We start from the raw sequence: 144,179 nt of genomic DNA, 5'->3' as shown, positions 1-144,179 counted from the left end.
CTTACTCTCATTCTTAGGGAAAAACATCTACTTTCTTCACTAAGTACAATGTTAGTTGTTGGTTATTCACAGGTATCTTTTATCAAGTTTCTAGTTTGCTAGAAACTTTTTTGTGTGTGTTTATTATGAATGGATATTGGATTTTGTTAAATGCATATTATACATTCTTGATATGATTATATTTTTCATTAATTGATATTTGAATGTTGAACCAGCCTGGCATACTATAATAAGTTCTACTTGATGAATGCATGTATGTTTTTCCATATTTTCATTGGTGCATTATAGTTGCACATAATGGTAGAATTTGTTGCTACATATTGACACATGCACATTATATAATGATATAATTTGGTCAATATTATTCCCCAGTATTTCCTCTTTCTCTCCCCTTCTCCCTCCCCTGGTCCCTTTCCTCTACTCAACTGATTTTCCTTTTATTTTCATGAAACATCCCCTCACACAAACACCTTTCTTTTTTTTTCCTCTCTAGCTTCCACATATGAGAAAATATGCAAACCTTGATCTCTTGAGTTTGTCTTATTTTGTTTAACATAATGTTCTCAAGTTCCTTCCATTTTCCTGCAAATGACATAATTTTATTTTTCTTTATGATGGAATAAAATTCCATTATATTCATATATATATATATATATATATATATATATATATATATATATATATATATATAATTTTTTTCAATCCATTGATCTGTTAATGGGCACCTAGATTGGTTCCACAGTTTGGCTATTGTGAATTGTGCTGCTGTAAACATGGGTGTGCATGTATTGCTATAGCAATGTCTAACTCTTTAGGATAAATATTGAGAAATGGTATAGCTGAGTCATATGGTGGCTTTATTCCTAGTCTTTTGAGAAAACTTCATACTGATTTCCTTAATGGTTATACTAATTTACAATCTCCACTCCCCCCATACACACACATCCTCTCCAGCATATATTATTGCTTATATTCCTGATGGCTGCCATTCTAACCAGAATGAGATAAAATCTCAGGGTAGTTTTGATTTGCATTTCCCTAATTGCTAATGATGTTGAACATTTTTTTATATATTTGTTGACCATTTGTATTTCTTCTTTTGAGAAGTGTCTGCTTAGTTCATTCATAGCAACTAGTTTTAAATACATTAATTCTATACATAATGCATATAATACATTAATAATATATATTATATTTGTTTTACTAATATTTTGTTTGGATTTTGCATCTATGTTTATGAGAAATACTAGTTTATAATTTTGACTTCTTATAAAATTCTTTTCTAGATATTGTACAAAGGTTATTCTGGCCTCATTGAATGATTTAGGATGCATTTTCTCTGATTTTATTTTGTGTTAGAGATTGTAAAAAAATTGATGTTATTTTTTTCTTAAACATTTGGTAGATTTCACCAGTGAATCCACTTGGGCCTGGTGTTTTCTGTTTAAAAGTGTTTTTTGCTTTTTTTTTTTTTTGCCAACTTTGCTGAGCTATAATAACCTTACAAAAACGTCATATAATTAATGTTCATTATTTGGTAGGTATGGATAAATGTATACACTCATTATTATCACTGTCTAGGTAGTAAATATATCTATCACTTTCAAAACGTTCCTTGTGTAATCCTCCTTTTTTGTAGTGAGAACACTTACTATACGATCTACTCTCTTTCAAAATAATTTAGTACACAAAGCCTTACTCTTAACTATAGGTAATATGTTGCACAGCATATTTCTGGAACTTAATCATCTGGTATAACGGTAACTTTACACCCATTAAACAACTCCTCTCTCCCCTTTCCTCCATTTCCTAGGTAACCATTATTTTATTGTTTACCTCAATACTTTTGACTATTTTAGGTATCTCGTGCTAGAAGGATCATACATTCTGTGACTGGTTTATTTCACTTAACATAATGTCCTCTGGGTTCATCCATATCACCACAAATGACAGTATTTTCTTTTTAAAGGCTGAATAACAAGTATTCCATTATGTATATAATACCACATTTCCTTTTTCTTTTTTAATTGATTAATTTCTATTTTATTTTTTGGTACTGGGCATTGAGCCCAAGGATACTTAATCACTGAGCCATATCCCCAACCCTTTTTTCCTTTTTCTTTTGAAACAGGGACTCTCTAAGTTGCTTAGGGCCTCACTAAGTTGCTGAGGCTGACATTGAATTTGCAATCCTCCTTTCTCTGCCTCCTGAGTCTCTGGGATTACAAGCATGCACCACCACACCAAGCACACCACATTTTCTTTATCCTAAATTAATATGTCTATGTATATTTTGGTTGTTCCTGTTATGTTGGCTATTGTGAATAATGCTGCTATGAACATGGGAGTGCAGATATCTCTTTGAGATCCCAATTTCAATTCTTTGGGCTCAATTTCCAAGAATGGGATTCTGAATCACATGGTAATTCTATTTTCAGTTTTTGAGGATCTTCTATGTTGCTTTCCATTATACCTAATCAACAACAGCATAAAAGGGTCCATCTTCTGCATAATCTTACTAGCACTGTTTTGTTTTTAATAATCATGATAACATGTGTGTGGTGCTATCTTGTAGTTTTGATTTACATTTCCTTGTTACTGAGTGATGTTGGCTATTTGTCTTCTTTGGAGATGTGGTCTGTTCAAATCCTTCAAAGCTCTCTTTTTTTTTTGGCTATTGAATTTTTAGGAATTCTTATGTTCTATGGAAATTAATTCTTTGTCAGATAATGGCTTGCGAATATGTTCTCCATTCTGTAGGTTACCTTTCCACTCGGTTGATTTGTTTCCTTTGTTGTGGAGAATCTTTTTAGCTTAACCCAATCTAAGTTTTCTAGTTTTGCTTCTGTTGCCTGTGTTTTGGGTGTCATGTCAAAACATCACTGCACCAACCAATGTCAGAAAGCTTTCTTTTTTATATTTTATTATAGTAGTTTTATATTTCAGCTTTTATGTTTGTTTGTTTGTTTGTTGCAGTGCTGGAGATCAAACCCAGGACCTTACACATGCTAGTCGAGTAATCTGCCACTGAGCCTCATCCTCGTCCTATGTTTAAATCTACTTTGAGTTTATTTTTGTAGATAGTGTGAGATAAGACCACACACATTTTTGTGTTGTTTTATGTATTTAGAATAACCTTATTAATATATTTAAATCATTGAAATTTTATAAAAGGGTTAAAATCGATTTATGTGTTATCATAAACTTACAACATTTTATCTTTGTGTCTCTCTCTATATATCTATATACATATCTATCTATCTATATATATATATATATACACTTATATATATGTATACATCTGTGTGTGTATGTATAAAGGTGTGTGTATACACACACACAAACACACGCACACACATACATTGAATATATCTTTACCAGTGTGATTTGTACTTTTCATGTTTTCTCATTTTTGTTTAGCACTTACTCATTTCACCTTGAAGAACTCCCTTTAGCACATCTTGGAAGGCAGGTCTAGTGACACAATCCCTCAGTTTTTGTCTTTCTGGGAAAGTCTTTATCTTTTCATTTTTGAAGAACCCTTTTGCTGGGCATAGTATTCTTGGTTAATAGTCTTTCTTCCTCAGTAGTTGAATATCTCCTTTGGCCTACAAGATTTTTACTATGAAATCTTCTGATAGTCTAATGAACATTACTTTGCTTCTTTATGAGTCATTTTCCTCTTGCTACTTTAAAAATTCTTTTTGTCTTTGACTTTTACCAGTTTGATTATAATGTGCCTCAGGGTAGACCTCCTTAGAATCAATCCATTTGGGAGTCTTTGGGTTTTATGAATCGACTTGCTCATTTCCCTCCCATTTTTGAGAAGTTTTCATCCATTTTCTTAAAACTGATTTTCTGCACAATATCCCTTCTACTGCTGAAACTTCCATAATATACATGAAATTTTCTTCAGTGGCATCTCAGAAGTCCTTTTGGCTTTCTTCACCCTTCTTCATTCTTTTTCTTTTTGCACCCTTGACTGGATATTTTCAAATGACTTGGCTTTGAATTCAATAATTCTTTGGCTCAATAGTTCTTTTGCTTGTTTGAGTTTGCTATTGACGTTCTCTATTGATTTTTTTTTTGTATTTTTTATCTCTAGGATTTCTGTGTTAACAATTTGTATCTTTTTAATTTTATGGTTTCCTTTTGAACTTCATTGTATTCATGTATTTTTCTCCCTGGTTTCATTTCTTTGTTTACCTGTATCCTTTTGTAGTTCACTGAGCTTCTTTAAGGTGATTATTTTGAATTCTTTACCAGGGATTTCATGTATCACCATTTCTTTATGGTTGGTTATTAGGTTGTTTTTTTTAAATAATACACACAGGGATCACAATTTTTCATTCCTCTGATTGTACAAAAAGTAGAGTCTTAGCATTCCTGTCTTCATACACGTACTAGGGTAATAATGTCCATCTCATTCCACCATCTTTCCTACCCCCATGCCCCATTCCTTCACTTCCCTCCCCTTTCCCTATCCAAAGTTCCTCCATTCCTCCCATGCTCCCCGCTCACCCTCATTATGGATCAGCATCCACTTATCAGAAAAAATATTCAGCCTTTGGATTTTTGGGATTGGCTTACTTCATTTAACCAATGGATAGTCTCCAACTCAATCCATTTACCTGCAAATGTCATGATTTTATTCTCTTTTAATGCTGAGTAATAGTCTATTGTGTGTATATACCACAGTTTCTTTATCCATTCATCAAATGAAGGGCATCTAGGTTGGTTCCACAATTTAGCTATTGTGAGTTGACTTGCTATAAAAATTGATGTGGCTGTGTCACTGTACTATGCTGAGTTTAAGTGCTTTGGGTATAAATCAAGGAGTGGGATAGCTGGGTCAAATGGAGGTTTGATTCCAAATTTTCTAAAGAATCTCCATACGCCTTTCCAGATTGGTTGTATCAATCTGTGGTCCCACCAGCAATGTAAAAGTGTGCCTTTTCCCCCACATCCTTGCCAACACTTATTGTTGCTTGTGTTAGGTTGGTTTGAGGTGGCTAAGGAACAAAGCACCAGGCAACCCATGGGCAAGAAAGAACCACCAACCAGTCACAAACAGAACCACCTGTCAATAAAATACTTGGAAACCAATTTAACAAAAGAGGTGAAAGACCTCTACAATGAAAACTACAATCAGCAGGGTCTCCTGACCAATCCTGGATCTCAGCAAGCTCCCCCATCCAACCCCTGTAGGAAAAGGGACTCTAAAAACCTCCCTTTCCTGTCCCAAGCCCTCCCTTCCTGCCCTAAACCCAATAAAAATTCCAATCCGGCTTAGCCCACGCACGATTCCCCAGACCCGGTCTGTTGGACTGGAGGATCTCCCCGGGATCGAGTCTCAATAAATCCTCATTCAGCAACCTTTCTGTCTGCCTCATTTTGGTCACTGGTGCCTGACCTTACAGCTTGTATTCTAATAACTGCCATTCTGACTGGAGTGAGATGAAATCTTAGTTTTGATTTGCGTTTCTCTAATTACCAAAGATGTTAAACTTTTTTTTTTTTCATATATTTGTTGATTGATTGTGTATCTTCTTCTGTGAAGTATCTGCTCAGTTCTTTAGCCCATTTATTGATTGGGTTGTTTGTTTTTTTGATGTTTTTTAGATCTTTATATATTCTGAAAATTAGTGCTCTATCTGATGTGCATGAGGTAAAAATTTGCTCCCATTCTATAGGTTGTCTCTTCACCTCATTGAAAAGCACTACACAGATTTATTGCAATTCCAATTAAAATCCCAATTATTTCTTTTGTTGAGAAGAAGCTTTCAGTTTGAATCCATCTCATTTATTGATTCTTGATTTTATTTCTCAAAATACAGCACCCCTTCATGTTCAAAACACTAGAAAAACTAGGGATAAGAGGAACATACCTCAACATTGTAAAAGCTACCTATGCTAAGCCCAAGGTCAATATCACTCTAAATGGAGAAAAATTGAAAACATCCCCTCTAAAAAATGGAACAAGATGGGGATGCCCTCTTTCACCACTTCTATTTTACATAGTCCTTGACACTCTAGCCAGAGCAATTAGACAGATGAAAGAAATTAAAGGGATACAGATAGGAAAAGAAGAAATCAAACTATCACTGTTTGCTGAAGACATGTTTCTATACTTAGAGGATCCAAAAAGTTCCACAAGAAAACTTCGATAACTAATAAATGAGTTCATCAGATAAAAAATCAACACCCATAAATGAAATGCATTTCTGTACATCAGTGACAAATCCTCTGAGAAAGGAAAACTACCCCATTCACAGTAGCCTCAATAAAAATAAAATACTTGGAAATAAATTTAACAAAAGAGGTGAAAGACCTCCGCAATGAAAACTACAGAATATTAAAGAAAGAAATTGAAGAAAACCTTAAAAGATGGAAAGATCTCCCTTGTTCTTGGATAGGCAGTATTAATATTGTCAAAATGATCATACAATCAAAAGCACTACACAGATTTATTGCAATTCCAATTAAAATCCCAATGACATATCTCATAGAAATAGAAAAAGCAATCATGAAACTCATCTGGAAAAATAAGAGACCCAGAATAGCCAAAGCAATCCTTAGCAAGAAGAGTAAAGAAGGAGGCATCACAACACCAGATCTTAAACTATAGTACAGAGCAATAGTAACAAAAGTGGCATGATATTGGCACCAAAATAGACTTGTAGATCAATGGTACTGAATTGAAGACACAGAGACAAACCCACATAAATACCATTATATCTCATACTAGACAAAGGTGCCAAAAACATCTATTGGAGAAAAGACAGCCTCTTCAACAAATAGTGCTGGGAAAACTGGAAATCCATATGCAACAAAATGAAACTAAACCCCTATCTCTCATCCTGCACAAAACTCAACTAAAAGTGGATCAAGGACCTAAGAATTAGACAAGAGACCCTACCCCTAATAGAATAAAAAGTAGACCCAAATCGTCACCATGTTGGATTAAGTCCCAACTTTCTTTTTTTTTTTATTTTTTATTTTTTAATTTTTTATTGTGGGTTGTTCAAAACATTACAAATTTCTTGACATATCATATTCCACACTTTGATTCAAGTGGGTTATGAACTCCCACCTTCACCCCATACCAACTTTCTTAACAAGACTCCTATAGCACAAGAAATAAAATCAAGAATCAGTACATGGGTTATTAGGTCTTTCACAGCTCCCCTTGGTGGTGTGATATTTCCCTGATTATTTGCGATTCTTGTATCTTTGAGTTGGTGTCTGTGCATTTGAGGTGTTCACATATACGTACAAGTTAGATTTGGCAGGCAAAGACTTTCACCAGTCAACACAACCGAAGTCCTGGGAGGGCCAGCTTGTGGTATCTGCAGGTGGGCAGGGCAAACTACCAGTGCTCTGGGGTTAGTCTGGATTGCTTCCTGGTCTCCATGATTGGGCAGGGACACTGGATGGGTTTCCTGATTGGGTGTGGGTGCTGGTTAAATTCTGTGGTTGGGCAGGACACTAGTTAGTGTTCATGGTCAGGTTGGGCCACTGGATGGGCTCCCTGGCTGGAGAGGGATGCTGGCTTGGCTCTCTGGTCAGGCGAGGTGGCTGGGTGGGCTCCATGGGGGGTGGGGTTAAAGTCTTGACTCCTGTGTTTGGCTGGTTGGAGGAATTCTTGTTTTTTCAAAGCCACTAGCAAGGGCCCTGGCTGGATGAGATCACTGGTGTTGACACAAGGTCACTTCCATATTTGTGCACTAATCACTGTGAGTGCCCAACCTTTTTCCCTAGTCCTAGCTGTCCCCAGGTGGCCTGCTCCATATGGAAAAGGAGAGAAAGAAGTTGGCCTTTTGGCCATTTCCTAAAAAGCTGGTGAAGTTTCATATTTACCTTTGTCTCTCTTTCCACTACTGGATAAATTATAACTCAAGGGGATCTTTCTCAGTATAGTATTGTGCTGGTTTGGGGATGGGATGATGCAGACAAGGTGAGATTCTTCCTTTTACTGTTCTTGATGTGTTTTAAAATTAATTTCTGTGCTCCACCAGGGTGCTGAAATCTCCCCTGGGCATTCTTCACAAAGCATTGTTGTATATGGCTGTTTTTTCCTGCGGATCTAGGGCTGGGGACCTCCGATTCTGCTGTTTGATGATGTTATCTGAAAATTATTCCATTACTGATTCAATATCTTTAATAACCATAGCTCTATTTAGATTGTTTCCTTTATTCTTGTGCAAATTTTGTCGGATTATGCTATTTAAGGAATTGGTCCATTCACCTAAGTTATCAAATGTGTGAAAATCAAATGTTTATAATCTTTCTTCATTACCTTTTAATGTCTATGAGATCATTAGTGATGGGTTCCTCTTTCACTTCTGATGCTAATAATTTGTGTCTTCTCTCTTCTTTGTTTTCTAGACAGGCTAGAGATGTATTAGATTATTATTTTTTTAAGAGAGAGACAGATTTTGATTTTGTTGACATTCTCTATTAAATTACTGCTTTAAATTTCATTAATTTTGCTCAAATATTCATTACTTCTTTCCTTTGTTTATTTTGGAATTAAATTTGATCTTCTTTTCTTTCTTATTTTACCTTTTTGTTTTTCTAACATACATATTCAATGTTATAAATTTCCCTCTAAGCATTATTTTGCTACATCATTTAGTTTGTTCAAAATATTTTAAAATTTATTTTGAGACTTCTTCCTTGACTTAGGTATTATGTAGAAGTCTTTTACTTAGTCTTAAAAATATTTAAGTTTAGCAGGATGTGGTGTCACATGCCTGTGATATCAGAGGCTTGGGAGGCTAAGCCTGGAGGATTGCAAGTTGGAGGCCAACCTCAGCAATTTAGCAAGGCCCTAAGCAACTTAGTGAGCAAAGTAAAAAATAAAAAAGGGCTAGGAATGTATCTCAGTGGTAAGTACCCCAGGTATTCAATCTCCAATACCCTCCTCACCCAAACAACAACAACAAACCAAACAAACAAAAAACACCTTAAATTAAATCTCCAGATATTCTGGGATTTTACAACTATCTTTCTCTTATTGATTTGTAGTTTATTCCCATTGTGTTTTAAGAGACAACTGTTTTGGATTATATTCCCTGACAACCAACCCCGCCATTCTCATATTGAAGCCTTAATTCCCAATGTGACTATATTTGGAAAAATGGCCTTTATGGAGGTAATTAAATTTAAAAGAGTTTATAAAGGTGGAGGCTTGATAAATAGGATTAGTTTCCTGATAAAAAGAGACAGGAGAGATCTTACTCCCTCCACCACATGAAGACAGTGAGAATTCAGAAAGAGTCCTCACCAGGAGCTGAACCAGCTGGCTCCTTCACCCTTGTCTTCAGTTTCCAGAACTATAAGAAAATACATTTCTATTGTTTAAACCAGTCGGCATATTTTGTTGTAGCCCTAACTGATTTTTATGTCTTCTTGGACATAAACTATAAATGTCATCTTTACGTTTATCATTATGTAATGCCCTTCTTTATCTCTGATAATTTTCCATGCTCTGAAGTCTGCTCTGTCAAAATTAACATTGGTACTCTAGTTTTCTTTTGATCAGTGTTAACATGGTGTATATTCTCCTTCCCTTTACTTTTCTTAAAAAATATTTATTTTAGTTGTAGGTGGGCACAATATTTTTATTTCATTTTTATGTTGTGTTGAGGATGGAACCCAGTGCTTCATGTGTGCTAGGCAAGCACTCTACCACTGAGCCACAACCCCAGCCCCTTCATCCCTGTACTTTTAAACTTCATGTGCCATTTCTTGGAGACAACACATAACTAGTTGGATCTTGTGTATTTATCTACTCAGGCAGTCTCTCTCTTTCAATTGGTTTACTTAAGTCATTCACATTGAAAGTACATGTTGGTATTTTATGATTAATATCATCTGCATTTGTAACTGCTTTTCTTCATTGCCTTTATTTTGTTTCTTTTTTGGAAACAAATGGAATTTTCTGTCATCTCTTAACATATCAATGATACTTTGCATTTGTTTCAGTCATTGCCCTAGAGTGTGCCATATACATTTAAAACTAAACTGTGTCTACTTTCAAATAATGCTATGTCGATTCTCAGGTAACCCAAGTACTTTTTAACAGCATATTCCCAGAAAGAGAAAGTTTCTCTTTCTCATCACTTCTGATATTAATTTTACTTAAATGTAAAATATAATTATCCACTATTTTATTGCCATTATTATTTGAGCAAATTGTTATCTATGAAGTCAATTAAAAATAAGAGAAGTAATATGTTTTATTTTACATTCATTTATTTTTTCTCTAACTTTCTTTATTCATGTGGGTTCAAATTTCTGTCCTATATAATTTTCATTCTATTTCATGTCTTTCTTTTTGAAAAATTTTTAAAGTTTCTTCTTAAAAAGTAGGTCTATTGGGGGGAATACTCTATCAATTTTGTTGGTCTGAGAAAGCATTTTTTTCTCTTTTATTTTGAAGAACAATTTTACTAAATGTAGAATTCTATGTTGATTTTTTACATTTCAGCAATTTAAACATTTAATTCTTTTCTGCTCTTACTTGTATGGTTTCTGAAGAGAAGCACTATGTGGTTCTTGCCCTAGATCTCTTTTTCTTTTTCTCTGATTTCTTTTTTCTCGTTTTAATTAGCTACAGTTTGAATATGATACAAGGTGTAGATTTTTTGGCTTTTAGTCTCATTAGTGTGCTGTGAGCTTCCTGACTTGTGGTTTGGTGTCTGTGATTAATTTTTGAACATTCCAGTCATGATTACTTCAAATATTTCTTTGTTTTGTTCTCTTTTTCTTCTCTTTCTGATAATCCCATTGTGTATATGTTGAATCTTCTTCAATTGCCCTACAGTTCTTGGATATTCTATTTTTTCATCCTTTTCAATTTGGGAAATTTCCACTGATATATCTTTAAGTTCATTGGTTCTTTTCTCAGTGGAATCCAGTCTACTGATGAGTCCAACAAAGGCATCTTTTGAAAGTCTATTACCATGCTATTTCTAGCATGTCTTTTAAAAAAAATTTTTTTAGGTTTCTATCTCTCTGATTACATTATTCATTTGTTTATTTTTTCTAATAGCATCCTTAACATACCACCCATACTTATTTAATTATTTTATTTACTTTGTACCAGGTATTGAACCCAAGGGTGCTTTACCACTGAGCCATATCCCCAGCCATTTTTATTTTTCATTTTGAGACAGAGTTTTGATAAGTTACTTAGGACCTCGCTAATTTGCTGAGGCTGGCGGTGAATTTGCAATCCTCATTCCTTAACTTCCTGAGTCACTGAGATTACAGGCATGTGCCACTGTACCTAGTTATTTTAAAGTTATAATTATTTTAAGGTCCTAATCTAATAATTTTAATATTTCTGCCATATCTGAATTCAGTTCTGATGTTTGCTTTGTCTCTTTAGACTGTGTTTTTTACATGGTAGCATGTCATATATTTTTTTTTTTTACTGGAAGCTGGACATGTTGCATTAGGCAAAAGGAACTGAAGTAAATATGTCTTTAGGATGAGGTTTTCTATTTATTTGTTAGGAGTTAGGCTGTGTTTTCTATTTACTGTAGCTGTAGATGCCAGACTCTAAAATTTCTCCTAGTGCACTTGTTTTTTCTCCCTTGTTGTCTTTGGATTTTCCTGGAGAATTCATAGGTACAGCCTGAGTCTTGCGGTTCTTTTGGCTCTTATTATGCAGGAGCCCTGTTCATGTGGGGGTGACGTGGAGTGAGCATTTTATCATCCTATGACTAGGTATCAGTCTTTTAGTGAGCCTGTGTCCATGAAGGCTGTGCCTTAAGAACTACTTCTCAGTTTCCCTCATGCCTTAATGTGAGATGGGAAGGTCAGAGGGGGCTGGACTTGGGTGTTTCCTCTACCTAGCATCAGGTAGGCCCTTGTAAAACCCTCACTGGTTAGGCTTTACTAAAACAGCTCCTTTCAAAATCAGCTCTTTGTCAAGGAAAACAGAATGCTCTGTGTATTTTCCAATGGTGACTTTTCACTTCTCCCTGCCAGAAGCATGGAGGGATTTTTCTCATATCCTCAGCCTGAGAAACTGTGAGGCTCCTGGTGTGTACAATCCATATATTGTGGATGCCCATAAGGCTGAACCACCAATTAGTCAATTATTCTCTAAGTTTTCCTACCAGCTGCTTCCTCCATCTGTAGCTTCTGTTTCCACTAAGTTGTGATTCTCTTTATTTTTCTGATTCTCCAGTTTTTGAGGTAATGGTTTGTTCTGTAACCACCATCTTACTGTGAGGACAGAAGAAACAACTTCCAAGCTCTTCATAGGATAGACCAAAAATCAGAAGTAGCAGGAATAATTTATAATAATAAAGGGATCAATGCATCAAGAAGATGCCATTGTTAACATACCACACCTAACAGGTAGCCTCAAATATATGAATCAAAAACTAAAAGGATTGGAAGGATAAATGGAAAATTTAATAATAATAATAACTAAATATTTTAAGAATACTTTCAGTTATGGACTAAAAAACTATATGAAAAATCAGAAAGCACATGGAAGACTTGAAGAACATGACCAATCAATTTGGCCTAACATATATATAACACCCTGTCCAACCAATTCATGTGCTTCTCAACACACACATAGAATTCTTAGGATAAATCATATGGTACATCATGAAGGAAGCCTCAATAAACTTAAAAGAATTAGAATTAGAAGATGACTCCTGCTGACCGGCGTGGGAGCCCAGGCCCAGATCAGGCCCAGGACCGCCCCTGCTGATCACCCAGGAGCCTAGGCCTAGCCTACTCCCTCTTGGGACACTGCAGCCATTGCCATAGCCCTCTCCACATAGTAGCCTCCACCTTGGGACAACAATCAGGGCCTGGAGGCAGCTGCATTTCTGAACAGGCAGCCCAAAGCCATTGTAAGGCCCACTCTTTCAGTGTCATCTCTGAAAGTGGTTGTATCCATCTTGGGACACCCCCACTGCTATCTTGAGTTACCTCCACTAGTGCTGCCACCACCTTTAGTTGCAGTAGCATTCATCTTGGGACACCAGCAGGGGACTGGAAGAGGAGAGGTACAGGTAATCTTCAGGGACACTACAAGATTATAGGATAGAAACAGCAATACCTCAGATCTGCACCTCAAGAAAGGAAAATACATGGACAACATGAAAAAACAAGGGAAGGAAGTGCATCAAACAAACCAAGATACAACAATAATAGAGTCCATTGACATCACAGTTGATGAAATGTCAGAGAAGGAGTTCAGAATGTACAAAATTAAAATGATCTGTGAATTAAAAAATGACATGAGGGAACAAATATAGGCAAAAATTGATAAGAGAGCAAATACAGGCATCAATTGATCACACTAACAAAGAGATAAGGGAGCAAATACAGGGAGTGAAATATTGCTTTAAGAAAGAGATATGGATTCTGGAAAAAAAAACTAATCAGGAATCCTTGAAATGAAGGAAACAATAAACCAAATTTAAAAAAAAAAAACTCAATAGGAATCATCACCAACAGACTAGATCACTTGGAAGACATAATATCAGAAAATGATGACAAAATATACAATCTTGAAAATAAAGTTGACCACACAGTGAAAATGGTAAGAAACCATGAACAGAACATCCAATAATTATGGAATAGCATCAAAAGACTAAATCTAAGATTTATTGAGAGAGAGGAAGGCACAGAGATATAAATCAAAGGAATGCAAATCTCTTCAATGAAATAATATTAGAAAATTTCCCAAACATGAAGAATGAATTGGAAAATCAAGTACAAGATGCTTACAGAACACCAAATGTACAAAATTACAACAGATCTACACCAAGACGTGTTATAATGAAAATGCCTAGCATACAGAATAAGGATAGAATCTTAAAGGCTACAAGAGAGAGGGATCAGATCACATATAGGGGGAGAACAATTCGGAGCTCAGCAGATTTTTCAACCCAGACCCTCAAAGCCAGGAGATCCTGGAATAACATATACCAAGCTCTGAAAGAAAATGGATGCCAACTAAGAATCTTATATCCAGCAAAATTAAGCATCAGATTTGATGATGAAATACAAACCTTTCATGATAAACAAAAGTTAAAAGAATTTACAGTGAAAAAGCCTGCACTACAGAGCATCCTCAGCAAAATATTCCGGGAGGAGGAAATGAAAAACAACAATGAGAATCAGCAAAGGGAGAAACTACATTGAAGGAAAGGCCAATCAAAGGAGAAACAAAGTCCAGTTAAAAACCAAAAATAAATCAAAATATTCAGGAATACAAACCGAATTTTAATAACAACCCTGAATATGAATGGCCTAAACTCATCAATTAAAAGACATAGATTGACAGATTGGATCAAAAAAAAAAAAAAAAAAAGAAGACCCAACAACATGCTGCCTTCAAGAGACTCATCTCACAAAAAAAGACATCCACAGGCTGAAGGTAAAAGAATGGGAAAAAATGTACCACTCACATGGACTGCAGAAACCAGCAGGGGTTTCCATCCTCATATCAGATAAAGTAGACGTCAAACCAAAGCTAGTGAAAAGGGATAAAGAAGGACATTTCATACTGCTTAAAGAATTCATACAGCAATAAGACATAACAATCATAAATATCTATGCCCTAAACAATGGTGTGTGTGTATGTATGTATGTGTATGTGTATATATATATCAAACAAACCCTTCTCAACTACAAGAATCAAATAGACCACAACACAATAACACTGGGTGACTTTAATACAACTCTCTCATCACTGGATAGATCTTCCAAACAAAAACTAAAGAAAGAAACTATAGAACTCAATAAAACAATTAATAATTTAGATTTAACAGACAAACATAGAACATTCCATCCATCAATGAGTGAATACATTTTCTTCTCAGCAGCACATGGATCCTTCTCCAAAATAGATCATATGTTATGCCACAAAGCAAGACTTAGAAGATATAAAAAAATAGAGATACTACCTTGCATTCTAACTGAACATAATGGAATGAAATTAGAAAATAAAAAAATAGAAGCTACTCCAACACCTGGAGACTAAATAATACACTATTGAATGACACATGAATAATAGAAGACATCAGGGAAGAGATTTAAAAATTCTTAGAAGTAAATAAGAACTCCAATACAACTTATCAAAATCTCTGGGACACTATAAAGGCGGTGCTAAGAGAAAGTTCATTGCATTAAGCTCATTCATCAAAAGAATAAAAAGTCAACAAATAAATGATATGAAATTATATCTCATAGCCCTAGAAAAAAAAAGAGCAAATAGACATGAAAATAGAAGAAGACAGAAAATGGTTAAAATCAGGATGGAAATCAATGAAATTGAAACAAAATAAACAATTCAAAAAATTGACAAAAAATTGTTTTATGAAAAAATAAATAAAATTGACAAACTCTTAGCCACCCTAATGAAAAGAAGGAGAGAGAAAACTCAAATTTCTAAAATTCATGATGAAAAAGGAAATATCATGACATAAACTATTGAAATATAGAAGACAATTAGAAACTATTTTGAAAATTTATACTCTAGTAAAATAGAAAAACCTCAAAGACATTGACAAATTTCTAGAGGCATATGATCAACCCAAACTGAGTTAGGAGGACATACACAATTTAAATATATCAATTTCAAGGAAGGAAATAGAAGACACCATCAAAAGCCTACCAACCAAGAAAAGCCTGGGACCAGATGGAATCACAGCCGAGTTCTACAAGATCTACAAAGAAGAATTAATACCAATACTCCTCAAATTATTCCATGAATTAGAAAAGGAGGAAACTCTTCCAAAGTCAGAGGCACATCAAGGAAAAAAATTTCAGACCAATATCCCTAATGAACATGGATGCAAAAATCCTCAATAAAATTCTGGCAAATCACATACAAAAACATATTAAAAAAATAGTGCACCATGATCTAGTGGGGTTCATTCCAGCGATGCAAGGTTGGTTCAACATACAGAAATCAATAAATGTAATTCATCACATTATATACTGAAAGATAAGAATCATATGATTATATCAATTGATGCAAAGAAAGCATTTGACTAAATACAGCACCCTTTCATGTTCAAAACACTATAAAAACTAGCGATAGTAAGAACATACCTCAACATTGTAAAAGCTATCTATGCTAAACCCAAGGCCAACATCATTCTAAATGGAAAAAAATTGAAAGAATTCCCTCTAAAAACTGGAACAAGATGGGGATGCCCTCTTTCACCACTTCTATTTTATATAGTTCTTGAAACTCTAGCCATAGCAATTAGATAAAAGAAATTAAAGGAATATGGATAGGAAAAGAAGAACTCAAACTATCATTATTTGCTGATGACATGATTCTATACTTAGAGGATCCAAAAATCTCCACCAGAAAACTTCTAAAATTAAGTAATGAGTTCAACAAAGTAGTAGGATATAAAATCAATACCACAAATCAAATGCATTTCTATACTTCAGTGATGAATCCTCTGAAAGAGAAAACAGGAAAACTACCTAATTCACAATAGCCTTTAAAAAAATTAATATACTTGGGAATCAACTTAACAAAAGAGGTGAAAGACCTCTACAATAAAAACTACAGAACACTAAAGAAATAAATTGACTTTAGAAAATGAGAAGATGTTATTACTTATAGAAATAGAAAAAGCAGTCATGAAATTCATTTGAAAAAATAAGAGACCCAGAATAGTCTCCAACTCCATCCATTTGCCTGCAAATGCCATAATTTTATACTCTTTTAATTCTGAATAATATTCCATTTTGTATATACACCACAGTTTCTTTATCCATTCATCTATAGAAGGGCATCTAGTTTAGTTCCATAGTTTAGCTATTGTGAATTGTGCTGCTATAAACATTGATGTTGCTGTGTCACTGTAGTATGCTGATTTTACATCCTTTGGGTATAGACCCAGGAGTAGCATAGCTGGGTAAAATGGGGGTTCCATTTAAGTTTTCTAAGGAATCTTCATACTGCTTTCCAGATTGGTTGCACCAATTTATAGTCCTACCAGCAATGTGTGAGTGTACTTTCCCCCCCACATCCTTGCCAACACTTAATGTTGCTTGTGTTTGTGGTAACTGCCATTTTGAATGAAGTGAGATGAAATCTTAGAGTAGTTTTGATTTGCATTTCTCTAAATACTAGAGATGTTGAGCAATATTCATATATTTGTTGATCCATCATATATCTTCTTTTGTGAAGTGTCTGCTGAGTTCCTTAGTCCACTTATTGATTGGGTTATTTGTTTTTTTTTTTTGTTGTTGTTGTTTGTTTTTTAGCATTAAGTTTTTTGAGTTCTTTATATATCCTGGAGATTAGTGCTCTATCCTTAAATTATACTACAGAGATATAGTAACAAAAACAACATGGTGTTGGCACCAAAATAAACATGTAGACCAATGGTACAGAATAGAAGACACAGCATCAAACCCATATAAATACAGTTATTTCATTCTAGACAAAGGTACCATAAACATATATTGGAGAAAAGATAGCTTCTTCAACAAACGATGCTGGGAAAACTGAAAATCCATATGTAGCAAAATGAAATTAAACTCCTGTGTCTCACTCTGCACAAAACTCAACTCAAAGTGGATCAAGGACCTAGGAATTAGACCAGAGACCCTTTGCCTAATAGAATAAAAAGAAGGCCCAAATCTCATTATGTCAGCCTGGACCTGACTTCCTTAACAAGACTCCTAAAGCTCAAGAAATAAAGTCAAGAATCAATAAATGGGATGTATTCAAACTCCAAACCTTCCTCTCGGTGAAGGAAACAATCAATAATGTGAGGAGAGAGCATACAGAATGGGAGAAAATCTTTGCCAAAGATTTATTCAGAATCAGACATGAGACCCAATTCAGGCCGATGAGCAAGCTAGGAAGTTTGCTGGTCCTTTCAGAAAAGATTTTCTTTTTCACCTTAGAGAGCTTTGTGGGTAGACTCTTGTATTCCCTCTGGGCATTGCTGTGTCGGGGAAGGGAGGCTAGATAGATACCTTAGGTCTGGTGCTGAAGGAATTGGAGTACCTAGATTAAGCCAACCCTGAATTGCTATATTTCCAAATGTAGGAGAAATGAGGAGTGTTGTTTTCAGTAGTTTAGGGTAGGTCAAGAGATAATAAAAAGTGAGCTATTATTTTAAATGTGAAGCCATTTCAAATTCAAGATTGGTGTGGCTTGTAGGCTTTTGGTTTACAATGGCAAAACCAATCAGTATATCACTTCCCTGATACGTAGCCTTTTACAGTTAAAAAGTGCCCTATGTTTTTGAGAATAACTATACAAGGCAGCACCCATGTCTTCACAGTTCAGATGAGAACAGGAAGACAGAGAAAACTACTTGTCCAAAGCTAGATGTCCAGTTAGAGGAAGACCTGGAATCTCATTCTGAGTGTTTTCACATACCTTCCCTAACTTCACCCCAACCACAGGACACTCTGGCTCATAATACTTGCACTAAAAAATACCACTTGGTACCAAATGGCATCTCTTTGCCTTTAGGAGCAGCAGGAAGCTCTGGAAGTTCAGGACTCAGCAAAGAGGCAGGAAGAAGATCCACTATCATTCCCGAGGCTGCTACTGCCACGTGATGTGACCTCCAATCATGCCCAGGTCCTTGGATCACATCTTCAAGATTCAGTGTCCCAGGAGACTATGGGCTAGCCTCTGAACTACACTGGCCCTGGGAGGAAAAGATATGGTCCCCTTTACCAGATGAAAGAGTTCCCAAGATGGAGATCAAGGAGTGTCTTCATCTATTTTCTGTTGCTAAAACTAAATACCACAGATAGGTGGTAATTTATAAATAGGATAATTTATAAAGAACAGATGTATAGTTAGCTCATAGTTCTAAAGTCGGGAAGGGTCCAAGAGTATGGCTCCAGCATTTCTTTGGCATCCAGTGAGGGCCTTCTTGCTGCATCATAACATGGCAGAAGGTGTCATGTGGTGAGATATATAGCAAGTATGTTAGCATGGGTCTCTTCCACTTCTTATAGAGCATTAATGTCGTTGTGGGCGCCCCACCCACATAACCTTATCTAATCTTCCAAAGATTCTGGGTGGTAAATAATATGAATACCCTTTAGTGACCTCGTCTTGATGAAAATATTCATTTTCTCTTTTCTCTTTTAATGCTTCAATTAATCTAAAAAGAATTCAGTCTCAAAGGTGAGAGTAGAATTGGTGATGGGGTCAGGGAGCTGACCTCAATCCAAAGTTGAGAAAAAAGCATGTGTGAACAATAACATCCTTGGTTTAAGATGTACTTACCCAAGCTTCAGGTGAGTTTACGGATGTGCCATTTAGACATTTTTCTGGGCACTTTATATACCCCTCTTATTTTCTACACAGGACCAGGCATACCGCAGTGGGGTGCCTGCATTTCGTTTTTAATCTAAAGTTCATTTTTAGATCCTAAAAAACGAAACGGAATTCAGAAAGTGTGAATTTACTTGAACAAACCTGAAAAAAAGCTTTTCTCAACCTCTGCAAAATGAAGCTGCAGAATTCACAACAGTTTTAATTTTAACACACTAAATAAATACAATAAGCAGCTCTTTGCTCTGAAGTTGAAATCTTTATCTATTTTTATCTCGAAGCAAATAAGACCAGAGGGGAAAGTTACTACATTGTGAACGGGCTATTGGATCTCTGAGCATCAACAATTTCGATGCCATTTCTATGCATTGTAAGCTAAATAAAATTATTTATCTAAATACACAAAGTGGCAAAAAATTTAAGTTTTTTAGAAAAAAATTTCTTTTGGTAGGTATTAAAAAGCACTACCCTAAAATGTTTTTAAAGATAATTCTCCTCTTGAATTTTAGGAAAACCCTGGAAAGAGAACAACTTTCTCCCTTTTACCCCATGGTCTCCAGTGCCTTGAAGCTCAGGCCAAGATGAAGGTCACTGTAGTTATTAGTGCCTTAACCAGGACATGGAGGAAGGTGAAGACACTTAACAGAACACGGGGGAAGTAGCTGGTCCTGGTAGGCTGCAGAGCAAGGGAAAGCCTGGGCAGCGCTGTCCTGCACTTCTGCCCACGGCCTCACTTCCTTGCTCACCTCCTACCAGGTTCTATCAGAAGTGCTTGGGTCCAGGGACAGATCTAATGATGACTCTGCAATGACTTCTTTCCCTGTACTTGGAGATCACATCATAGAACTCCGTCTCCTGTATGTCACGAGAAAGGGAGGGGAGAATGGGTGAAACTCTGGTGCAAGGAGACAAGAACAGATATTGATATTTTCACTGGCTTAATATTTAAAGTGACCCACACTACAGATGAGGAAACTTGAGATTTATGGATGTGAAGAGACCTGCTGAAGACCAAACTTCAGTGAATGAACAAAGCTGATTTGAATCCAACTCTGTTTAAGTCAGAACTTTAAATTATACTTTGATGACTTCTAAATCAAAGGATTGACCCCTGAAGTTCTTACCCCCCCCCAAAAAAAATCAATAAGTATAGTCAACATAACAATGTCCAGTCAATGATGGACGGCATGTATGATGGTGGTCCCATAGACTATATCACTTTTGATGTCATAGTTGTTTTAGTTTGTGTGCTGACATACTATGATATTTACACAACAATGAAATCACCTAATGTTGCATTTCTCAGAAAATACCCCATCATTATGTGATGCATGACCATAGTTCAATTGACTTGATCAAGTATAGTCAAATAACTGTGCCTGGCACAGTGGTACATGCCTATAATCTCAGTGGCCCAGGAGGCTGAGGCAGTAGGATTGTGAGTTCAAAGCCAGCCTTAGCAATGGCGAAGAGCTAAGCAACTCAGTGAGACCCTGTTTCTAAATAAAATACAAAATAGGGCTGGGGATGTGGCTCAGTGGTTGAGTGCCCCTGAGTCCAATCCCTGGTACCAAAAAAAAAAAAAAAAAATGTAGTCTCATTTTTTTCTTTCTTTGACGTATTGGGGATTGAACCAAGGGCCTTGCTCATGCTAGGAAGTATGTTATCACTGAGTTACACCCCCAGTCCTCTTTTTCTTTTATTTTGAGACAGTGTCTCACTAAATTGCCGAGGTTGGCCTTAAACTTGTAATCCTCTTGCCTCAGTCTCCTGAGTAGCTGGGATTACAGGCTTCTACCATCATATCTGGCTAAAAGTAATCCTGTTTTGAATGCTCAAAACACACATTACCAAAAACAATTATTAAATAACTTTAATAGTTTTATAACTATTCTTCATGCTTTTGTTAATTAATTAATATAATTAATTAATTATAACTAGGTATCTAGCTCAAGGTCAGCTGTAATGACAAAGTTCAAACCCAGGGGTATATAAATAGGTTATTTTTCTTAGGCATGATGTCATGGAACCTTGAGCCTAACCTTATAATAATAATAGTTAAACCTCAGAGGAAATATAATCCTCTGACCTAAATTCCCACTTCTGGGATTCCAGTACCCAATCAAGAAATGTTCTCTGTCTGGAGTTGGTGGTCTTAGAAATAAACCAAACCAAAGAATAGAATTCATTAAGTCTCCCTTAACAGAGCCATACATCAGGTGAGGATGGGTATACATTCTGAGCATGCATGGTTAGGTAAGTTCACCTCTGTGGATGCCTCAGAGCATATTTACATAGCTTAGAAGGCTCTGACCTGACAAGGTGATGCAGTTCTATGAGACTGCCAACATACTTGTGACTAATGAGGGCCTAAAACGTCTTATGCAGCACAGGACTGTATTTTAATTTTGCTTCCTTTAATGTGAGCACATTTCCGTGTTTTTGTGTTTATTCTTCCTTCCTGTTTTATTGAAGTATAACTGACAAAGTTGCATGTATCTGGATGTCAGTGTGATAACCTGACAGACGTATGTGCATTGTGTCATGATTTCCTTGCATTTATTCCTACTTTATTTTTTGGCTCTCTTCCTTAGTGTTGAGAGCCACAGCCGAAGGGGCCCCAGCAAACTTCCAGCTGCCGGCTGATGATTGGCTCACAGCGGCCCCAGCAACATCTAGCTGATTGGCTCCTCGGCCCCAGCAACATCTAGCTGATTGGCTCCTCTGCGGTGATGCTCATTGGACTGTTTCCCTGCCCTTTCAGACCACGGAGCTGCTCATTGGGGGACTTTTTTGTCTCCACCCACGTGACCCAGCCAATCGGCCTCAAGAGCAGGAAGATTGTGGGAGGTGAAAAGAAGCTTGTGTGGGAGAGAGAGGCTTGTGGAAAGCTGGTGGTGGCAGTTGAGGCTCTGAGGGTTTTTCCTGAGAGGCTGTTTTGTTTGGCGTGTGTGGTTCTAAAAATAAAGTTAGTTTCTTTTGACAAGTGGCTCCTGATTGTGCCCAACCAGACTGCGGCATTTGGTGGCTTGCACGGGGAGCGACTGAGGGTAAGTGAACTGCTCGCCCCTGAGGGCAGGGCAAGAGGATGGGTAGCCATTTTAAGATTCCTCTTTTGTTATTTTGTTTCACTTTTGTTTTAAGTTGCCTGTCCCTGGAGATGTGTAAGATGGAAGAAAAACCGCTCACATCTGAGGAACAGATAGGGAGAAAGGACGGATGGACATTTCAGGAGGCTATTATAATGATTTTGTGTTGTTCCAATTTTGTTTCACTCTGTTTCAGTTTTGTTAGGCGTTATCTTGTTGGGTTGTATTATAGTAGAAATACGGGATCAGAAATTAGTAAAAAACAAACTGAAAGAGTGTTAAGTAAATTGTTAGAGGAAGGAGGCATCTCAGTAAAATCAAGAACAATCAGGGCATACGTTGATACAATACAAAAATGTAGCCCATGGCTTTTTAAGGAGGAGTTGTTAAATATATCACAATGGAACCATCATGGTGAAGATTTAAAAAGAATAGAAAAGAAAAGCCCAGGGACTCTGCCAGTTGGCACATTGACATTGTGGGCGTTGGTGTCTTGTTTGCTTAGTCCAAAGCCTTCAGTTCAGACAATGGTAGAGGAAGGAGAAGACATAATGATTCAAGTAAAAGAGAAGGCCTCTCAAGCTAGTCAGACAGAGGAAAAGATTCAAGTAAAAGAGAAGGCCTCTCAAGCTAGTCAGACAGAGGAAAAGATTCAAGTAAAAGAGAAGGCCTCTCAAGTTAGTCAGACAGAGAAAGAAAGTGTAAAACAGAAAAAGCCATCAGGGGGAAGGTTACAACAGGAGACTGCTACTAACACCTTTCTATCACCAGAGGGTGTAAGTGTCCAACCAACAGCACCACCTCTACAGGAGACTGCTACTAACACCTTTCTATCACCAGAGGACGTAAGTGTCCAACTAACAAGGCCACCTCCATATGCTGGGAGGTCCCCAACCCCTGCAGTTGATAGTTGGGATCCTGAGACAAGATCTCAAATATTAACATGCCCTGTATTTGAGGCAGGAGGGCAGCGATTTTACCAAGTTTTAAATTTCAAAACAGTGAAGCAGCTAAAAGAGGCTGTAACAACCTATGGTCCTCAAGCACCCTTCACTGTAAGCATGGTCGAATCCATTAACAACTTGAACATGACGCCAGCAGATTGGGCTAATATGTGTAAAGCTGTGCTAAATGGAGGACAATACCTGTTATGGAAGGTTGCCAATGAGGAATTTTGCAAGGAGACGGCTAGGCGAAATGCAGCAGCTGGTTATCCTCAGAGAAATCTAGATATGTTGTTAGGAAAGGGACCTTATGAGGATCAGCAGCAACAAATTGCATATGATCCTGGCGTATACGCACAAATTGCTGCAGATGCAATTAAGGCATGGAAGACTTTACAAGGACATGGAGGTTTACAAGGTCAATTATCTAAGGTAATACAAGGAGCTAATGAACCTTATGCTGAATTTGTAGATAGGCTTATTCAAACAGCTACCAGAGTTTTTGGGAATACAGAACAAGCAATGCCATTACTAAAACACCTGGCTTATGAGCAAGCGAATCGTTGGTGCAGAGATATCATTAGACCATGGAAACATGAAGATTTAAACACATATATTAAATTATGTAGAGACATTAATGAACAAGAGCAAGTCGTGGCAGCTGCAGTAAAACAGGCTTTAGATGCCAGAGACATTAATGAACAAGGGCAAATTGTGGCAGCTGCAGTAAAACAGGCTTTAGATGCCAGGCCAAGAACATGCTACAATTGTGAACAAACAGGACATTTTAAAAGGAATTGCCCCATTGGAGGAGGGTTTAACAAAACTAGGTATCAAAGGAGTAGAATACCAGGTATTTGCCCACGATGCCGTAGAGGGAGACATTGGGCTAATGAATGCCGTTCTCAAACCACCATAGAGGGTACTCCATTATCAAAAAACGAACAAGGACCAGGTGTTTATCCACGATATCGTGGAGAAAGGCATCAGGCTCCATTGCCAAAAAATGGACAGGGGGGCCCAATGCTCCGGGGCCCAAAGCCACAAATATACGGAGCACTGGAGGAACCCAGCAACCCCATCAGGGTAGTGCCCAGGACACACTGTCCATCAGATCCCTCATCAGACAAACCAGAGGGAGCGCAGGGTTGGACATCTGCGCCTCCGCCAGAGCAGTACTAACTCCAGAGATGGGAGTTCAAATCATTCCCACAGGGGTGAAAGGACCTCTTCCCAAAGGAACAGTAGGCTTATTATTGGGACGCAGCTCTTCTACTCTAAAAGGACTTATGATAAGTCCTGGGGTAATTGATCCCGATTATGAAGGTGAAATAAAAATTATAGCCAGTTCTCCAAAGGGTATATCAGTAATTTCACCAGGAGATAGAATAACACAGTTACTAATAATACCCAGCCTACATGATAAATTTTCCAGTCGTACTGTAGAAAGAGGTTCCAAGGGATTAGGCTCCACAGGTGTAGATTGGGCTATGCTTTCTTTAAATTTAGATTCTCGCCCCATACTAAAACTAAATATTCAAGGACATGAATTTAATGGACTACTGGATACAGGTGCAGACCTTAGCATCATCTCTCGTCAAGAATGGCCAAAACATTGGCCATTACAACAAGCCACTCAAACGCTTCGAGGCCTAGGAGTGGCAACTAATCCCCATAGAAGTGCAATGGTATTAGATTGGAAGGATCCTGAAGGATGTGAAGGAACTATACAGCCATATGTATTGGATCATCTTCCCGTAAATTTATGGGGACGAGATGTCCTAGATCAATTAGGTTTGACATTAACAAATAACATCAACCAAAATGCACCCACTATTATGACTAGACAAGGTTTTAGGAAAGGAAAAAGATTAGAAAAACAAGAACAAGGTATAGCAGCACCAATACAAATAGATCAAGGAACAGACAGACATGGGTTGGATTTTCAGAAAGGGCCACTGAGACAATAAAAATTACTTGGAAATCAGAAAGACCAGTATGGGTTCCTCAGTGGCCCCTGACTAAAGAAAAGATACAAGCAGCCCATGACCTGGTCAAACAACAATTAGCGGAAGGACATATACAACCTTCCGTATCTCCCCATAATACTCCCATTTTTGTCATCAAAAAGAAATCTGGTAAATGGAGATCATTGCAAGATTTAAGAGCCATTAATAATGAGATGGTTATTATGGGACCTGCTCAATCAGGGATTCCTCAGTTGTCTGCTTTGCCAAAAACCTGGTATGTTTTAGTTATAGATATTAAAGATTGTTTTTTTTTCAATTCCAATTCATCCTGAGGATAGTCCACGTTTTGCATTTACTATCCCTGCACTGAATCATGAAGGTCCTGATCAGAGATATGAATGGAAAGTACTCCCTCAAGGGATGGCTAACAGCCCAACTATGTGTCAAATTTATGTTAACAAAGCAATCCAGCCACTTAGAAATCAAAATCCTGAACTACAAATATTTCACTATATGGATGATGTATTATTAGCACACAAAGATAAAAACACATTGCTAGAATGTTATGCCACACTTACAAACTTATTAAAAAATTATAATCTAGAGATAGCAATAGATAAAGTACAATTAAATTTTCCAATTAATTATTTAGGAGTTCTATTATCCTCAACCATGGTCCGTCCACCAAAAATTCAAATACGAGTAGATCAACTCAAATCACTTAATGACTTTCAAAAGTTATTAGGAGACATAAATTGGATAAGGCCTTATTTAGGTATACCAACAGGAGAGTTGGGACCTTTATTTGATATCCTAAAAGGTCCATCAGATCCAAATTCACCCCGAATGTTAACGCCTGAAGCAAGAAAGGCATTAAAAATCATTGAAACATATATGGAAAATATGCATTTGGATAGAATTGATATAAGTTTGCCTTTATTATTTATTGTACTACCAACAAAAAATATTCCTACAGGAGTATTTTGGCAAGAAGGTCCATTATTATGGATACATTTATCTTATTCTCCTAACACTATTCTTACTAGGTATCCTGAGGCTGTAGGACAATTAATACTCAAAGGAATAAAAGCAGCAAAGGGAGTGTTTGGAATTTCTCCCAATAAAATTATTATTCCATATACTATGAATCAAATTGATGAGTTAGCTAATGAGTTAAATACTTGGGCAATAATCATGTGCAAATCTAATGTTTCATTTGATAACCACTTACCATCTAATCCTTTATTGTCTTTTTGGTCATTGCATCCTGTAATTTTTCCAAAAATGACAAGAAAAACACCTATCATGAATGCTCCAAATATATTCACTGATGGGTCAAATAATGGTACAGCAGCAGTAGTTACCCCTGATCAAACTTTTACATTTTTAGTACCCAAACAATCAGCTCAAAAGGTAGAGCTTAATGCAGTTTTACAAGCTTTTGTGATGTTTAAAGATTCCGTATTTAATTTATTTTCTGATAGTCAGTATGTAGTTAATGCTATAGTATCTCTTGAAGATGCTGGTAGGATTTCCCCTTCTTCTACTGTTTTCTCTTTGCTTTCCACTATACAAAGTCTAATCTGGGACAGAAAAGATCCATTCTTTATAGGACATATCAGGGCACATACAGGATTGCCTGGAGCCCTTAGTTTGGGCAATGATTTAGCAGATAAAACTACACATGACATACATATTTTTTCTACACTAGAAGAAGCTATAAATTTTCATAAAAAGTTCCATGTCAATGCTAATACTTTACAAAAGCGTTTTAAAATAACTAAGGAACAAGCTAGACAAATAATAAAACAATGTCAAAATTGTGTGACCTTTTTACCACAAGTTAATCTTGGAGTCAATCCTAGAGGATTGATACCTAACCATATTTGGCAGATGGACGTCACACACTTGCCAGAATTTGGAAAATTAAAATATTTGCATGTTACAGTTGATACTTCTTCTGGATTTTTGATGGGCTCCCTTCATGCCGGAGAAAAAACTAAAGATGTTATAGCTCATTGCTTACAAAATTTTGCCACTGTGGGTGTTCCAAAACAGTTAAAAACAGATAATGCCCCTGGTTATACTTCTACCTCTTTTAAACAATTTTGCTCAACATTTGGCATTACTCATATAACAGGAATCCCATACAATCCACAGGGACAAGGCATAGTTGAAAGAGCTCATCAAACTATTAAAATGTACTTATTAAAGCAAAAAGAAGGAATTGGGAAGGGATATATATTCCCCAAAGATAAACTTAAAATAACCCTTTTTACTCTAAACTTTTTAAATTTGGATTCATCAGGACTTAGTGCTGCGGAAAGGCATATGTGTCCAAAAAATGTGCATAAGCCCAAGGTACTTTGGAAGGATATTCTAACAGGACAATGGAAAGGTCCTGACCCAGTAATTGTCTGGAGTCGGGGGTCTGTTTGTGTGTTTCCACAGGGAGAACAGCAGCCAATTTGGATTCCAGAGAGATTAACCAAGGTCCTGACCCAGTGATTGTCTGGAGTCGGGGGTCTGTTTATGTGTTTCCACAGGGAGAACAGCAGCCGATTTGGATTCCAGAAAGATTAACTAAAGCGATTTCTACAGACCAAAAAGAAGATGATTTGGCTCAAATCCATAACAACTGATATCCAAAACTCCAGTTTGGCTATTCTTACATCTGCAACAGAACAAGGATGCTTTTTTCAATATCTATTTTATTATTGCCCTTTGCCATATCATGAAGTTCTATTTTGTTTTTTGAGCTCATACAGACCTAGGTTAATGTTTTGCTGATCAGTTCTATTTTTTGACTATAGAGTTTTTAAACATTGCAATGGAGATTTCACCTGTAAAAAGTTATAAGGCCTTTACTATAATGTTATGTGTTGTATGTATTATATTATGTGTGCACACTTGTGTTTTGTGTTATATGTTTGAATGTACGTATGTCCATATATCATATATGATGAGCGCTCATGATAAAATGGATCCAAATATTTTTTTTCACGTGATTTATATGGTTTAATTTAAATTGGGTAAACAACTGTTGAGGATTGTTTTAATATGTAAACAAAAAAGAAGGTTAACAGATCTGTTTGTTTACTTTCACCTTTTCTTTTCATTATATTTAATAATTCTCTTAAAGATAATGTAAATTGTTAAGAAAATTGTTTTCTTTTAGTGCCTTCTGTAATGTTACATAATTTTTTCTTTAGCCATTATTGCCAGAATTCCTATCTTCATCCCAGTGCCGGTGAAGACAATGTAAATTGTTAAGAAAATTGTTACATAATTTTTTCTTTAGCCATTATTGCTAGAATTCCTATCTTCATCCCAGTGCTGGTGAAGTCAAAGATAAAACCAATCTACAGCTTCTACAATAGCCATCACTGAACTGCTTGCAGAACTTGCCTGGACACATTGTGAGCTCACCTGTATGCATTGTGAACTATCTGTTGGTGCAGCGACTTGTGGTAGTGTTGGGGTATTTTTGCTGATGATGTCACCGGTGGTACAATTTTTCAAAGGAGCCCTCAATTGGCTTAATGTCATGGCATTTTGCATCCTCCTCTACTAGTGATGGTCTAAAATTTGGGGGCCAACAGAGGTGAGGCAAAGAACCTCACCCCTCCACTGGTGCAAAGGCCTATCCACAAGTATAGCTGTATGCTGGACGGGTAGTCAGTGACGGGTATGATCCAATTGCAGTGGTACCAACCTAAGACAGGAGGCTGACGCCTAGAGGTCAGTTCATCCGATGACGGGTAAGGACCATATGTTGAATTGGACTGCCTAACAGACACGGTCCCTAAGCCACATGCTTGTTGTTTAAACAGAGAGGGGGAGATGTTGAGAGCCACAGCCGAAGGGGCCCCAGCAAACTTCCAGCTGCCGGCTGATGATTGGCTCACAGCGGCCCCAGCAACATCTAGCTGATTGGCTCCTCTGCGGTGATGCTCATTGGACTGTTTCCCTGCCCTTTCAGACCACGGAGCTGCTCATTGGGGGACTTTTTTGTCTCCACCCACGTGACCCAGCCAATCGGCCTCAAGAGCAGGAGGATTGTGGGAGGTGAAAAGAAGCTTGTGTGGGAGAGAGAGGCTTGTGGAAAGCTGGTGGTGGCAGTTGAGGCTCTGAGGGTTTTTCCTGAGAGGCTGTTTTGTTTGGCGTGTGTGGTTCTAAAAATAAAGTTAGTTTCTTTTGACAAGTGGCTCCTGATTGTGCCCAGCCAGACTGTGGCACCTTAGATCACACATTATATGTGAATTCTCATTTAAATTGATTATAAACAGTTTTATATGTTATATTGTTATGTTTTATATTGTCTAAATATGTTCCCTAGGTTTCCATTTGTGTTTTTTTAAATTTCTTTACCTGCACATAATTAAGATGCTTAAATCTAGCCATCATGTTGTCAGTTCTATTCCTTTATTTATCTTCCGTCTGGGCTTAATTCTCCAAGGGTTCATCTATACTTTCTTCTCTGAATCTACTTTTATTTGAGATCCTCTGACCAACTTTCCTTGATTATGATGAATGGCATCTAGACAGGAATTCACCTTGATTTTGCTTCCAATTAATAACAAATTATCCAAATACCATTTATTTCAAAATCTTTTCTTTCTGCATCAAATTTCTGTTACTTTTATATTCACATCTAATTTTACTGAATTTCTTTTTTATTTTTTTATTATTTATTTATTTTTGAATTTATTTTTTTATTGTGCTGCATTGATATGTCTATTTTAAAAAGCTAAGTTTGGGATGCCTTGAGGAACACAGAAGATGTGTATAAAGAGAAAGACAAATGTTCCTTCTTTACTCTTCTTTTAAAAAATTGTCTTGCCCAGTTACATACCTAAGTTGCCTTTCAAATATTCATTCTCAGCTTTTTGCTTAATAGCAGCAAGAAATTTAATTGTAAAATACACATAACATAAATGTTGACCATTTTTAGTAATTAGTATATTTACATTATTGACCAAACTGTCTCTAGGAATTTTTCATCTTGCAAAACTAAAACTATACACATATAAACAATGCCTGTCATTTCTTTCTCCTTAGCCCTTGGCAAACAACATTCTGATTTCTGTCTCTATAAGTTTGACTGCTCTCGGTTCCTCATTTCAGTGGAATCATAAAATATTTGTCCTGTTGGGATTGACTTAGATCCTCAGGGCTCACATATGTTGTAGCATGTTCTCAGATTTCATTTCTTTTTAAGGCTAATATTCCATTTTATGTATCTACCATGTTTTGTGTATCTATTTAGCCACCAATGGACATTTGGGTTGCTTCTGCCTTTTGGCTATTGTGAATAATACTGGTATGAATATTCATGTACAAATATCTTTTTCAGATTTTGCTTTCAGTTCTTTGGATATATATTCAGAAGTGGAATGGCTGGGTCATATGGTAACTCTCTATTTAGGGGTTTTTTTGAGAAATCACCATACTGTTTGCCATAACTGTGATACTATTTTACATTCCTACTGACAAGGCATGAGGGTTCCAATTTCCCTGTATTCTCACCAAATCTTTTTTTTTTTTTTAATAGTAGCCAATGGGTGTGAGATGTTATTTCATTATGATTTTTGTTTTGCTTTTTTTTTTAAGTACTGAGGATTGAACCCAGGGCCTCATACATGCTCTGCCACTAATTTACACCTTATTGACACTATTTGATGAAAAGGATTGTCATTTCCTCTTTGAATGGTCTCGGTACCCTTGTTAAAAATAATTTGATAATATATGTGAGGTTTTATTCCTGGGCCTTCTATTCTACTCCATTAGTTTATGTGTTTGTCTTTATGCCAGTATCACACTTTTTTGATTACTGTAGCTTTGTAGTAAGTTTTGAAATCAGGAAATCCTAAACCTCTAATTTATTATTTTGCAAAAACAAATTTGGCTATTTAGGGTTCTTTAAGATCCACATGAATTTTAGGATGGATTTTAAAAATAATTTCTGCAAAAATAAAATCCTATGAGATTTTGATAGGGATTACATTTGTAGATTACTTTGGGCAATATTGATATTTTAGCAATTCCTAGCTGTCCAATCCATTAACATGGGCTGTACTTCCAATTATTTGAATCTTCTTTGATTTCTTTCAGTAATATTTTGTACTTTTTTCAATATACATGTCTTTTACCTCTTGGTTAAGTTAATTCTTAAGTATTCTATTCTTTTTGAGTCTATTATAAATGGAATTATTTTCTTAATTTCCCTTTCTGATTTTTCCTTGTTAGTATATGGATATGCAACTGACTTTTGCATGTCGATATTGTATCCTGAAACTTTGCTGAATTCACTTATTAGTTCTGACAACTCTTTTATGGAATCTTTATGGGTTTCTTATATGTATGTAAGGTCATGTTGTCTATGAACAGAGATAATTTTACTTCTTTCCTATTGGATGCCTTTATGATGCTTTTAATGAAAAATTGCTCTTATGTATTTATATTCTTTCTCACTGCCATAGAGGAATTTTGGGTGGGGTAGTGGTAATTGTAGGTATCAAATTGACTGGATTAAGGAATAATAACAGAACGTGTAAGCATTAGTTTGGGGTAGGTTTGTAAGGGTGTTTCCAGAGGAGATTAGAATTTGAGTTTGAGTGAACTACATGGGGAAGATCTACTTCTGTGTGAGTACCATTGCATTGATGGAGGTCTTGATAGAACAAAAACAGAGGAAAGGTGAATGTATCTTCCTCTCCCAGAGCTGAGATGCACTCCTCTTCTCCTCATGGGCATTAAAACTCCAGGCTTTCCAGTCTTTGGACTCAGTAGACCCCTGGTTTCTCAGGCCTTTGGCCTCAGACTGAGTCACCTTATTAGCTTCCCTGGTTCAGAGGACTTTGGACTTGAATGGAACCATGCTACCTGTATCCCAGGGTCTCCAGAGTGCAGATGACCTGTCATGAAACTTCTCAGCCTCCAGAATCAAGTGAGCCAATCCCCCTAATAAGTCTCCTCTCATCTCTCTCTATATATCCTATTGATTCTGTCCAGAGAACTAATACAGGTAGATTATAGAAATACACACAAAAAAGAATAAAAATAAAGTAAGCAAAATTTTAAAATGGGGGTAGAAGAAGAAAATTAAGGTAAAAAGTTAAGATAAGGTCTTTTTATTCTCCTTTTTATATTTTGAATTTCTTTTTTAATCTTTTCTTACTGACTTTTAGGAGTTTCTTGTAAAATATAGATTGATGCTCTCTAATATGCTAGCCAATAATCCCATGAGGCAATTAAGATTAAAATTAATTAAAGTTAAATAGAATTTAAAAATCAGCTCCTCAGTTACACTAGCCACATTAAAAAAAAAAAAGCAAACTTGTATTGTGTACACAAGAGCTGGCCAGGACTGTCTCATCTGAAACCGCAGTCCAGAGAACAGCCCCCCAGCTTTCCAGGAACAAGGTTTTGCAAAGGTGGATGTCTTGAGAGCTTACAGATAACAGGATTTTGAGAAGCAAAGGCAGATAGCAGGTTAATGATCTACATGGCATGATATTTCAAGGTAGGGAGTAAATTCAGATCCCAACATCAGGATTTATGAGGTGTCGCTGAGGCTTTTGAGAGGGTTGTTATTTGGTCAGGGAAAGCCAGGCATGGGTGAGTTCAAGGCACAGGAAGGAATTCCAAAAAAGTTTAGAAATCTCACTAATTTATAGTAAAACAGAAATTAACTTTTCATGACTTTGTGACAAGATGACTCCTAATCTTAAAATGGAGTTAGGCTGGGTTCATCATTCCCTCCTTGTCTTATGGGTCCCTTTCAAATCTTTGATAGGGTGGAGAAAGTGCTCTGAAGGAATTGTTAATCCCTCAGGTGACAGTCTCCAGCTTCTCGGACTCACCCAAAACTGACCTTCCAGATCCAACCTGACTTGATTTACCTATCTATATGACTGTCTATCTAATTTTGGCTTTATTTTTCCCCCTTCTAATTTAGGAACTTCTTTGTTGTAAGAAAAAGGAGCTATAACTGTTCTGGCTTCTTTGGAGCTGAGAGGGGGTGATGTGGGGTGGGGCAAACAGCTTTGGAGTTCCCTTTTAGGAGTCAGGTCAGATTGAAGTACACTAGACACATTTTGAGTGCTCAGTGGCCACATGAGGCTAGAGGCCAGTATAGACTTACATTGTTTCTATCATCACAGTCAATTTTTTTGAGCAACAGAGTTATTCTATACATCCCTGCATTGCCAATTTTATTCAGTTCAAATATCATCTTCCAGAATATTGCTTTCTATTAATTTTGACTAAGATTAATTCACTGAATAGATTTTATATTGTCATATCATAGCTTACCCCACAATGCACGCATTTGGGATCCCCAAAACATTTCACCTCAGCTTTTTGTATCTGCTTTGTGATTTTAATTTTCCTATATAGGTGTTGAATCCAATAGGATGTTTTATACAGTGTGAGGTAGGGATCACTCAATGTTCTCCATTCTTGGGAGGCAGTTTCCAGTTGCTGCTGCTGATGCATTCATTTTTCACCCACTGATTTGGTAACCCAGTGTTCCTTTGTGCCTCTCCCAGGTCTAATTGGGTCAGTTCGTGGGATCTCTTGCAGGCAGCATCCATCTTTGTTTTTCTTCTTCCAGAGAACTTTATAGTTAGAACTTTGTATTATGATTTCATGGAGAAAGAGAACCCTATTCTCCCTTGATCTTCTTTTGTCCAGCTACTCACAGCTCTTCCTGAACCTTAAATATCTACATGCATCTTAAAAATCCATTGCTTGAGTTCCCCAAAATGAAGTAGAAAATCCGTGTCATTCACTAATGAAATACTCGTTTAAAAATAAGAAATAGTGAATGTATGAGGCAAGATCTATAGTCTACTTTTAAACCTAGGAATGAAACTCCAAGTGTTAATAGTGATTGATTTAAAATCCATTCCATGGAGTTTTGATTAGTCTGGGTAAATGCTCAGCAAATGCTCATTTCCAACTTGCTTTGCCTTTGGAGGCTACTAATGCATGCAGTATGTCGCCATGGTAACGGTTACTTTTAGTTAGTACTTTTTATAGATTAAAGTGTTACACCCTGAAGTCTATTCATGTAAATGCATAAATCTTAAGGCAGTATGGTACTTCATTTAATATAGATATCTAATGGAAAAGTCAGATGTAACTGACCAGAAGTGGCAAAATTCTAACATTTATAATTGGTCTGGGCATTGTTACCAGAAATGTAACTTTTCACTAAAATTTATTCATAAAATAAATGTTAACCTTCTTTAGCCATTGAAATTTATTAATATTTAATAAATTATGGCAGAAATATATGTGTTTGCCAAAAGTTGTATACACTACTTTGTTTCCTACCCTTGGTCTAAATCCCCAGTTATTATTTTTTAAAAACATTTTTTGTAGTTGTAGATGGACAGAATGCCTTTATTTATTTTAATGCAGTGCTTAGGATTGAACCCAGTGCCTCACACATGCTAGGCAAGTGCTCTGCCACTGAGCTACAGCCCCAGCCCCAAATCCCCTGTTCTTACGGACATTCCAAAGATTTGGAGAACAAGATGACTCTTAATTTAAGGGAAGAAATGGGAGCCCACAGGTCTGGGTTTGGATATGGGTTCTGACCTTTATTAGCTGGGTAACCTTGAACTTCAGTTTCCTCAACCATAAAATGGGAATCATCTACTTTGCACAGCAGTTGTGAAGATTAAATGCATCCTCAGTAACTGGCATCTATGATATAAAATGACTAGATAATGGTTTCCAAGTCAATACTTAAGAAGAAAGAGGGGGCAGAATATATCAAGCATAAAAGCGCTGAAGAAAGTCAGTATTGAAAGCCCTGATAAATGTGAAGCCTAAGAGACAGGGGAACCAGGCAGAGCTTCCATGCACAGGGAGAAGGGTACAGAGGCAGATCTCAGCAGGGCAGTGAGCCTTGTCAGAGGGGCTGGTGGAGTAAGCACTGGTCAGGGAGGGACAATGGGAAGTGATGATGCGGGGAATATCAGGGGTGGAGTGAGAGCTCTGTGCCTTAAACAGAGCGACATTGTGACAAGAAGTATTTCTGAAGGAAGATTTGACAATCTAAGAGGTGTGTGGAGACACGCTCGAAGGTTATGTGTGCCCCAGATCTGGGGAGAGCAAGGTATAAACCCAAGCAAGGATGTAGAGAGTAAGATGAAGATGGGAATTTCGTCACAAAGAGGAAGACTCCTCTTAGAATGTAGGTATTAGCTATTGTGGGAACAGAAGGAGTAGGAGGAGCCAAAACTACCTGGAAAGCTTTGATCTCTGCTGATAAAAATTGTTTCAAAGCAACAGCAATGATAATAACAATATATGGTTTGAATATGTGACATTTACCCTTTTGTAGAAACTTTTTTCAAAATGCATTTATGAATATTCTCTCATTTGACTCCCACAAGAGCTTCGTGAGATAGAACAGGTAGATGTTACATCCTTGTTTAAAATAGGAAAAGATCTTTTCTAGGAAATTGACAGCTGCAAGGAAAGGAAATCAATTTTTAAGACTTATTTTATCTCAAAAAAGATAGAAAGAAAGAAAAAGAAATTTAAGTGCTCTTTCACCTGTGTGGTTTAACACCATGGCCGAGGTCAGTGTTTTAGTCAGCTTTTGCATCGCTATGCCCAAAATTCCTAACAAGAACAACATAGAGGAAGAAAAATTTATTTTGGCTCATGGTTTCTGAGGTTCAGTTCATGGTCAGCTGACTCCATAGCTCTGGGCCCAAGGTGAGGCAGAAGGGCATGGCTGAGGAAAGCAGTTCAGGACATGGCAATGAGGAAGCAGAGAAAGAACTCAGCTCACCATGGACAAAATATAAACCCTAAAATCATATCCTCAGTGACCTACTTCCTTCAGTCACACTCTACCTGCTATTATTACCACCCAGTTAATCCAAGTAATGGATTAATCCACTAATTAAGTTACAACTTTCATCATCTAATAATTTTACCTCTGAACATTCTTGCATTGTCTCACACATGAAATTTTGGGGGATATCTCATATCTGAACCATAACAATCAGTTTCATTATTCAGTTCTCTTGGATCAGGTGGAATTTTCTGGAAAATGGACATCACCTGAAGGAATCCGTTAGCATTCTTAAGAACAGACCCGATGGTCCAGATGGCAGACTGGTACAGAAGTGTGCATTGTAATTAAGAATGAATGTCTTATGAAGAAAGTGCCAATCAAAAATAAATATAGAAGTCAAAGGAAGATCAGTAGAATAGAGGAGAGAGAAAAGGGGGAGGGAAGAGGAGAGAAAAAGGGAGAAATGGGGAATGAAATCAATTTCTTTGTATGTATAATTTTGTCAAAATGAACTCAAATACTATGTATAATTATAGTGCTCTAATAAAAAAAAAAGAAAAGAAAAGAAAAAAAGGAATGTCCTGCCCATGGTTGAAATGGGATGCTTCCTAACATGTGTCCAGCTGGCCCTTTCTTCAGCTCTCCCTTACCTCAACTGACTGTGGGTTATTGTCTGGATGCCCTAACCTCAAACTCATCCTCACCATGCCTACAACTGAATGCATCATCTGGGTCCTAAATGATTCTATCTTGCTATCCTATTTTTGCCCATATTTCTAATTTTCTAGTTTCTAGTATGGTAAGCAACTTCTGACATGGTCCCTGGTGATCCCTCACCTTCTGGCATGATCATGCCCTTTTGTAGTCTCCTCTTCTTTTGGGTATGGGCTGGATCCAATGAGTTGATTTCAATGAATAAAATATAGCTAGGATAATGGAATATCACTTTTGAGATTATGCTGCAAAAGACAATGACTTCCATCTTTTTCACACATTCTTTTTTTGTTGTTTGTTTGTTTACTCATGCTTGCTCTGATAAAATAAACTAGAGGGATTTACATGGCAAGAAACTGAGGGTAGCCTCCAGCCAACTGCCAGTGAAGAATTAAGCCCCCATCCTAACATCCCTCAAGGAAATGAATCCTGCCAACAACCACATGAGAGACCTTGAATGTGGAACTTTCTCCTGTTAAACCTTCAGATGAGATCATAGCCCTGTCTGACACCTCAATTGTAGTCCTGTAAGAAACTCTGAGCTGGATAACCCAACTTATCTGACCCATACAAACTAAGCCACTACGTTCTGTTGTAATTTGTTGTGCAGCAATAGATAATGAATATGCCCAGTTTTCAACACTTTGATCCTAAATCAGTTACTGTAAGGCATGTAGAAGTTCTCCTGTCCTTTCCAAGGTCCCAAAATTTCTGCTTTTCTGGAATTTGAGGCAAGAAAATGGAATACTTAGGAAAGAAGCAATTGTTCAGTACATACATTGCTCCCAGGAACACTTCTTCTGCTGGCCAACGGCTTCTCCAGCCTAATCCGGCTCCAGATTTTTGCTGGGAGAGAACACTCTCCTCACTCTTCTGCCTTATACTTCCTGTGCTCTCAAATTTGGCTTGAGTACAGACTGTATTCTTCTGTTTTCCTGACCTGGATTCCTATTCCAGAGTCAGATTGCTGCATTTCTTAGCTGATCTCATCAACAAAATTTTTATTGCAGCTGCATTCAATAATTGGTTTGCAACAATCTCAATCTTGCATTTTACCCACACAAATCAAAACAGCCTTGGCCACCCGGCAAGATGGTCTAGTTTCATCCTTCACCAATATAAGGTCAGGTTTTGAGCTACTCAATCAGGGTTGAATGACTTTTGGTGCCCAGCCCTGGTCCTTGGCTCCCTGGTGGCTCTGCCTTTGCATTACCAACCCCACTACCTCAAGGAGGCGGGAACAATCTATCAAAGGCATGTGCCAAGTTCTGGGCTGTCTTCCTATCCTTCCAGGGGGTTTGGGACAGGACTTGTGGAAGTGCCAGGTCTTCAGGGGGAAACAAGTTCCAAGTAGAATTGGCAACAGGCACCAACATTCAGTGGCACAGTGGTGACTCATGAAAGCAGCAGGGAATGTGATGTAGCAGCCGAGAATCAGTTCCCAGGCTGTCTTCAGTAATTATGAAGAAGGCTGTTGATGGGGAGCCAGGGAAAGAGAGTAAAAGTTCCTTTTCCTAGTTTCCAAATATCTTATTTCTTGTCATTTCTATACTTTTTTTGGTACTTGGGATTGAACTTCATGGTGCTTAACCATAGAGTCACATTCCCAAGTTCCTTTTATTTTTTATTTTGAGACAGGGCCTCACCAAGTTGCTTAGGGTCTAAATTGGGTGCTAAATTACTGAGGCTAGTCTCAAACTTGTGAGTCTCCTGCCTCAGCCTCCTGAGCCACTGGGATTACAGGCTTGTGCCACTGCACCTGGCCTATTTCTATACTTTTGTTTAAGCTATTTCCTTGAATGTTTTATTATGTCTATCCCTCAAAACGTATGCAAAGTCCACTTAAGCCTTGGCAGCTTTATTCTAAGTGTGAACCTAAGAAAACAAGGACTTTGCACCAGAAGGTAAATCAACCTCCTGCTCTTTCATTGAAAATGTCGCATCATGAGAAGAATGTCGTAAACTGAACATTGTGCTAAGTGATGTGGTTGATTTTCATCCTGGCTTAAATTTGATTCTTGGATCAGCAACCAGATATGCAATCAACACGAAAATGATAGTTTTTAGATTCATCTGGGGAGCACCCAGACCAACTAAATTAGAATCCCTGGGGCAGGGGCCAGCCAGGAGTATGTTTCAAAGTTTCCAGCGTAATTCTAGTACGCTGGCAGGGCAAGAACCAATGATTTCTAAACTGCTTAGTCACTTCCCTTCTGGGAAGTTTTCTGTCCCCAGGCTAACTTGAAAAGAGCTGTGATGTTTAGGTATATGGGGCTTTGAAATGTTTTAAATAATTTGTGATTAGTTTCATGAATGCAACAGTGTGAGTATGTATTCTTGAGGGTAGGGACCATCTTTACTTTCTTGCCTTCTCCACAATACTTAGCACTTGTGCTCAATAAACATGTGTTCGGGATTTTTATTTAGAAAACAGTAGAGTTTTTTCTAATTCTAAATTGGTTGCATTTTAAAATCAGAATACATACATAAGTTTATATGTGTGTGTATGAATTTGTCAAGAATTCCTTCTCAAACACTGCACTAAATGGTAGTTCTTAAGATGTGTTCTTTCATGAAGGAAATTCAAATAAATGTATAAACTTAGACATAAATTTTTAGTTATTTAATTTGGGGCTTTATCAATTCAATGTATTTACTATTCAACCGATTATTAACTATCCATATTCCTGGATTCTGCATCCATGGATTCAACCAACTGCAGATCAAAAATATTAAGAGGAAAAAGCTGCATCTATGCTGAATAAGTAGAGACTCGTTTCTTGTTATTATTCCCTAAGAAATAGAGCATAGCAACTATTTACAGCATTTGCATTCTATTAGGTATTGTCAGTCATCTAGAGATGATTTAAAGTATACAGGAGGATGTGCATCAGTTATGTACAAATACTATGCCATTTTATATGAAAGACTTGAGCATCCATGGATTTTGATATCTTCTAGAGGTCCTGGAACCATCTGGGACCTGGCACAAATCATTCAAATGCTGGGTCGGTTGAAGGGGAAACATTTATTCCAATGAAATTACTAAAAGCTGAAATGAGTCAGGCCTTGGAGAACCACTATTCTTACCAGCTCATCAAAAAGGAAATAAGAGCAACAGCTATGTATTACCAATCAGAATCAAAACAACCTTCTCACATAAATAGTATGGAGGTTTTTTTTTTTTTTTCCCAGTAAAAATGATAAAATTAAGTGGTGTAGAGTGAAATTGGCTTCCGAAGCTCTCTGGCCTGAAACCTTTGTATTGTCCTGTGTGACTGAGCTCAGTACTAATGCCATCAGAGAAGCTGCCAGGGACTGCAATGTGTTGATTAAACAGGGTATTAACCACAGGCTAGTTGCTTGAACCACACTGATAAAGACAAAATTCACCCTATCTACCAAAAACACTCTTTCCATGCAGGACTTAGCAATGAAAATAAACAAAAGTACAAGCTGTCAACTACATATATCATGAAGAATGGCAAAGTTTTGGTTTTTGCTAATGCTATTTTGTCTTTTTTTTTTTAATTTGATGAGTTGGCTTTAAACATGATTGTATTCCTTTACAATATTGTTTAGCTTGAAAGTAATTGTGAAAGACAATGGAGTATTAATATCACTTCTCAGAAGCCCAGATTTTATTTAACCCAGAGAACTTTACCTAAGAGATTCTGTTATGAATCACAGGCTGTCATCTCTTCATAATGGAGTGATTTAGCAAATTAAAGTTAGGAGAGGAGCAGATAGTGCTAATGGGAATGGCAAGACTGTATTAAGAGTGATTTATTCCTTGCATAAAAAAAAAAATCACTGTCAATGACAAGTTTTAGCTATGTGAAACTCAATAACTACTTCACAGTACCATCTAGTGGTGATAAATCTCCATCCTTGTGTTAAGTGGAGACTGTGGTTTATTTTAGCCCCAAACCTGCAAATCCAGGTCAATAGCCTATTACATGCACAGTGACTGAAAACTGTTAGATGGGTAAAAGGGCAAAGTTATCCTCTACCATTCAAATTTTGCATAAGAAGATAAAGTGAGTAAATATAGAAAAGGTAAACAAAGTATCTGTAGCTCTTATGACATAGTATTAAATTTAAAAACCTTCTCAGGACTCAGACATTTTTGAAATGGATTCTCAGTAAATTGTATTTTTAAATATTAAACAAGTACCATAGTTACTTTTTTTTGCCCACAATAATTACTGCAATTTGTTTTGACTATTACCCAAAATAGAATTATGAGTACTGCTTTATTTTTTTCTTATCTGAACAATTGTAGTTTGTATATTTCTTCCAATAGGTAGAATCTGAAAAACAATTTTGGTCTGGTATCTGTGTTGGAAAACAATTATCTTTAATGATATTTATGCAGGGCATGTTAGTCAAGCACTCTACCTCTAAGCTATATCCCCAGCCCAAGATGTTTTTTTTTTTTTTTTTTTTTTTTAAGGAATAACTGTTTCTATGAAAGCATAAGGGTATAATTAAGAGCATCATAGAAAATTTGGGCACTGTTCAATCAAATTCAGATATCAAGACACTCTCTTGGGAGCTGTGGCATGCTACTGTAATCCCAGCTACTCTGGAAGCTGAGGCAGAAGGATTGCAAATTGGAGGCCAGCCTGGGCAACTTAGCAAGATCCTGTCTCAAAATAAAGATTTTTAAAAATGAGGGCAGTGAGGCTGGTGATGTAGTTCAGTGGTAGAGCATTTGTCAAGCAAGCTCAAAGCCCTGGGTTCAACACCCAGACCCCCAAACAGGCACTTACACTTGGTTTATGGTTATCAGCTCATTTTCAGACTTGTAAGGTCCAACTCTAGTTTAAATATAAATAATACTCAATGTAAATCTATAATCTTTTTCTTGCTTCAAGTATTGTTTTGTAAAAATGACTCTGATTTGCTTGCCATGTAAAACCTAACAATTTAATTTATTAGATGTCATATTGCAACAATAAAGGGCCTGAAGAGTAAATGTTAATGTTTAGGAGTAAATTCTTTTAAAAAAAATTCACAACATGTCTATTTTGCTTACTGAATTAACTTTTTAAAGAAAACCTTCATATGTATTATGATGATGTAATTTATATTATATGGTGGTATGATTTAATTTCCTTAAAAAGAAAATATGAGAAATTGTTGCAGTATTTAAATAGTGAATGCTTTTGTCGAAGAGCAGTAAGATCAAGCCCAAAATGTTTCTGTAGTGTGCTCACGTCTAATGTTGACAAAATACCATAGTTTGAACTCACAACCAATCTTTTATAAATGAAGAAAGCAGGGAAGCAAAAAGATTAGAAATGGCAATTGAAATCTTAACACTCAAAATACAACTTACTAGGGGCTGTGGCTGTGGCTCAGTGCTAGCGCACTTCCCTGGCATGTGTGAGGCACTGGGTTCCCTTCTCAGCACCACATATAAATAAAATAAGGTCTATCAACAACTAAATATATATATATTATACACACACATATGTATGTATGTATATATATATATATATATATATATATATATATACATATATTTAAAGAAAAAATACCATTTTTCTCAAATACACACACACACACACAAATACACATACATTTTAAAGTGCCAAATTAATTTGCCACTTGACTTCTTTCACTTAGTGAGAAACTGTGCATAGCTTTCCATGCCAGAAACTGTACATTTATGAAATTATTTATTTTTCCATGTACAAACATATAACAATTTTCTCAGTCAGTTTTGTACTGTTGGACTATCAAATTGCTTCTAGGATTTCTGAGTGTAATAAACCATGCTCTGATAAACCTCCGTGTAGCAAAACCTTTGGAAATATCCATGTGTATTTACTGCTTTAGGTTAAATCCTCGCATTTGATTTTAATCCTCTAAAAAGAAAAAAAAACAGGAGAGGAGGACATTTTCCTTTAAACAGTGTGTGCTTCTGTGAGGGAACAACGACATCAAGTCAGTGATTTTGCCCAGCTTCTAAGGCCCATTGCTTTCAAGACAATTAGCTAAAAATACATAGTCCTTGAGGAGATTATGATCTAGAAACAGGAATAATACATGGTAGTTAATGTCAGATAAAATTTCCCTAACTAGATTTAAAATTCCTTGAAGACAAGCTTTATTTCTTCTGATATTTCCCCGCCTCAGTCAGAAATGTTTTTGTTACAAGTTACAGAAAGCCAGGTGCCGAAACTAAAGCACAAAAGAATGTTGTGGGCCTATATTAACTCTCAAAGAACAGAACCAGCTTCAGGCAGGGCTGAGCACAGCTCCTTACCTCACATCATTGGCTCTTGGTTAGCTTCCCTTCTGTTGGCTCCGTCTCAGTTAGGCCTTCTTCCACACAGGCAAAAACAATCCTGTTAGCTCTAGGCTACAGGGTTTCAATTCTAATCCTGCTGCCTTCACCATCATCCTGGGGATTCCCTTTGATGCACTCTTAGGTCAAGATTATCCAATGTTTTCTTCTCCCCCCGTTTGCTTTCTCATTTTGGCAAAGCATCCCCTCCATTAGCTTCCTGAGAGAAGATGCCTTGGAGTAAAATATTTTGAGACTTTGCATGACCAAAGTGTTTTTTGTTTGTTTTTCACTTTACCTTCATGCTTAATTAATAGTTTTACTGGTGTGAAATCAAATACTTGTATTATTTGTATCTGGTCCTCTTTCTTGGGTGTAGAAGGGGGTTATCCTTCCAGCCCTTTTGTAGTCAGGTGGTCTTGTGTTCTGCTACTGAAATGATGAAAGAAGTTTATCACCTCCAGACCCAGGGCATTAGGATCCTGGATGCTCCTCCATGTTCTACTCCTCTGCCATAGGAACTCGGGAGGCCCTGTGTTTAAAAAGGACATCTCAGGATGCAAAGACCCTGAACACCTGAGTCACAGGATGGAGGAGAGCCACCTGCCAACCTGCATGAACAAGAAGTAAACACTGTGCTAAACTGCTGAGATGTCAGGATTTCTTTCTTTTTTTCAATTGTGTTGTATCTCAGTGAAATAAATATTTTTTAGGTATACATTTAGATGAAGGAAAATTCAAAACACTCCCGAGGGGCATAAAGAAAATTCAAACATATGGAAATCTTTATTTTTAGAAAGGAAGATCATAACTATAGCAATATCAGTAGTGGAAAGTGTTAATTATAAAGGTGATGCAATTCTAATAAGTATCCCAGTAAGATTTTCTTTATTTCATGGAAAACTAAACACTCTGATTCTAAAGTTAAAATGGAAAAAAAAAATGTCCAAGAAAATAAAGTTAAGTTCACACCTCACTCCACAATAAAGTCTAGTTGATTAAATAGTAAAATCTAAAAAATGACACCATAAAATGTTGGAGCAAAAAAATAATTATTTAGAATCAAAAACAAGGGAGGTACTTTCTAGATAGGACATAAAACCTAACAGTTGTGAAAGAAGAGATTCATAAATTCAATTACTTAAATAAAGGGTGGAAAAACTACCTTTCATTGGCAAAGTCAGAAGACAATATGCTGGTAAAGTATTTTCAACTCGAATCATATGTAAGAATGACTTTGGTCCATTTGTGCTACTATAACAAGATACTTGAGAGTGGGTAACATATAATGAATGAATAGAAATTTATTGGCTCACAATTCAAGAGGTTTGGATATCCAATATTGAGGGACTGTCATTTGGCAAGGGACTTTGTGTTTGCATTATCCCATTATTCCATGGCAGAAGGCAGAAGGGCAAAGAAGAAGGTGACTGGGGCTGAACTTGCCCTTTTTTAAGAGCTCCAAACCTAATCATAAGGATGGAGCTCTCATGAACAAATCACTTCTTAAAGGTGCTACTTCTTAATCCTGTTACAATGACAATTAAACCTCAACATGAGTTTTGGAGGAGACAAACATTCAATATAGTGGTCCTACAATATAGGACCTATAATTATAGGACCATATAGTGGTCCTATAATTGTGTAAAAAAAAAGATCAATAACCTACCAGAAAATGTGCAAAAGATATGAACAGAGAAAATAAGAAACATATCTGGATCTTCAAAGATGAAATGATGTACAATGTCACTCATAATAAATAATTTCACATTGAAGCTATAATAAAATATCATTTTCACCCAACAAATGGTGAGTGAAAGATTCCAAAGTGTAATAACACCCTGTATTATTGAAGATATAGAGAAATAAGAACAAATATAAAGTACTTGTGGGAGTGTAAATGGGTGCAACATTCACAGAGCCAATTCAACCACAAAAAATTATGCGTTAAATATCCTTTGAACCAATAATTCTCCTTTAGGGATTTACCCATATTTACAAACCTGTGAAAAGTTGAAACAAAAAGAGATAAGGTAAATTTTAGTCAGTAGGGATGACTTAAATAAATTATAGTCACACAGTGAAATATTCCATAGCTATTAAAAAAAAGTCTTATGAACACTTGTGGATTCATCTTTAATGTAACTGTTTTTTTTCAGTTGATAACATGTGCACAATATGATCATGATTAGTTTTTTTTCTTTCAGAGGAAAATTTGTATAGTTTTTTTTTTTTTTTTTTTGGTACCAGGGATTGAACTCAGGGGCACTTGACCACTAAACCACATCCCCAGCCCTATTTTGTATTTTATTTACAGATAGGGTCTCACTGAGTTGCTTAGCACCTTGCTTTTGCTGAGGCTGGCTTTGAACTCACAATCCTCCTGCCTCAGCCTCCCAAGCTACTAGGATTACAGAGTGTGCCACCATGCCTGGTTATGTACAGCTTTTTATACATAGAAAAAAAATCTCTGAAATGAAGTACTAAAATCTGGTAATTATGGCTGTTCTTAGGAAGGGTACTGGATAGGGGAAGAAGAAGGAAGGAGAGTTTTCATCGTTGATACCTGGAATTCTGAGCCAAGTGAATATACTATCTTAAAAAATTAAAATAGGTAAATTTACAAAGAAAATTGGAAGGGGAAAACATGGGCACTTGCAACCTTTCAGCATCATTGGTTGTGGAACCCCTGGGGTTGAGTCAGTTTTAGGTCACACATGTGTAAAGGAGGTCTCTCCAAAATCCCATCTCAGTTTTAGGGACACTAATTTCACTGTGGGTAGTGACATGGCCCCTTTGCACTGTGTGACTAGAGTATGGGTTTGGGTTTCCCTTTGCTGAGGTAATATTTGGCTATTGAAGGTGGGGAACCAGAGCAATTCCCTCTGGATGGCTTAGATAACAGAAGCTGTAACTAGTAAGAAGGAATGGAAAGATTTCCAGCTGAAGATGGCTGACCAGACGTGTGAATTTGCCTTTCCTTCCTTGTTAAGTCCTATTGTGATGACCAAAGAGATAGACAAGGGAGAGAGTAGGTCCTCAGCCATGCTGGAAATCTGGAAAGAGTATTTTTAAGAAAGATCAAAAGACACAAAAAATTCTTAAGATTAAAGCACATAGAATCATGTTGGTGGTAACTCTAGAATTTATGTCCAGAATAACTCTGCCAGCATTGCTCCAAAATGAAAGAAGACATTGTTCTAAAGTTGGTGTCCAGAATGAAGATTGGGGCCGGAGAAGAGGGTCAGAGACCCGAGTTAACAGCTGCTTCAGGGACAAGGAGGATGTATCCTAAGAAGTCAAGAGACTCAAGGAAGCTAATGGTCAGCATGTCCAGTCACGTCCTGCTAAAAGTCGGCAGATTTCTATGTGAGTAAAACGATCAGTTCCAGAAAATTGAAAACAATTTCTCAAATTAAAAATTGAGTGGATGTGTTTTCACAGAGAATGGCCCTGACTGAAGTTCACATCAGAGAGCTGAAAGACCCACCAAAGGAAGGCTTCCAGAACACAGTGCCAAACACGAGGTTGGGGTGAAGGCTGAACAGGTCAGCCATGTGATGAAGGGGATCAAGGTGGAGTGGCCCGGCTCCTGCCTGATCCTCCATGAGCCTTTTGATGTGGCGAGGTCATGAAACCACTTAAATCCTCAGCTTCTCCAGCTGCGAATGGGGACAAGCAGAGAAACTACCTGCTAGGGTAGGTTTGAGCATTATGGGGTGACACAGGAGGCTGACTGAACACAGTGGGACTCACCACTGCTCAGCTGCTTTTCTACTACTGCTAATGTTCCCAGCGGACCAGTGGACATGTTAGAAATCCATATGCAGCCACAGTCCAGTAGCAAAGGTACACTTAAAAGAAAACTATTTTTATTTCAACTATGTAGAACGGTTGAGGAATAAATGTCAAAGAAAGTCATGAGCTTATCAAAACAACAAAAGACAAAGAATAGTGAAATCAGAAAACTAGAACCCAAAGCCAAAAGTATTAGGACATATTTTATATATAAATAAAAACACGAAGACAATGGGGCAGCAGTGAGCCTTCGTGTCTGAACAATATTTATTAAAATATACAAAAAAATAATTGCTAAGTCAGTAGTCAAAATAAGAGAACTTGGCAACTTTCTCAGAAGAGGACTGATTAAATAGATAAAAACAAGTGCTAGAGGTTTTAATTTTGAGACTATAAGCTTGATTCAATACATAAGAATTTGAATCCAACATAGAATATATACATTCTCTTGTTAATATTTTGTTTTGGTTTGTTTTTGCAGTGCTGGGCTAGAACCCAGGGCCTTGCACATACTAGGCAAGTACTGTACCACTGAGCTACCTTCTCAGCCATAGAATACATATTCTTTCTATGTACACATGGAATATCTACAGAAATTGATGTAACATTAATCTAGAAAGTCTCCAATATTTTAAAAAAGTGGAAAACATTCAGACTAATTTTCTAACTACAATGCAATAAGGCCAGAACTTAGAAATAATGCAGAAAGAAATATCCCCAATCAGAAGAAGAAGAAGAAGAAGAAGAAGAAGAAGAAGAAGAAGAAGAAGAAGAAGAAGAAGAAGAAGAAGAGGAGAAAATTAAAGTTAAATCAAAGTTATATATACTATAAGATAAAAATTAAACAGAGGGACTGGGGTTATAGCTTAATGGTAGATTGCTTGCACAACACCCTGGGTTTTATCCCCAATACCAAAAGAACAAAACAAACCACCACCACACTACAAAAACCAAAGAGGCATCCTTTACTTTTGGTAAAACAAAAAGTCAAAGTTGGCATTGCCAACAGTTTGTGCTGGGATAACAAGGGTTCTGAGCAGCAGCGCCACAGGGGTGTGGCCAAAACACATGAGCAAACAAAGGAAAAGAAATAAACTCAGAAAGTTAGAAAGCAACACAAAAGGTAGAAAATTGACATCTTAAATGATAATTCAGAAGTTAAACAGGCAGGGAAAACAATCAAAACTGATATAAGCCCCAAATCAAGTTCTTTGTAAATAACTGATAAAACTCTGAGGGAAAGATTAATAGCAGCTGTGGGCCTTAGGAACAGAGGAAAAATAAGTTCTGACCCTCCCAAGGAATCACAAGACCGTGAAACTTAAAAACTTAAAGCCTATAGCAGGGGGGCTGTGTTGGAGTCCAACATAGAGCTACAATTTAAGCACTTATTTTTCCATCTGTATATAGAAACAGAACCAATAAGATGAAGATACACACACATATATATGATTATATAGTATATGTGTGATATGATACATATGATCTCTCTGTCTCTGTTTCTCTCTCTCTCTCACACACAGACACACACACACACACACAGACACACACACACACACACACACACACACACACACACACGGGAGGGGGGGGAGGTAATCAGTCCAAGCAGTTGCAGAGGCTTGGTAAGTCCAAACTGTGAAGGGCTGGCAGCAGCCTGAGATGTATGCAAGGGTTAGACTTAGAGTACGAACGCAGCCTGAGGCAGAATTCCTTCTTTCTAAGGGGGTCAGTCTTTGTTATTATAACGCCTTCAACCAATCTGATAAGGTTCATTCACCTTATGGAGGTTTATCTTCTTTTAGTCAAAATTCACAACTTTAAGTATTTATCTCATCCAAAAAAAAAAAATTGACAGAAACATCCAGAGTAAGTTTTGACCAAATATCTGGGCACTGTGACCCAGCCAAGTTGATAGAACTATCACAGTAACCCTTTGTTGGCCTGGGGTAGCAGGGCTAGAAATGAAAAGAGAGGGCTGGGGGTAGATCATGGTGGTAGATTGCTTGCCTGGTATGTACAAGGCCCTGGGCTTGATCCTTAGCACTGGAGGTGGAGGTGGAAGAAAAGGAGGAGGAGAAGGAGAAGGAAGGGGAATGCAGAAGGAGGTGGAGGAAGAGGAAAAAGAGCAAGAGGGTCTAAGACCCAGGGATAGGTAGGAGGTACAAAGGAATGATAATTGAGGTACCCTGTTTCCACCCAAGACTGAAAGTCAAAACCTAGGAAGATTCGCTGCACTTATCAATTCAGCAGCATGTCTCAGGTACCCTGGGGGTGGTGTGGGCCCAGGGCCAGAGGACTGAGCCTGTGGAGGTGGTGGGGGATGAGTTTAGTCAGCAGCCTGGTATGCATGGACAGTTTGCAAAATGTAAGTGCTGGAAGCCCTGGATCGGATCATTGTTGCCTAAATTATCTGTGTAAAGAGGAACTAAGCAGAAACACACTGTGTGTATGTTGCTGAGTCAGTCACTACTTAGCATGTTTTGAGTGCCAGTGGTATGCTGGGCCTAGAGTAGTGTGAGGCACAGAAAGGAAAGAATGGATCAGAGATGGCTCGTGTACATGTTGTGCATTGAACCCTCAAACAATCTGATGAGGCAAGGACTGTTCATTATCTTCAGTTCCCAGGAGAGAATCTGAGGCACAGAAAGGTTATACACAACTTGCCCAAGGCAACACCATGCTTGTGATGTTTAATTTTGTGTGTCAACTTGGCTGGGCTATAGTACCCAGTTGTCTACTCAAACAACAATCTAGATGCCACCGCAAAGGTAGTTTCTAGATGCGATTAATATTTAAATCAGTAGATTTCTAATGGAGCAGATTGCTCTCCATATTGTGAATGGGCCTTGCCTAATCAGTTGAAGATTTTAAGAGTACAAACTGAAGTTTCCTGCAGAGAAGGAATTCTCTTTAAGACTGCCATAGTCCAGCCTGCTGCCCTGTGGGTCTCCACTTAACACAACAACATCAACTCTTACCTCAATTTCCAGCCTGCCAGCTTGCCTGACAAATCATGAACTCACCAGCCCCCACAATCACGTGAGCCAATTGCTTAAAATAAATGTCTGTCTCTTTCTATAGATCTGTGTATTATATTTATATCCAAATGTGTCTCTGTCCCTTTTTTCTTACTGAAAGTGAGAAGCAGCAGAGGAAAAGAAACAGAAATCACCATTTTGCAAACTTCAGAGGCATCTGCAGCTCAGGGTCTTGTACCAGGAAGGGCTTTGAGCAGTGAGAGCCAGACCTCACCTTCTGGATAGGCTGGGGGGAGGTCTTGCTCCCAGTGCAGGGAGCCAACCCCTGACCCACTGACCCAGCCCCAGAGAAAGCTTCTTGGCTCTGCAGGGAACCTGAGCCACCCAGTCAGGTGCAGGGAACCCTGAGAGCTTTGCTGCAAGGCACAAGTTTCTCAACCCAGCAAGAGAATTGGTAGAAATCAGGAAATGTACTTTCAAGCGCATATATTATGATAATGGGGACTTATTATTTTTACAATAAGCCAAATGAGAGGTAAACTCAATTATACATGCTATTTAAGCATAGCAAATGTTGGCTTATGCATTTTTCTACCATAGTTATTGATTGTCATGTCTGAGATCCATAAGAAAATTACAGAACTCTGATAGCTAGTACACCAACTATCAACATCCCATTTCATGCCTTTAGTGGAAGGAAAGACATAGACTGGAGTGGGGAACATATTTATGATATGAATTCTCATTTTATGCAAATCCTTTCTATGAGAAAGTCTGCAAGAAATAGCCATAGAGTCTTACCACAATTCAGGTTTTATTCTTGCCCATGAAACATGCAATTTATGAGCCAAAAGAACATAAGAATGTCATATGTGTTGAGCAATCCCAGAATATTCCACGAGCAATGAAGAGTGTTTTTTTTTTTTTTTTTTGAGAGAAGAATTAGCACACGCTTTAGGGGACTGCTGCTCCATTTGTAATCTTTTAATTCAGATTTTAAAATATTATCCCTAAAGTAGATTGTTTTGGGGGTACTCTGAATGAGCAGCATTGACCTGTTTTGGGTTCCAACACAGAACAAAAACTAAGACTGATCACCAGGCACACACTTCAACAGCATCAGCTTCCTACAACCAAATGGTAATCTCCAAGTTCTATTTTTCTCATACCGTGAAACAACTAAGAAATCACACAGAGACCTGAAAATGTCCCAGAAAATATACATACCAGCAGAACTATTTGTAATTGACCAAAGGACACAGTGAAACAAGGAGGAAAATGAAAAGTAGCAAGACAAGACTTTTTAAAGCTGGCAAACACTGAGAATGTTAACATACTTGTACTGGAGACTTTGTTCTTGATCTTCAGTGTCAGGGGCGTTGCTAGGTTCATGTTGAGTTCCAAAGCTTGCTTTTTCTTCTGCAATGTATATGTCTTGTAAGATCCTGTGGGTTTGTTCTGCATTGTAACACAAGCAGTTAATCACACTTTCTGCAAGTCTGTAAGCTCACCCACTCTTTACAGACTTTCTTTTGTCCTCTAAAGTTATAACAATGTGTTTCTGGAGATTTGGCTATCCTAAATTGTATATAAAAGGATGAACATTACTTGGTTCACATTTTTCTAAAGGAAACACCCAGTAGTTCATTGAAATATGAATCATTACCAATTGTTGAATATGAATAATTGCTTGTCTTAGCTGGGAGTAGAGTGGCTGGTTTTTAAAACATGCATGCTGGCATTGTTCTGAATTGAGGAGTTTGGGAGTAAATATCCATTTTCTTTGCAGTATTTAAAAATGGTTTTCATGGAAACAAGTGAAGAAGGAAAAGGAGACACCATATCTCTTTCAAATGTGGCTTCTCCTCAAGCTCCTGACAAGCGAATGGTATTCATGCCTTCCCTATCTTGGGCTTAGCCTGGCAGCCATAGTCACCGGGAGGGTATGCTGACTTTTAAAACTGACCAGTGAAACTCATGTTCCATATCCCCAGAAACTGACCATGATTTCTGCCCTAGCTTGGGGCAGCACTTTCCTGCTTAAGCCTTTTTACTTTTTTCAGTTGTCAGAGGTGATAGCCCCTAGAAAAGAGCAGATGGCACCTCAGTTAAAACTTTCTGTAGGTCCCCTTCCGTATCCAGCCCCAGCCTGCCAAGCTCACCACACCCCACCTGCATTGGCCTTGCCCTTGTTTACACTGCCTTCTGTTGTGTCTTCCCTTTAGTTCCTGGAAAGCAACCCCATCCTTCCATCCCTGGGCCCAATGCCAGGCCCTGCGCCTGCCCTCTGCATGTGCATAACAAGTCCGCCCCGCTGCATTGCATAGTGTGGAATGGCTCACTTTTCAAGAGGCCAGCTCTGGGAATGATGGTTTAGGGATTGCTCTCATATGCCCACACTTAAATTATCCTTCCAGCTCCAGATCTTGCCTCTCCTCCCAATATGACAGGGATGGGAATAAGGGAAATGCAGTGGCCACCTGTGGAGGTGGGAGCTGCTCCGAGGGTTGAGCCTCTCCCCTCCCAGTGAGGGGGCTCTTTCCCTGTAATTAAGGGTGTCAGGCAGGCATCTGTTCATCCCTATTGGCACAAACTGATCTGTTTTAACAAGTGGTGTTGTTCATAGCAATGATTACATGTGGCTGAAAACATGAGAGGACAGTATAGCACTTCCAGATCCCATTAGCAGCACCACTAGCTGGTGATACTAAGCAAAAGCCCTCACCTCACTTCTTGTCTCTTGCCTCTTTTATTTGGTGCTTGGGACTGAACCCAGGGCTTCGTGCATGCTAAGCAAACTCTATCAGAACTATAGCCCCAGCCCCTTGTCTCTGCCTTATACTGAATAAATCATTGGACCTTCCCCAGAGTGCTCTGCAGCATGAATGCTAGGTTTGTACCTTTCTTGCTATGTTTTGCTGGGATGTATTTGTTTAATAGTTTGTGTTCTAACAATGGCAGATGGCCTCTGTATATTTAGAACTAACTGCAAGGCCTCTTTGGTAGTTTAGGAACTGATTTTAGGTCCACACAGTGACAGGAAATGGATTTCCTCCTGAAGACAGATATCATTACAACCTATCACAAAGCTTCCTTTCCTGGACCTTCACAAAGGATGAGCTCCATTGGACACACATGGATGACTCAATGCTGGAGGGACCTGAGCCTTTGCAAAGAATTTGCTTAACAACCTGGAATTAACTGAAAGTTAGTCTTCAACTCTAAATTCTGACCATTGATATGATATTCAGGTGGCAAAAGAATGTGAACATTTTTAGAATTTTATTTCTCAAAGCTAATTTTAAAAACAATCTCTCCAATTAAAATTTTATCATATCCTTGCTATTTTCTTTCTTTTTATAACTTTTTGAAATCATTTTAGAATCACAGAAAATTCCCAGGCAGTGTTCTCTCAGTGATAGCTTTCCATATAACATTCATACAATGATCAAAACCAGGAAATTGATGTTGGCACAATACTAAGCTACAGATGTTATTTGAATTGCACTGGTTTTTACAGGCACTCATTTTTTTGTGTGTGTGGTGGTTGTGTATTTCTACAAAATTCTGTCATGTGTATAGATTTGTATAACCTCATCAGATTATTTCATTTTCAAATAAAGGAAATAATTTGTACTTAGTAACATTTTATAGTATGTAGAAAAGCATTGAAAATAGTAAAATATTATAGAATAACAGTAGAAATCAATCCACATTTCCAACTCAAGACTTAATAAATGTCAATATTGTGACACACATGCTTTAGAAATAGACAATTAACATTTTCAATTTACAGCTATTGCCTAGCATGCACAAACCCTGGGTTCAATCCCCAGCACCCCCTCCCCCAAAATATATAGCTAAAACCCTAGTTAATCTACTTTCCTTTTCCTCTTCCTCTTAAGTCAAGATAATTTCTTTACAAAGAAAAATTAAGCAAACAAACAAAACTCAACCTGTGATGATTCCTTAACAAAAAAGTTAAGTAGTTACTATAACCGCTATTCAGCTGGTTTTTTACGTATCAATATTTAAGTTACCTGGTAAGAAAAAATTATCAGTTTTTAAATGCATTATACATTTATCCTGCATAATATATAAATTACAGTATTTTAATTGCATTTATATATTTACATATGTATCAATATATTGATACATTATACCTGGCACCTATATTATGCATTTATTTTAAAATGCATAATATATATATTTAAATAGATAATAAATAAATCCTTTAGTTTTTAAATGCATAATGTATTTTGAAATTAAATGTATAAAAACTAAAGGATTTATTGAAAAATAAGGATTGCGGGGCTGGGGATGTGGCTCAAGCGGTAGCGTGCTCGCCTGGCATGCGTGCGGCCCGGGTTCGATCCTCAGCACCACATACAAACAAAGATGTTGTGTCCGCCAAATACTAAAAAATAAATATTAAAAAATTCTCTCTCTCTCTACCTCTATCTCTCTCACTCTCTCTTAAAAAAAAAAAAAAAAGAAAAATAAGGATTGCATTGGTCTTGTTCACCATAGTGCAGGAGGCATGGTAGATACTCTGTAAAGTTGGACTGGATTAACACATGAAAAGGCAAACATTCTCTGATTTGTAAATTTATATTACAGTGCAGCCTGAAGAAATGTAAGAAGCCATTTATAAATATTCATTTTCACTTTTTTGACTGTTTCTGTAGTTTGACCACTTTACTGAATGTTATAGAGACCATGGAATGGGAGTTTACAACAAATCTATGAATCAAGACTATCCTAAAAGCCACAGATAATTTTTCCACTGAAATAAACCTCAAAATAAATCTGTCATCAAGCTGGAACTCACACTTCTGTCTTGGAGAAGTGTTGAAGGCAAATGAAGACCAGCAATGAAACACTACTTCAAAATAGTTCAAATCCTTTCCTTACAATTCTCAAAAACTTGAATGGGTATCACAGACACAGGCCACAGACTCGCAGATAGAGATTTCTCCTTTTGCCTCTGTTCCCTCATTCTTACCACCGCCCCAGAACACATGCTGTCACTCTCCTGGCCCTCTCCTCCTCTTTGTTCCTGTATTACGCTGACCATCCCAAACCCACTTTTAGCAAGAAGGAGTCCTTTCTATTTTGAAGGAGGGAGGCTGGGAAATTGGGATAGGCCATTTCAAGGGCTCTCTTTAGAAGACTGAGAGAAACAGCTGAGAAGATTTGCATGCTGGTTTTTTAAAATAACAGCTTTCTTGGTTATATGTCACACACTATAAAATTCACCCTTTGAAGGTATACAAGTAAGAGGTTTTTGTTTTTTGTTTTTTAAGAATATTCTCTGACATGTGAACCATCACAACTATCTAATTTCAGGATATTTTCATCATCCTCCCCAAAACTTCTGTACATTTCCCTTCTTTCCCTCCACTTCTTGCTCATGGCCACCACTAATTTGCTTTCTGTCTCTATGGACTTACCTATTTTGGACATTTCATATGAATAAAATCATATAATATGTGGCATTTGGGAAAGGCTTCTTTCTCTTTCATGAGGGCTTTAAGTTCATTTGTGTTGTAGCATGCATCATTCCTTCATTTTTTTTATGACAGAGTAATATGATTTTATAATAGATATATTACATTTTGTTTCATCAATTGATGGACACTTGGGGTTTTTTTCCTAATTTTTGGCTATTATGAATAATGCTGCTATGAATATCTTACACAGGTCTTTGTGTGGACACATACTTCCATTTCTCTTGGGCATATACCTGGCAGTGGAAATGCTGGATCATATGTTAATTTTTAACATTCTGAAGAACCATGACCCTTTTTTGTGTCTTTGCCTATAGAATGAAAGCCCAGTCCAATCTTCTGTAACCTATTAATACATTATGCCTGGCATCTAAAAATCCTCATTAAAACAAGAAAGATAAAAAATTTTTTTATTAGATGATTAGAAATCATCTTGAACATCACTCCAGGGGCTGTGCAAGGATTTCTTCAGCACCACACACATTTACTTCTGCATTGTGAGATTTAAGAGAGAAGCACTGCATGGTTTTAGTGAGATAAAGATCAATGCTGGGGCTGGGGCTGGGGCTCAGTGGTAAAGCGCTTGCCTGACATGTGTAAGGCACTGGGTTTGATCCTTAGCATAACATAAAAATAAATAAAATAAAGGCTTTCTGTCCATCTACAACTACAAAAAAAAAAAAACAAAAAAAACAAAACAAAAAAAATACTTAAAAAAAAAGATCAATGCTGTGTTGAAACTCATTATTACATAGTGTAGTTAGGGAGCCTGATATTTTGATTCAACTATCATTAAGCTTACTATATTTCAGAGCAAACCATATTCTTACCTTGGTAATAAAGGAAAATGGAGGTAAGCAGGTAAGGGCAGAATTCCTCCAGATGAGAGCAGAAAGCACAGAAAGCACTTGGGCCTTTGGAAAAAAGCTTCAGGAAAAAATATTCCACTCTCCTCAGATAGCAATCCTGCGAGAGGATCTCTCTGTACTCCTTCAGGGAGAACACTCCATCATACACCAAGCAGAGGAGCACCTGGCCTAGTCTGAGTTCCTTTAGGATCTGCTCTTTGTGTCTCACCAGTATTTCTGAGAGCCACTGTTTTCTCTTCTCCTTTTCTTTTTGTGTCCTTGTCTCACAATAATAAAACCAAGACTTAGCTCCTATCTCAAACATTTTGGCCTGTGTAGAGCTGGGGAAGTGTTTCCCTCCTGGCCCTTGCCACTCTTTGGACTCTGCAGCCAATGTCCACACCACACTGCCACCTGGAATTATTAGAGATCTGCAGGGAGAAAGAAGGCATCGGATTAAACCCAGGGAGAAATGCAGTGCTGACCGTCTTGGCTCAAGAGGATTGTGCTATATTAATTAACCCCCTGCAGTAGTAAACTTTGAAAGCTAAGCAAGAAACAAAGCTTAGCTAACTGCTGTTCAATTTAAATTCCTCCTTTCATCCCCAAATAATCATTTCTCTAGTACCCCATGATTATTTTCATCATTATGAATATACCGTGCTCATAATCTATATTTAATGGTCACATCATAATGTAGGAAGCTGTATCAAGAACTATGCTGCTCATCTCTGCTCCCCACAACTGCAGTTTGGGGTTAGTAAAGTTACAGACAGCAAAAGAAAGTTACCGCGTCGTTGTACTAGTGTCTTTTATTAAATCACCTACTGCATGTTATTTCTCAACTTAGCCCACTGAAAGAAAGGAAGAAAGGAAGGAAGGAAGGAAAGAAGGAAGGAAGGAAGGAAGGAAGGAAGGAAGGAAGGAAGGAAGAGAGGGGAGGAAAGACAGGGAAGGAAGGAAAGAAAGAAAGAGGTAAGTTTGAAAACTTCTAAATGATGACTTGGTTAAATAATACAATTGCATAAATAATCCCTCTCCTCTGATCCAAGTCTGGTGTCCACTTAATGAAACCAGATTAGAAGAAGGGATTCCTGCTGACTCAGGGGAGTGCTGCCAAAAACAATGGCTCACTGCAGATTGCATGGCTGTAATACGATTGCTCCAAGACAGCCTTCATGTGTATACTTGCTTGCATCTGCTCAGACCCTGGAGTCATCTCAGGACCTCCCCTGGCCAGGTCTGCAGGTGTACTGTTCTATTCTCAGGTGCACTCTCTACCCTGTTCCTCTGTACCTGCTGATGCAAGTGAGTCATGGCAGCAGGGTCCTTCCCCATTCATATCTTGTTGTCTTCTCTCTAAAAGTCACTAGGTACACATATCAAGGAGTTGTTTAAAGGAACTCAAATGTTTTGACAATTTTTTCCAGTTAGGAAATTGGTGGGAAAAAAACAATCTGTGGTTATCACAATATTCCTGCCATGTTGGTTAATAGAAGAAAGTAGAGCTTTTTCTATAACATCTGTCTGGAAGATTTATTTTTCAAGAAATCAAAATTCCCTGGAGTGCTCTGATCGTAGCCACAAGAAAAATTTTCCTGGCTTTTCTTCCAGCCCTGAGAAAATAACCCAATATCTCTGTACTTCGTTGCATCAACCATGTAAAAAATAAATTAAATAAAGGTACTGTGTCCATGTACAATTAAAACAAAAAAATCGAATTCTTTTTTAAATAAAAAAAATCTACCTTTAAAGAAAAGAATAAAATGGTCTAAGAGACTACAAAATAGCAGTATTTTTCTTAGAAGTGTTGATAAGGGACTCACTATTCCCCTGCCCTAATTGTCTTGGGGCTTGTCCACTAGGGACAGCCCTACTCCCCCAGAGCCCACTGAGATGATCCAACTAGTCAGTCCTAAACTGCTTGCCCTACCTCACCTGTTCCTTCCCAGGAAAACCACAACACAGGCTCTTGCGCAAATTCTTCTCCTGCTGGCTCTGCCTCCTGACTGACCAGGTGCTCCCTTTTCTTGGTAACTGAGTAATGAACTATCTTCCCAATGGCCATTGTCTGTTGATCTGTTCGCCCCACCACCCCTGAATAATAATAAAACCTGCCTTTACAAACACCCATCAAAAGTGCAAACCTCAGGCTGGGCTGTGACACTACTGTGATGCACTCTGAGCTTCTTGAAGAACCAGGACATAGGCCATCAGGATCTTCCCTAAGTTGGTTCCTTACTGACACTTCTGAGAGAAATACTGCCATCTTGTGGTATTTTGTAATCTCTTAGAATATTTTTATTTTTATTTTATTTTTTACAGGCCATTTATAAACATCTATTTTTAACCAGGGATTTTTACAATGAAGTATTTTTTTATTAATATCATCTGAGTTTAATACAGGCTACATCACTGGGATTCAATTTTGCATGAGTTTAAAAGGGTAAGATACAGTTTCTGTTATCTTAACAAAGTGACAATTCATGATTAAACTAGCTTTGGATAAAATAAATGTAAAATAATTGTAACTCTCAAAGTGCTCTATAGTATCACTTTCATCAGAACAAAGGACAACAGGAGGTTCTAAGAACTCCTCTGAGAAAAAGTTACCATACTGTTTAGGCATTAACAGACATTAGTCAATTCTAGTTAAGTAAAATCAATTTCTGAATTAAGATACATATTCCCAAATACACATGGTTAGCACTTTAACAAAATAATACTGAGTATTTCTCAGTTATCAGCCTTTCAGTTGTGGCAGCAGGGACACCAAATGGTGGTGATGTCCATAGACAGATTTTATTGGAAGAACTATATCATTCTCCTTTCTTAGAGTCCACAATACAGAAATTTTATATGGACTCCTGAAGACCATTTCAAGGCCAGGACCAGGTAATTGCACCTAGGAGTATCCCACTGAAATAAACGAAACATCAGAGTAATTAAAGACGTATAAAAACAATGAAAATTGTAAGAAATACTGAAATCGAATTATCTTCATGAGGTTCATAAACGGTGTTAAAAGTTTCCAACCAATTATGTTGCTTTTAAGTGCCCCAAATTATCAATAAGAATCAAGCAAACACTGTCTACAGTATTTGTTAATTGTTTATTTACCAAGAAAAACTCTCCCTTAGCCCATGTATTCATGTTTTATAGTTCAGGAGCACAAACTTCTAAGGACCTCAATCCAAAGAAATTCTTTATATTCCAAAATCACTTTGCAACTCTGAAAGATACCAGCCCTCCTCATCTCCTCAAAATCTTTCATGGAATCATAATTTCTGTGGAAATCTGCATATGCCTCCTTTCTTGGTTCAGCCACACCAAACTTATCAAGAGCTGCAACCCCCAGGGCAACCATGAATGTTCCTACAATATGAAACCGCAGCTGTTAGGCCAGAAGACCCCTCATCTAAGGTTTCATCAAAGCCCTGGAAGCCACAGCAGTTACTGTCCTCCACACCAATGTCCTTCCTGATAGATGCAGAAATGGACCTCTTAGAACAATTTTTTTAAGTTTTTTTTTTCTTTTTTAAGAGCTACTTTAGATTCCAAGCCAAGTTAAGCTGAAAGAATACAGACACTCTGAGAGTACAGAGGCTTCCTATATCCCCCTGCTCCTGTGCATGATACAGCCTCCTCTACTGTCAACACCCTGCACCAGAGTGGCAGATTTGTGCAACGGATGACCTTACATCGTACACCATTATTAACCAAAGCCCATGGTTAATGTTAGGGTTCACTTTTGGTGAGTTATACATTCTATGCCTTTGTAAAGATACATAATGATATAAAGAATAATTTCACTGTCATAAAAATCTTCTGTTCTCTGCCTACTCATTCCCTTTCCCCCCAATTTTGGCAAAGACTAATCTTTTTATTTTCTCCCTGTCTTCATAATTTTATGAGAGGCCATTATAACTCCAAAGGTTTTTTTTTGATTTTCTACTTTGTACTAGATGGGAGGTATGGAATCATGGTGAAATAATAGAGTCAACCCCTGCCCCCCCAACTCCAGCTAAGAGGTAGGGACAGAAAAAATACAAGCAGACAAATGAATAAAATAATTACAATATAATTGAAAGAGGTGCTGAGAGAGAAGGGAGGCAAGGCTACTTTACAGGGAGCACAGAGATGACACATAAGCTAAAACCCCAGGATGAAGTTGGATAGTAAGAGTGATAGAAGATAAAAAAAAAAAAAAGCAGAGACTTGGAATGTGTAAAATCTCAGAGCCAGGAAGGAGTAGGATTATCTGAGGATCTGAGAGCTCCAGGGACTAGTTCTTTGTAAAGGTCTTTGTATAATGCTAGAGAGGCCATGGGGAGTTCAGTTTTGCTGGCCTGATAGGTCCTGATAAGAAAATGAGATTTTACTCCATTTGTTGTAGAAAGTTTCTAAAGGCTTTACCGAGAGGAGTAACATTATCTCATCATGTTCTAAGAAGCCTACATTGAGGTTTTACCCTTTGCTTTATCATTTATCCTCTCTCCCTCTACAATTTTTTTCCATATGGATATAAGTTACATGCAACTTGACTAAATAATTTAGCTTGCTTTTATGAAAAATGGAGACACTCTGTTTTTTTTAATACTTATCAATATCATGAATTTATATCAACACAATATTTTTATCTAATATGCCATCCATTTTCCATTTTAGTTTGTTGGTCTAATGGTGCTCTTTATAAAAGCATTTTGCCCCCTTCAGGATCCAATCTGGGGTCAAGTATTGCATTTAATTATCATGATTATTCAGCTTTCTTTACTCTGGAACATTTCTAGAGACCGTATTTTATGATGTCAATGTTTTTGAAAAACAGTTTCTTCCCTTCACTATTTAAACAATATGTACCTTATTTTGTGTTTGTGTGACATTTCTCTGGGATTACACAGGGGTTATGTATTCTAGGAATGAATTCTGTGTGATGGATTATGCCTTCTTTTCAATGTTACATCTGGAGACTCATGAAGCCCACCTGTTCCTTATAGATGATGTTAATTTTGATCACTTATCAAGGTATTGCTTGATTTCTTCATTGTGTGATTAATTTTTGATTTTCCCTTGCACCTAACAAAGAGTCTGCAGGGAGATGTTTTAAAACCATGCAAATATCCTGCCACTTTTCAAAACTGGCCCCTAGGTTGAGCATGACTGTTGCCTGACTTAATCTTTACTCTGAAGTTGGCAAACTGATGATTTTCTAATGCTCTAATTCTACATTTATCTCTGCATTTCCCATTTTGTTCTGGGCATCAGTCTATAGTTTATACACTGAGCTTCTTGCTTCTTTCCTGTTTTTCTTCTATTTTCTGTCTTCTATTTTCTTCTGATTTATGAATTCCCATATTTTTGGTGGTTTATTTTTTTATTTCTTATTTTTTAATATTTTATTTTTAGTTTTCGGCGGACACAACATCTTTGTTTGTATGTGGTGCTGAGGATCGAACTCGGGCTGCACGAATGCCAGACGAGCGCGCTACCACTTCAGCCACATCCCCAGTCCTTTGGTGGTTTATGATTCATTGTCATATTAATTAATTTTGGTTTACAAGTAGTACCAGTTTGGCCAGTGGGAACATCTTCAAGGTCATTCCTGCGTCCTTGTGACATGTTCAGACCATTTTTGTGGGGAGCCCTTCCCTAATTTCCAGTAAGACAAGCTGTTCCAGGTTTATCTTGAATCTGTATCCCAGTCCTGGAGTGACCTTTCTCCTAGGAGTCCTGGTTCTTTTAATGGGTAAATATCAAGACCTTAATGCTATGTGTCATCATTGCTACTGGGTATCTTTTCTTGACTCCTCTGGCATTAAAAGTTAGTAAATATATTCACATGTATACAACGTGCATGCATATACTTGCATTTGTGTGTGTGTGTGTGTGTGTGTGTGTGTGTGTGTGTATACAGAAGCATACTCATAAACATTTTATAAATCATAGGTTTACACAAATCCATCTCAGTCCAAGCTATCCCCATAGGATTGTTTCTTTTCTACTCTCATTCCATATTTGCATCTTTCTTATACAATGAGAATCATAGATCCCAGTATTGACACATTTACACTCACTCAGTCTTAGAGCATATAAAAACTAGCTTCAGAATTCTTTTTTTTCCAACATCACTACAATACAAAAACCTTCTGAAAAGAGTTCAGCATTTGTTTACAATCCATCTAAGATTGTGGATTATAGTTAGTTATTTTTTTCTCCCTCTCCATCACCTTTCGTTTGGTTATAATGGTCATTTGAATTAAAGTTAAGTTTGTTGTCTACTTAAACTTACTCTCTTTTCATGTCTATTGATTTAGTTTTTGAATATGCAGAATATTTATATACCTTCAAAAGTCAAAGCTATACAAAAGGATACACCCAGAGAAATCTCTCAGAGGTCCTCACAGCTCATTTCCCCTCTCCTGATCCCTTGTAGGTAGTCATCATTGCTTGTTATTCTATTTCTTTTTGCTATGCAGTAGATAAATGCATTTCCCTTCCCTTGGTCCCTCAGAGATGAACATAATTGCTTTCTAATTTATTCTTCTATTCATTTTTATAATGATAAGTAGGTGTACATGTGCTTTCTTCTCTTTCTTACATAACATATAACATACTATATATGTTCTTATCACTGCACAGTATTCCCTGGAAACCATCCCATATCAGTTTTTAGTAATCTTCCTAATTCTTTTTGACAGCTGCAGAATGCTCCATTGTGTTTGCACCACAGCTAACTGAACCAATATCCTATGCAGTATTTTATAATTACAGATAAACCTCCATTGAATTTTTGTGATATGCATTTTTATTCTTAGCAAAGTATCTTTGGAATAAATTTCTAAAAGTGGGATTGCTGCGTTAATGACCCTTCATATGGGTGGATTTTACATCCATGGATTCAACCAACCTTGGACTGAAAATATCTAAAAAGAGTCGCATCTGTACTAAACATGTACAGACTTTTTTCTTGTCATTATTCCCTAAACAATATAATATGATGACTATTTACATAGCATTTATGTTATATTAGAGATGATGGGTAGATGATATGCAAATACTATACCATTCTATATAAGAGACTTAAGCATCCATGGGCTATCTGTGGTGGAAGGAGGTCCTGGAACACAAACCACCATGGTATTGAAGGACAACTCTATGTAGTTTCATTAGGGTGTTGCTATTGGTTTATCTTGATGTCCTTGTCCTAGATTGTTTATTGAAAATTTATTTTCATTCTTTTGTTTTTATCAATATAGGTGTTAGATACAATTTTTTTCTCTAGTCTATATATTCCATAGAATTGTAATCTTTTCATTATTATCATCTTAACTAAATTCTGTACTTTCTCTGTTTTTCCTTAAAACAGAGTTCTTTAATAGATGGTTTTTAAATTTCCACATGGAAGTTATGGAACCTCCTTCTGGGAGCTTCTTGGAATTCCAGTTAACTTAATCAGATTAGCTCAATTAACTCATTCCCTAGCTTCTTTTCCCGAACTGCTTCTGCTCCTAGAGTGGCCTTTGTCTACCTTTCCACCTTTCTTATTTCACCCAATCTTTATTTTCTGAAGTATTGCTCTTGTTCTTAACTACACCAGTCCAAGCTAACTCTCTCATTTCAGAATTCTTATGGCATTTATCACCTGTATCAAATCATCTGACATGTTCAATTAAATTTTACTAAGGTCTAAAGGCATCATACACTCAGACTTCAGATTGTTTGGGAGATTGAATCCAAACTGTCATGCAGTAACTGTGCGAACTTGGTCAAATGACATAGTCTCTCTGTGTGTCAATTTCTCCAGCTACAAATGGATATGATAATAGTATCTCCTGAGGTGAGGATCTAAGAAGTTGTTATCTGCAAAGATCTTAGAACAGTGCCAAAATTCTAAGCTTTAAGAATAACAGTAGGGGCTAGGGTTGTGTCTTAGTGCAGAGCACTCACCTAGCACGGGCAAGGCCCTGGGTTTGATTCTCAGCATCACATAAAAATAAATAACTGAATAAAAAATAAAGGTATTGTGTCCAACTACAACTAAAAAAAAATAAATATTAAAAAGAGAATAATAAAAATCAATTCATGGGCTGGGGTTGTGGCTCAGCGGTGGAGTGCTCACCTCCCACGTGCAAGGCCCTGGGTTCGATCCTCAGCACCACATAAAAATAAATAAATAAAGTTTAAAAAAAATCAATTCATGTTTCTGCCATAACAAGTTTCATGCTCATGGATGTAGGGTATACAAAGGGTATGTGGCATTTCCCTAGACTGGAAGAGCTAGCAATTTCATGCTGGTCAGATTTAAATTTTTTGTAGAGATCTTCTATGTGCGCTTCTGGGGTGGCCTTTGCCCCTTAAACATCCCTGGCATGAAGGTTAAGGTCGATTCTTAATGGCTACTTTTCAGAATCGGTTTCGAGATGCAAAGGATGGTGACTGCAAGAATTCCAGAGAAAAGAAAACCAGGGAAAAATCCATTGAAATGGGATATGTTGGCCTTGCCAAAGTATTGGAGGATTTGGTCAAGTGACATAGCCTCTCTGTCTCAATTTCTCCAGCTATAAACAGAATCATTTCAACATAAAAACAGGGTTTGCAGGTAGCACCTGGACATGGCAGTGGCCCCATCGCCACTGTCCAGGCCCAAGCCATAGGCCCCAACCCTGTAGGACCTCGACACTCGGTCCCGCCCCTCTCACCGCCCCGCCCCCGGCGGTGTGTCCGGCCTTGGCCCCGCCTCTCGACCCGCCTACGCGGCGCGCGGGGCTGTAGCCCCGCCCCGTGGCTTGCCCTGGACTGAGTCTCCCTGTCGCCCCGGCCGCAACCGCTAACTCCCCGCGGGGCGTGGGTCCCTGAAGGAGCCGGGCGCCATGGCAGCTGAGGCCCTGGCGGCTGAGGCCGTAGCTTCGCGCCTGGAGAGGCAGGAGGAGGACATCCGCTGGCTGTGGACCGAGGTCCAGCGCCTGAGGGACGAGCAGCTGAACGCGCCCGATCGGTGCCAGGCGGAGGGGCCGTGCCTCACGCGGGAGGTGGCGCAGCTTCGGGCCGAGAACCGCGACCTGCGCCACAGGCTGTATCGCCTGCGGCTGTGCCTGGCGGAGGAGTTGAGCCATCAGGCCAAGCTAGAGAGTGCGGCGCGGGCGGCTGCGGCGCACGGGGAGGCCGAGCGCGCGGCTGCGGGCGCGCAGGTAACAGGGAGGCCCGGACTCCGGGGGGCGGATTGTGGGCTGGCGCTGCGGCGCCGCCGCCTCCACGGACCCGCGACCCGCTACCCGCGACAGTGCTCACTTAGCGGTCTTCAAGTCTGGAAGCGCAGGTGCAGGCCGGGGAGTGGGGGGTGTGCTGCAGGGTGTGTCCACGAAGGCGCGCTGCCCAGCCGGCCCAGCTCCCTGAAGGGGTGCCCCCAGCCGGGGTGCCTCGGCCTAGCTCGTGGTCACGCAGCGTGTGCTCGGCCCAGGTGCCCTACTCAGTCCTCCTGCAGCGGTCCCAGAACCGCTAGATTTCCAGCAATCACCAAATTGACCCGATGGTTTAATTTCTCAGCTATTCTATTAAAGAGCCTGCCATACATATTTTCCTAATAGCTGAAATAGCATTTTCATTTGTATGAAAAAAAAGGGCCGTGGTGCTTAACATTCGTTATTCTTTCCTTGGGCATAAAGATCAACAAACAGTTCTATTCCCTCCGGTAGCAGGTGGTTTTGATTTTTTATTTTCTTGTTTTGGGAATCTATCTTAAGAGAACTGTATACTTAACATTGAATACAGTATTTTGGTATTTTAGTTCATAAAAGGACAAATCATCTTCATGTAAAACAATAAACTTAGTTCTGAAGGCTTTCTCAAACTGTGAGATGTTCTTCCCGTTCTTTGCACCGTTCATGAAGATTTTGGGTACAAACAAGTTTAGCGGGAAATGTTGAAGAAAATATATTAAATGTGCTTATAGCAAGAAGAGCAGACTGAAGAAGGACTGAACTCTGGAAAACAACTTGCCCGTTATAGGTTGTAGGTAGTGGTTGGGAGAGCCCAGCTCTGAACCTTTAAGCATGGGCTCTTGCAGTCCCCCTTCTTCCTCAGGTTTCAATGTGTTGTTCTTACTTATCATTGGCATGAGTTGTTTGTAACTTATCTTTCAGCCTCCTTCTAGTCAAAGCCAAGAAAAGGACATTAAAAAGGAGAAATTGAAGGAACATGGACCTGACAGTGAGGTAACATTGCTATGGAAACAATATAAAATACTACCTGTAATTTAAAATATGTATAGGCAGATTTTTTATAAGAACATAATTATTAGTTAAATTATTATTTGAGATGTATTTAAGACTGTTGAGCCTTAGCTATGAGATGTTAAGGCACACTATATTTAAACAGCACTTAGTCTAAGTTGGGATAGTAGAGCTCTTACTTTGTATTGAGGAAACCGGCTACTCTGCTTTTTAAATATAAATCATTAAAACAACCAGACAATATTCATTGAGCATTAACAATTGATAGATGTAAAGGAGGAATACCTGGCCTCAAAGAGAATAATCTGGTTCACAAGTTGAGATAAACAAAGGAGAACCAACTAGAGAATGAAATGAGATGGTACATTTGTCCCCTCTGTATCCATGGGTTCTGCATTCACAAATTCAACAAACTGTGGATTGAAAATGTTTGGAAAAAAATTGTGTCTGTATTAAATATGTACAGACTTTTTGGTCATTATTTCCTAATGTACAACCACTATTTATATGGTATTTATATTGATAGGTGTATTTTAAGTAATCTGGAAAGGATTTAAGTATATAGGAGAATGTGTGTAGGTTATAATCAAATACTATGTTATTTAAGAGACTTGAACATCCTCAGATTTTGGAATCCATAAGGCTCCTGGAATCAAATCCCAATGAATACAGAGGGATGGCTGTATATTAATGAGTGGTGTATTGTGTGCCACTTCATACATGTGCTGTGAATAGTGAAAAGGGAGAGGCCGGAAGGTGTAAGAGTTAAAGGTGGCTGGCTTAGAACTGGACTGTAGAGCTAAGGAATTCGATAAGTGGAAAGGAGTCTTCTGAAGGGGGAAGTAGAGAGACAAGAGAGTACATATGTATGCTGAGAAGGCAGTGTGGGGTGTGGAAATGATTTAGAGCTGAGCAGCTAGCAATACCTGGACTGTGTTTGTTAATCTCATTTTATTCTAATGATTTTCAGGTGAAACAACCAAATTTTATAAAAGAAAGGCTGGAACTTTTTGAAACCTTGAAGAAAGAACATCAGCTTTTGCATGCTATGTGTGAAACAAAGGAGAATGCAAGCAATGTGATAGCAGTAAGACTGGCTGATGGGAAAACAGTGGAAGGGGAAATTTGGAAAACAACACCATATAATGTGGCTGCTGAGATTAGGTAAAAAAAATACATATTATAAACCTAATATATAGACAAATATAGATAGAAAAATAGTTTGGAGAAGATATTAAATAGTAAGCAATTGTACCAGAGCCTGGTAGAATGTTTTTCTAGGGGCTGATAAAATATTTGTTTTCCTCATTCAGTTGAATAAATTAAATGTAATGAATTTTTTCCTATTGGCTTCTAAGAAGGTCACTTGATTAAGTTTATGAATATCAGAACACAATCTGTTCTTTTATAAAAGACCCAAATTTTAAAGTTATAAAAATATATAGTAGAGAAAAAAAAATTTGTACTCCTTGACAGGCCACACACTGACTTTATTCATTACTCAAATGATTTCTCTGAAATTTTTACAGGTCCTTTTAGATTGGAGATGTACGTGTTCTAGCTGTTATTAGTCCTGGAATAGTTCTTGGTCTTTCTAGAAATTAGATATATTACTGAAGTTATACTGTTTTGGTTGATGTTAATTTCTAGCATTAAATACAATTATATGAAACTATAACCCAAAATTTCCATGTTAATACAATTTTATTATTTAAAAAACAAATCAGACCAGGTGCAGTGGTGCATGCCTATAATCCCAGTGGTTCAGGAGGCTGAGGCTGGGGGACTGTGAATTCAAAGCCAACCTCGGCAACTTAGCATGGCCCTAAGCAACATAGCGAGACCCTGTCTTAAAATAAAATATATTAAAAAAAGGCTGGGGATGGGGTTCAGTGGTTAAGCACCCTGTGTTCAATCCCTAGTACCAAAACAAAACAAAACAAAACAAAACAAAAAAACAGTTTCAGCAGTTGAAATCCTCAGATTTCTTTTGAAAGCTATCTATGGCTAAGGTATTTCTGTTTCAGCCTTTATCATGTACCCTTCTAACCCAATTCCATGTTTTCCAGGAGAGATGATGTGCTAGAGAAAAATGGATTTTGAGGCAAAAATGATATATTTTCTCATGGGGAGTCAGGTTTCCCATTAATGTGTTTCAGCAATTCTCAAGTGTGGTGCCCAGACTAGCAGAATTGTCATTATCAGGGAACTTGTTAGAACAGCAAATTTTTGCAACCCCCTTTCAATCTCTTGATTCAGTCAGCTGTCTTGTTTTTATGAGCCCTCCAGTAGCTTCTGATGCATGCTAAAGTTTAAGAACCACTGAATTAGGCTAAACTGTTGCAGCAGAGACCCCCTAAAGAAAGTGGCTTAAGTAAAGTGTTGGACTTTCTCATGTAACAGTCTTCAAATGACCAGGCAGATCTGGTGGACATCTCTGGCCCATGAAATCATTTATGCACCCAGGTTCCTTCTGTCTTGGTGATTTGCTGGGTCCTATCTGTGGGCCTGTGTACAAACAAGAAAGGGGAGAGTGAAGAACAGTGATGCTTTGGAGTCAAGTTCCCCTAGTAGCATACTTCAATTTCCACTTGCATCCTATTAGCTCACATTTAGTCATATGACTACACCTAGCTATAAGATAGAATGGAAATTAGTGCTGGCTAGCATGTGTCCCACTGAAATTCTTTTACCTTGGAAGAAAAAAAAATGGCTTATAGGAAAACAGGCAGTCTTTCCCAGTCAATCCCTCCAACATCCAGATATCTGTGTGTGGTCTTCTTTCAACATCTGGCACTCACCCCTTTCCTAGGTGAGACGACAACTCCAGGCCCTGTAGCTCAAAGCTCACAATTTCTATGTGATGTGCAGAATACCCGCCCTGTCAGGCTGGCTACTGCATCCTAACAACAAATAATAATAGACAAATCTTCTTACACCATATGTATACAATAAACAAGAAAACCACAATTAAAGTGTCTGTTTGGACAAAAAGGAGAAATACAGGAGGCATTGCTTTACAGAATTCTTCTGATTCTGCTCACAATTGTTATGCCCACAGTGCTGGACTCAGCCCATCTGGTCACCTTTTGTGCTGTGGAAGAAGCTTCCTCATCCACAAACTTGTAGGCCCTGATTTTGTTCTTTGGGAAGTTCACAGTTGTCTCTTTGCCCTTGTTTCCCAAATCTGAATTGTGGGGAAGTTTGTCCCCTTGGGGGCTGTCTAGTTTGCACAGCCTAGTTCTTACAGGTGCACTTTGGGGCCTGAGAGTCCCTTTTAAGATCAGTCACTAGCGTTTGTAAACGGGGCTTGTAGTTGGGTTGGTGATAGAATTCCCTCAAACAGTTAACTGTAGTAAGCTTCGGGTCTCTTTGCTGCTAATCAGTTGACATGAAGGTCATCTCATTTAAAGACTCCTTTTAGACAAGAGATTCCTTACCTTCAGTTTCTTGGCTTTTGTAGTTGGCTCATTCCTTTCTCCCTTAGTTGAATGGACTGAGCTCATGGAAACAACAGGCTTGTGGGAGGGCAGCACCCTTACTCTCTAATACAGTTAGGTCCCTATTGTCTGTCTATGTGTGGCCTTTGAGAAGGGCTGTCAGTTCCCCTTCTTCCTGCTGTTTGGGACAGAAGATTATCTTTCAATATTGTACAGCCCCACATTTTCTGGACTCTTAATCAATTTGAATTTTAGGTCAGAGAAGAGAACCTTCCTTGGCGAAGCCCTGTCCATTCCATCTGACATGCGAGTTTCTCATTCTAGTACTATCTTGGTAAAAGCATCAGGAATTATCCAGTACCCTTTTATACTTATTTCCTCACACACTGTTGTAACACATGGTTTACCTGCAAGTTCTTATCAAATATTTTGTAATGCCATATAAAGGTTGTTGGTTTTCCAATATCCTTATATCTATTTCCTTGTAACCTCTTGCCCCTCTGCCAAGCCAGTGCCACATGTTTTTGTTTTTTTTTAATTACTTGCAAGCCCTTATTTCTGTATTAGCTAAAACATAGGCTAAACTGCTACAAGACATCAGAAAGAACTCAGTGGCTTAAATATAATCAAAGTCTCTTTCTCATAAGGCAGTCTGGAGGTGAGTGGTCCATGTTGCCAGGTCAGCACTTCTCCACAAAGTCATTTGGAAATCTAACTTACTTCCATCTGATTTCCATGGTCCAGAAGTAACAGCAGCATGTGTGTTCCAGTCCATAGGAAACAGAAAGGGTGGAGAAGTACCCTCTTCTGTCTTAAGGCTGAGATGCAGAAGTGGTACATGTCAGTTCTGCTTGTATTTGTTGGCCCTAGTCATGGTCTCATGGCTACATTTAGCTGCAAGGAAAGCTGGAAAAAGTGTACAATAAGGGGACCAATGGATTTGAAGAAATTTTTTTAGTTTATCACAACTAGCAATATGAAAATAAAATTCTATTTCATTAGTAACAATATCTAACATTCATTAAGTTAACATAAGTAATCTTTTAATTCTCAGTATAAATATATGAGGAAGGCACCATAATTCCTATTTTATAGATGAGAACACTGAGACTTAGAGAAGCTGAGTAAATTGTCCAGAGTTTAAATCCAGGTTGGCCTCATGCTAGAGTGTGGGCTCCCAGCCACAAATGCAGTACTGCTGCCCAAGGTAATCACAGAAATGCCAATTAAAACATGACATTGTAGAGAGGATATAATTTCATAGTACCTAACATTATGAGAGTAGAGACAAGGTACCAACTCTGCTGGTAGGAAAATTTGGCAATATATTCCAACATAAATCATTAAAAATGTGTTTCCCTTGACATAGTAATTTTACTTGGAGAACTTTTCCTGAGAAAATGCTTGGGTACTAAGATGTGTGTTCAGGAATTTTCATTGCAACTGACAAAACAATAGTAACAAAAAACCAAAACCCACAAAAAATTAACCAAAATGTTAGCTAATCTTAGTTTTTCTGCAACTGTTAAATAGCATATTTTAGAAGTCTGTCTACCGTTATGGACAATGCTGTGATTTATTTTTAATCTTAAGAAGTAGGTTACAAAATAACATACATAATGATAATTTTAACTATTTTATATTGGTGTATATATGGAAAAGCATGGAAGGATAAAATCGAATAAAATATTAACTGGAATTTCTGGGTGGTGGGATTATATATATATATTTTTTTCCTTTGTGCTGTTCTGTGTTTCCCAGGTTTCTTCTCTTAACTTTTTGTCAATATTCCAAACAGTGTTACTGAAAAGAAGATCAATACCTTAGTAGAAAAAAGGCAGAGAAAATGGACAGTTCATCACAATTAAAATTAGTCATCAAAGAAATCAAAACTTTCAACATCACATTGACAGATTTAAATTTTTTTCCAGGGTGCAAGGAATACACTCAGATGATGTTTATCAGAAATCTATTATGCCTGTTGACATAGCATCCTCTTCTGTGAACTTATTCACAAAAGATTCAAAGATGCATGTGTAGGGATGTCTATGTGGTGTGCTCTGTAAGAGCAAAACTGCAGGTGGCCTCAATGTTCAGATTTGGAGGTTTTGTTAATAAATATAATATTTCTAGGCTGCTTTGGAAGTCTAATGTGTGGCAGTGAAAAAGCGGGGTATAAAATTATGGTGGCAACTGTTTTTTTTAAGAAGTGGAGAAGGGGCAGATACAGGAGAAAAACTAGCCAGTCATGTACCCCAAATGTTTTAAGAGTTATTCCTGGGTAGCGATATGTATGTGGGGTTTTAATTTTATTTTTTGTTTCCTAAGTTTTAAAAATAGTGAACATATATGACTTTTATACATAAAATAATTGTTATAAAGAGGTAGCTGTCCTGGTAGTTTACATTTGCAATTTCTATCCACTTTCCAAAAAAAAATTGAAATTATTTTAATCTTTTCTTCTAATAACTCATTATAGCATGTAATAAGGTTAATTCCCAAGTGCTTTTCTCTTACTAGTCAAGAACTGGCTGAAAACACAGTAGTTGCCAAGGTAAATGGTGAATTATGGGACCTGGACCGCCCATTGGAAGGAGATTCCACTCTAGAGCTGCTGATGTTTGATAATGAGGAAGCTCAAGCTGTAAGTATTTTAACAACCATCCAAACAATCTTTGGGCATTTATGTTGTAAATTGCATTGGGGAAGAGACCAGGTATTCAAGTAAAGAATGATGAATATTTTGGCCTTTTAAGATTTAAAATTATAATATGGTATTTAATAGATATTTAATAAATATTTGTATATATACAAATAGATATCATTTTTTTAAGGAGCCCATATTTACCATTTCTTAAAATAGTTGTTTTCCTAAGTTAGAATATTTTAACTGTTAAATAATGTGTATTTGAAATGAATTTTAGGCCTGGGAATGTAATTCAGTGGTAGAGTAGTTGTCTAGCATATATGAGGCCTTCAGTTGAGTCACCAGCATCAGAATATATGCAAAAGCAAAAAGATCATGCCATTGTGATTGGCTGAAAATGAAGTGAATTCTATTAGATTTAAAAATTCATATATAGGGTTGGGGATATAGCTCAGTTGGTAGAGTAATTCCTTGCATGCATAAGGCCCTGGGTTCAATCCCCAGCACCACCAAAAGGGAAAAAAGTTCCAATTACAAATTCATCTATATTATAATTTAATATATGTGAGGAGTTTGGAAAAAATTATCAAAACTCAGGGACTGGGATTATAGCTCAGTGGTAGAGTACTTGCTGAGCACATGCATGGCACTGGGTTTGATCCTCAGCACCACATAAAAATAAATAAATAAAACAAAGGCATATATATATATATCTCCTCAGATATCCTCTATTTGTTACTATAATTTTCTATAAAATAAATATCAAAGTTTTATGTAGGGTCTCTGATATACCTTAACTTTTGCAATATCTTTTCAAGTAGTTCATTATCTCCATTTAAAACCCAACCTATGGCTAACTTAGGTTATATTAATTGTTATGCGTACACTAAATTTCTTAATCTGAACTATGAGAACTGTATTATAAATATGTTTCTGTTTAAAATATGCAAACTATAACCAGTGAATAGTTAAATAGTACAATATTAAGGAAACCATTTTTAAAAAGTGATTCAGAAAGTACAAGTTTATAAACTGTCAACTGTCATCTCTCTATAGCTAGACAATGCCTGTGTGGTGTCTCCATTTAGACACTGTACAGGAATCTTTTGTTCAGTGCATTCACTGTGAAATTCTTGATTCTAACTTTTTTTCCTTGTTTGCCCATCTCAGTGTAGTACTCTACTACATACTCAGTTTTCTAAATCCAGAACCTTGGAAGTTATGTGTAATTATTTTCCTTGCTCACTTTTAGTCTTCAGCTTATGGGAAAGCCCAGTAGATTATACTGGAATCTGTCCATTCTCTCCATCACCATTGCCACTACCTGGGAGTCTGTTATTCCACCATCCAAGAAACTGCCTACTTGATGTTTCTTCCCTTGAAATCCATTCCCATACAGCTATAAAACTATGTTTTAAAATGTTTATTGCTTATTTCTCTCCTACTAGGCTGTATCTGTATGAGGGCAATGGCTAAATCTCTTTCTTTCACAGTCATCTTCCCAACACTGAACACAACAAATATCAACAAATATCTCAGTGTGGACAGTGCCCCAAAGAGGAGATTTGGACTTGGCACTCAGCCTGCTGTCCAGTAGCAACCACAAGAGGGTTGCTTAGCCTCAAAGGCTAGTCTCTGGGTCTGTTCGCAGAACATGTACCAACCTTTTGCTGAGGTCAGGATTGTACATAGTTACTCAGTCAGCTAACTCTGTCTGCTCTGATTTATTTTATCAAACAGCTTTCTAATTATAATTTACTTTTCTGTTTAATAAAGGGAAGAAGGTACAGACAGAAGACTCAATTATCTTACACCTTTGGCACTTATATTTTTATTTATTTATTTATTTATTTTAAGTTGTAGGTGGACACAATACCTTTATTTTATTTACTTATATGTGGTGATGAGAATTGAACCCAGGGCCTCACACATGGTAGGCGAGTGCTCTACCGCTGAGCTACATCCACAGCCCTGTCACCTATATTTATTTGGTGACTTGGTTTTAGTTTACCAATAAACTATTGATAAACTAATTCTTGATCCATAAACTAAGCTAATTTAGTTAATTTTAGTTAACTCATAAACAAATTCCTTGGGAATTTGAAACTAAATCAACTTGCTGAACTTTTAGGACTGATAACCTCCTTTTGGTGAATTAACCCACATTTACACTGCTCACGGATCTCGGGGAATCAGCGGGTATTTCGGGGAAGACCTTTTTCTTCCTGAGCTATCTTTTAGATTTCCACAGATACAGGCTATTTAGCATGTAAAGATTGCTGTGAAGATACAGAAACTTGTTAACTTTAGTGATGTCCCAAACAGCCACTTGAGTTGTCTGTATCCAGCTCTAGAGAGGCTGCCTTGAAGAAAAAGGAAGGGAACTGGTACCTGGCACTCAACAGCTTTCTTCTCTCTCTTGGATTTCCATGTGGCCACTGTGCTGGGTGATCCTAGTGCAAGATCTCCTTCCCCACAGTTCTGTGTACAGAAGGAAATGATGTAGTAGTTGCATCTTAGCTGCAGTGCTCAGCAGAGTAGCTTTACACAACACCTGAGCACATGGCTCTTGTGGAATGCCAAGGAGGATGCAGAAAATAGTCCTTGTAAGTGGACATTGAGGATTCTGTTTTTACATGTCTTGGCATTTATCCCCTTCAAATTTATCCACTTGCTTACTCATGCTGCTCTACCACTTATGTCCCATGATATAATTCAGATAGCTAATAACTTCTCTGTACACAGGTATACTGGCACTCCAGTGCTCATATTCTTGGGGAGGCCATGGAAATTTACTATGGAGGCCACTTGTGCTACGGCCCACCCATCGAAAATGGATTTTATTATGACATGTTCATTGGAGACAGGTAACACTGCACAATACTCGCATGTGTTTATATTTCGTTGTTTTATAATGGTTGCGTATTAGCTTAGTCATATATTTTGCACAGTGTGGTGATAAATTGGTTAACCACTTGTGAAAATTATCTTTTAATGAGGTTAGATTCAAGGGTAACTTCTCATGTTTTCTCTCTTTTCCCCAGAAGGACATGTAATCTGGGGCTTGCTAGAGTATGCTACTAATTAAGACAAAAATCACAAACTTAATTCCTAGAAAGCAGTTAATCAGTTCTGCTCCATGGTAAGGGTGCTGTCACCTTCAGCTTCAGCCAGTCATCTCACACATTTGAATGACAGATAGGAATGGCTCACACAGACCTCACATTCCATAGGTCTGTGCTTGAAATCATTAGCAATTGGCCCTGCCCTTGTCCACCTCCTGCTCTGTATTCCTCAGAGTTCTTAAGGGTACCAACAGCTGACAAAACTGAAACCTTGGATCCTTTCAGTTTCCCCCTACTCCTTACCACCACCCTATTATTGAGCGGCTCAATCTAGTTGTGCCAGTTTTATCTCCTAAATAGTTTTTCTGTCCTCTCCTCTTGTTTCTTTCTCTACTTTGGGTGAGTACAGTACGTTTCGACTTTGTCACCCCCACACTGCTTACTGACCTCCGTAACTGAGCACATAGCAATCTGTAGCTTCTGTTTATAAACTTTGTCTTGTCTGAACAATTTTTACTCATAAGTGTGAACTGTGTTTATCTACAATACCTCTCATCCCAAATGTGTGGGTTTTCTGCACACCAACAACTGATTTGCCAACTTCAGGACACTAGCTGAGTGTTCAGCAATTCAGTGGAATCCTGACCCTACCCAGACTTAGGCAAAACCCCAGGTTAAGGCTCAGTCCCACAAGGCTGCTCCCACTTGAGACGCAATTCCAAGTCCACACTGCCCACAATTTTGACTCACTGGCTATAAATTGAGTTTTCATGTCCCGCTCCTTGCGTTCACCAGTTTGCTAGAATGGCTCACATAACTGAGGATGGTACTTAAGTCTACTGGTTTATTGTAAAGGTTATTATACAGAATGTAGGTGAACAGCCAGTTAAAAGATGCACAGGGACTGTATGTAGCAAGGGATGCAGAACTTCCATGCCTCTGGCTCTTTCACCTCCTAGCACCTTTTTCTGTTTGTCAGCTGGAAGCTCTCTCAACCTTGTTGTTCAGAGATTTATAATGGAGGTTTTGATATGTAACCCTGTTTGATGAAATCATTGGTTTCTGATGATGAGCTCACATCACCAGCTACTCTCCCCTTCCTGGAGGTTGGGAGTTAGGGCTAGAAGTTCCAACCCTCTATGCCCTGGTCTCCCTGGCATCAGCCCCATCTGAAGCTGTCTGGAGCCCTCAGTCATCTCATTCATACACAGAAGACACTCTTCTCACTCCAGAGATTCTATTATATCACATCCAATGTCATCTCTTGTCACCAGCACTACAAGCTCATTTGTTCAACATAGTTTTTCTGACTGCCTGCTGTATGCTTGTGCTTGGTGCTGGTGATTCAGAAGTGAACCAGTTTGTCTGTCCTTGTAGAGCTGACGGTCAGGCTGGGGGAATACAGACATACACAGCCATTTACCATCAAGTGGTGATGAGTATAGGAAGAAAAAACAGGTATAAGGAGATGTGTGCCATGTAGGCAGGAAGTCAGGTCAGAGTAGAGTGTCACTGAAGCAGAGGCCAGAATGGAGAGAGGAAACAAGCCCGAGGAAACTTGGCAGGGCAGGGGGAGGGCAGGCATTTGTGGACATCTGGGGGAAAACATTCCAGGCCTCTGTGGGCATACATGTGACTTGTTTGAGGAATGGCAAGGACACTAATAGGGCAGGAGGGGAGTGAATCCCCACCAGGAGCCAGTGGAAGGAGGTCAGTCCTTGCACGGTGATAGTGCTTGGGACTGTACTTCACACATGTCTTCCTCCCAGGTTAGATCCCACTGCCACTGAGGGCAGGAATGTGGTGAGCCCTTAATACAACTCTTTAGAACAAAAATATAAAAGCATGGAGTCTGAGGAAGACGACACAGGAGCAGGACTCAAAGGAGCTCACCATCTGGCTGGGGAGTCTTCTAACAGACTGTTCTCATGTCAGGTCAAAGGAAAGCTAAAGGTAGATTGCAGCATCAATTGATGCCTCAGCTTCCTTCTTAGAAATAAAGGCGTATCTGCTCTATGGATGAATGTCTGACTCAAGTCCTGGTACAACAGATCACCAACTGAATTCAGAATGTGTATCAAATATTGATAAAAGCTCCAGGGCAGCAGAGAGGGGGAATTACTCAGGGTCTGAAAGATCTGTACTGATTCTTGGGAACTCTCCTTTTTAGAGCAGTGTCCAGCACTGAGTTGTCAGCCCTGGAGGACATATGTAAAACCATCATAAAAGAAAAGCAGCCTTTTGAAAGATTGGAAGTCAGCAAGGAAATGCTTCTGGACATGTTTAAGGTAACTTGGGAAAACTCAGAATAAAAATCTTTTACTAGGAATATTAACAGAAATTAACATAGGTTAGCGTTTTTCTCTCCCACCCCAAATACCTGGCTGAACTCACCAAATTTTTCCGCATTCTGGGAACCTGTTATGAGGTTGTTCTGATCATTTGCTCTGCCTCTTTCCTCCTCATCTGTTTCCTAAAAAATTTCAGGCAGACATAGGTAGGTAAAGGGCAGGTAAATACTCTTCATATGTGTGTTTATAAAACTGATTAATTCTGAGTATCATTAATGCCTGATTACTGGGAATACTTATTCTATCTTATGGAATGAAGTGTCATCTGCTTCTACAATTGAAAATAAATTGTTATCTGCTTCAAGAATTGAATATAAAGCCAATTAAGAGTATTAAACTAGGGCTGGGGTTCTGGATCAGCGGTACAGCGCTCGCCTCGCATGTGCGAGACCCTGGGTTTGATCCTCAGCACCACATAAAAATAAATAAGTGAAATAAAGGTATTGTGTCCAACTACAACTAAAAAATAAATATTAAAAAATAGTATTAAATTAAAGAAAAATTGACTACTAAATTCAACAATGTTTGTAATCTCATACAAAATTATGTTTTTTTCTTTTTGGGGGCAGTTTTTTGTTAACTTTCTTTTTAATCCTAGGTCTGAGGGTGGTACCAAGTGGTTGCCTAGCATAGGCCCTGGGTTCTATTCCTAGCACTACAAAAAGAAAAAAAAAAGTTACAGCCTGTGTAAAACTTTTGAATAGTCTTTTTATATTTTTTTGACCAATTTACTTAAATATAATCCTTAATTTTATTTTTAAATCATATATATCAGAGAAAGTATATGTTTTGAAAGTATAGTTTTATTATAGTCTTGCATTAGAAATAGATTTGCTTTTTTAAATTTGCATTTAATTTTTTCACATGGCAAAATATATAAAATATAAAATTTATCATTTTAACCATTTTTCAGTATATAGTTCTTCAAGTACTTTTACATTCTGTAAACATCACCACCATCCATCCACAGAGCTCTTTTCATTTTCTAAGACTCTCTACCTGTTGAACTCTTAACTTTCCTCCCTGGGCCCCTGCAGGCACCATTCTACTTTCTGTCCCTGAGTTTATCTTTCTTTAGGAGCCTCATTTCTGGGGAAACATGTATCTGTCCTTTGGTGACTGGCTTGTTTCACTCAACATAACATCCTCAAGGTTGTCTGTGATGTAGCAGATGTCAGAATATTTTTCTTTTTTTGAGGTTGAATAAGATCCTTTTGTATGTGTATAGTAAATTTGTGGATTCTTGGGTTGCTTCTGCTTTTTGACTGTTTTTGTGAATAAAGCTGCTGTGAACATGGGTGTGCAAATTTCAGTGGGAGACACTGATTTCACCACATGGGGCATATACCCACAAATGGAATTGCTGGACCATATGTAAGTTCTATTTTATTTTGAGAACCTGTCATACCATTTTCCACAGGAGTACTGAGCCATTTACAATGTACAAGGGTTCCCATTTTTCCATATTCTTGCCAACAATTGTTATTTTCTGTTGTGTGTGTGTGTGATATTGTTGTTGTTTATAACAGCCTTTCTAATGGCTGTGAAGTGGTATTTCTTTGTGATTTTGATTTGCATTTCTCTAATGATAGTAATGTTGAACATCTTTTAATGTGTATCTTCTTTGGAGAACAAGTTCTTTGCCCATTGTTTTTATATTTTTTATTTTTTTTATAATTGTAGGTGAACAGAATGCCTTTATTTGTTTATTTTTATGTGGTGCTAAGGTTCGAACCCAGTACGTCACACATGCTAGGCAAACACTCTGCCACTGAGCTATAGCCTCAGCCCTCTTTGCCCATTTTTGAATGAGCTTTTTGGTTTGTTGTTGTTGTTGTTGGTTGTGGTGGTGGTTTTAAGACAAATTTGTTATGCTACCCCGACTGGCCTCGAACTTCTAGGCTCAAGTGATCTTCTTGCCTCAGCCTCCTAAGCAGCTGAGACTATAGCACACCTCAGTCTTGTTTTCAGTTCCTTATGTATTAAGAATATCAGTCCCTTAACAGATACAGGATGTGCAGATATTTTCTTCCATTCTGTGGGTTGCCTTTTTCTTGGAGCTACTCAGGATCTAAATATATCAACGTTTGTGAAGGAAAATTATTTGGTTTGAACATGCAGGTATGAAACAGTTAAATCTTATAAATCTGGTCAGTTTGTTGTTCTCCTGACAACAACTCCTGTAAGAAGTTATTTAGTATAAGTACCTGGTGCTGTGATAATGGTGATAAAAGCAGAAAAAAAGGAAGAGGAAAAAATTACATTTTTTTAAATGTAATGACATTATTGCTTACCATAAATTTTGTTTTTGTTTTTATACAAGTCATAATATAGCTGCATCTTCAATTTATTTATTCTATGTAGTTAAAACTGGATCTTCAAGAACAGTGTTGGCTAGTAGAAATATAATGGAATCTTCAAATCTGAGCCACATGTTTAAAGTGGAATCTCAGATTTTGTGGCAGCTATGTTTTATAAGTAAAACAAAGGTGAAATTAACTTCCAATAAAATTTTACTTAACAGTATATTAAAAATATTGTTTCATCTGGGTATGGTGGTGCATGCTTGTGATCTCAGCAATTTGGGAGATTAAGGCAGGAATATCACAAGTTCAATTCCAACCTTGTCAGTTTAGTGAGATCCTGTTTCAAAATTTTAAAAAATTAAAGAAAAGGGCTGAGGATATAGCTCAGTGGTAGAACACCCTTGAATTCAATTCCTAATACTATAAGGGAAAAAAATCATTTCAACATATAGACAATATAGAAAATAATTAATGAACTATTTTACATTCTCCCCACCCCTACTATACTTCTGAGGTCCTGTGTGTTTTTCACTTACATCACATATCATTTCACACTAGTCATATGTTAAGTGTCCATTAACCATGTGGGCACAGGCTTCCACCCTGGAAGTATATCTATCTGCCATGAGCTCCCTGTGTCCTTAGTGTCTCAGCACCTCAAAAGTAGTAGACACTTTTTCAGTGTTACTTGAATTGATGCTTTTTTTTCTCTCATTTAATATTTTTTGTGTAACAACGTGTAAATATGTTTTTCTTTGTAGTATAATAAATTTAAATGCCGAATTCTGAAGGAGAAGGTCGACACTCCAACTACCACAGTTTACAGGTTTGTGTGCATAAATTTCAAACACTGCTCAGTAGTAAACTTGAAGGTGTTAGCAGTAGAAGCAGAATTTGTTTTCTGGGAAGTGGTCTATTTGTAAACCTTGCACAGCTGATGTACTACTATAGTAAGGACCCCCCAAATTTTAATACCAAGGGTAAATTCTTATTTTCTCCTTAGTAACTGAGATCAATTTTCATTTTTTGAATGTCAGCTGTAACAGGACCTTTCTCTTTAAGGATAGGACTATGTCAGCCTGGTCCCTTACATTTTTAGGAGCTATTGGGAAAAGAGCTGTTTCCTCCTTCTGCATTCTTAGTAACATGGTAATGGGAGCCATCCAGACCATCTTCTCACATTGTGCCCCCTGTTGTCCAGAGTTCAGGTGTATCAGCCTTCCTCTGTGAGCAGGGTATTCACAACGGGATGAAAAGGGAACTTTGGGAAGCGGCCAAGTCAGGGCTAAGAACTTAGTGGACTCAGTCCCAGGATCCCTCAGTTCTCGTAGTTTAACAGGAGTCTCTTGAGCCCTTTATAATTTATCTTTCAAAGCTGCCCCATGGGTAGTTGCTGTTCCCCATATTTGTGTGTTCCTGCTGTTTGGGTGCTGCTGGGATCGTCATGGTCCCATCTTAGAAGACCTAGTACCTATGTAATTACAATCACAAATCTCCTCCACCAGAGCATTATTTCCACAGTCAAGTGCATATCATTCTCTAAATCAGTTGTAGGATAAAGTAAATCATATTCCTTTGTGCAAAGCCATGCATAGAACATCTCTTAAATTATAACATGAACTCCTTGCCATTGATGTTGTATGGGATACAATAAAAGCAGTCCTTAGCAGGAAGAGTAAAGCAGGTGGCATCACTATATCAGACCTTAAACTATACTACAGAGCAATAGTAACAAAAACAGCATGGTATTGGCACCAAAACATACTGGTAGACCAATGGTACAGAATAGAGGACACAGAGACTTACCCACAAAATTACAATTATCTTATATTAGACAAAGGTGCCAAAAACATGCATTGGAGAAAAGATAACCTCTTCAACAAATGGTGCTGGGAAAACTGGAAATCCATATGCAACAAAATGAAATTAAACCCCTATCTCTCACCCTGCACAAAACTCAAAGTGGATCAAGGACCTAGGAATTAAACCAGAGACTATGAGTCTAATAGAAGAAAAAGTAGGCCTTAATCTCTGTCGTGTGGGATTAGTCCCTAAATTCCTTAATGAGACTCCTATACCGCAAGAGTGAAGCTAGCCAATCCCTAAAAAACAAATACCAAATGTCTTCTTTGATATAATGAGAGCAACTAAGAACAGAGCAGAGAGGAAGAGCAGGAAGAAAAGATTAACATTAAACAGATACATGAGGTGGGAGGGAAAGGGAGAGAAAAGGGAAATTTCATGGTAATGGAGGGAGACCCTCATTGTTATACAAAATTACATATAAGAGGTTGTGAGGGGAATGGGAAAATAAACAAGGAGAGAAATGAATTACAGTAGATGGGGTAGAGAGAGAAGATAGGAGGGGAGGGGAGGGGGGATAGTAGAGGATAGGAAAGGTAGCAGAATACAACACTTACTAATAGGGCATTATGTAAAAATGTGGATGTGTAACCGATGTGATTCTGCAATCTGTATTTGGGGTAAAATTGGGAGTTCATAACCAACTTGAATCTAATGTATGAAATATGATATGTCAAGAGCTTTGTAATGTTTTGAACAACCAATAAAAAAAACAAACCAAGAATTGATAAATGGGATGGAATCAAACTAAAAAGTTTCTTCTAAGCAAAAGAAATAATCTGTGAGGTGAACAGAGAGCCTACATCCTGGCAGCAAATTTTACCCCTCATACAATCAGATGGAACACTAATCTGTAGGGTATATAAAGAACTCAAAAAGCTAAGCACCAAAAAAACCCAAATAACCCAATCAACAAACGTGTTTACCTTATTTTTGCCACTCTTCAATTACCTATAAGATTTTATTATTTATTACCTATCATTCAAATAAATATTAACACTAATATTTATTAGTGTTATTATTATTAATCATTCTTAACTTTAAGAATAAATGAAGATACAGAAAAGACAGGCTAAGTTTTTAAATTCTGGCTTCTAATAATTGACAAGTTGCATTTTTTAGAACCTATTTAGGTCTACATGGACACTTCTTGTGATTATTTAAAGATCAGGGTATCAAAAACTTTTATGATAATTTGGTATTCCTTCCTTTCCTCTGAACATGATTTTTTTACAACTTCCACTTTAGAGGACAGTACTCAAAGCTTTGTTTTTCAAAAAAAAAATTATATTTTCATGTTTACAGCTTCATTCTATTTGTAAGACTATAACTTAGTCACTTTTTGTCATTGTGATTTTTAACCTTGTAACCAATGGACTTTAAAATTGATTGGGATAGTTAAGACATTACTTTCTTTACTAAATTTTCTTCTGACTGGTTGATGTTAAGTAATTTTCCCTCTGACCTGTGACATTTATATTTTAATTCTGTTAATATTGCTGTACTTGAACAAAAGTGTTTACTTAAGATTTGTGAATCCTTGTTCATTATATGTTCAAGGAAATCCCTAGCTACAGCCCCTAGTGTCTGAATAATGATGTCATCTCTGACCCTAACTTTTGCCTGAAGTATGCACTGTAAATCAGTGTTGTCATTTAATAAACCCAGAAATAATTAGGCATTTCATCATAAAACCAGAGAGCCTAAAGGAAATAAAGATCTTGACATTTATTTTTTCTTTTGTTTGTTCTTTGTTTTTTGTTTTCTTTACTTTTATTTTCTTATCATATTTATTTTTTCATTTTTTGAGAAAAAGGAAAAAGAAGTTTTATTGCTTTGCTAGCAAAGGAGAAACACAGGGGACTTCTGTCCCAGAGGCTGTGATTCTGTCCATCAGCAGGAACAAGGAGGCTTTTCAAGAGGTGATTCAAAGGCTACATTCCATGTTGGTGTTATAATTCACTTGTTAATTTGGGAGATAGTCATTTCTGAGATCTGCTGGTGCCATCCCCAAAGCCTGGATTACTTCTTTCCTATGGTGGATGTGTTCTCAAGAACAGGTAAATCTGCCTAAAATAGGGAAGAAAGGTAATCCTGTTTCCCCTGAGATTAGGGAAGAGGAGAGATTAGAGAGGAGCAGGGAGAGAGGAAGAGAAAGAAACATGTGCATTTAAAAAATAAGTTATAGTAGCAGAGCAGCATGGGCTAATTCAAAGCATAAAGTGGACCATTGTTACAACTTCCCCACTATCAATTTCTATATTCCATTTCTATGGAAAAATGGGCGATGACATGTCCCAAGGTGCTTCCTACTGAGAGAGGATGAAGTTGGGGAAAGTAACCCAAAGTCCTTGTTGTCTATCAGTTGGGGCATAGACTGTTAAGGGTATTCAGCATCACATCAGTCCAGAGGTCCACAGTGGCAGATGGCAGGTAACTGGACAAGGCATACATAGGGCAGGAATTATGCTAAGACAATAATAAACAAGACAACAAAGCATTACTTTTTTGTACACAATTAACACGAAAGCAATCAGTATTTCAGCCAGTCTCTGAAAACCAGGAAGACAGTAATTCATAATCATATCAGTGAAAAACAGATCAAGTTTATCCATGTAGAAATAGTTAGAAAGCTTTGTAAATCTATGAGATCAGGCTCAAATTAAGTCAGGACAAACTTGCGACTCTAGAGTCCTTTGTGATCATTTTTATTAGGCACTCCCTATAAGAACCCTTCTTTTATACCATCCAGCCTTACTTACTTTTGGTAGGGCTGACACAGTGTACATCTTAAGTTACATTAAAAAAATATTGTTTTTCTTTTTAAATGTTTATGTAGGAATGTGCTTTGGCTATATTGTCCTGCCAGGTATTCTTAAATATCTAGTTGGTCAAAACCGACCTTGTTCCTATCTACTCCTAAGAGTCAGCTGAAATTCCTCAGAGATCACTCTTGGGGACGTGTGCAAAGCATCTTGGCTCTTTTAACTTTCCTCTACCACTGGTGCCATTGGCCAGGATGGGTCAGAGTCTTGCTGACCATATGTGGCTTCTTTTTTTTTTTAAATTTTTTATTTGTTTCAATTAGTTGCACATGACAGTACAGTGACCATCAGGGACATTTCCATCTCTAATAACCCTCCTCTTTTCAGAATGTATACTGGTTGGCTTCCTATTCTCTAAGGTCCTCTCAATCTCCCTGATTGGCAGATTGGGTGACTCACCAGAGTTTCAGGGCCCAGAGAGGGGTCCCATCATTCTCTGGGTCCTGGCTGACCTTAGAGGACAAGGACCAAAATATTGGCTACTATTTCCTTGGTCCTTTTACTTCCTTGACTTTGGTCTCCAAGTTTTTGATTTTAAACATCCAGCAGCCAGTTTCACCAGTCTTAAAGTGGAAATAAATGTTATAACTTAAATATCTATAATTTTATAGTTACCCCTTTCATTTAATTGGGGTCAGTATTAGTTCTGTGAGTCACCAATGCATTCTATCGGTCCTATAGGTAATAGTTTATTATGTCAGTTTAACTCAGGTTGTTTTATTAGAAGCATTACTTCTGCAAAACACTAACAGACAACAGTTCTAAAGTTTACAAGGAAAACAACATGAAATTAGCAGAGAAAAAAAAATTCCATTTGTGTAATAGCTACAAACCAAGTAAAATGATTTTTATAATCTTAAACTCTTACTTAGTTATATATTATATCCCCTGTTTATTTTGAGATCACAGTAATTTTTACAACAAAATTTGATTTTTGAATATAACTCTAAATGAGCTCAAGTCTAGCCTATTTTGGAGCCATTCTAACATGGAGTTGGGTGGGAAGCAGAGCCTTATCTCAGGTAAGGGGTGGGGAGGGTTCTTGACAAATAACATGATACAATATTACATCTAAAACATGAATCAAAAAGGCTAAGAGAGCTTTTAACTTTTTGTGGAAAAGTGGCAAAATGCTTTCATGTTTTACAATGTCACTTTTAAATAGATTAAGCTTTCCTTATTACCTTCCAAAAATACATTTAAATTTGTATTCCAAAGTGAAAAGTCACTCAAAATTGTATATATAACTTATTGACAACAGGTTACTTTATCCAGCTATAAAACATCAAATGACATGAATAAATACTAATCAAATTTGTTATTTCTATATAAACCCAAGACCATTGCTACAGATAATTTTAGTTTGGAGAAGACCAACTTGGTAAAGTGTTCTCCCCTAAGATTTACATTTAACCAAGTTTAACTTTTAAAGTACAATTTAGAATAGAATCCAGAGTATACGGTAACAATAATCACAGGTCTACGTGGATTAGCAGGACTAGCAAAAATCAAAGGAAAGCCTTAAATCTCTTACACATTTAGGAAACAGTGTTAATGATCAGAAAAGGACTTAATCAAAGCAAACAGATATAAATAAGACAGGTCTTCAAATGACAGTGTGGCCCTTCTATATCAGATACCATGTATAAAAGAGAGGACTTACTGGTTATCTTGCTGCTAAACTTACATAAACTTTCATTTTAAAAACTTTTATTTAACACTTACACAAGGCTTAGACAGATACAGTTCTCAGATATACACACACACACACACACACACACACACACACACCAAGTCACATATATTTAGGGTTTAACATTTATTTTTAAAGTAAAATATTAAGTTAATGTGGTGTAAATAAATTTCAGATGATTTCAGTCCTGAAGATAAGTATAGAGCAGGAAAATGTCTGATTTTATGTTAAAGGGAGATATTTGAGAGCTTTGGGTTATGGCAGTTGACAGTGGCATCTCTGGCTGGGTGAGCTGGTACACACTTATAATACCAGTGATTTTCAAGGCAGAGGCAGAGAACTGCAAATTCAAAGTCAGCTTCAGCAATTAAGACTCTCTCTCAGAATAGAATAGAATAGGCTAGGGATGTAGCTCAGTGGTAAAGTGCCCCTGGGTTTTCTCCCCAGGATGGGAAAGGAAGGAAGGAAGGAAGGAGGGAGGGAGGGAGGGAGGGAGGATCTTTTGAACTTTCTTTCAGAAGTTATTCTGTGGCTTTTATATTTGAGCAAGGTGTAGAGGTATGTCTTATTGGTGTAACACTTGCCTTTCATTCACAAGGCCCTAGATTCTGTTCTTGGTATCACAGAAAAAAATAAATAAGAAAGAATAAGGGAAGAAAACCACTGAATTTGAGCAAAAGAGGGCATACTGGGATCTGAGACTGGATGAGTTAGCTCTTTCCCTAAGCCTAAATCAAAAATTGCTCCGACACTTATAAGTAAGTAAAATCTTTCACTCAAGAAGATACAACTGGGGCTGGGGTTATAGCTTGCCTCACAAATGTGAGGCACTGGGTTCTATCTTCAGCACCACATAAAAATAAATAAGTTAAATAAAGGTACTTTGTCCATCTACAACTAAAAATATTTTTTTAGAAGAAAAGCTAGAACTGGCTGGGTGCAGTGGTGTGCACCTGTAATCCCAGTGGCTTGGGAGGCTAAGTCAGGAGGATTGCAATTTCTTTTTTTTTTTTTTTCTGTTTATTTTTTAGTTTTCGGTGGACACATTTTTTTTTTTTTTTAAAAGTGCTGAGGATCGAACCCAGCGACCCGCGCATGCCAGGCGAGCACACTACCGCTTGAGCCACATCCCCAGCCCCAGGAGGATTGCAATTTCAAAGCGAGTTAAAAGCCAGCCTCAGCAAAAGTGAGGTACTAAGCAATCTTGAGACCCTGTCTCTAAATAAATAAAATATAAAATAGGGAAAATCCCATCATCATTCCTTATAGAAATAGAAAAAGCAATAATGAAATTCATTTGGAAAAATAAGAGATCCAGAATAGCCAAAGCAATCCTTAGCAAGAAGAGTGAAGCAGGAGGCATCATAATACCAGACCTTAAACTATATTACAAAGCTATAGTAACAAAAACGGCATGATATTGGAACCAAAATAGACATGTAGACCAATGGATACAGAATAGAAGACACAGAGAAAAACCTATATAAATACAGTTATCTCATTCTAGACAAAGGCACCAAAAACATAAATTGGAGAAATGAAGCCTCTTCAACAAATGCTACTGGGAAAACTAGAATTCCATATGCAGCAAATGAAAATAAACCCCTATGTTTCACCATGCACAGACTCAACTTAAAGTGTATCAAAGACCTAGGAATTAGTCCAGAGACCCTATGCCTAATAGAGGAAAAAGTAGACCCAATCTTCATCATGTCTGATAAGGCCCCGACTTCCTTAGCAAGATTTCTAAAGCGCAAGAAATAAAATCAAAGAATTAATGTGATGGATTCAAACTAAAAGCTTCTTCTCAGCCAAAGAAACAAACATTGAGATGAAAAGAAAGCCTACATTTGGGAACAAACTTTTGCCACATGCTTGTCAGATAGAGCGCTAATCTCTAGGATATATAAAGAACTCAAAAAACTTAACATCAAAAAAAAAAAATCAGTAAATGGGCTAAAGAGCTGAACAGATACTTCTCAGAAGAAGATATACATTCAATCAACAAATATATGAAAAAATGTTCAACATCTCTAGTAATAAAAGAAATGCAAATGACAGCTACTCTAAGATTTCATCTCAAGCCAGTCAGAATGGCAGTTATTAAGAATACAGACAACAATAAATGTTGGTGAGGATGTGGGGGACATGGCACACTCATACATTGTTGGTGGGACTGCAAATTGGTACAACCAATCTGGAAAGCAGTATAGAGATTCCTTAGAAAACTTGGAATGGAACCACCATTTAATCCAGCTATCCCACTCCCTGGTCTACCCCCAAAGGACTTAAAATCAGCATATTACAGTGATACAGCCACATCAATGTTTATAGCTCAATTCACAATAGCTAAACTATGGAAGCAACCTAGATGCCCTTCAATAGATTAACGGATAAAGAAACTGTAGTATATATACACAATGGAATATTACTCAGCATTAAAAGAGAATAAAATTATGGCATTTGCAGGTAAATGGGTGGAGTTGGAGAATATCATGCTAAGTAAAGTAAGCCAATCCCCAAAAACCAAAGGCTGAATGTTGTCTCTGATAAGTGGATGCTGATCCATAATGGTGGGGGAGGCATGGGAAAAATGAAGGAAGTGTGATTAGGCAAAGGGGAGAGAGGGGAGAAGAGAGGGGATCGGGGCAGGAAAGATGGTGGAATGAGATGGACATCATTACCCTAGGCACATGTGTGACTGCACATATGGTGCAACGCTACATCATGTACAACCAGAGAAATGAAAAGCTGTGCTGAAATTGTGTACAATGACTCAAACTGCATTCTGCTGTCATGTATACCTAATTAAAATTAATTAGGGGCTGGGCATGTGGCTCAAGCGGTAGCGCGCTCATCTGGCATGCGTGCGGCCCAGGTTCGATCCTCAGCACCACATACAAAGATGTTGTGTCTGCCGAGAAGTAGAAAAAATAAATAAATATTAAAATTCTCTCTCTCTCTCTCTCTCTCTCTCTCTCTCTCTCTCTCTCTCTCTCACATCTCTCTCTCTCTTTTTTAAAAAAAGTTTAAAATTAATTAATTAATTAACAATAAATAAATAAATACAAAATAGAGCTGGGGATATGGCTCAGTGGTTGAGTGCCCCTGAGTTCAATCCTTGGTACCAAAAACAAAAACAAAAGAGAGAGAGAGAGAAAGAAAGAAAAAGAAAAAGCTGTAACTGTCTGAGCATGTCCTAAATGTTTCATTATAGGTGTGGTCCACTAATTGATCTTTGTAAAGGCCCCCATGTAAGACACACTGGAAAAATTAAAACCATAAAAATTTTCAAGGTAAGGATTGATTATTTTAATTTATAAACACAGCAAACTTAAGTTGAACTAGATAATAGATTTCACTCATATCTTTTCTAGCCTGAACATCACAATATTTTACATATTTCCTTCTTATTTGCCTAATATATTTTAGAATTTTGATAATTAGACCACTACATATAGCTTATGTATAATTTAACTTTATGTAAAGTATTCTAATGCATTTCTTTTTTATATGATATTTTAAAATACTGTTACAGATGCAACACTATCTCCACAAGTATCACAGTTGTGGATTTAATCAACTGCAGAATGAAAATATTTGGAAAAAAATTGCTTCTATACTGAGCATGTACAGATTTTTTTTGGTCATTATTTCCTAAATAATACAATCTAACAACAATTTGCATAGAATTTGCTTTGCTTCAAAGTATGCAGGAAGATGATTTAAAGTATACACATAGCTTTTATGCCAGTTGTAAACCAATTTTATTAGGGACTTGAACATCCTTGGATTTCAGTATCCATGGGAGGTCCTGGAACCCCCTGCAGATACTGAGGGACAAACTGCATTGTGGTTTTCTTGAATCACCCAAAGTGAATAAGAACATTTGTTTGCATGTGAGAATAACGTGCTGTAGGAAAAGGAGAACCAGGGAATGTGATGGTGTGATGTGGAATCAGAGGTGTGGGAGTGACTCTGCAGTCCCAACCTTTCTGGGTCTTGTTTTCCTCACAGGTGAAATACAGGACTGCATGATAGCTTTACCTTTTAAAGCTCTTAATCCCTGTGCTACATCAGTGAGGCTAAGATGCCCTTCCCTGGACTTCCTGTCTCTTCTGCTCCCCTCTTGGTGATTGCAGTTGCTGTTCAACTTTCCCACCATCCAGCTTCCTGTCACTTTGATTCCTAGAATCCACAAGAGACTCTTTATGTCATTTACTGATTAGTGCTATCATTTGGGATGGGATAGTTTAATTAGAATCAATTTCAGATTCTTCCCAATATTACCAAAAAAAAATATATATAAGCATTGTGGATGTTATGGTGGAAAATTATGTACTATCTTAGAGTGATTTTATTTGTAACCAAATGTTTGATGTGTTTACCAAAATCTTATTTGGTGTTTATTTGGTGTTTAGAATTCCTCAACATACTGGGAGGGAAACCCTGAAATGGAAACGTTGCAGAGGATCTATGGGATATCCTTTCCTGATAACAAAATGATGAAAACCTGGGAAAAGTTCCAAGAGGAAGCCAAGAATCGTGATCATAGGAAAATTGGGAAGGTATGCCCCCCATCCTCATCAGTACTAAGACACAAACATTCCTTTGTTGCCTTGAGTTTACATCTCATAAAACTAAATTTAAAAAATTATATTTCGCTGTCCTATTTTCTGCCTTCTGTTTTGCTGGCATTCATTGCCTGTTGTTGAGTTTTTTCATATTAATACCCCAAATACCTTCTAACCTCTTTCCTCCCTGTATCTTTTATTAGATTTTAAAAATTATACTGTTCTCTTATTTTTATCATGAAATTATTTTTTAAAGTTGTTTACACTCCATAGACTGCATTGTATTTATGAGTCAAGGGCAGGTGTAGAAAGAAGGATGAGATTTGAAATCCGGTAGACCTGGATTGTTAATCTCAATCCTGCCACTTATTAGCTTTGTTGTGATGGGCAAGGTATTCACTTATGAAGCTCCCTGCCTGTCCTTGTCTGGGGTAACCTTGCAGGTTGATGTGAGGACAGATGCAGGGGTAGCAGAAAGCCATGAGAAAGAATGACCATCATCATTTGAAGCACACCTCCTGTGGTGGAATGTTCTGGTCTTTTTTAAAGCCATGTTTTTCCACGTAAGATACGTGTTTAAGTGTAACCAAATAAAAAATTATCATTAAGTGAGAAAGATGACAGAAAAGCCAAATTAAAGACTAAGTAATCATAAGAACGAATTGTCATTTTACATGTGGTATTATGGATGGTTAGGGATAAGTACTGAGAGTCTTTGGAATGCCTATTATTAGAATATGGGAAGATAACTGAGTATGATTTATTGTTAGCATATCATGTGTATGTGATGAATATTATTTGACAAAAGATGAAATTTGAAATGCAATTATTATTTTAATCTAGGAACAGGAACTTTTCTTTTTTCACGATCTGAGTCCTGGAAGCTGTTTTTTCCTTCCCCGAGGAGCCTTCATTTATAATACACTTATGGATTTCATACGAGTAAGTTTAAATTTTTAAAATGTTTTATTTTTGTTCAACTACATTTTACATTGTACTATTTTCTCTCTTATTTAATTTACATTTTACTGTTTTCTCTTATATTTAAATTATTTCCATTAATTTTATTTCAGTAACAATTATAAAAATTTTTGAACTTAAAAGAGAAATAATAGATTGTGTCTTCTAATAAAAATATGTAGCTGATTTTTGTTTTCTCTAAATGCTGTTTGATTTCATGAAATGTTTGTCATATAAATCTGTAGAACTTTAAGATGAGCATTAGACCAGGTATGGATTTCCCTGTGAAAGAAGGAAGGGGAAAGTATTCCTCTCTGGCACAAAATGCTAAAGTGGAAAGCATTGCTTCTCAAAAGATGGCCTCTGTTGGCTACTGGTTGTTTGACAGCCTTAGAGGAAAGGGTAAAAAAAAAAAATTCTGTAAAATACCTACCTTATAATAACACAAGTTCATAGATTGGAAAGTCGTTAGTATTTGCGTAATTAGGACTGTAGGGATTTTGTTCAGAGGTGATTCATGTGGTCTACTAGGATTACCCTTTCATTTTCACATGACTTATTTATCTTATGACTAAAAGTTATAATGATGCACTGCATAACAATGTTTGAATCAGTGACAGACTATGTGATGATGATTCTGTAAGATTATATTGCCATAATACAATGGACAGTTATGGTGCAATAAGATTATATTGGAGCTATCTTAGTTTGTGTCAGTGTCCTCTGTGATTTCCTTACAAAGAAATAGCATTTTTCAGACTGTAACCCTGTCATTAAATAATACAATTATACCTAAAATGTTTAATTAATTCATTTCTATGTGCCTATCACTAATTTACCCTAAGACAGTCTCTTAAAAATCACAAAAACCTCTTGCAGCATATTCTGTATGCTTCAAGTAGTTGCTCAGGAGTGTGTGTTTGTTTTTTTGCAGATTTGGGCCTCTCCAGAATTAACTTGATGCTAAGATTCTTTTTGTTTTTAAACTGTCTAAACAGATTTTTAAATTTGTTTTAATTAGTTACACAGGATAGTGCAATGATCTTGACATATCATACATTTGAATCAGATGGGATATAATTTCTCATTTTTCTGATGTACAGGTTGCAGAATTACATTAGTCATGCAGTCACGTATATACCCACAGCAATAATAATGTCTATTTTATTCTGCTGTCTTTCCATTCCCCACTTCCCCTCCCCTCCCCTCCCATCACTTCTCTCTACCCAATCTAATGTGACCCACTTCTTCTTTTGTTTTTTCCCTCATATCGTCATACCTGTATTCTGTATAACAAAGGGGGTCTCCTTCCCTCTTCCATGCAATTCCCATTCTCCCTCCTTTTCCCTCCCACCTCTCTTCCCTATCTAGAGGTAATTTTCTTCTCATGCTCTTCCTACCCCATTTTGAGTCACCTCCCTTATATCAGAGAAGACATTCGGCATTTGTTTTTTTGGGATTGGCTAACTTCACTTAGCATAATCTGCTCTAATGCCATCCATTTCCCTGCAAATGCCATGATCTTATTATTTTTTAGTGTTGAGTAATATTCCATTGTGTATAAATGCCACATTTTTTTATCCATTCGTTCATTGAAGGGCATATAGGTTGGCTCCACAGTCTAGCTATTGTGAATTGTGCTGCTATAAACATTGATGTGGCTGTGTCCCTGTAGTATGCCGTTTTTAGGTCTTTTGAGTATAGTCTGAGAAGAGGAATAGAATAGCTGGGTCAAATGGTGGTTCCATTCCCAGTTTTCCAAGGAATCTCCACACTGCTTTCCAAATTGGCTGCACCAATTTGCAGTCCCACCAGCAATGTATGAGTGTACCTTTTTCCCCGCATCCTCACCAGCACTCGTTGTTATTTGACTTCATAATGGCTGCCATTCTTACTGGAGTGAGATGGTATCTTAGAGTAGTTTTAATTTGCATTTCTCTGATTGCTAGCGATGGTGAGCATTTTTTCATGTATTTGTTGATTGATTGTATATCCTCTTCTGAGAAATGTCTGTTCAGGTCCTTGGCCCATTTGTTAATTGGGTTATTTGTTTTTTTGTTGTTTAACTTTTTGAGTTCTTTGTATATCCTAGAGATTAGAGCTCTATCTGATGTGTGAGGGGTAAAAATTTGTTCCCAGGATGTAGGCTCCCTATTCACCTCACATATTATTTCTCTTGCTGAGAAAAAAAACTTTTTAGTTTGAATTCATCCCATTTGTTGATTCTTGGTTTTAATTCTTGTGCTATAGGCATCTTATTAAGGAACTTGGGGCCTAACCCCACGTGATGGAGATTAGGGCCTACTTTTTCTTCTATTAGATGCAGAGTCTCTGGTTTGATTCCTAGCTCCTTGATCCATTTTGAGTTAACTTTTTTGCATGGTGAGAGATAGGGATTCAATTTCATTTTGTTGCATATGGATTTCCAGTTCTCCCAGCACCATTTGTTGAAGATGCTATCCTTTCTCCGTTGCATGCTTTTAGCACCTTTGTCTAATATAAGGTAGTTGTAATTTTGTGGGTTGGTCTCTGTGTCCTCTGTTCTGTACCATTGGTCTACCAGCCTGTTTTGGTGCCAGTACCATGCTGTTTTTGTTACTGTTGCTCTGTAGTATAGTTTAAGATCTGGTATAACTATACCACCTGTTTCGCTCTTCCTGCTTAGAATTGCTTTAGCTATTCTGGGTCTCTTATTTTTCCAGATGAATTTCATAATTGCTTTTTCTATTTCTGTGAGGAATGCCATTGGGATTTTGATTGGAATCACATTGAATCTGTAGAGTGCTTTTGGTAATGTGGCCATTTTAATAATATTAATTCTGCCTATCCATGAGCAAGGTATATCTTTACATCTTCTAAGGTCTTCTTCTATTTCTCTCTTTAGGGTTCTATATTTTTCATTGTATAGATCTTTCACCTCTTTTGTTAAGTTGATTCCCAAGTAGTTTATTTTTTTTGAGGATATTGTGAATGGGGTAGTTTTCCTCATTTCCATTTCAGAGGATTTGTCACTGATATATAGGAATGCCTTTGATTTATGGGTGTTGATTTTATATCCTGCCACTTTGCTGAATTCATTTACTAGTTCTAGAAGTTTCTTGGTAGAACTTTTTGGATCTGCTAGGTATAGGATAATATCATCAGCAAATAATGCTAGTTTAAATTCTTCTTTTCCTATATTTATGACTTTAATTTCTTTCATCTGTCTAATTGCTCTGGCTAGTATTTCAAGAACTATGTTGAATAGAAGTGGTGAGAGAGGGCATCCCTGTCTTGTTCCAGATTGTAGAGGGAATGCCTTCAGTTTTTCTGCATTTAGAATGATGCTAGCCTGAGGCTTAGCATAGATAGCTTTTTACAATGTTGAGGTAAGTTCCTGTTATCCCTAGTTTTTCTAGTGTTTTAAACATAAAGGGATGCTATATTTTGTTGAATGCTTTTTCTGCATCTATCGAGATGATCATATGGTTCTTATCTTTAAGTCTATTGATGTGGTGAATTACATTTATTGATTTCCGTATGTTGAACCAGCCTTGCATCCCGGGGATGAAACCCACTTGATCATGGTGTATGATCTTTTTGATATGTTTTTGTATCTGATTTGCCAGAATTTTATTAAGGATTTTTGCATCTGTATTCATTAGAAATATTGGTCTGAAATTTTCTTTCTTTGAAATCTTTGGTTTGGAATCAGGGTGATATTGGCCTCGTAGAATGAATTTGGAAGTATGCCCTCTTTTTCTATTTCCTGAAATAGTTTGAAGAGTATTGGTATTAGTTCTTCTTTAAAGGTCTTGTAAAACTCTGCAGTATATCCGTTTTGTCCTGGGCTTTTCTTGGTTGGTAATCTTTTGATTGCTTCTTCTATTTCTTCACATGATATTGGTCTGTTTTTCTTTTTTTTAAAGATACAGGCTTTTTTTTTTTGAGAGAGAGAGAGAGAGAAGAGAGAGAGAATTTTTTAATATTTATTTTTTAGTTTTCGGCAGACACAACATCTTTGTGGTGCTGAGGATCGAACCCGGGCTGCACGCATGCCAGGCGAGCGCACTACCGCTTGAGCCACATCTCCAGCCCCGATATTGGTCTGTTTAAGTTGTGTATATCTTCCTGACTCAATCTGGGCAGATCATATGACTTAAGGAATTTATCAATGCCTTCACTATCTTCGATTTTATTGGTGTAAAAAGTTTCAAAATAATTTCTAATTATCTTTTGTTTTTCTGTAGTGTCTGTTGTAATATTGCCTTTTTCATCTCGTATGCTAGTGATTTGGGTTATCTCTCTTCTTCTCTTCATTAGCATGGCTAAAAGTCTGTCAATCTTATTTATTTTTTCAAAGAATCAACTTTTAGTTTTTTCAATTTTTTCTTTTATTTCAATTTCATTGATTTCAGCTCTGATTTTGGTTATTTCTTGCCTTCTACTGCATTTGCTGCTGATTTGCTCTTCTTTTTCTAGGGCTTTGAGATGTAGTGTGAGATCATTTATTGTTGGCTCTTTCTTTTTTTGAGGAATGAACTCCATGCAATGAATTTTCCTCTTACTACTGCTTTCATAGTGTTGCCATAGATTTTGATATGTTGTGTCTGTGTTTTTATTTTTCTCTAAGAATTTTTTAATTTCCTCCTTGATGTCTTCTGTAACCCATTGTTCATTCAGTAGCATATTGTTCATTCTCCAAGTGATGTAGGAATTTTTCTTCCTTATTTTATCATTGATTTCCAATTTCATTTCATTATGATTGGATAAAATTCATGGTAATATCTCTACTCCTTTATATTTGCTAAGAGTTGCCCTATGGCATAATATATGGTCTATTTTTGAGAAGGATCCCTGTGCTGCTGAGAAAAAAGTGTATCCGTTTGATTTTGGTTGATATATTCTATATATGTCAATTAAGTCTAAGTTATTAATTGTGTTATTGAGATCTATAGTTTCTTTATTCAACTTTTGTTTGAAAGATCTGTCCAGTGGTGAAAGAGGTATGTTAAAATCACCCATGATTATTGTGTTGTGGTCTATTTGTCTCTTGAACTTGAGAAGAGTTTGTTGATGAACATAGCTGCACCATTATTTGGGGCATATATATTAATGATTGTTATGTCTTGTTGGTGAATGGTTCCCTTTAGCAGTATGTAGTGTCCTTCTTTATCCCTTTTGATTAACTTTGGCTTGAAATCTATTTTGTTTGATATCAGAATGGACACCCCTGCTTGCTTCCAAGGTCCATGTGAGTGGTATGATTTTTCCCAAACTTTCACCCTCTGTCTGTGTATGTCTTTTCCTATCAGATGAGTCTCCTGTAGGCAGCATATTGTTGGATCTTTTTTTTAAATCCAGTCTACTAGCCTATGTCTTTTGATTGGGTTTAAGCCATTAACATTTAGGGTTACTATTGAGATATGATTTGTACTTCCAGCCATGTTTGTTTATTTTTGTTATTTAACTTGATTTGTTTTTCTTCTTTGATTAGTTTTTCTCCTTACTGTACTACTTCCCACTGTTGATTTTTGTTGTTTTTCATTTCTTCTTCGTGTAATGTTTTGCCAAGATGCTTTGCAGAGCCAGTTTTCTAGCTGTGAATTCTTTTAACTTTTGTTTATCATGGAAGGTTTTTATTTCATTGTCAAACCTGAAGCTTAATTTTGCTGGATACAAGATTCTTGGTTGGAACCCATTATCTTTCAGCGTTTGAAATACATTGTTCCAGGATCTTCTAGCTTTCAGCGTCTGTGATGAAAAATCAGCCATTAACCTAATTGGTTTACCCCTAAATGTAATCTGCCTCCTTTCTCTTGTAGTTTTTAAAATTCTCTCCTTGTTCTGTATGTTGGACATTTTCATTATAATGTGTCTTGGCGTGGGTCTCTTGTGGTTTTGTACATTCGGTATCCTGTAGGCTTCTAGGATTTGGATTTTCATTTCATTCTTCATGTCTGGAAAGTTTTCTAAAATTATTCCATTGAACAGATTGCTCATTCCTTTGGTTTGGACCTCTATTCCTTCCTCTATCCCAATAACTCTTAAATTTGGTCTTTTTATGGTATCCCAGATTTCTTGGGTGTTCTGCTCATGGTTTCTTATCAGCTTTTCTGAGTTGTTTAGGCTCTTTTTGCGATGATATATTTTATCTTCGTTGTCTAATGTTTTGACTTTTAATTGGTCTACTCTACTGATGATACTCTCATTTGAGTTTTGAATTTGGTTTATAATTTCATTTCTAGGATTTCTGTTTTTTTTTTTTGTATAACCTCTATCTCCCTGTAGAGTTGCTCTTTTGCTTCTTGGATTTGTTTATGTAATTCATTGTCAAAGTTAACTTTCATTGTCTGCATTTGCTGTCTAATTTTTTCCTTAAGACTCCAGATCATCTGAACCATGTATATCCTGAAATCTTTATCTGGCATTCCTTCTGCTGTGGATGTTACCTCTTCTAATGTTGACTTGTCCTGCATTGTTTGTGGTCCTTTCTTTCCTTGTCTTTTCATATTGCTCACATTTCTTTCCAGCTCTGTGTAACTGTTGTGTTAATATTTTCCCCCTATATATTTATATTGCTCTTATATAGTTCCAAAATCCCTCTTTTGTAGAGAAAAACAATATTAACAGTTCCCAATATCTATAATACATCATCTTTGAGCAAGTTTTCATTATAATACATTTATAGTTAGATTCTATGTCTACAGATGTTGGCTTCAATTATTATTTAGAATATAGTCATTAGTTTCATAAAAGGCATACCATTTCTGGTGGCGTATAGAGAATTGAGGGTCAGGCATAGGACATAATGTTTAGAAGGAGAGGAGTGAGGGTATGGGATTACTCTAACTTAGCAACTTTAGAGGTGAACTCTAATGAATAGACAGGGGTAATTTACAGAAGAATGTACAACTTCAAACTCCTTATCTGTATTTAGAAAATTACCCTATGTATAAATAGTAAAAGATAGGAGGTTGAAAGTGGGATAGAGGGCTCATGGAACGTGCTGGTTATTCTGTTTGCTTCACTAGTCTTGTTTTCCTTCCTTAGCTGTTGTGTTGTGCCCCTGGAGTCTGAGGCTGACCTCTGTGGACTCAGCATCACCCAAGCGCTATACCTTCCAACAGGGACTGGCCATTGCAAGGGAGGAGTAGGAGAATAGAGGGCAGGGAAATGAGACGTTTAAAGTATCACTGAAGATTATTAGAGATTTTGGTGGGTGGTGATGACCAGTCACAGCTGCTGCTTTGGATGTGCTGTCTTTGCTGGAAAACCAACACAGTTCCTGGCACGTGGAACTCTCAAGATAGGGGTAGAATAAATGGAAAGTCTTAGCGGTGGCCTTAAAGGGCTCTCTTACCTTTTATAGATGCAAGACAGACATGGCTGATGGTCAAGCCCAAGGTCTGATTGTGTGTGTGGGCTGTAGAATCGTGAAAGCATTTAAATACACAGCAAGTCTAAGGTAAGGGCACTGATTGAGGAGGTCTCTGAGGCTTGGAATGAGAATTTTTAGCAGTCACAGGCTGAGCACTCTGAATTCCCAGATATACTTACATGAAGGACTTGGTTTTCCCATGTATAAAGAAACTTCCAGACACCTCATTTATCTTTTTTTTTTCCTCTTGGTCTTGCTTCTTCCCACATTTAGTAATTCTTAAATTATATGCCAGATATTATATATAAATAACTATAGGGAATGATGTTATTTCCTATTGGAGCATTCACCCTCTGCCAGGATTGAAGAGTGATCACTCAGACCAATCAGAGAGATTGAACTGGCTTAGGACTGGGTTTCTATTTTAGTAAGAATTAGTCTGCTTCTGTTTCTTTCCTGTTTCCAGGACATAGTCCTCTAGATTTCCAGTTGACAGGCTGGTGTTTCTGTGTCTCTTTAACCCTAAAAGACTAGAGGAGATTTAATTCTGCTCTTCTAATGTGTTCTGTTACTGAATAACAGATTATTTCAATTCTCATCTGATTGCTACATCACTCTTTTCCAGTAATATGCCATCTGAATCAGATCTGAGTGTAGATGAGATTTCTCAGGAGCAGTTGAGGCTCCTCAGATGCAGTTCCTTGGGCTCCGGTCACCAAGTACTTTCCTCTCCATTTCAGACCTGTGAACTACAGATACAGGTTATCTGCTGGTCACCTTTCCCTCCCTTTCTCTCCTGCATTAAAAAATGATAGAGGAAAAGGATGCAGTAGATAGTTCCATTCAAAGAGTGATAAGGAGGGTGGGGAGGAGGCACATAGTAGTCACCAGTCTAGAAATTCTGATACCTACTAATGATCCTTCCTCCCACCTGAAGTTATTCCTATGCTGGCTTCTGTTACCATAGATCAACTTTACCTGGCCTTAACTTCATTTAAATGGAACCATGCGGTATTTGTTCTTGTGTTTCTGACATTTATTTTGTTCAGCTTAATATCTGAGATTCATTCAAGTTGTCATAGTTGTGATCTTTTTTGTGTTGTTTTTAGATATTCCATTTTATAAATGTAATATACACAATGATTCATTTTCAGGTGTACATTTAGGTTGTTTCCAGTTTGTAGCTATTAGACATGAAGCTGTCATTAACATTCTTGTACATGTCTTTTGGTACACATAAGTTCTCACTTCTCAAATAAAAATTATACAGCAATTGTTTTGGACTAAGCTCTTGTACCAGGCCCCCACAGACCAGACTAAAGAATCAAAAGGAGCCACTGAGCTGAAGTTCTAAGCTGAAACTATTCTGTTTATCTCACTTTCAGAGAAATCAGGATTATAGAGATAACATCCAAATTTCCAAAAAGGCCAGTTTTAATTGGCATAATAATGAAGTTTCCCTGTGCTTTAATATTTAAGATAAGTAACCGGAAATAACTGAATGTTAACTTGTGAGTTAATTTCTATTCTGTCTCCCTGTACCCTCTTTACAAGGGAAATAACTTTGAAATGACCAGTTTTTGTTTTGTTTTTGCTTTTTTCAGTCTTTCTCTATCCATAAAACCAACTTCCTTTGCTTTGGTCTTCAGAGCTCTTATTCTTTCATGGACTCAAGTATTGACTTGGTTTTAGAATAGAAAATAAAGCCAATTAAGCTCATTAAACTAAAAAGTTTACATTTTACTTGAGTACTTAGGAGTATGAATTCAGAATCATATGGCAAATTTATGTTAACATTTGTAAGAAACTGCCAAACTGTTTTCCAAGGAGACTATTTTTTACATTCCTGCCAGCAGTATATGAGGTTCCTTTTGTGAAACTTTCCACAGACACATCTTTTGAGTTTCCCAGAATCCGCTTGACTCATTGCATGGTCTAGAGCCATGGAGTGGAGAGGAAAGTGGCTCCTCTTGGAGAATGTCTGCTTCCTCTCCCCATGACCCTTGACTCAGTAGATTTCTTTGCAGATAATGTGAAGTCTCAGTGTATTTACCTGTGCAGAGAGGGTCCTGACCCAGGCACTCAGAGGGTTTAACTGAAGAAGGTGTAGTGAAGGAGATACTTACAAAGGTATGTGCCCAGTTAAGGTGACTTATAAGGGGTGGATAGTAGAGCACCCTGGGGTCAAAACCAGCAGGAATCCCTCACCCTCTATCTCTAGTCCTGAAGAGGAAAGGAGAAGCAATAGTGGTACCAGAAATCAGAGCGAGCTGGATCAAGGGAGGAGAAGCCATGTAAAGGAAACCGTAACTATAGAACATAGCCAGGACCAAAATAAACCCAAGGCAAGAAAACACTGGGGAAAGGGAATAAGTACCCTGACCTCTCTCTTCTTCTACCTTCTGAATTCTTTCAGAGCTTCTCATTAGTCAAATCCAGTTAGAAGTCAGAAGGCAAATATTAGTCAGAATTATCAGAAGCCAAATATATTAGGATTCTCTAGAGAAATAGAACCAGAAGGATGTAAAGAGAGGAAGAGACTTATTGTGAGGAACTGGCTGACATAATCACGGAAACTGAGAAATCCCATTCTCTGCCACCTGCAAACTGGTGGTGTGATTCCAGTCTGAGTCTGAAGGCTCCTGAGTCAGGAGGCTGATGGTGTAAATTTGAGTCCAAGGGTCAGAGGGTCCACAGGCAGGCAGGAAGCAAAAACTGCGATAGCCTCCTTCCTCCACAGTTTTGTTCTGTTAAGGTGCTTAACAGATCGAATGATGCCCATCCACATTTGGGAGGGTGATTTTAATAAGTCCACCAAATCAGAAGCTACTATAATCCAGGAAAACTCTCAGAAGCTGGGCAGAGTGGCACATGCCTGTAATCCCAGTGGCTTGGAAGGCTGAGACAGGAGGATTGTGAGTTCAAAGCCAGCCTCAGCCATGGTGAGGCGCTAAGTAACTCAGTGAGACCCTGTCTCTAAATAAAATACAAAATATAGGGCTGGGGATGTGGCTCAGTGGTCAAGTGCTCCTGAATTCAATCCCCAGTAGCAAACAAACAAACAAACAAACTCTTGGAGAAATGCCCAGAAGCAGTTTTCAATCTGGGAGCACCAGGGTTCAGTCAAGCCAACACAGAGTAAACAACCATCATAGCTGGAATGTCTAAGTCAGCCTGGGCAAGACAGACAGTGGCAAGTTGAGAATAACCAACATGGGTATCTCTTGTGCCTCCCTGTACCCATTTTTGTGCCCTGTTTGAGTGAAAATATTTGTGTCTTTAGACAAAGTCCCATCCGCCATTGTATCATCATCATCATGTTGGCTTTGTCAGTTCTGTTTCACCCAAAATCTAAATTGTGTGTTTAGCCATCATTAGCGCTCTTCAGGTAAAAAAGCAAAGACAAGACATAATTAAATGCTACCACTGCAGCCTTAGCCTCTGTAGGTAGACATGGGCCTGAGCTGAGAAATCAGAGCTTCCTCCTTCTGCCACCCCATCCATGTTCTCCATGTTCCACTGGCACTTCAGATGGCCAGTTTTAGTGGTAGGTATGTTAGTTTCCTAGAGTTTTAAACAAACAGTTTTAAATAACAGAAATTCATAGTCTCACTATTTAAGAGGCCAGAAGTGTAAAATCCAGATGTCCTCAGGGCCATGTTTCCTCCAAAACCTTTAGAGGATCCTTCTGTGCCTCTTCCTCACTGCATGAGGGTTGCCAGCCATCTGTAGTGTTCCTTGGCTTGTAGAAGCTGTCACTCCAGTCCTCCAGTTTCTTGTGGCCTTCTCCTGTTCTGTTTTCACATGTCTTCCCTCTGTGCATGACTGTCTCTGGTCCAAATTTCCCCTTTTTATAGGGATGCTAGACATATTGGATGAGGAGTCGTGCTAGGGACCTCATTTTGATTTGATTAGCTCTGTAAAGACACTGTTCCCACATCCTGAAGTGCTGGGAGTTAGGACTTCATAATGTCTTTTGGGGCAGGATGCAATTCAAGCCATAATAGTGGATAGCCTAAATCTTCTCATATGATCTAAGTTCTTAATAATTCTGTCTTTATAAAAGAGTTCCCCACTATTATTGTTGGATGTGGGAATAATTAAGGGTTTTGACTGAATCCCAGACACAGCCCTCCTTACTCCACTGTATGACGGCAGCACAATCAACCCAGTAGTCAGGATCGGTCATCTTCACAGAGTAGTAAGTCATTCTCTGCCTGTTAGTTCCTTAGCAAAGGGAACCCAGAATGAGCAAGGGACAGCCTAAACCCTCAACAGAAGTATGTCAAAATTTACTAGTGCAAGCTTTCTTCTCTTGGTCACCAAGACACACATTATTTGAGAGATACCAAAGCTCCAGAGATGAAGAAAAGATCCTAAAAGTTTCCCAGAGACATAGGACTGGGTATCAAAATGTAATTAAAATTCTCAACAGAAAACTAAAAATCAGAAGACAAGCACTGTTGGTCAGTTTTTTTGTCACTGTGGTCAGATTACCTGACAAGAACAACTTAGGAGGGAAAGTTTGCTTTGGCTCAGTCTCAGGGGTCTTAGTTCATAGATGGCTGACTCCATTGCTTTGGCCCTAAGCTAAGGCAGAACATCATGGTGGAAGAAAGCAGCTCAGATTATAGGGTCCAAAGAAGAGAGAAGACAGGGGCGAAGAGGCCACAGGGAACAGTACAACCCCAGGAACTCTTCTCCTTCAGCCATACTAACCTGGTCAGTCCATCCAAACCACTATGAACTGATTAAATCACAGCTCTCTTAATCTAATCATTTCACCTCCAAACATTCCTGCATTAATACAGGAGCTTTTGGGGAACACCTCACATTCAAAGCCTTAAAACTGTGAAGCCAAGATACTTATATTAACATCTGGACCAAGTTTGCTCCTGGGATTCTCCCACTGCCAGCCTAGTCACAGCTTTCCCAGGTCTTCTGAGGCAATTGTTATTTGTTTCCTACTTTCTAGTTTCTAAAGTATCCCAGCACTCATCTTCAATTCTGCTTTTCTATCTTTGTAAATTAACACTTATATAAAAACTTTCTTTATAATTATTTTAATGGGGTTTTGGGAAGAAGCTGTTCATGTGGAATTGCTTTAGCTTTTGTAATGAGAACCTGCTTGAAAACTATTTTCTTTTTTTGAAATGACACTGATATAGGAGCTATTTAGGGGTTTTCAAGTGGCCAGGTATAAATAACGCTTCAGTACCTTCAGTAATCCAAAATTATCATTTTAAAATGTCTTTTATAAATTTTAAATTCTGTTAACTTGCCAAAAGTATGGTGGTCAACATGTTTACCAAATGTCCATTTGATTTACAAATGTTGAGAATGTAATAAAAACAAAGATCATCACATTGATATCTTGACAAAGGCAGGGGGAAGAAAAGGTATCAATAAAATAAAAACTTTACTTGACAAACTCTCTTCTTCTGTTACCATGATTTAATGAAGGAAACTGTTAATAGGGAGAGAAGTCAGCTTCTGACTTAGTGGATATTAGCTACTTAACATGTCAAAATTGAGAAATTAAAATTCTCAATTTCATTTCTGTCTAAAACTTAAATGGATCAAAACTGTAACATGACACTAAACATTCAGACTTATTAAACTGTATAATTTTTCCTACCTCTTAAGTAATAGGGGGAAAAAGCCCCTGCTGTTTATCTAGAATGCAGAAGGGCTTTGAAGTTTTTAGTTATAGAAAGTTTCTATGGATATTGAATTTTAATTACTAATTTACAAAGAATTATAACATTTATATTATACACTATTTTGTACATAAGATAAATATACTAGTGAAAATTTTACTGTGCATATGTAAATCTTTTTTTTTTTCATGATATAGAAAACACCACATCTAAAACTGAGCACATGTGAATCATGATCCTTAGTTTAAAAAGTTTAATCATAGTGTTGTACTGCATGGAATTGTGATCTCTCCTAGCAGATTTTAACATTAAACACTCTTATCTTAAAGGAGGAGTATCACAAACGAACCTTCACGGAAGTGCTCTCTCCCAACATGTACAACAGTAAACTCTGGGAAGCCTCGGGCCACTGGCAGCATTACAGTGAGAACATGTTCACCTTTGATATTGAAAAGGACACCTTTGCTCTCAAACCCATGAATTGTCCAGGGCACTGGTAAGTATTAAAAGTGGAGAAGATATGGCATAAGAGTGCACAGCACACTTCATCATAATTAGCTGTTACTATTATTTTGCTTTTTAGATTTAAATGGTTACTTTAATCTGAAGAATGATGGTTACTAATCATCTTTATCTAGTTATTTTCATTCTGGAGAATGAAAGTATGTTTGATATTCAGCAGGCATGGAATGCTAACTGGAAACCATTTAGTTTTTGTGCTTCTCAGAGAACAGTATCAATTTTAAAAATTATATTTGTCCTCTTAATAGTAATATATTTCAGATATACATATTTGCAAATAGTTCTATGTACTGTTTGGGTTATTATAACAAAAACATTGAGGTCATAATAAATGGTTTTCTGAATTTCATTGATTGTAAGGTACTTTTTCCCTCCTTATATCAACTTCTCTGAATTTGGGATGCATCTTATAATTGGTGGCATCTTAATATTTTGTCACAAAGTAAATCATAGGTCACTCTATTTCCTAATAGTACATAAAATAAAGGTATATCTTATACCCAATGTTGTTTTTGATTCTATGAGAGACTGTAATTATCATAAAGTAGGTTTATAAATTCAACCTTGAAGACAAGCAGATTTTACAGCTAGAAGTGAATAGACATAATTCTACACACACACACACACACACACACACACACACACACACCTATTATGGTTTTGTCTTACCAACATACTTAGTTTCTAATAAATTAACCTTAGAAGCTAACTATTTAAACAAATATTGGAACATTAAAGAAAGTTCCTTGCCCTTTTTTAGTAAAGATTAAAAGAAATTTAACTTGAAGATGACAGCATGTTAAAATATATATAACTTTAATGTTATGAAAACTGGTATGTTAATAGTCTTCAGTCTCTTTTTTTTTAAACAGAAGGTGAGAGACTAAGCTAGTGTCCCACGCTCTCTAAAACATTTACATTAACACCTTCTTAACTTTGCCACCAGGTATTATTTAAACCTGTAGCCTGCAATTTTAACTCTAATTATAAGTAAGGCTAAGTGACTATAGAGAAGGTATTTTGCATCTTCAGGCTTCAGAATAAGGAAGCCTGTAGCAATGGAATAAGGTATTCAGGAGTGCTTTCTGCAGAAGAGAATTCAACAGAGAACACTAGTTGGATGCTTCCTGAGCTTGGTGCTAGAAATGCAAAGGTGATTTATATAGTCTATTTCCTCATGGAGCTCACATGCATAGGGGGCAGGAACATATATGTAGGCAATCACTTATTTAAAAAGACCAGTGCCGTAACAGTTATATGTTTGAGGTGTTCTTGGAGCCTGAGAAGAGATGGACCAGTCCTATTTGGAGAAGTGTCCAGAGGGCTTCACTTAAGAAGTAGCCTTGGAAATGAATCATAAATTTCAAGTGGAGATTTACTGGGTGGATGAAGTCAGAATTTCTGTAAGACATAATGAGATTCTTTCTAGAATGCTGCAGTGATGTAAACTTAAGATTCAAAAATTCCTAGAAGAGGGCTAGAGGCTTAGCTCAGTGGTAGAGAGTGTGTTTAGCACACAGGAGGCCTTTCAAAATTAGATCCTCAGCACCTAAATAAATAAATAATAATCCATAGAAGAGCATTTTAAAAAATATTTTTGGTTGTAGACAGGTACAGTACCTTTATTTCATTTATTTATTTTTATATGGTACTGAGGATCGAACCCAGTGCCTCATGCGTGCCAGGTAAGTACTCTACTACTGAGTCACAAACCCAGCCTAGAAGAGCATTTTTAATATAGTGATCTAAGAACCAGAATAAGGAGTTTACAAATATTGAGGCTTAATTGTAATTTCTTAATATTTAGATAATAATTATTTTCTATGCTATGTAAAAACTGTTTCATGTATCTTTTGTAGTCTGATGTTTGCTCATCGTCCACGATCTTGGAGGGAAATGCCAATTAGATTTGCTGATTTTGGAGTTCTTCACAGAAATGAACTGTCAGGGACTTTAAGTGGCTTAACCCGGGTCAGGCGCTTCCAGCAGGATGATGCTCATATCTTCTGCACGGTGGAGCAGGTAAACAGTGACACAAGGTGAAGCGTGACTATCAGGGATTCACATCTCCTACTGTTTCAGATTTGCTGTGAAATAAAATGTTTCATTTAGTCTGCAAGGACTCAACTCATTCAGTTCTGACATCCTGTCATTATCTAATTAACATCAATAGGTCAATAATTTCCTGACATGAGATTTATTATTTTTGTCCTTTGGCTTCCTTTACTTATTTTATTATCTCAAATTCTACTAAGTGGACTATTTTAAAGATTTACTGGAATTCAGGATGTTTTGTTTTTTTAATATTGCCTAGAAATTCTTACCGAGTTTACATTTTTAGTTCAAATTAATATTGTTGACAGAGAGTCACTGTCAAACACTTCAGGTCTAATTACTTATTTGACCTGACTGGCATTTATAGAACAATAGCAGAATATACATTCTTTGAAAGTATGCATGGAATATTCCCAAGATATTCTGGGCCATAAAACAAGTCTCAATAAATTTAAAGGAATTTAATTAAAACAATGTTCCATTGAACACAGTGGAATTACATTAGAAATCAATAACAGAAAGCTATTTGTAAAACTTCTAAATATTTGGAAAGTAAATATCACACTTCAGAATAACTCATATATCAAGAAAAAAATCAAGAGAGAAATCAGAAAATATTATACACTGAATGAAAATGAGAAAAACATCACAAATTAAAATGGTTTACACAGGGACATTTATAGCACTGTATACCTACAGTATAAAAGGTTTCAAATCAGTCACCTCATTTTCTACTTAAGAAACCAGAAAAAGAAGAGCTAAATACACCTAATGGAAATTAAAGAAAGAAAGAAAATAATAAAGAACAGAGCAAGAAATTATTATGATGTGGATCTTAAATGCCCTTGAGAAACTCACATGTTGAAAGCTTAGCTCCCAGTTGATGGTGTATTGAAATTTGGTGGAATCTTTAGGAGGTAGAGCCTAGCTGCAGGAAGTCAGGTCATTAGGTGCATGCCCTTGAAGGAGATAAGGGAATACTGGGACCCTGGCATCTCTCTTTCTTTCTTCCCTGCCCCTGGCTCTCCTTCCTGGCTGCTATGATGTGAGAAGCTTTGCTCTACCATGTGCTCCCTGCCATGATAGTCTGCCCCACCACAGGCCCAAAACAATGGAGCCAACTGACCTGTTTCCTTTTAAGATGATTATTTCAGGTATTTTATCATAGCAACAGAAAGCTAACACAGAAAGTGCTGAAGGAACAGTCACTGGAATAGAAAAAAGAAAAATAATAGAGAATATTACTAAAAAGCAAAAGCTGATTTTTTGAGAGGATAATGAAATTGATAAACTTTTAGTTAAATGTAGGAAAAAAAAGATAAGACACAAAATTTAAAAATTAGGAACGAGAATTACCATCACTATGGATTTTGTACGTTAAAGGAATAGGGCACATTGTGAACAATTTTGTATCAACAAATTTGACAACCTAGATGAAATGGACAGATGTTTGAAAAACATGCCAAGCTTCACTCAAGAAGAAATAAATGAGTGGCTCTTTGACCATTATGGAAATTAAGTCAATAGTTTAAAACTTCTCACAAAGAAAATTCCAGTCCTAGGTGGCTTCATTCATTAATTCTACCAAAAAGTAAGGAAGATATAATACCCATTCTAGACAGATTCTGCTAGGAAATTGAAAATGCTTACCATCTCATTCTATGAGGTACCATTGCCCTGATGTGCAGCAAAGCAGAGCCAGTTAAAGAAAACTGTAGACCAATGTCATGAACATAATGTCAAAATTTCTAAATACGATTTTAGCACATTAAATCCAGTAATATTTTAAAGGACAATTTATCTTGACCAGGGAATGGAAGATTGATTTAACAATAGAAAATAAGCCACTGTTACTTAGTTTGTAATTAACAAAGTAAAATTCAACATTCATTTCTCATAAAAATGCTTAAGAAACTAGGAATGGAAGGGAACTTCCTCAACCTGATAAAAGGCATCTGTGAAAAACTTATAGCTAATGTCATACTTAAAAGTTTAATTTTTTTACATTTAAATGCTTTACCCCTAAGGTTAGGAATAAGATAAAAATGTCATCTCTCATTAGTTTTATTATTGATTACTAAACTGGACAATTTCTGTAAAGAAAAAAGGCAAAACAGAGAAATAAATATCCAGATTAGAAAGTAAGAATTGAAATTCTTTACTTGCAGATGACATAACCATGTATGTCATGGATGACATCTACAAAAAACTTATTGTATTTACAAAAGAATTATGAGAACTAAGTTTCTAAAAATTGTAGTATGGAATATCAATATATAAAAATCAATTTTGTTTCTATATACTAGCAGTGAACTATTGGAAATTGAAAATAAAGAATAATCATTTATAATATCATCAAAATATGATAAAATGTGGGGAAAATATTGCAAATATGTTGCTATGAACTTACTTTTTCACCCCAAAATTCATATCTGAAGCCCTACCCCATCTCACCCCTGACATAAGATGGCATTTGGATATGGAGTTTGGGACATCAGTTAGGTTTATATGAGAGAACAAGGGTGGGGCTTTCATGATATGATAAATACTGCTATATGAAGAGATACAGGAGATCTTGCTGCCTCTCTCTCTATCCTCTCTGCCATGTGAGGACACAATAAGAAGGCAGCTGTCTGCAAGACAGGAAGAAAGCCCTCACCAGTAAACTGAATCTACCATCTCCTTGATCTTGGTTTTTTAGCCTCCAAAATTGTGACAAACTTCTGTTGTTTAAGCCACACAAACTATGGTTTGTTGTGGCAGTCCAAGCTGACTAGGATAAAAGGAGGTAAAGTTTCTACACTCACTTGAGTTGGTAAAATCATAGCATCAGTAGATTGTGATAGTTAAATAATACCTAGAGAAACCACTAAAGAAAACTATACATAGCCAGGTGGTGCACACCTGTAATCCCAGTGACTTGGGAGGCTGAGGTAGGAGGATCATAGGTTCAAGGCCAGCCTCAGCATATTAGTGAGACTTTCAGCAATTTAGCAAAACCCTGTCTCAAAAAAGAACTGGGGATGTAGCTCAGTGATAAAGCACCCCTGCATTCAATCCCTAGTGCGAAAGAAAGGAGGGAAGGAGGGATAGAATTACCCGGATGAATCATAGCCTAAGCCATACAACAAACCTCAATAAATTTGAAATAATTGGAATCATAAAAGGTTTCTTCTAGCTACAATGAAATTAAAGTAGAAATAAATAGAACAATAATGGGAAAAATCTATAAGACCTATTGATCACTCTCCCTAAATATAGCATTACTTCCTGAATGGTTGCATTCATTCTTGAATTCCCAGCATTCAGCATAATGCTTAATACAAGGGCAATTACTTTTTGTATTAGGGTTCTTCAGAGAAAGGGAACCAATAGAATATATAGAGATATACAGAAGGGTATTTATTATGGCAATCAACTCACATGATTACAGAGGCCAGGAAGGCCCTATTACATACCATCTGTAAGTGGGAGAACCAGGAAAACTGGTGGGTGATTCCTAGTTACCAATATGAGACCCATGGCCTGAGAACTGTGAGTAGAGGTGTAACTGGTGTAAGTCCCGTAGTCTAAGGGCCAAAGAACCAGAAGTTCCTATGTCTAAGGATAGTAAAGGATGGATGTCCCAGTTTAAGAAGAGAGGGAGGGGGGCATAAGGGTAGGAAAGTCGGTGGAATGTGATGGTCATCATTACCCTAAGTACATGTAAGAAGACATGAAGGATGTGACTCTACTTTGTATACAACCAGAGATATGAAAAATTCTGCTCTAAATGTGTAATATGAATTGTAATTCATTCTGTTGTCATATATAACAAATCAAAATTTTAAAAAATTAAAAATTAAAAAAAAGAAAGGGTCAGGGAGAGAATTTAATTTGCCTTCTCTCTACCCTTTTGTTCTCTTGGGGCTCTCAACAGATTGTGTAGTACCTACCCATACTGGTAAGGACAAATCTTTACCCAGAGTCTACTGATTCAAATACTAACCACTTCCAGATACACCCTTACAAATATAAGAAATAATGTTTTTCCAGCTACTCCTTATCCCAGTCAAGTTGACACATAAAACTAAAGGATAAATACCTCTTAAACCAATCCCCTGCATTCTGACTGCTCTCTCTGGGTTCAAGGCACTATCGTATCATTCCTGAACAACTTCACCAGCTTCCTGACAGACTTCTCTAGCCTTGCCAGTCAGTTTCCATACAGCAAAAGAACAGTTTGTTTCAGATTAGTCCCCTCAACCTTTCACTGGCTCCCCATTGTTGTCAGAGTAACACATCCAGACATGACCCTGGCTTTGTAGGTACTTTATTTTCTCTGGTCCCTGCGTACTTCTAGTCTCATCATATACCACTCATCCCTGTCTGCTCTCCCTTGCATCGTAAGAAGCTCCCTGACTGTCTGCTCCTCTGACCTTGACCTTCACCCTCAGTGTTTCCTCTGCTTGGACTGGGAACCCACTGGCCACACCCTGCCTCTCTACAGAGAACTCTTGCCCAGCCTCTGGCCACAGTGTGGCCCTAACTTCCTCTGGGCAGCCCTCTTTACCTCCTGTTCTGGGTGTACCACTGTCTTCTCACAATGTGGTGCCCTTGTCTGCATCCTGCATATGCCTGACCCACAAATGAAGATGCAAGTCAGGAATGGATAGGCAACCAAAATACTGTCATATGTACTCTATTAAAATCAGGCTTTATTTGATATGAAGAATTTTTTAAATGTCCTAAATAAATTTAATTTGGTGTTCTATTTGAATATTTCATTTGCTCTGATTTCAGATTGAAGAAGAAATAAAGGGGTGTTTGCAGTTTTTACAATCAGTTTACTCAACATTTGGCTTCTCCTTTCAATTAAACCTGGCCACAAGGCCAGAAAACTACCTTGGAGAAATTGAGATGTGGGATGAAGCTGAAAAGGTAAGGAGAAAGAAAAAGCTCCCCTTTCATTTTTGTAGGTATGAAAAGCACTCAAGAAACTGCACTTCTCTAGAAATTTTAAAACGAGAAGTCATGGGATCAATATGCAGGTTGTAGAATGTGTTTGTCCAGTTGCCTTCATGATGAAAACATTTGTTTAACACTTAAAACTTTATGTCAGGTTTTCATTTGTACCCTTATTTGGTGCCAGTCACAAATAACTAGCATACATTTTTAAAGAAATCCTTTTATTTGCAGTATGTCTTGGTTTGTGTAGTTGATTTTAAAGCATTGCCTGTGGAGTTACCTTAGGCTGACTCAGAGTCTCAGAGATGTGGTCTCTGCCTGAGATGCATGCTCATGGAGCTTGAGTCAGACCCAGGCTGTAGAGCCCACTCTATGCCTGAACACACCCAGACTTAGACATCACATCTCAGCTTTGAAAAGCCAAGGTTAGGGTCAGCGCATGAGGGGACACTCCCAGACCTCAGGAAGGACATCTCTGTCTCTCTCAAGACCATATTCTGACTGAAGTCCTGGGAGCATGCCACGACTTCATAACTCTAGCCACAGGCCCTGTGCACCACCTCTGCCTTGGTCTCCTCCAAAAGCACCTCACTCCCAGATGTCAGGCCTCATTCCTGGGCACCAGTATTTTGGGGTGATAACAAGAGTTTGGCTGTTATTTTGACAGTGTTCTGGTCAAGATCTTAGGAATGCTCAGTTTCTTCCTAGGAAAGCTGCATTCACAGGAATGCCAGGAGACTCAAAGTTCCCCTTTACTACAGACACCCACTCATCTTTAGTGTGGGACATCTTCATCACAAATTGTGCAGAGAGTGTGGAGAGGTAGTGGCTTAGGCTGAAGACCAAAGTGGAGCCTCATACCCACACACTGCTATAAATCATGGGGTGCCCCCAGCCCTAGACACATGCAGAAGTGGAGGAGAAGCTAAAGAGAAGTAGCAAGGCCTACCATTCAGCTCTCTCACCCACCCACACAGCGTGAAAGAGGGAGCAAGGGCAAGACTCTCATGCCTTTTCATATGTGGAGGAGCATCCATCTATAAGGTGAAACAGATCCTGGACTTTCACCAGGTTGCAGAAGCTGTCAGAAGGAACTTGCATTGGAAGGAGGACCCAAGCATCCTTTCTCTAAACTCTGGAATTCACTGGAATAATTTAGTAAATTATCTCTTTTTCCCCCCAACTAAAATGTATATATGTGGGGGCTGGGGTTGTGGATCAGCGGCAGAGTGCTCATCTAGCATGTGCGAGGCCCTGGGTTCGATCCTCAGTACCACATAAAAATAAATAAAATAAAGGTATTGTGTCCAAGTACATCTTAAAAAATAAATATTTAAAAAAATGTATGCATGTATGTTGAGAGAAGTGTCATCTTAATCATCTTTCTATAATCCCTATTGAATATAAAAGATACTCAATAAATATATATTGAGCTAATGTAAAATATAAGATATATTGAATTCATTTTTATGAGGTATATGAAAAAAGATAAAATATGCAATAAAATAGAAGTTTAAAATGTTTTCTTCTTTAAAATAGCAACTGCAGAATAGCTTGATGGAATTTGGAAAACCATGGAAAATGAACCCAGGAGATGGAGCATTTTATGGCCCTAAAGTAAGTGGATCGTATGCATTAAAAAAAGTAAAATTTAAAAGAAAAATTTCAACTGTCACTAAGCAAACATTGTTTAATTTATAGATTGATATAAAAATCAAGGATGCTATTGGCAGATACCACCAATGTGCTACAATTCAGCTGGACTTCCAACTGCCTATTAGATTTAATCTTACATATGTTAGGTGAGTGATTAATATGATTAAATAAAGTAGTACTAATATCCTAATTATTTGTCATTTGAGATGAATATATAAAAATAAACATTAGTGTATATCTAGTATATGCCAAATATTCAATATGTATTTGTTTACATATTTATAAACTATTTGGGGATTTTCTTAGTTCATTTTGTGTGGCTACAACAAAACACTTAAAGCTGGGTACTTTATAAAGAAAAGACGTTTATTCAACTAATTATTATGATATCTGGAAAGCTCAAACAGCATGGAACCAGCATCTGGCAAGGGCCCTCCTGACTGCATCACAATGTAGCAGAGAAACGGAAAGGGAAATGGCTGCATATAGAAAGGGGCAAGTGTGTGGGGTAGCCTTATAACAACCTGCTCTCCTGAGAACTAACTTAGTCCTCTGAGAACTACATTAATCCTTTCTGAGGCTAATGACCCTATAACCTGATCTCCTCCCACTAGGCCTGACCTGTTAAAGATCTACCACATCAGTGGTAGAATGCTTGCTTAGCATGCACAAGGTCCTGAATTCCATCCCTGGACCAAACTTCCAGCACATGACCTTTGGGGAACACATATACATCCAAACCAAAAGAGGGGTCAACTTTAATTTTCTGAGGACATGGTCTGGTAGGGGAAGAAAGATAAGTAAGCATAGGATTAGAGATCTGAACAAAGTACCATGAAAACATGGTCCAGGTGGTTAACTGTCCCTGAGGCATAGGGGGAAGACTTCACAAAGAGCTGGAGTGACGTGAGGATGAGATAGTTGCCAGAGAAAGCAGGGGAAAAGGCAAATTTTTCAAACCAATAACTTCTTGTTGTAAAAATATTTCTTGACATATAGTGAAACTCTGTGGGGGGTGTGTGTGTGTGTGTGTAGATGCATGTGTACAGTTTGGCCAGTCTTAATGCACATATAGAGTGGTTTGACTTCACAGTTATGACTATATTATTCCAATAAATTTATTTGTGCTGACTATGTGCAGTCAAACTTCCTCCTGCCCCTAGTCCTTGGCAACAATTAATATGTTCTCTGTCACTATAATTTTGCCTTTTCCAGGATGTCATATAAAAGGAATCATGCTATATTAACCTTAAGAGACTGTCTGTCTTCTTTCACATAGCACAATGCCTTATAGATTCATGGGTGTTTTTGCATGTTTGAATAGTTTGTTCCTGTTTATTGCTGACCAGCATACCATCATTGTATGGATGCAGCACAATTTGCTTGTCTAGTCATTCACTTAAAGGCATTGATTCATTTGCATTTTGGGGGGATTATGAATAGAGCTGCTTCCGACATTAGTGGATAGGTTTTTATGTGAATGAAAGTTTTATTTCTTTAGAATAAATATGATAAGTGTATGTTAACTTTGTAAGAAATTGCTGAACTGTTTTCTGTAGTAACTTTACCATTTCATATTCTTGCCAGGAATGCATGTGAGTTATATATGTTTCACTTCCTTGAGAACACTTGGTATTGTCCGGGTTTGTTTGTTTGTTTGTTTGTTTTTGTGGTGCTGGGGACTGAGGGTCTTCCATGCTAGGCAAGCACTCTGCCTCTCAGTTATATCCCTACCCCTGTTTAAGATTCTCCTTAACAAATGCATAATAGTATTTCATTATGTTTTGATTTTGTATTTCTTCAGTCCTAACAAAATTAACATTTTTTGTGTGCTTATTTCCCATTTATATGCTTTTTGGCTAAAGACCTGTTCATGTCTTATCCTCATTTTAAAATTGGGGTTTTTGTTGTTTTATTACCCTTGAATTTTGAGAATTTATATCTTTAAATATTTTAGGTATAAATGTTTTGATCGTTAAGTTATTTACAAATATTTTCTCTCCAAATTTGTAGCTTGCTTTTTGATTTTTACAGTATCTTTTCATTCATATTGAGTTTTTAGTTTGAATGAAGTTTAATTTATAATTTTTTTTTCTTTTATGGATTGTGAGTTTTGGCATCATGTCTATGAACTCTTTGCCTAAGCACACAGGTCATGAAGATTTTCTCCTATGTTTTATCTCTAGTTTTAAGTTTCACATTTAGATCTAAGATATCTCTTGCATTTGTGTGTGCGTGTGTGTGAGTGTGTGAATGAGATGTAGAGTATAGATTAGGGTTCGTTGCATCTAGATTGTTTAACATCATTCATTAAAAAGAACATTCTTTTGTCATTGATTTGCTTTTGCAAAGATCAGTTGGACATACTCTACTGTCATGTATATCTAAAAAGACAAATTTTTTAAAATTAAAAATCAAAATCAGTTGGACAGCTGGGCACACACCTGAAATCCCAGCAATTTGGGACGCTGAGGCTGGAGGATTCCATGTTCAAGGCCAGCTTTGGCAACTTAGTGAGATCTTGTCTCAAACTAAAATAGAAGGGGCTGGGGATATAGCTCAGTGGTAAAGTGCCCTGGATTCAAACCCCTACATTCCCCGCCCCCACACAGAGACATATTTATGAGGATGTGTTTCTAGATCTTCAATCTGTTCTGCTGATCCACTGAGTATACCTTTGTTAACACCATGTAGGTTTTTTAAAAAAAATGTTAATTTTTTTAGTTGTACACAATACCTTTATTCCATTCATTTATTTTTATGTGGTACTGAGGATCGAACCCAAGGCCCTGCACATGCTAGGTAAGCGCTCTACTACTGAGCCACAATCCCAGCCCCACCATGTAGCTTTATAGTAAAAAACTTACAATAAATAATTTTTCAGAATTATTTTGCTTTTAATAAATCTATTTAAAATCCTGGGAGGAATTTTGATTGGAATTGCATTTAGTTTGGGTCAGATGGACATCTGAACTCTGTTGCGATCCATGACCTTTTAATTTCTTTCCTCATTTTTTCCAAATTTTAGCATAGAAGTCCTTTGCAAATCTTCATAGATGTAGATATCAAATATCCAAGTATTTCACTTCTAAGGGATGATTCTAAGTGGAATTATAGTTTTAATTTTTATATACATGTGTTCATTGCTCATATGGGGAAAATGCAGCAGATTTTTGTAAGTTGACTATGTATGCTGAGACTTTGCTGAACTCACATTAATTCTAGGACATTTACTTTTGTGTTTTTGTAGAATTCTCAGGATTCTACATGATTGTGGACAATCATTCCAGGTATAAACAGGGACAGTTAATTTCTGTTTCTGATTTGTATTCCTTTTGTTGTCTTCTCTTGCCTGATTGCACTGGCTAGAACTAGTATTGCTTTGAGTAAGAGGATGAGAGTGGACATCATTGCCTTGTTTCTAATCTTAGAAGGAAAGTATACAGTGTTTTATTCTTAATCATACTGTTAATGTGTAGGCTTTTTGTAGATACTCTGTCAAGTTAAAGAAGTTCCCTTGTATTTCTAATTTTTCAAGAGTTTTTTAATCATGAATGTGTGTTGAATTATTAGATTTGTTAAATTGTTTTTCTGTATAAATTCATATAGTCACGTGATTTTCCTTCTTTAGTCTATAATTATGGTAGATTTTGTTTATTCAGTATGTTGAACTAGCACTGCATTGCTGGGATAAAATCCCCTTGGTCATACAGTGTTATTATTTATGTATTAGTGGATTTGATCTTCTAATGGCTTGTTGAGAATGTTTGAATGTATGTTCATATAGGATATTTTCTTTAATTTTCTTTCTCATACTGTCTTTGTACAAGTATCTGTGAATTCTGGCCTCATAAAATAAATTGGGAAGGTTATTCCATTTTGTTCTATTTTCTGGAAAAGATTATGTAGAATTGATGTTATTTCTTTTTCAGATATTTGGTTAAATTAGCCATTGAAACTATTGCTTAGGTTTCCTTTTGGGAAAGAAGGAAAATTATTGACATGTTTAAAATTTAATAATTTTTGATAGAATATTATCCTTTTAAGATGGTTAGAATAAATGAACAACCACTCCTCATACAAGGAGGACGTGGAGGAGAAACAAATCAGCCAGCCAGCCATTCAAGGTGTATGTGGACAGTGGAGAGAGGGAGAGCAGAAGTAGAGGCAGCAGCAGTCTGTGTACAGGTCAGAGATGACAATGGATGGAACCAGGTGATAGAGGTGAATAAAGAGGGTGTGTTTGGGGTGTGCTCTAGAGGAAGAACCAATGTGATTTATTCAGGCTTAGGAAGGAGAGAAAAGCATCGAGGTCATCGCCATGATGGAATAGGGATTTATGCTATATTAGCAAGGGAGGTTTAACACGAGACTCAGCCTTGCAGGAAGGTGTCAGGTAAAACTTAGCATTCATTCCTGTGTCATTGGCAGAAAGAAATTCCCTTCTTATAACAGGAACATTTATCAAAAAAGTAACCCCTCAATATAGTTGAGAAGAAGGTGATTATGCCTACAATTTGTACCATTACTCAGAATTATTCTGTAAGTACAAATATTCAAAAAAAAGAGAGAGAGACTAAGTTGTTATTATTTGTAAATGTTAAAATGTTTAGAAATTGGCCAAGGATGCAGCTCAGTGGTATAGCACTTGCCTACCATTTGTGAGGCCCTGTGTTCAACCCCTACAACTGCCAAAAACAACCCAAAATTCTTGAAATCTGACAGAATCAGATGGAGAAAAATTGGGACTAATAATACAGTAAGTTATTATTAGTAAGCAGTAAGCACAAAGTACAAATTTCAATTTGCTTTCATATCCATTTAGTAATAACCTGCCTCAAAATGTAATGTAAAAAACATTTCAGAAACAACAAAATGCAAAATATCTAAGAATAAACTTAATAAGAAATAGAAATACATAATATTTACAAAGTATACAGTATAACATTTTATCAAAAGTCAGTAAAGAATTGTTTAAATGAAGATTCACACAACATTCTTAGAATCAACATTGTAAAGATAATATCTTCTAATTTATCTATGAATCTAATATGATCTGTGAAAATCCATTGAGATTATTTTGGGGGAAACTCGATATTCATTCTAATGTTTATTTGATAAAAGCAGAGTTGGTGTCACTGACTGCCGTTAAGTCTACACTTGATGAATCATGGGACAGAAATTTCTGGTTACCAGGGTTTTTTGAAGGGGCTATCCTGCTTCTCTTTCGTTTCCTATAGAAAACAACATAATATATCATTCAGGAATATCTCATGCTGGTTTAAGTTTGTGAGATAAATGATTTCTACATATGTCTGCATAAGGCTGGATTGAAGCCATTCATTCACCCCAAAACTTTCTGAGGGATCTAGACAGGGAGTTTTGTTTGACGTTGATCTAAAGGTAATTTCCCTTAGCAGAAATTATTGATGGAGATGTTATCCAATATTACTTCATTTGAAGTAAAGCTAATTAATTAGTCTCTGTTTTTGTTTGGTTTGTGTATGTTTTAGTAGTACCTAGCTGGTACAATTTGTAGATAAAATTTTCTCATAAGAACCTATTATATTTGTTATAGTGAAGTAAAATTTATCTTTCTGAGAAATGTGCACATAGATCTCAGGGTGGTTACTTCATTTTGATTAAGAGTCATACTTTGTTTTTCTATTTTTTTCTAAAGGGGAGTAGATCATTAAATGTAAGACATGTGTCATGAAGGTTTTAGGTCTATGAAAGGAATTTGACCAGTGGACTTCCAGAACAAATATTAAAAACAATTTGAAAAATTCGGTTTACTATGTGGGCACAGTAGTGGCAGGAATGGGGTACATAGGATCAGATAAAACTGCCTGTGAATTTAAGAAAGAGAATATGGGAATTGATTGCATTACTCTCTGAACTTTTGTATGTGTTAAGTGTTGTCTAATAAAATTTGTTAAAAATAATGAAACAAAAGACAAAGCAATCTTTTGTTTTGAGGAAATAAAACAGCCACTAAAGAAATAGTCAATGGAAAGATACCCAGAAACACTAATCTAAATCTATAGACAAAATTAAATATAAGGTAAGAATATAATAAAGTTATTGCCTAATTTTAGAAAAATACTCAAATGTATAATTTTCATTTTTTAGTAAGGATGGGGATGATAAGAAGAGACCTGTGATCATTCACCGAGCAGTGTTGGGATCAGTGGAAAGAATGATAGCCATTCTTGCAGAAAACTATGGGGGGAAATGGTAAGTGACATGAAAGAGAAAAGCTAGATGTCTCTTATTTTTAAAAATCATGGCTAACAACATTAAATTGGTAGGAAAAATGGCAGCTCCCGCTTTTATAATTAGCAGGTATGCAAAGAATAAATAAGAATTATTGTTCCTTTTGCCAGATCAGAAAACAGAAACAAAGAAAGCAAAAACAGAGTGACATAAAATTGCACTATTTTCCCTTTGGGAAACTCAGTCCTATTAAAGAGTTATCTTTTCACCTGTGTTAAGCCTGTCAAAGATCCATTTACTGTCTGGAAAACACGTGTTCAGTTTCCCAGGGTACTGTCTCTTGTCACACTGCCATCTCTTGTTCAGTTTGTATTGCTTACCTTTGGGTGTTTCTTGTGACCATTGTCTGGGAAGAAAACATGGAAACCTGATCCATAAATAGCTGAATAATACACTGGTATAAACCCAGAGAGAATGGCCACAGCATCACAGTCCAATCAAGGGATGACTGCGGAAAAGGAAAATGCTCTCCAATGCAGAATGTAGAATGGTACATCCTATGGTCCCCTCTGCCTGGAAGGAAAACTGGCCAGAAGTCTGAAGTTTTACATTGATGTAGGGCTCTGGGTACTGCTTTGGCCACAAGACCAGAGATATAGAAATAATTAGATTGGAAAAATAAATGCCAGATAGATTTAGGGAAGAGGACTTATGGATGATTCCTCAGAATGGGCCATGAAAGTGGTATTGCCCACTGTAAGGTCCTCACTGTTGAAGAGAGTTTCAGCATTCTATACAAGAGGGCCCATTCAGTTATCATCAACTTCTTTTTGTCCCTCATAATTATTCATATCATGAATAAAGTGGCCAGTAGGTGATATGCATGAGCTCAATAACATGGACATTCCCTTACCAAGTTCTATATTACTACATATCTTCTGGGAACCCAATTTACCATTGGTAATGATATATCTTGATCCCATAGTATGGTACCATAACCCAGGGGGAGCAGCCAGCTGTCTTGTGGCAGTTTGATTACATTGGATCCCTTTCAGCAAGTGCCAGTGCCAGAAAAGATAGCAAAGTTCACTTTCTTTTCATAGAAGACAGTTACTCTGAATTTTGCTTTGTTTTTCTTTCCTACCATGCTTTCTGCCAGCAGCACTGTGGAGTAATTTATAGCCAAGAAGTAAGGCCTGAGCCAGTATTGTTGAATTCACTATCACTGCTCTCAGAAGTAGCCAGCCGCACCTGGAGTTACAGCCCACATCCCGTGAAGGTGCATTCTACAACCTGTGAAAATGCGGCACACCAGCCATTTTTGGTTCCCATCCCGTGTTTAAGAAACTGACTATTTGCTCATGTAGTTTGATTCTGCCTTCAGGATCTACAGCCCCCACCACTATTATTGCTAGGCATAATACCTGTAGCTTCGACTGTGGATACTGGACACTGGATGTCAATGCTAGAGTCATTGTCACAGGTTCCTCAAAAGCCCTGTGACGGGCTGTAGCTGTAGCTCAGTGGTAGAGCGCTCGCCTAGCATGTATGAAGCACTGGGTTTCATTCTCAGCACCATATATAAATAAATAAAGGTCCATCAACAACTAAAATATATATATAATATATATGAATATTACCTACTGGCCACTTTACTCATGATATGAGTAAATATATATATATATATATATGTATGTATGTATGTATATTATAGTCAGGGTGCTGTATTTGTATATCTTCCACAAACTAGTTCCCACACATGCATTCTAGTGTTCATGTCAAGAGAGGGCAGGGAAGAAAATTTCTGAGCAGGAATCATAAGGTAGGAAATTTCCCTGAGTGTCTTCCAAAAGTACTGGGCAATTAGAGAGTCTGTGTATATCTGAGATATTTAATTTATGACCTTGGAGAAATATATTGTGGTGTCATGGAGCTTTTAAGCTATTAAAATTATACAGAAGCCAAAAATATAGGCAAGAATATAGATACTAAGTGTGAGTTAATATGTATATATTTCTTTCTTTTATACCCAATATTCTGTATTTTATCATATGTAATTATGTTTACCATATATATTATTTCATTTTTGCAATTTAAGAAAAATACATAAATACATACATTCATAAAATACCATCTGGGAATAGTCCCAATCGTATTCCCTTCTACCTTCAAAATAATTTTGATGGTACCATACCTTAGGATCAGTATGTATCACTACTGAAGGCAAATTGTATCCCCAGAGGCCATGTAGTGATTTGGAACTTGGTGAAGGAATGTCCATGTTATTAATTTAAAATCCAGTTGAAATGATGGTGTCTTACATTAAAATGGCAGTGTGAAAGTGGCAAAAACAAACAAACAAAAAACAACTAAAGATAACTAGTGGAATTAGGAGATGAAGTAGGAGACAGGAGGTGGTGCCAGTATGTGGTATGGGCTGTCCTCCTCACAGGGACCAAGATTTCTGATACCAGCTGACCTGTGAGGGAAATGTCTCCAAAAACTAAAAGTAAAAACAGTTAAAATGTGGTTCTCTGGGGAAAGTAAGACTGGGGACAGACTGAGGCCAGAGCATGTTATACACTCTGTTTTTCATCAAATGTTTAATTATGTCCATCATATGTTATTTTATTTCTACAGTTTAAGAAAAAATATATAAATATGCACATTCATAAAGAACTGTCTGGGACTAATCCCCATTGCATACCCTTCCACCTACAAATTATGATGAAGAAATAGGCAAATGTCCACATCAAACATTGCTTTTACCTACCCCTCCATGTTTTTTAAAAAATATTACATTTTGACACAATCAATACAGAGAGGTGCAGCATAGTCTTTTCCCAGTTTCTACCCACCCCCATGGCAACACTTGCCGAATTTAAGTATCACAACCTAGGAAATAAGCATTGATATGATCTACCAACCTCATTTAGATTTCACCACTTTCACTTGTACTCATTTAAGAGAGTGTGTGTTTCTGTACACACACACACACACACACACACACACACACACACGTGTGCGTGCTTAGTTCTATAAGGTTTTTATCACAGTGTCTGGATGGAATAACTGCTGCCAGTCAAGACTCACTTATAAGGACCCTCCTATTCTTATTATTCCCACTAATGCTCTAGCTCACTCCTGTCCACCAATCTGGAAACCATGAATCTGTTCTGCATTTCCATAATGCTGTCAGTTTAAGATTGTCAAGTACGCGGAATCATATAGTATGCAACCTCTTCAGATCAGCTTTTTTTAACTCAGTGGAATTCCTTTGAGATCCATCAGTGTTATGTCAAGTACCAACACTTGGTTCACTTTTACTTAATGATGTTCCATGGTGTGGAAGCACCAAAATTTGACCATTCTCCTGCTGAAGGATATTTGGGGTATTTATGGCTTTTGGCTATTACAAATAAAGCGGCTATGTATGTTAGTGTGCAGGATTTATGTGAACATAAGTCTTCATTTATTTGGGATAAATGCCCAGAAGCACAAGTATGTGATTAACCTTCCATCTGTGTTCCAACCCATTCTTCCTTCTCTTTTCCTATCAAAATTCCAGGTTTCTCCTTTTGTCTACTCTACTGCCTTTTAACTCTTAATGTGGTTTGGTTTGCTTCTACACCATTCCACTGAAATTGCTCTCTTGTAAAGCCATACTTGAAAAAAAATCTTTGGTTATTTTTTAATCACAGAATAAGTGGTCATTTTGAAATGATTTTGAAAATGTATACTTTTCAGGCCTTTCTGGCTATCTCCTCGTCAGGTGATGGTCATCCCTGTGGGTTCAACTTGTGAAGAATATGCAGTTCAGGTAAAATTAGAGACATTTGAAGTACCTAATACTTTGCCATGTATTCTGTGTAGGTCATTGGCTTGAAATGTCATTCCTGCTTTAAAATACTGTATAACTAACACATTAATTTAATAAGTTTTCAGTTATTGGAAGTAACACGGGTCATATCCATGTAGTTGAATCACAGTGTTTTTGAAAAATTAGTATTTCAAAACATAATTAAATTATTATTTTCCATATGGTTCTATTAGAGAAGAATACCTTATTATCTGTTACTGCATAACAATTTCCCTAACACTGAGCAACTTAAAACAGCAAGTATTTATTATCTCAGCATCCTCGAGGTAGGAATCTGGGAGCAGCATAGCTAGTGCATTCTGGTGTGGTGTCTGATGAGGCTGCAGTCAGGCTGTCACAGGGCTGCAGTCCTCCAGGCTTACTCACATAGACTTCAGCCCCTTACCTTATTGACTTCTTCCTAGGCTGCCTGAATGTCCTCACAACATGGCAGCTTGAGTGATCTGGGGAGTGAGAGATGTAGTCTTTTATAACCCAGCCTCAGAAGTGTACTACCACCACTTCTGCCCTCCTCTGTGGGTAACAGACCGACTCTGATACAGGGTAGAGGGCTACACAGGGGTATGAATAGATGGGAATAATGAGGGCTGTCCTAGAGTCAGTCTGTCTACCAAAAATAATGTAATAATGAAAGTATTCCTTGTTCTTCCAGGTATCCAATGAATTTTTTGAAGAAGGATTTATGGCCGATGTTGATTTAGATGACAGTTGTACACTGAATAAGAAAATAAGAAATGCACAGTTGGCTCAATATAATTTTATTTTGGGTAACTTAAATTTGTTTATATTTTTTCAGTTTGTTTATATTTTTTTGCTTTAATTTTTTAAAAAAGGCAAAATAAGGACTATGGCATAACTACTTGATTATGACAGTTTGACTGTTTAATATCTATGTACAAAGAAGAGTCCTGGATTAGCTGTTGCTAGGTCCTCTGTTATTTGCTGGATGAAGACTTATAAAGTTCCATATGAATCCTATTGTATAGTATTATTAACAATAGTGAACATCTCAAATGAAAATGAAAGAAATTTGAAAATAACCTCTTCAGTAGAATTATTCTCCTTATGTTTCAGCCATGTGACAGAACTGAAATATTTTCCCTTGCTCTGCTGGTTTATTAGAAATCATGGGAATTAAACAAATGAATGAGAAAGATTCCAAATTTTCAAAAGAAAAGAATTAAGGTGAAAAAAAAATACCTTAAGGAACATGAGTAATTGGATACAGAATCTAAAATTTTGGTTGTAAACCTGTATAACCAAGAGAAACTGATATTGACATGCCTGCAGGCATGGTATTGCTCTCTCTCTCATAAGCTGAAAGAGTAGTAGAAAACACAATCAATATGCATAAAGTTGTCCTATCGACAGTTGTTCATTGATAATGTTTGACTCTGTGGTAGGTATTGTTGTTTAATCAGGCTCATTGTGGTGACAGAATCTCAAATTAGGTTAGACAAAGATTTATCAGAGGGGTACCCATGTCATGAAAAGTAGACCTAAACAGCCAAACCATTAGAAAAGTAACCAGGAGCCTCAGCCCTTACAAGGATTATCTCTCCCCATTTCTGGTTCCTGTTTTTGCACCAGTCATTTATGCTTCACTTGAGTATCTAGTTTGTTGAAATTATCAGTGGACCAGTTTGTTCCTTTTGTGTGGCAAGAAACATGGCTGCAGATTCCTGCTATCATCTCACAATATGGATTACTACCGAGAACAAGCTTTTTGCCCACATCCCAGAAAATTCTGGTTGGCCAGCATGGGTCTGTGTGCATCTTTTGACTTATCAAGTACCACCAGGTAGAGTCAGGGGATCTGTAATATTTCCTGCTCTAATTCATGCCCCATGGCCACGATACTGTATTCTCAAGTGAGCAGTAAAAAGATGTGATTAGAAGTCATTCCTTACCTCAAGACACTCAGCTAAAGCATGAACTTAATGACCATTAGATAGATAATTAGTGACTAATACTGAAGAAAAATTCAGTTAGACTCATAATACCACGTTTGACTTAATGGTTGATTTATTTCCTTTCCTTTCTACAGTGGTTGGAGAAAAAGAAAAGATAAATAATGCTGTAAATGTTAGAACAAGAGACAACAAAATTCATGGAGAGATTTCAGTAATTTCTGCCATTAATAAATTGAAGAATCTCAAGAAATCACGTACACTAAATGCTGAGGAAGACTTTTAAAGTGCTTTCCTTGTACTTGCTTCTATGTAATCTATTTTGACCTTTGCAAATGTATTTTTCCTAACTAACATGTTAGAACTTCTAAGAACTTTGGACCCACTGATGGATCCACTCATGGGATCAGTTGAAATGGGTCACAGTGAATGATTAGCATATATGTATAAAGTTAATTCATTAATGTGTTCTGAAGATGATAAGAAGAGAAGCTTGGGAAATTTCCAAGCAATCAATGACTTCAGAGACCTCAATAGTGAGATATTATTCATTGAAAGATGGAAACACTAGAAAATGAGATATATGAAGTTATTGCTAAGACTTGTGATTTTCAGCAGATAGGCTTCAGGGCTAGGGATAGAGCTCAGTTGCAGAGCGCTTGCTTAGAATTCAAAAGGACCTGGGTTCTATCCCCAGCACTAAGAAAAAAGGGGGGAAAAAGATAGGTTCCATTAAAAGTCCACAAAGCCTTTTTGACTTTGAGGGGAAATCTTATTTTCTTATGTCTCAGATATTTTTATGGCTGTTTTTAAGTTAAAATTGAAACTTTATCTCATTTAAATGGAATCATTACTTAATTTTTTTAACTAACCGGCAACAATAAGTAAAGCAGGTATTAATAAATATTGAATTACTGACAAAGGACTCATAAAATCAAAGAAATTCAGTGTTGTGGAATCTGTTATTTGCATTGTAGTTTAAGAGTTGCAGTTTTAATGCTTCTAATTAAAAATTAAGCTTTGTTCAGCTTTAGAAATAATGAATTCCCCAATAAAATGCATCACACAGTGTTTCCTTGTTTCGGCTTTGGGCTTATACCAGTAAGATGCTCACCTAGAGTTAAATTGCTTTTTTGTTGGGAATGACATTTTATTGATTTATAGACTCAAAATGATTTCTGATTTTTACTTCCTGAGGAATGTGAACTGTGAAATAGTTGGTAAACAAAGTGTCATATGTCAGGCCTGTGTAGTAGTAATACGTGTACCTTGTGATAAAAATTTTAAAGCATGTGCCAGGTGTTATTCCGTGTTCTTTTTTCTTCTTTCACTCATCAAAAGTGCAAGTGAAAGAGTGGGTGTTAGAGGGTGACAGTAATACAGCCCTGGAGAAGAGGCTACTCCGCTGCTGGTTGCTCCCAAAATATTCAAATTGGTAGGAAAACAGGTTTTTTATTTAAAGCCAGCTTTGAAGGAAGTTAGAAGAAAATTTTTATTTCACAATTCCATCTTGAGAGGCTCTGAGGACAAAGACAGCTTTTGAAAAAAGAGAAGAGGCAGGCAAAGTGAGACAAAAATTAGGAAATACCCATATGCAGATTTAGTTAGCCTACGTTAGAGGGCAGGGCAGGGAACAATTTGGCATTGTGGGCTTCCTTGGTGTCTCTTAGACGCGGGGGGGGGTGGGGGGGGGGTGGGGGGGGGTCAGCTCCTCAGCCTTTACTCTCTCAGCATGAGGAAGCTGCTCTCAGTTTTAGAGGGGCCCGAACTCGGCCTATTTCATGGACAGCCTGAAGACCCCAAAGTGAACGATCTTGTGGCGGGTGAAGAGGGGTGGAATAGAGAGGCACCCCAAGACGTCTGCTGTGCTGGGAACAGACATAGGTGGGTAAAGCGTTCCCTTCCTTACCCTAGGCTGGTCGCCTTCGGGGAGAGGCTGTGCTCGGACCCTCCTTTCGCGTGAAAAATCCCACATCGGGCTTTTTCCCAGTCGTACAGGAATTTTCTCTAAATACCACGTATCCTTAAGGAGTTGGCTAGTAAGGCAGGGCCAGTTATGAAATGTGGTCCCAGCACCTTCGCACAGTACCTAGCACACAGTAGCAACGTTTATCTCTAAACGTATGCATCCAACTACCTGAATATAGTGCCTAACTTCCCAAATTTCCGCCTCTACCTTCAGTCACCTCGGGTGAATTTCGGTACTACGGCGATCCTTTCCCAGGCTCCTGCAGTGGAAGGAGGAGGCGGGGCACGCGTCTAATCAGTGTGAGGGACGCTAGGGGACCGAGCATTTTCACCGGGTCAGGCGATTGCACTCCTCCAGGTGACCTTCCGCGGGTGCGGCGAAGAAGGGGACGGCGTAGATTAGCGCGGGACCACAGCTTCAGAGCGCCTGCGCCCCGGAATTCTCAGGCCGCGCCCGGACACGCCCCCATTAGGCGCGCGCCGGGAACCCCGCCCCCCGGCCCGGAAGTGCGCGCGCGTCGGCAAGATGGCAGCTCCGGCGGGACCGCTCCTGCGCCTTCGCCGCTTGTGTCGCGTGCTGCTCTTCCTCTCGCAGTTCTACATTCTATCTGGTGGTGGTGAGTTAAAGGTCGGGGGTCGCGCCAGGGCGGGCTGAGAGTTTAGAGGGTCCCAGGAGCTGCTAGAAGCGTTGGGGCCGGGACCACAGAGGCTGCGTGCTGGGCGGCGGGCGGCGGGTAGCTGCAGTCTGGTGTGCCCTGGATGCCTCGCCGGAGCCTGTGCTCAGCTACCTCGCTACCGAACCCTCCAGCTGAAAGGGAACTCTCCGTGGCTCCGCCGGGGAAACAGAAACCCAACTTGAAACCGCCTTTGTTACCTGCAGACTCGAAACGGTGTAGTCCCTATTGGTGATGCGCCCTTTCAGTTCTCTGTCTTGGGGAAGTCAGACCCTGAGGTTTTTAAGAGCAGTTATTGGCTTGGTGTAGTACTTGCGTGTTAACCACACAAACCAAGGTTTTCATATCCCGGGATAACGTGTTTCTCTAATTGTAGGATCCTTAAATTTAGAGCATTCGCAGCCGCTGGCTCAGGCAATAAAGGATCCGGGCCCAACACGTACATTCACAGTAGTTCCCAGGGCAGCAGGTACTAGACGTTTTCTATTCTAGTAAATGTGCCTTTTTATATACAGTAGTTTCTTTCTGTTTTTGATACAGTTTCTTTTAGTATACGAAGTCACTTAATTTTTGACTGTGTGTTGTATCTTAGGTTATGTGAATTACGGGCAGATACACAGCCATTTTCAGTAGACAGCTTTGGTATTTGAATACCTTTTGACATTCCTACCTCATCTCTTTTCCAACCTCACGCTTCTCATTTCAGTCTTATTTCTGTTATTTTTCCACTTCCTCGATCAAAGTAACCTTTAACCAGTGCTTCTTTCCCTTCAGAAAATTCCTTCTGTTTCTAGCACTCAGTTCCTGCTGGTGATTAAAAGGCCCCCCAATGCTGTATGAATTGGAAGCGTATGAGAGGGATTAATGGAGACATGAAGTCTTGAGTCTCATGGTGCTATTGGGAAGTTGAGGAAATTACTCACCCCTCTTGGGCCTTTGTTTCCTCTCCATTCAGGCTGTGAGATTAGCCCAACTGCCTGAAAGCAGTTGTGGTTCTAAAGTGTCCAGACTCCAGCCATGTAGAAATAGGAACAATAGAAAAGAAAATTGTATTTTGTAGATTGACTGCTTAATACAGTGGTGTTTGGTAAATGGAAAGTAGTTTCATTCCTTTAGAGTTCCATTATACCAATGACTCAAAACTGGAAGAGGTATTTTAGGCTTCCTTTTTGAATGTGAAAGTTGATTGAATGTGATTTAAGATGCATTTTTTTTTTTTTAAAGAGAAAACGCAAGAATTCTTGGCTCTTTTACACATTTTTGAAAACCCCTCTTCTCATTAATGCTAGTGACTTTTATGTTCTATTAACTGTTAAAAATGTGTTGCCCCATTGTTTGGATTGGGAAAAAAAGTTGCAACTTGCTGAAAAAAATTATTAAAATATGGAATTAATTTGAACCTTGTTATAAAAATATAAATACTATATTAGCAAATATGGCTTATTGAAATATCAGTGTGGAATAATGACAAAGTGTTTTCTAGAGTTGGTACACCAAAGGTGTCAGTGGCTTCATTTCCTATTCAGTAAATTTGAATGAAAAGAATTTTGGGTTGGAAATGGAGAGATTTGAATTCTGGCTTCATTTGTACTATAGATTCCCTGAGATTTTTCATAACTCCTACCTTGTCTAAGATTTAGTTTTTCATCTTATAAATGGTAGATTTTTTTGAGCTGCTAACTTGCATCTGACATTTTCTCTACATTATTTGTACATGAGCATCTTCAATTTTCATGGCCACTTGGGAGGCAAGACTGAAATACTTTTTACTAGTATGCTGCCCACCTGGTCATACAGCTGGTTGGTGGCAGAACCATACTTTAATTGTAGGTGTCTCTCTGACTCCAACTTAGTGCTTTTTGCATTCGAGCGTAGTGTCTCATTGCTAATGTTTGTGTCTCTTCACCTTAGAAAAATTGTTTTCCTGTTATTCTGATCAGTGTCAAGAGAGAATAAGCCACTCTCTCACCTCTCACAGAAAGTACCGAAATCCCACCCTATATGATGAAGTGTCCAAGCAATGGTTTATGTAGCAGACTTCCTGCAGACTGTATAGACTGTGCTACAAATTTCTCCTGTGTCTATGGGAAGCCTGTCACTTTTGACTGTACAGTGAAACCTTCTGTTACATGTGTTGTAAGTACTGCAGCTTACCTATTCTAAATAAATGCATTATAAATTCCCAAGTTAAAAGTGTTGTTAGATTTGACTGTTGGAGGGAGATTCTGAAATTGTTTTTGTATTCTTTTATAACAGCCCTGTAAAGTACATAAATAGAAATAAATTTTAAAATCCTGTATTCCCTTCCTTATCAAATTGCTACTGTTCCAATTATGTTGGTAACTGACAAGCCAGTTGGTATTATATGAAAATGTGCAGGACAGAAATGTTGTTTTGTAAGACCTGGAGAAGGTCTCATTTTACTAGTGTATCTGAAGTGGGTGTAATTCCTGCAGATGGGTTCTGTGTTCTTGGTAGTGAAAGCTGGTATAATATAGAGGCATGAAAATGTCTTTTTACATAGATGAGCTTGCAAAGGAGTCAGTTCTTTGTAATGAGAAGATGGATTCAATAAATGCTGGGATGACTGCATACCTCTCTGGAAAAAAAAAAAAAAGTTAAGTCCCTGTTTTGTCCAAAATAAATCCCAGATAGAAATATAGCTGAAAGAAAGGTAAGAGTGTCCTTTTTTGAGGGTCACTGAGCTGCAAGTTTGGAGAAGGATCCAAGTTCACTGATCCCAGCTTGGTGCTTCTGTAAGCATAGCACATTCCCTTGCTTCTGAGTTCCAGGTCTTCCCTGCCATCTCCAATTGCAGTCTGCACCTCAGGGTTTTTCCTCCTGCTGTCATCTCCATGAGCACTTGGCATGGTCACCCAATAGGCAGCCCAACTGAGAACTACATGACACAGAGCAATACAGACATATATGCCATGTGATTGTTCTAAGCTGGAAAATGCTGGGAAAATTTGGAACTCGGAAGCAAGGCAGTGTGCTATGCTCACAGAAGCATCAGGCAGCTATCTGTGACTATGACCTTATAAAATAATTTTTCTTTTTTCTATACTACTAAAATATATGTACTCTATTAAGCATCCCTGAGTTCAATTGCTGGCACAAAAATAAATAATTAAAATAAAATTCATGTACTGATTATAAAATAAGTTAATTAGGCAAAAGTGGTAAAATAATCTTATCACCCTGAAATAACTTTTGCTATTTTGATATGAGTTTATGTAGGTTTTTCCCCACTTTGGTATGTAGTATATATTTGGGTGTATATTTTTATGATTATAAGATCATACAACATACATTTGTTTTGCATACATATTGTTTTTGTGTCTATTTTTCTCCCACTTACTGCTAGGTCCGAAATATACGTATTTTAGAAATTTTGTATTATATGCCTATGTAGTCTTAATGACATGATGACAAATAACTGTATCATGATTGATTAATTCTGTGTCCTTCGGTGTATAGGATCAAGACTTCAAATCCCAAAAGAGCTTTATCATCAACATGACTTGCAGATTTTGCTGGCAGCTTCCTGAAACAGATTATGAGTGCTCCAATTCCACCAGCTGCATGACAGTGTCCTGTCCTCGGCAACGTTACACTGCCAACTGCACAGTGCGGGATCACATCCATTGCTTGGGTAAGTCAGTCAGAGTTCAAGGAATTTCATAAACAAAGTATTTCTAAGTTCACCAGAAACTTGAAAATTTAATTATTTTATCATATACACTAGCAGTTTTTTAGTTGTGCCAATCCGCATTAGTAGACTTGATAGACTAAAAAAGAAATGTATGGAAAATGTGCAACTCTTTTTAAATACAAAATTGCATAAAACAAAAAATATCTCAGATCTAAAACATAGTAATTGAATTTCCCCTGATTAACAATGAACAGTTCTGATACATTGTAACCACCTGAATGTTCCCTTTGTCCACTTGTTCTTCCTTCTCCATAGAGGTAGCACCTTTTGAATTTCATCATCCACTTCCCTTTTAAAATATTCTGTGGTTCTGTTTGTGTGTGTGTGTGTGTGTTTGTGTGTATGTGTGTAATATAGTGTGATATGCTCTTTATTTTAGATTAGATGTATAAAATAAGACTGTGGTCTTCTGGGACCTCTTTCCTCTCAACATTAGGGCTCTAATGGGACTTCTCTTATTATTTTTACACTGTCAGATTATAAATTATAAAATTGTATCAACAGTGTATCCAGTTTCCAAGGTATTGAATTTTTTGCTGTTTTTACCTATTACAGCAACTCTTAAATTTCTGTACCTATCTTCTGTTTGTACATTTGTAGCAGTGTGTCTGGCATATATTCTCCCTCAGGTCTTATTTTCTAGAATGGTTTACACATTCCCACCAGTGGTAGCCCATAACTATTCTTGATGATCTAGATCTTCAGTATGTCTTATCTTTAGGTTTTGTCTATTATTAAAGATTTCTGGTATTATTTTATATTCTTGGTACTATCCTTAGGTGACCCTAAAACCCTTTCCCAGATTTTGACTTTTTTCCTCCCCACTTTCCTTAGAGTATCTTTTGATTAATAGAATTTTGAAAATGTGATTAAATAATTAGTCTTATAGTTAACCACTTCTTTTTGTTGTTTCTTTTCCCACCCCAGGTTCATAATTTTCTATATTTATTTTCTTTTAAAAACTGGAAGTTTGGCCTTTCACAGTTAGTACTATAATCCACAAGAAATTGACTTTGGTAGATGTTAGGAGGCAAATTCACTTTTCTATTTCCTCCCTCATAGATAGCCAATTTTGCAGCCTATCTCTGTCACTCTCTATTATATGTCAAGTGTTTATATGTGGTGCTGGTTCTGGGCTGGCTCTTCCTGTTGTATATATCTGTCTTCACCCAAAGTTTTGATATCTAGTAGAGCATTTCATATTCTTTAAGTTTTAACACCAACTTAACTGATTTAAATATTAAATCTGTGCTTATAGATGGTAAGGACTTTCTTTGTGTTATTAACTAGAGTAAAACTAATTATAAATAGAGGTGACCTTTTGATTCTAAGTTATAAGGCATTAGTTATAATGACATCTCGAGAGAGTATTTTTGTATCCATTTTTTAATGTAGAGTGTTTTCCTTTTTCTTTTTGTAAGGTAATCGTACTTTTCCCAAAATGCTATACTGTAATTGGACTGGAGGTTATAAGTGGTCGACTGCTCTGGCTCTAAGGTAAGCTTTGGTATTAATAAGTTAAAAATACCATTTGGATTTCTTTGGGATCAATGCAATTTTTCAAACATTAGGCTTAGCCAGACACGTCCTTTGCTAAGATCCTACCACTTCTGTTAGATAGCCTCTAGAATACACAGGTGCAGATAGGTAAAAAGATCAGACAGTACTTTTATAGAATTTAGCTGCAGGCATATTTAGATTTTAAGTCATTCTAGAAATGACTTAATTGAGTTGTTATTGTAGAGCATTAGGACTAATCAGAGTTCCCATCTTGAACTTATGTGAATCAGTAAAATGCATAGGCTAAAATATGAAGGTTTTGCAAGGTATACTTTTAAATTTTAAGTAACTTTGACCTTATAAAAAATAACATTTTATATAATGTAAGCTATTTTATATAAGTTTATTATAATATAATATAATGAAAAGTGGAAAATGAAAATAAAGAAAAACTAAATTATCTATAATTTTATCATCCAGATAATTACAGATCTATAACTCTTAAAATGTTTATATTTTAAACTTTTCATCAGGATTATCAGTCTTCCCACTAAGGGGAAAGACAGTTGGGGCCCTGGTTAAATGTTTAATCAAAAAGTTATGCTATCTACCATGAAATCTTGATGTTAGAGCCTGAGACCTGCAATATGTGACATAGGGCAGGATTTTTTAACCCTCTCCCTGTTGACATTTTGAGCCAAATAATTCTTTGTAGTAGAGCTGTCCTGTGCATAGTAAAAATGTTCAATAGTGTCCTTAGCCTATACCTACTACTAGTTATCAGTCATACCCCATTCCCCCAGTGGGGACAATCAGAATGCCTCCAGACCTGGCCAAATGTTCCCTAGAAGGCTAAATTGCCCATTGTGAGAGACGTTACATTAGGGTTTGTGCTGACCAGAGGTTTATTGGAAAGTAAAAGAGGAATCCAAGATAGGAAATTAGACATGACAAAATAAGATTTGACAGCTGGCCATACATAGTTTTTGTCAGTTAATTATTCAAATTGAACTAGCAATTGACTTTAAAAGAAAACTTTTTAATTTAAAGTAATTTTAGACTTATATAAAAGTCACAAAGATGGTAGAGAGTTTCTTGCACACCCCTCACCCAGTCTCTGCTGCATAGTTAACATCTTACATTACCTTGATACATTTAAGGACTTAAAAATTGTTTCCTTCATAGAGTTTAACATAGTACTTTTTCTTTTCTTTTTTTAAATCAATGTTTTATTTCTAGTTTTACGGCATCTTACTGAACACTTTGGCACATATTAAAAATGGATCTCATATTTTCTTTGCAAACAATTTACAATTTGCATTTTCAATGAGTTCAGGGTTAACATAGTACTTTTAAAATATTCTCTGTAAATGAGATATGCCCCAAAGTACAGTTGTCCCTCAGAAGCCTTGGGGTGTTGATTCCAGGGTCCACTTGGATACTCACATCCTTTATATAAAATAGCACAGTATTTGCATAGAACTACAAATATCCTTCCACGTGCTGAAATCATCTCTAGATGATTTATAATACCTGATACAATGTGAATGCTATAGTTGTTTTTTTTTTTTTTTTTTTTTTTAATGTTTTTCTTTAGTTTAGATGAACACAGTGACTTTATTTATTTAATCTTATGTGGTGCTGAGGATTGAACCCAGTTCCTCACACATGCTAGGCGAGCATTTTACCACTGAGCCACAGCCCTGAATGCTATGTTAATAATTGTATTCTATATTGTTTAGGTAATAAGGGCAAAAAGAAAAGTCTGCATTTTTAGTACAGATGCAGTTTTTTCCCCCCAAAATATTTTTGATCTGTGGTTGATTGGCTACAAATGCAGAACCTCCTTTGGAAAGACAGAGCCAGCAGTCTTCTGCAGTAGGGGGAGGGTGTGGGTTAACAATATCAAAACACAGTTGGCTGAATGTGAATAATCATGAGAGCTGGTTCATGGAAACTGTTTTCTACTCTTTCCTTTAATTTGAGTTTTGAAATTTTTATAATAAATATTTTCCTGATATTGTTAGATCTTAAGATTTGAAGCACTTAAGAATCATTAATTCGTAATACTAAATTTTTAGATAAGAGTGACTGAAAAGCCGGGCATGTGGCTGGGGAAGCTGAGGCAGGCGGATTGTGAATTCAAAGCCAGCCTCAGCAAAAACAAGGTGCTAAACTCAGTGAGACCCTGTCTCTAAATAAAATACAAAATAGGGCTGGGGATGTGGCTCAGTAGTCGAGTGCCCCTGAGTTCAATCCCAGTACCAAAAAGAAAAAAAGAGTGACTGAAGAAAGTTAAGACAACTTTATCTGGTTTAGTTCATTGTGGTATATGCCTCAAGACTCCAGCTCAGGACTACATGTCAGAACACTTTCTGTCAGACTAATTTGATTAAAAAGCAATGAGATTGATTATTTTTATTAAAAAGAGAAAAACATATCTTTCACCATGGTTAAAAATTGTATGCTTCTTTATTCATTTTTTTTCTTGGTGCTGGAGATTGAATCCTAGGCCCTGTACATGCTAAGCCATATGTGTTTATTTTTGATAAGCAGTCTTGCCCAGCATTATTTGGTGTTGTGAATTTATGAAATGGTCATTTATGCTCTAACTAGGGGTTATTATAATTTAAGGCCTTTTCACAAATGTGACTTGGCGTGGATATTAAACCATAGCTGGCTACATTTACGGATTTCAGCCTACTTTATTGTTGCAGCATCACACTAGGTGGGTTTGGAGCAGACCGCTTCTACCTGGGCCAGTGGCGTGAAGGCCTGGGCAAGCTCTTCAGCTTTGGTGGCCTGGGAATATGGACACTAATAGATGTCTTGCTAATTGGAGTTGGCTACGTGGGACCAGCAGATGGCTCTTTGTACATTTAGCTGTGGTTATGTGCTTCAGAGAGGAGCAGTCCTTAGGAAAAGGTCTGTTGGCCTATAGTATCTGATGTGTTGTGAGTTATGTGTTTGTATGTTTTTAATGTACAGCATCTGTACTTTGCTTGCCTTGATAAAGGTAAAATAAAGAAGTTAAACACTGAACATGCTAACCTGGAATTTGTTTTTATTTACCTGAATTTTTTTTTTCTGTGAAAAAATATAAACTTAAACCCAGAAGAACAAATTCTGCAGTGATGGAAAGACCATTTAATTCCATGAAGTTAGTTTTATTGTTGCTTGAGTCAATCTGTGGTTTGTATCTTCAACCTGAAGGGGGTGTCTTGAAAAGCCATTCAGTTGTGAATGTAGAGAATGGGTGAGCTCTGATTCTGTTACCTAAATAAGGTTTTCTATATCTGCTTCAGTCATCTTTTGAGCTTTGCAGTATAGTCTGGTCTTTATAAAGTAAAATGTAGAACTTATGTGTTTAGTTGCCATGATTCAAATTTTGTTAATAAGGTAGAGGGTTGCAAATGTATTAAAATTAATAAAATTACACTTTAAGAAATATTGTACACCTGTTTTTATATTTAAATATCTTGAATAGTCATAACAACTTACCTTTATTATTAAGAAGTAAAATGTTTATTTTTGCCACATTCCAGCAGTCTTTATTGATAAAGTGGAAGTGTTGGTAAATGTGATAAATGTTTTTGAATTATTGTAGTTCTCTCGTGAACCCTTTATTGGACAGAAAAGCAATTATTCAAAGTGGGTTCTACTCAAGGTTGCTTTTGAAACATTTAAATATTCTTAACATTCTTCTTTTCAAATTTAGGTGTCTGTGTGTATTGCTTTTTAAACATCTGCACATATTAATAGCCAGAAGACTTAACCATCATACCTGATCTAGAAGCTATAAAATATCTCTTGGGAGTATTTACATAAATATCATGAGATGGACTCTTATTTTTTTTCTAGTTTATTTGCTAATTACAGGTTCCCTGAAAAGAGAATTAAATCATTTTGGTGGTAACTTGCCTTTGAAGAATGGGTGTCTTCTTGATTAGGTATATCTGGATTTCATCAAGAGCAGTTCCAGCTCTGGTCACTAGGTGGTGCATCCCCTTTACATTTGCTTTCCCATTCTACTTCCAAAGCAGCCAATCATGAGTTGTTGTGTTTTTTTTTTTTTTTTTTTCTAGAAACTTGTCTGTGAGCATAGAGCAATAATTTGAGGCAATTGTTTTTTCACAGTTTGTGTGGACTTTTAAAGGGCAAATTAATACTTTTTTCTTATTTGTGAGACTCATGGTTGAACTGGCATTTCCTTAGAAAATAACTTTTAAACAGCAAAAGCAGCCCTTTGTTAACTATAATAAAATTATCCTCTTAATTATTTAGCTCCATGTAGAATAGAATCTCTTAACATTTCCCTGTTGAGCAACCACATGTGGTGGAGCCAGGGAATGGGATTGGTGGGAAGTTACTGGCTGTACACATTGCTCCTGGAAGAAATAAATAGCAGCTTCCTTGACAATTGGAGAAAAATATATGTGTGTGTGTGTGTGTGTGTGTGTGTGTGTGTACTGGAGGATTGAACCCAAGGGCCCTCCTTTTTATTTTGAGACAAACTCTCACTAAGTCACTGAGACTGGACTTTGAACTTGCAATCCTCCTGCCTCAGCTTCCCAAGTCTCTGGGATTACAGGTATGTGCCACCACACCCAGCTGATAATTGACTATTTTTATAGTTTTTGGACCTGACTTAAATAACAAAGCTGCCTTGTTTAAAAGGTGAAAGCTCGAAGATTCAGAATCCATAAAAAGAAATATGAATGAACTTGTTCTCAAATCCTAAAAAGTTTACACAGGGGGCTGGCTGGCCTTTGGAACTTAAATTGTATAAGCCAATCAGGGGTTCCTTTACCGAAGATCTGGTGGAGTCAAGTCTCTGAGGCAGAGAACTAGTAGGAAATATGAAGAAATTTACAAATATAGTTTAAACAATCTTATGAATGATGGAAGCAAGAGTCTTGTTCTCTGCATTCAATCTTATGAATGATGAACAGTCCCTTAAAAAAACTGGAGAATAAAATACACTTTCAAAGGACACCAGTGAGGGTGAGTGTGAACTGTTAAAAATTCCATGGGCTTGTACTGGCAGCAAAATGCCATGTTTGGCTTTGGCCTGGGGTTCTATTCCTCTGCTATCCATTGTTCTATTTCTATACCAGTCCATTTGAGCTGCCATAACAAAACACCATGAATTGGATGGCTTCTACATAACAACTTTATTTCTCACGGAAATGGAGTCCAAAATCAAAGTGCTGGCAGGTTTAATATCTGGTAAAGGCCCCTTTTCTCATAGCACACCTTTCTGTGTCCTCACATGGTATTAGTGTGGAGGGTCTCTCTGGGGCCACTTTAATAAGGAAGGGCACTAATTCCTTCATGAAGGTTCCACTCTATGGCCTTATGATGTCCCTGAGGCCCCACCTCTAAATACCATTGCCTTTGTGCAAGGGGGTTAAGATTTCATGAATTTTGGGAGGGAGCATAAAGAGACCATAGAATGTGTTCTATGAGTTCTGACTATGGAATATTATGGAACCTGTTTACACAGGTTGGGACCATATCAGTCAGCCCTCTCTTGATGTTTCTCTAGATATTCAGGATTTATCACTGCAGCCTGCCATCTGTCATTATGTAGTCTTTATATCTTTACTTTGCTATGTCAGCATTCTTGCATATTACACCCAGTAATTCCTCACAGGAAGGTGCCATTTTATTTATTTCTATCATTCCCTTTGTCCTTAGTATAATGCCTTGCACGCAGAGTCCTTCATATATTTGCTGAGTGTGTTAATGTCCCGAGTGTCTTGGAGGCGAGTGTCTTGGAGGTTTTGAAATAATCATTTAAGAATTTCAGGGCACTTGATGTGGCTGCAGCAACATAATATTCAGAAATTGGCTTTGGATAAGTATTTGTCTATAGCACCATGTTGCTCTGATTTCTCCAAATGATTGAGGAGCCATTCTGCTTTATGGTGCTTATAAAAAGGTATTTTAAAAAGCTCGTATGCCTCAAGACTTAAAAATGTAAAGATATCTTCTCTAAGCTATACCATTATGTTTCACTGTGCTTTTTTTTAATACCTTATGCCAGAATTGCATTTATTTTTGGTGCATCATCAGCTAAGGAATTTGCAAGTGATTTTAATTCATCCCGTGAGCAATGAGTGGAAAATGAGCTATGTCTGATGCAGCTTTTCAAATATGACATGGAGAGAGCTCCAAAATGAAGACAGATTTCCTTTACCCCTGCTCTTCAGCTTCCCCTCTGTCCAGGCCATATCCAACAAAAGCACTTTTGATTAAGTATGAAGTGTCACAAGAATGTAGCTGTAGCTCAGTGGTATCGCACTTGCCTAGCACGTGTGAGGCAGTGGTTTCGATCCTCAGCACCACATAAAAATAAATAAATAAAAGTATTGTGTCCATTTATAAGAATAAAAACGAAAAGAATATAGAGGGTATGTAAGTTAAACATTTTTTTTTTTATTGTTTGTATCATTGTGTATGTATGTATGTGTGTTACTGAGGGAGGATCAAACCCAGGGCATCATGCCTGCTAGGCAAAGGCTCTACACTGAGCTGTGTCCTCTGGCTCTTAATTTTTTTAATTGTATATATTTATGATATACATGATGTTTTAATATAGGTAGTGAAATTATTCCTATATCTATGATTACACATAATTGCCTATTTTGTGGTAAGATCACTTAAAATCTACTCAGCAAATTTCCAGCATATAATACAATAATTATAGTCCTCATGCTGTAAATTAATTGTTATTATTCATGGTACTGAGGTTTAAATCCAGGGCCTTGCTCATGCTAAGTAAGTGCTCTCATACACCCAGCCCCTGTAAGTTACTATTACAATCTAGGGGACTTCGGTATGAATTCTGAGATTTGAAGTATTGAAATTATCTTCTATATTTTTATACAAAATATTTTTATGCAAAAAATATTTTTATGGAAAGCAAGTTTTTCTTGAGAGACTTGGGCATAATTTATCAAGAGACTCCATGAGGGCAGGCAAGAGTCTTTTTCTCTGTTATAGTCCAGCTTGGACAGCCCTACTGAACACACAGTAGGTATACAGTGACGGCTGAATGAATAATGACGAATTTCCAGGAGTAAGCCAGACACCTACAACTATTGCTAAGGACACTTTTTGAAAAGGTAGTAGAGGGCAGCTAGATCATGGCATCCCCCTTTTCAAATAAAAAACCAACGGCAATCTAATAGAAACAAACACATTCTTCCCACAGAAAAACTGGCAAACAGAAACCCAGTCACAAATGAGCTAAAAAACAATTAAATGCCAGAAACGTCAAAGAGAAGTGGGAAGGGAAGAACAACTTATTGCTCAGGTATACAAAATTACTCCCTCAAATGGTCCTGGAGAATTAGCAAAATCCAGAGACTCACTAGCTAGACAAATTTACTGGCAGAAGGGGAATAATATTCTTATCTGCGCCCTGTCACTATTGGAGGAGGAGAGGGGCTAGTGAACAACTAGGATGGATGCCTTAATGCACAAGGAGGTTCCACACTGAACCAAAGAAAGAATTGAAATCCAAAGTGAACCCCCACAGACCACAAAACCCACTCACTACCTAGGGGAAGAAAATCTTGGTTCAAGACAGTTAAAAAACCTTAGTAAAGAAACCAGAGACCTCATATTCTAACAAAGATATAGTCTTAGTTGCTTCACTCTTTCACCCCAGCTATCAGACCACAGGACATTGAAGTGAACACAAAATAGAATTTACAAAATGTTCAGGAAAAAAAATGAATTTATTGACATGAAGTTGTCCACATTACGTCGAACAAAATGAAGAGCGATGATCCACTTAACATTAACTAGAATGACAATAATAATAATAACAATAATAATAATAATAATGACAATAACAAGGATTGGTGAAGATATGGAGAAATTGGAACATTCAGACATTGCTGGCAGGGATGTAAAATGACGCAGTCACCTGAGAAAACAGTCTGACAATTTTTTTTTTTTTTTTTTTTGGTACATGGAATTGAACCCAGGGATGCTTAACCACTCAGCCACCACATCCCCAGCCCTTTTAAAAAATATTTTAGAGACAGGGCCTAAGTTGTTTAGAGCCTTTCTAAATTGCTGAAGCTGGCTTTGAACTTGCAATCCTCTTTCCTCAGTTTTCAGAGCTGCTGGGATTATAGGTGTGTGCCATGACACCCTGCCAGCACTTCTTAAAAATGTCAGAGTTGCCATGTGATTCAGCAATTCTACTTGTAGGAGTGTGCCCAAGAGAAGTGAAACTACACATACATACACTTAAAAACTTTTTCATAGATACATTATCCCTAATAGTAGAAAGTTGTAAACAACCCCAATGCCTTGATGCATAAAGCATAAACCAGATGTGGCATATCCATACCATGGAATATTATTTCATCATAAAAAGGAATAAAGTACTGATACATGCTACAACATGGACAAATTTCAAAAATGCTCTACTGTCTAGTGTTGTGGCTGCACACCTGTAATCCCAGCAGCTCAGGAGGCTGAGGCAGGAGGATTACATGTTCAAAGCCAGCCTCACCAACTTTGCACGGCCCTATGTAACATAGCAAGGCCCCAAGTCATGTAGCAAGACATGTCTCAAAATAAAATACAGTGGTACATATACACAATGGAATATTACACAGCCATATAGAAATGAAATTATGGCATTTTCTGGTAAATGGATGGAACTGGAAACTATCTGCTAAGTGAAATAAGCCAATGCCCAAAAAACCAAAGGCCAAATGTTCTCTCTGATATGAGGATGCTGACTCACATTGGGGGAGGGGTTCCCCCCATCCAACAGGTTGGAGTCACTGGAAGGGAGGGAGGATGAGAATGGGAAAGAGTAGAATGAATCAGACATAACTTTCCTATGTTCACACATGAATACATGATCAGTGAAACTTCAGGCCATGTACAACCACAAAAAAGGAAAATTATACTCCAAGTATATATGATGTGTCAAAATACATACTGTTACATGTAAACTAAAAATAACAAGTTTTAAAAATTGAAAAATAATATCTTGTAGTCAGATGATGCATTTACAAACAACATAACTATATTTATTATAATACAGTGTAAGATTGCAGAATATTTGTATTATCCAAAACTTATGTTATGCAAAATACAGTTATATTTTCTTTAAGAAAAAATAAGATACAAAAAAATGTACTAAGTGGAAAAAAAAAGACAATTACACTTTGAACTAGTGAACTTTATGGTGTGTACATTTTTCAATGAAGCTATTTTTTTAAATTAATTTATTTATTCTAATTAGGTATACATGACAGCAGAATGCAGTTTAACTCATTGTACACAATTGCAGCGCAGCTTTTCATTTCTCTGGCTGTACATGATGTAGCATTGCACCATATGTGCAGTCATACATGTACCTAGGGTAACGATGTCCATCTCATTCCACCGTCTTTCCTGCCCCTGCCCCCCCCCCCCGTGCCCTCTCTTTTCCCCTCCCTCCTCTTTGCCCAGTCACAATTCCTTCATTTTTCCCAAGCCTTCCCCACCATTATGGATCAGCATCCTCTTATCAGAGAGAACATTTGGCCTTTGGTTTTTGGGGATTGGCTTACTTCACTTAGCATGATAGTCTCCAAATCCACCCATTGACCTGCAAATGCCATAATTTTATTCTTTTTTAATGCTGAGTAATATTCCATTGTGTATATATACCAAGTTTCTTTATCCATTCATCTATTGAAGGGCACCTAGGTTGCTTCCACAGTTTAGCTATTGTGAATTGAGCTGCTTTAAACATTGATGTGGCTGTGTCACTATAGTATGCTGATTTTAAGTCTTTTGGGTATAAACCAAGGAATGGGATAGCTGGGTCAAATGGTGGTTCCAT

The 144,179-nt window shown here is 37.3% G+C and overlaps 2 protein-coding genes across 5 annotated transcripts; both read left to right on the top strand.

Annotated features, from left to right (window-relative positions):
- The first annotated feature begins 65,088 nt into the window (after positions 1-65,088).
- Tars3 (threonyl-tRNA synthetase 3) lies at positions 65,089-127,759 on the top strand. 2 transcript variants are annotated; one of them, XM_027921326.3, is made up of 19 exons: positions 65,089-65,486; positions 66,438-66,509; positions 67,498-67,691; positions 72,488-72,611; positions 75,360-75,481; positions 77,850-77,967; positions 81,098-81,162; positions 89,935-90,013; positions 91,139-91,285; positions 92,135-92,233; positions 105,601-105,767; positions 107,653-107,815; positions 112,631-112,768; positions 114,335-114,412; positions 114,497-114,597; positions 120,584-120,688; positions 124,415-124,487; positions 125,200-125,314; positions 126,595-127,759. In XM_027921326.3, exons 1-19 carry the CDS (start codon positions 65,169-65,171, stop codon positions 126,741-126,743), a joined length of 2,427 nt encoding a protein of 808 aa, XP_027777127.2. In that variant the 5' UTR covers positions 65,089-65,168; the 3' UTR covers positions 126,744-127,759. The 2 variants fall into 2 exon arrangements, with proteins under 2 accessions (XP_027777127.2, XP_071464772.1); XM_071608671.1 differs by lacking the exons at positions 124,415-124,487; positions 125,200-125,314; positions 126,595-127,759 and adding an exon at positions 117,702-117,741 and having other exon boundaries at positions 120,584-120,648.
- A 412-nt stretch (positions 127,760-128,171) lies between these two features.
- Tm2d3 (TM2 domain containing 3) lies at positions 128,172-137,356 on the top strand. 3 transcript variants are annotated; one of them, XM_027921843.2, is made up of 7 exons: positions 128,172-128,341; positions 128,784-129,042; positions 129,476-129,568; positions 131,078-131,235; positions 132,580-132,754; positions 134,236-134,311; positions 137,032-137,356. In XM_027921843.2, the coding sequence occupies exons 2-7, from the start codon at positions 128,952-128,954 to the stop codon at positions 137,195-137,197; spliced, it is 759 nt and encodes a 252-aa protein (XP_027777644.2). In that variant the 5' UTR covers positions 128,172-128,341; positions 128,784-128,951; the 3' UTR covers positions 137,198-137,356. The 3 variants fall into 3 exon arrangements, with proteins under 3 accessions (XP_027777644.2, XP_071464773.1, XP_027777652.2); XM_071608672.1 differs by having other exon boundaries at positions 128,640-129,042; XM_027921851.2 differs by lacking the exons at positions 128,172-128,341; positions 129,476-129,568 and having other exon boundaries at positions 128,855-129,042.
- Positions 137,357-144,179: the final 6,823 nt, after the last annotated feature.

This window comes from Marmota flaviventris, chromosome 2, assembly GCF_047511675.1.
Source record: "Marmota flaviventris isolate mMarFla1 chromosome 2, mMarFla1.hap1, whole genome shotgun sequence".
In the NCBI taxonomy this organism is placed as follows: domain Eukaryota; kingdom Metazoa; phylum Chordata; class Mammalia; order Rodentia; family Sciuridae; genus Marmota; species Marmota flaviventris.
The sequence above is the reverse complement of the archived record's forward strand: the minus strand, read 5'-3'. Positions and strand labels throughout refer to the sequence as shown.

Bases quoted from the DNA above. Each gene is read 5' to 3' on its own strand.
- Tars3 (XM_027921326.3), top strand. From the start codon at position 65,169: ATGGCAGCTGAGGCCCTGGCGGCTGAGGCCGTAGCTTCGCGCCTGGAG. The intron at 90,014-91,138 runs GTAAGGATTGAT...TTTGGTGTTTAG, and splicing joins AAACCATAAAAATTTTCAAG to AATTCCTCAACATACTGGGA. The intron at 105,768-107,652 runs GTAAGTATTAAA...TATCTTTTGTAG, and splicing joins ATGAATTGTCCAGGGCACTG to TCTGATGTTTGCTCATCGTC.
- Tm2d3 (XM_027921843.2), top strand. From the start codon at position 128,952: ATGGCAGCTCCGGCGGGACCGCTCCTGCGCCTTCGCCGCTTGTGTCGC. The intron at 132,755-134,235 runs GTAAGTCAGTCA...TCTTTTTGTAAG, and splicing joins GGATCACATCCATTGCTTGG to GTAATCGTACTTTTCCCAAA. The intron at 134,312-137,031 runs GTAAGCTTTGGT...TTATTGTTGCAG, and splicing joins TCGACTGCTCTGGCTCTAAG to CATCACACTAGGTGGGTTTG.